We start from the raw sequence: 122,008 nt of genomic DNA, 5'->3' as shown, positions 1-122,008 counted from the left end.
ACATGAGCGGCGGAGGCTCATCTGGTGAACTGGGTTGGTTTCCCCGCTCCTCCACACGAGGCCAGCTGGGTGACCTTGGGCCAGTCACAGTTCTGTTAGAGCTCTCTCAGCCCCACCTACCTCAAAAGGTGCCTGTTGTGGGGAGAGGAAGGCAAGGCGACTGTAAGCCGCGTTGAGAGTCCTTATGGTAGAGAAAAGTGGGGTATAAAAACCAACTCTCCTTCTTCTTCCTCCTCTTCCTCTTCCTCCTCTTCCTCTTCCTCCTGTACAACTGCTGCCCAGTCCGGTTTGCAAAGGTGTCACCTCACCTGGGATCGCAAGAGGCCTGGAGATGCCCCTGGCTGAACTGGGGTAGGGAAATGCGTGCAGAGAACTTGTGCGCGCCCGTGTAACTTGGGGTCATGCATTTGGGCGAGAAGACAGAACTAAGCCTTTTCCATTCCTTGGCTGTCCTAGAATTGCTCTCTGTCCTGAGGCTGACACTCCCTTGATTCGGATTTAACAAGGAGAACACCTAGAACTGGAGCATATTCAGGTTGTGCAGGGTTTCAGTTCCTTCACTTCACGTGCATCCTTTCGTCCCTTTTGTACATCCATACGTGCGCACCGGTGAAACACTACAGCTCCACCAACGCACATCAAAATTTCGTTCTTGCAAGGCAAACTTTGACCCATGCATGCATTTCCATCCCTGCTTGGGAAGGGAAAGACAGACGCCACTCAACAGGAGGGGGGGGGGCAAGCCGGGCCTCTGTGTACAACTGGGAGAGCTTCTCCATCCCCAGTTCCATTTCAGTAACAAAACCAGGAACGTCAGTAGTCCAAAATCCAGCCGGGGATTCGGAAGGGAATTTCAGAAACATCCTTTCAAGGAAACCCCAAGTGTCTGAAAAATCTTTTGCATTTTTATCCCAGAGCAGCATAATCTTCTTCCCCTCCCTGGTTTATCCTCACAGGCATGGCTGTGCATGGCTTTTTGCATGGAGGCTGACGGCAGTGTTACGTAGAGGTTAGAGTTGAGCTTAGAGGTGACGTAGCGGTTCGAGCTGAGCTCTCTCGGCTTCTCTCTAGGAAGCTGAGAGAGCCAAGGCCAACCCGTGCGGTGAACTTTGGTGAGTCGGTTCTTAGCCTAAACCTACCTTGCAAGGTTGTGTGTGGGGGTGGGGGTAAAACAGAGGAGGGGACAACCTTGCACGGGTCCCTTCTTGGAGGAAGGGGGAGGATAAAAATGCAATCGATAAAGTAGTTGCTTCGAAAGGCATTTGCACCCATGGAAACGAGATTGGGGAAGCATGAGATCCAATACGGAATCCCAGCCTTCCATTCTGGAAGGCGATGTAGCCGTTCCTGTGTGTGGGTGTCTGTGTGCGTGTGCGGGCGCAAGCGCATGTGCGTGGAGGAAAATCCTGTAACTGACTACCAGCTTCTTCCGAGTACTGTTGGGCTAATTGGATTTTCCTGGAGATGTGTTCCAGTACGATGTGCTCGTTGTGCGTTGCGCCGTCGCTTCCTCAAAGGTCTTGAAAAATGTCACACAGCCTGGCGTCTCTTTCAACAACCTTCTCAATTAAAAAAAAAAGCAATAAATGACTCTCAGTGCTGGATGAAAATGGTTTTGGCTGTATCAAGCGGCTGAAGTTGGGCTGAGTTTTCCCCTGAGGCTGGGCAATCAGCTACATAGGGGTGGCCATAAGATCAGCTCTCCCTGTGGAAATTGACGTCGGCGTCGTTGATGCATTGATATAAAGTGAAATTTAGTTCGGCGCGTTAAAGAGATCAGCTCACCAGGAGAAAATGGCTGCTTTGGCAATTGGACTCTATGGCATTGAAGTCCTTCCCCTGTCCAAACCCCGCCCTCTGCCCCAAAAAACTCCTTAGGCTGTTGTAACTCTGCATAGGACTATGCCCTCTTTTTTAAACATTATTGATTTTATGAATAACTCTTTATTATAACACTTTATAATAACACTTTATTTATTATTTATTACAGTTAGAGCAGTTCCTCAGTGGAACAGGCTTCCTCGGGAGGTGGTGAGCTCTCCTTCCCTGGAGGTTTTTAAGCAGAGGCTAGATGGCCATCTGTCAGCAACACTGGTTCCATGACCTTAGGCAGATGATGAGAGGGAGGGCATCTTGGCCATCTTCTGGTCACTGGGTGTGTGTGTGTGGGGGAGGTAGTTGTGAATTTCCTGCATTGTGCTGGGGGTTGGACTAGATGACCTCGTTGGTCCCTTCCAACCCTATGATTCTATGATAATGTTGCATCCCCTGACCTGGGCAGCCCAGCCTTGCCCGATCCCCTCAGATCTCAGATGCTAAGCAGGGCCTAGCTTAGACTGCCAAAGAATACCAAGGTAGGGTGGCGTAAGTTGATTGTGACTTGACAGCAGGGGGGGAAAGTTGCGTCCAGCCCCTTGCCAAAAATTCCATAATTATTAATAATGATTAATAATAAAGGCTGTCTCTATCTGACACCCACCCCACACATCATTAGGAAACTTCTGACTATGGGCTGAATGCAACATTGAAGTGATTTCTTGCTGGCTGAAAACAGCAATCCCCTGTAGGCATAGGAGAAAAGGGGGTGCTTCCCTGTGCTTGAATTAACTAAATGCCAATCTTATCAGGCACTGCAATTGCGGCCTGTGTGTTTTCTCTTCCTGGAAAGGATATTGTAAAAGAATGAAGTTAAGTGCATATGAGAGCCGTCTATCTGGAGAGGGTGCTTCGCCCATCTCCGATTCCCTGTCAATTACGCAAAGCGAAAGGCAGCTCTCTCCAGTCCTGGCGTGGCAGTAACGCCTCCGAAGCTGCCCGAGGGGCTAAAATAGTCACGGGCGTCTCGAAGGCCAGTTGAGATATTGAAATCCTAAAAATAGTAACTTCAGTGATGGGAAGGGAGCCGTGGAGGAGAGGGAATGCACTGCTGCCGCTTAATTTGACATAGACAGAGGGGGGGCGTTATGTGGTCCTGTCGGGAATAGACTACGTACCTTCTTATGTGAAGCTAGTATCTGTCTCTGATGTGACTTAGAGCCGGGTCACGCCTTCAAGAGACCAAGCTGGGAAACGATCTGGCAAGACGCCGATGGGTTAGAATGGGCCATACCGCTTCAGACCGCAGGGGAAGGATCCCATTTTTGGGATCCCATTTTTGGGATCCTCCCCGCCGTGATAAGAACTCCCTGAAAACAGAAAGCCAGCACAGGACAATTCAACAGAGAAGGGGAAACTTTTCTACCTGCTGAGCTAGTTTTCTATATGCGAGGAGAGGGTTTTAAAACTCGAAAATGTTCAAAGCGTGTCTCCGCCTTCGGTGTGAAGCAGCTCAGTCCATTCTGCCCAAGCAGGATCATGGCTTTCTCCTACACGGGTGAACCAATCTAGAGGAACAGAGCCAAGGTGGGCAAATGCCTATAGAAGAAGAAGAGGAAGAGGAGGAAGAAGACGAAGAAGAGTTATTTTTTTATATGTCAACTTTCTCTACCACTTAAGGAAGACTCAAACTGGCTTACAGTCACCTTCCCTCCCCCCCTCCCCACAACAGACACCCTGCGAGGTAGGTGAGGCTGAGGGAGCCGTGACTAGCCCAAGGTCACCCAGCTGGCTTCGTGTGTAGGAGCGGGGAAACCAATCCAGTTCACCAGATTAGCTTCCTCCGCTCATCTGGAGGAGTGGGGAATCAAACCCGGTTCTCCAGATCAGAGGCCACTGCTCCAAACCACCGCTGTTAACCACTGCACCATGCTGGCTCTCAAGGGTAGGGGATACTACTTGCCCATTTGGGAAAAACTACACGTGCACCATCAGTACACACGGAGATCCCAGCAGGGCAAATGGCACCCTCCTTGGGCTACTTCAGGTCAGGAACAGGGGACAGCCCAAGCACCCTCCCCCCTTCTGCAGTGGTCCCAATCCAAATTGGGCTCCCAAATGCCTGGGAACTGCATTCCCAGTGGGGAACTTGCTGCACACCTCTGATTGAAAAGACCCAGGCATGACGCTGGGACCATGTCAAGTGCAATTAGACGAAGGCTCTAGCCTAGTCTTCTCCCTGAAGTGCTACTTTTCTACATGCGGGGACTTTTTTTTTTTTAAAGAGGCGCATTCGGTCACATGAACGCAAACCAGAGCAGTGCAACCCAGGTTGGGGAGAACTTGGCCTCGAAAGGAGACGCTCTCTTCCTTTCCCCCAGCTCTCCGTTGTTTGTTTAAAGGCACCAAACGCAGCAAAAGCCAGAAGTGCAGTCCAACGGATGACAGCAGATGCTGAGGTCACTTTGAAAACGGGACAAGGATGAGGGAATGGATCCGGCCGAGACACCTGCAGCTTTGTTTCGGGAAATAAACAGCCACCCTAAACGGCTGCGTTGCGGTCTCTTGGCACGCGAGCGGCGCAAACCGGCCCCTGCCTGAAGCGGAGCCAGGTTTTCTTTCATTTTTGGAGCTGTTGGGGGGTATTTCTTGAGCTAACCCAAGCAGCAATAGCCACAAGATTAGTTATGTAATAAACATGTTGTTAATAAGGCCTAGAGAGGTAGTTAAATGTCGGCTTTTTATGCACGGCTGTTTCCCTCGCGGTCACCCCTCCGGCAGCGGCTCTCCAGGGTCTCAGGCAGGGGTCTTTCACGTCACCCGCTTGCCCGGTCCCTTTAACTGGAGATGCCGGGGATTGAACTTGGGACCTTCTGCATGCCAAGCAGATGCTCTACAAACTGAGCCACGGCCCCTCCCTCCAAAGGTATCTGTCTGATCCTTGGCTAATGTGTGCTTCTTGGCCCTTGGCGCTGCCCAGTTGCACAGTGCAACTTCGTACTCAAATAGGGTTACCTACTCAATGCCATAGAGCCCAATGCCTCAATGCCGTAGAGCCCAATGGCCAAAGTGGTCATTTTCTCCAGGGAACTGATCTGTTGGCCAGAGATCAGCTGTAAAAGCAGGAGAGGAGGGGAAGGGCTGTGGCTCAGCGGTAGAGCCTCTGCTTGGCATGCAGAAGGTACCGGGTTCAATCCCCGGCATCTCCAGTTAAAGGAACCGGGCAAGCAGGTGATGTGAAAGACCCCAGCCTGGGACCCTGGAGAGCCGCTGCCGGTCTGAGTAGACAATACTGACTTGGATGGACCCAGGGTCTGATTCAGTATAAGGCAGCCTCATGTGTTCATGTGAGATCTCCATCTAGTACCTGGAGGCTGGCAACCCTACTTGCGGGTGGGTGGGGAGAGAATAACAGAACAAGAATAACCGATCAAGAGGGGCTGGTCGTTGTCATCGGCCCTGCCTCCCCGGGCCACCCTTTTGCACCAGGCTCCTTTTGTGAACACAAACTGGTGAACACAAATAAGGTCACCCAAGCGAGCAACCGGCCCCAACCCCTACCCTGATTGCATCTCCCTGCCAGATAAAGCCTGTTCTTTATCCCTGCCATGGCAACAAATGACAGCCTGAGCGGGACCCCAGCAGAAAATGACAGAGCGTGTGTTTCCACTCGACTTGGTGCTGACTTTCTCCGTAATTTCCTAGATGAGGCAGGGCCCGGTTGTGCTTGTTTTGTGGCTCGAAAAGGGTCTTGTTATGCTGAAGGCATACATGGTTTTTGTTTTTTTTTGTGGGGGGGGGGATAACTTCCTATTTTGGGATCCCGCGATCTCAGGGTGAGAAATTCAAAACTGATAAAAGGAAGTATTTTTTCCCCCACACAACGCATCGTTAAATGGTGGAACTCCCTGCCCCAGGATGTGGGGATGGCTGCCAACTTGGAAGGCTTGAAGAGGGGAGTGGACATATTCATGGAGGAGAGGGCGATCCATGGCTACTGGATACTAGTTATGATGCATACCTATTTTCTCCAGGACCAGAGGAGCATGCCTATTCTATTAGGTGCTTTTGGAACACAGGCAGGATAAATGCTGCTGCAGTCGTCTTGCTTGTGGGCTTCCTAGAGGCACCTGGTTGGCCACTGTGTGAACAGACTGCTGGACTTGATGGGCCTGGGTCTGATCCAGCAGGGCCTTTCTTATGTGGTGATGGCTACCAACCTGGAAGGCTTTAAGAGGGGAGTGGACATGTTCATGGAGGAGAGGGCTATCCATGGCTACTAGTCATCATGATGCATCCCTATTCTCTCCAGGGTCAGAGGGGCATGCTTATTCTATTAGGTGCTGTGGAACACAGGCAGGTCAATGCTGCTGCAGTGGTCTTGCTTGGGGGCTTCCTAGAGGCACCTGGCTGGCCACCGTGTGAACAGACTGCTGGACTTGATGGGCCTGGGTCTGATCCAGCAAGGCTTTTCTTATGTTCTTATCCCTGGTGTTGTTTAAGCAGCTTTTGGGGGTGCGTTTCTGTGCAGCTTTTCCTCCTGCCTCCCTTCCCCGATGGAAGCCTGCGTATGATGCACGGGTTGTTAATTGCCAGCATTTCAGACTGTGGAACTGTGATTGCCTGGTAATCGCAGTAATTGTACGTTGGGGCCAATTACCTTGCAAACTGTGTCTGTGTGCATGAATCATCCACAAGTAAGGAGGTGGGAAAACAGTGATCTGTTTCCCTCCCCCAACTAGAAAGACAAGTAAAAAAGACCCTCCAGTTATTAACTTCTAATTGTTTGGGTTAAGACTTGGGGTATTTATAGGGTTGCCAACCTCCAGGTACTGAAGGAGGAAAAAAAGACACCTCTGTACTATTATTAAGAGGATGAGAAAACCAGTACAGGAGTAATGCTGATAACAATGCCAATATATTATAGCTACATATACACTTTACAGTATGTGGTAATGAAACCACCAACAACACATACATTCAGTACAACAGAGGATGTACGAAATTCCACCATCAATTTGAAATATAAATCCTATCAGGTAAGTATCAAATAAGTCCTTAGAAATAACTATCTTGGTCTTTTCTCAGATGCTTGCTGGGTGACCTTGGGCCAGTCACCGTTCTCTCTGAACGCTCTCAGCCCCACCTACCTCACAAGGTATTTGTTGTGGGGAGGGGGAGGTGATTGTAAGCCGCTTTGAGACTCCTAAAAGGTAGAGAAAATCAGGGTCTAAAAACTAACTCCTCTTCTTCAATCGAGTCCAATTGCCAAAGCAGCCATTTTCTCCAGGGGAACTGATCTCTGTTGCCTGGAGATTGGTTGTAATAGCGGGAGATCTCCAGCCACCACCTGGAGGTTGGCAAGCCTAGTTAGGGATATCAACCTCACGGTTGGGCCTGGGCTTCTCTCAGAATTGCAATTCATCTACGGGCTCCCTCCCCATACTTCTGTTTCACATAGCACGCTATGTAACAAAATGGAACAACATCCAAAGAACAAAATTAACAAACCGTTATCCAAAAAAGGCTGTTTGGCATCCCTCTCCTATGACAGCCGAACAGAAAAGAGATCTGTGTTAAACTACCCTTTGCTCCTTTCTTTTCACTATTAAAATGTCAAGGTTGACAAAGAATCCGGTTAAGTTGACCTGACATGGTGGAGCCGGGCTTGAAAGACAGATTAGATATCCACATTATTTTCATCTCTTCTCCCACTTCTTCTTGGAAATACAAAGAGACCACGGGAGCCCTGGACGGCTTCTATTTTGTCGCTCCGCTTCTCGGCCCGGCTCGTCACGCCAGACCCTTAATGGTGTCTTTGCGGTTTTGGTCTTATTTAGAAATCTAGAAGAAATCTAGAGCGGTGTGGAAGCTACACCATGCTATCTATCCCGCACCGTATTCATAGTTCGGACCACTGCAGAATCTTGGTCTCTGCGCCCCTGCTTGTCGAGCCTCTGATTTGCCATTGTGGAGAAAAGGATCCCTGGCTAGATGTTCCAACCACTCTTGTTATGTTCTTACGGCCTGGGAACATGTGCCTATAAGAACGTAAGAACATGCCCTTCTGCTATTTGCACTGGCCAAGCTGGACAGAATCTATGTTAGAGAAGGCTCTATGAGCACGAATAAGGCACTGGAAGCGGGAACGCTTGGAAACCAGCAAGGGAACGTTTCATGGGAACATAAGAACACAAGAAAGGCCCTGCTGGATCAGACCGAGGTCCATCGAGTCCAGCAGTCTGTTCACACGGTGGCCAACCAGGTGCCTCCAGGAAGCCCACAAGCAAGACAACTGCGGCAGCAGCATCCTGCCTGTGTTCCCCAGCACCTAAGATAATAGGCATGCTCCTCTGATCCTGGAGAGAATGGGTATGCATCATGACTAGTATTCATACGAACATAAGAAAGCCATGCTGGATCAGACCAAGGCCCATCAAGTCCAGCAGTCTGTTCACACAGTGGCCAACCAGGCGCCTCCAGGAAGCCCACAAGCAAGACAACTGCGGCAGCATTATCCTGCCTGTGTTCCCCAGCACCTGATATAATAGACATGCTCCTCTGATCCTGGAGAGAATGGGTATGCATCACGACTAGTATTCATACGAACATAAGAAAGCCATGCTGGATCAGACCAACGCCCATTGAGTCCAGCAGTCTGTTCACACAGTGGTCAACCAGGTGCTTCTAGGAAGCCCCCAAACAAGACAACTGCAGCAGCACCATCCTGCCTGTGTCCCACACCACCTAATATCATAGGCATGCTCCTCTGATCCTGGAGAGAGTAGGTATCTATCTCTTGCATTCATGGCTATGGGCATTTAAATAGGGTTGCCAACCTCCAGCTGATAGAGATCAGTTCACCTGGAGGAAATGGCCACGCCCTTCCCTAAACCCCGCCCTCCTCAGGCTCCGCCACAAAAACCTCCCCCTGGTGGCAAAGTTTTTATGGCAACCCTACAGCAGAGCATCTTTTTTTTAGTTGACAAACTACTAAAAAGAAATTGGGCTAACCCCCCAAGGAGTGGGAGAGAAGCTTCATCCAGAAAACCCAGAGCTGGCTGGAAAAATCCTTTCTTCCACATGGGAAGAGCACAGCTGTGGTTCACTCACGCTCCGGATCCCCTTGGGATCCACTGGCTCGCTTTGAAGCCCTTCGCAGTCCAGTGGCCACAGTCAAGACTCGTTCGTGCCAGAATCCCCATCTGGCAGAGGTGTGAAATATCAAGAGTGGCAGATCTCGCTACCTGATGTCTTGCACCGGAGGCAAACATCCCCCCGTTTGTGTGATGGGAGCATGGGCAACGTATTCCACCAGAGTTTGAAATGCGTTGGCTGGGAATAGGGAACGAACTGGGAATAAGGAACCAACTTCAGCCTCCTATAAGGAACTGGGAATAGGGAACGAACTGGGAATAAGGAACCAACTTCAGCCTCCTATAAGGAACTGGGAATAGGGAACGAACTGGGAATAGGGAACGAACTGGGAATAAGGAACCAACTTCAGCCTCCTATAAGGAACTGGGAATAGGGAACGAACTGGGAATAAGGAACCAACTTCAGCCTCCTATAAGGAACTGGGAATAGGGAACGAACTGGGAATAAGGAACCAACTTCAGCCTCCTATAAGGAACTGGGAATAGGGAACGAACTGGGAATAAGGAACCAACTTCAGCCTCCTATAAGGAACTGGGAATAGGGAACGAACTGGGAATAAGGAACCAACTTCAGCCTCCTATAAGGAACTGGGAATAGGGAACGAACTGGGAATAAGGAACCAACTTCAGCCTCCTATAAGGAACTGGGAATAGGGAACGAACTGGGAATAAGGAACCAACTTCAGCCTCCTGTTGGCTGGAGGAAGCAGAATGACACCCGGTCTCTTGGCCAACAGCTTTGGGTTCTTGCTCTCTGAATCTTCTCCCTCAAGATGCCCTTGGACGGCAAATCAAAGGCTGAACGACATATGACGTTCCCTGCTTGGAACTGTCAGCGAGTAATTCAAGGGCTTTAGAAAAGTGGGAGTTTTGGGGTATGGATCGGGGCCATGGTGCTAAGAATGGAGGGGGTTAACTCTTCCCTCCTTCAGAGAGCCAGCGTGGTGTAGTGGTTAAGAGCGGTGGTTTGGAGCGGTGGACTCTGATCTGGAGACCCGGGTTTGAATCCCCCACTCCTCCACGTGGGCGGCGGAGGCTAATGTGGTGAACCGGCTTGGTTTCCCCACTCCCACACACGAAGCCAGCTGGGTGACCTCGGGCTAGTCGCAGCTCTCTCAGCCTCACCTCCCTCACAGGGTATCTGTTGTGGGGAGAGGAAGGGAAGGCGATTGCAAGCCGGTTCGATTCTGCCTTAAGTGGTAGAGAAAGTCGGCATATATAAAAACCAACTCTTCTGCTGCTGCTGCTGTTTCCCTGATTGAAAAGGCTTCCTCCCAAATGCTTTATTCCCCAATAGAGACAGAAAGGAGGATATTGGGGTGGTGGTGGTTAATTCAGGGGCGGGAACGGCACAGACAGAAAAATTTGCCTTGCTTCTCCCTATCCAGAATGATCTCTCCACAGCTGCTTTTTAAAGTCAAATTACATGTCATATATATTTTAGCCATTCGAATGAGAGAAGAAGTTCCAGATGCATCTCCCAGATTGTTTGGCGGTCTGTTTTTCTTTTATGGCCCTGCGTCATCACCACGCATAAACCAAGGGAGAGCTGTTATAAATCAGTATATTCTTGGTAGTTCGGTTCTCCTTTACTGGTAAGGCTTATCAGAGTAGCAGCAAGGCGTTTGGGAGGTGTTTGAATGACCCTAAAGCTAGGCTCCTGCCCATTTAGCGGGACTGCTCCCAAGACACAAACATTCTGGGGAAAGATCTTATTTGCAATTGGTCAGCTGTTAAATCTTATTATACCGCTCATTAGTCATATAGCTTGGGTCCTTGCATGGAACCGTACACAAGTATCGTTTTGAGACACAGGAAATAATTGCTAAAAAAAATGAAAATGGAGTAGAGACCTGTATGCAATAACCTCATGGTCAACTTGATTTTTTTTTTATTTTGAATTTATGGGATACAAAAAGGAAAAAACGAGAAAGGGGAAAAGGAATCCGTCTGCAATAGACTTAAGTAATATACATAAACGCAGAGATAAAAAAGAAATCTTATCAATCTAGTACGTTCATAAAACACTTAAACAATCCTTCTACTGGATGTATTTTTTTTTTGCTGCGTGTGGGTTAAATCACATTAAACATTTATTACCATACTAATATACTATCCAGTTACATATATTTATGAACTATGGTTTTTTTTAAAGCCCATGCAGAGAAAATAATGTCTACAATTTATGCTGTCGCATGTATCTGGTTACATTTGGGAGCGGCCGTGGCTCAGTGGTAGAGCATCTGCTTGGCACGCAGAAGGTCCCAGGTTCAATCCCCCCAGCATCTCCAGTTTGAAGGGACTAGGCCGGTAGGTGATGGGAAAGACCCCTGCCTGAGACCCTGGAGAGCCGCTGCCGGTCTGAGTAGACAATTCTGACTTGGATGGACCAAGGGTCTGAGTTTGTATATGGCAGCTTCATGTGTTCATATGTTCCTGTGTATTCAATAAAAAAACATGTGTTTGATTTACAAAAGCCTAAAAGTCAAATATTCCGTTCATTCTTAAGAGGTACGCTGGCAGAGTCTCAAAATGTTACTGCTGTACCCTCCAACTGCAATGAGGAATGCAGCACAACCTCCCAAGCTCTATCTCAAGAATTTGAGATACGCGCATGGGCAACCATTTGAGTATCGGTTGGCAGCCTGTCTGTGTACGAGACTCTTAAGTCCGATTTAAATATGTAACTTCCACGCCTCTGCAAATAAAACACTGGGTTTTGTCGTTGGACGTAACCAGACATCACGATATTGCAGATGTGCTTTTCTTTGGGGTTTATGTGCCACTCTAATAAATGACACCAACCCAGCCCTGTAGCTTCACTATAGATCTTGCCCAGGGTCCTCGACAGTAGGTTGCTCCCCCCACCCCCAAGTTATGCTCACAGGGCAGGGAGTTCCACAGTTTAACTGTGCATTGTGTGAAGAAAGACTTTCTTTTCTCTGTTTTGAATCTCTCGCCCTCCAGCTTCAGCAGATGACCCCGCGGTCTGGTATTATGAGCGAGGGAGAAAAGGTGAGTTGGAAGGGGCCATCGAGGCCATCTAGTCCCTGTCTCTCAGGAAGGCTTATAAGAGATTTCTTTTTCAAAGGCCGATAAAAATCGAGGATCATTAACTCTGTTTTTCTATTCAGTGGTAATGGTTGTGTTTTCTGTGGGAGAGGGGAAACGAGTCTGGGTGTGTGGATATTTGGTTTTTGCTGTGAGTTATATATTAGGTTTTAAAAAACATTTCAGTAGTTTTTGCTTTGATTTTTAAAAAAGTATTATTATTTGATCTCACTTGGCTAGCTGCCTTGAGCTCTTTGCAGATAGGCAGGGTACAATTTTTTTTAATCTGAAAATTGGATAGTTAACATATGGAACCAAGCTGAAATGGCTAAATTAACTTGCATATGTATGCGTGAGAGATCGAAGGAAGAGGATTGAGATGTTCTAACTACCATGGCAACCTCTTATTAAATTTATAAATACACATTTGAGCATGGATAGGAACTTTCGTAGACCTTTTGCACTAGTATAGGCATGCATTTGGATTATTATCTGTGTTTCCTGCTCTCTTTTTTTTGTATTTGGTATTTATATGACGCTTTCAATCAATCTGATTTCTGAATAATGGGGGTGTACTTCAGGATGTATTTTTCTAATGTAAAATTAAAGATTAGTAACAATAACACACTGGAGGGGGAAAAAAGATGCCAAAAAACTGCAGAAAACTTCTGTTTGGGATTTAATGTGAGAAATTTTCCAACTGTAAGGAAGGAAGAGTGGACCAAAACAGAGTAAGAGAAATTCTGGAATCATGGATATTCAACATCCTTAGCTAAAATGGTATGTTCGACTAACAGATATGCTTGTATATCGCCTAAGTGATGTTCTGTGCATCATGTAGACCAGCTACTACCATCGTGGTGTCTACGGATACATTTCAGAGTGACACCTTCCTTCTGGGAGGGGCTCAGTGGAAGAGCCTCGGCTTTGCATGCAGAAGGTCCCAGGTTCAATCCCCGGCATCTCCAGTTAAAGGGACTGGGCAAGTAGGTGATGGGAAAGACCTCTGCCTGAGACCCTGGAGAACTGTTGACGGTCTGAGTAGACAATACTGACTTTGATGGACCGAGGGTCTGATTCAGTAGAAGGCAGCTTCATGTGTGTTCTGAATATGGAGAATCTCTTGACAGGTACAAAGGAAAGTGCCAAATCTGGCTTTCCTCCACCTCACTAGAGGAAGAGGTGCTTCAGAAAGGGCCTTTGCGTCTGCAGGGAGCGCCTGCTTAGAAATGGTTGCCCCCCTCATCACATGCTTGGCTGGGGACCTTCCAACCTTCTGTGACTGGGACCACCCCTATGCCAGCAGTTTTGTGGCTTCTCCCTGGAGCGACCCCAACTTAACTTCTCTGCTGAAGTACTGTCTTGAAAGTCATAAGAACATAAGAAAAGGCCTGTTGGATCAGACCCAGGCCCATCGAGTCCAGCAGTCTGTTCACACAGTGGCCAACCAGGTGCCTCTAGGAAGCCCACAAACAAGACGACTGCAGCAGCATTTATCCAGCCTGTGTTCCAAAGCACCCAATATAATAGGCATGCTCCTCTGATCCTGGAGAGAATAAGTATGCATCATGACTAGTATCCATGTTTACTAGTAGCTATTGAATACCCCTTTCCTCCATGAACACGTCCACTCCCCTCTTCAAGCCTTCCAAGTTGGCAGCCATCACCACATTTTGGGGCAGTCTGTTCTACAATGCCTAGGGAGGTTCTCTCTCTCTCATAATACTAGAACTAGGGGTCGTCTGCTGAAGCTGGAGGGCGAGAGATTCAAAACAGAGAAAAGGAAGTCTTTCTTCACACAACACTTAGTTAACTTGTGGAACTCCCTGCCCCAGGATGTGGTGATGGCTGCCAACTTGGAAGGCTTGAAGAGGGGAGTGGACATGTTCATGGAGGAGAGGGCTATCCATGGCTACTAATAAAAATGGATACTAGACATGATGCATACCTGTTCTCTCCAGGATCAGAGGAGCAGGCCTATGATATTAGGTGCTGTGGAAGACAGGCAGGATGGTGTTGCTGCAGTTGTCTTGTTTGGGGGCTTCTTGAGCCACCTGGTTGGCCACTGTGTGAACAGACTGCTGGACTTGATGGACCTCGGTCTGATCCAGCAGGGCCTTTCTTGTGTTCTTATGCTCATATGAAATGCTCCCTTGCTGGTTTCCAAGCGTTCCCGTTTTCAATGCCTTATTCGTGCTCTCTTCTCTAACATAGATTCTGTCCAGCTTGGCCAATGCAAGTGGCATAAGAGCATGTATCTTACTGTAGTAGGTGCAAGCAACGCATCCCTAGTTTGTCAATACTTTGGATGCTGCCTTTCAGTGGGGTGGTGCTGCCACCTCGTGGTTATGTAAATAAGGGATGCTCCTGGGTGGTTTTACAAATTAGTAGGGCCCCGTGGCGCAGAGTGGTAAGCTGCAGTACTGCAGTCCAAGCTCTGCTCATGACCTGAGTTCGATCCCGACGGAAGTCAGTTTCAGGTCGCCGGCTCAAGGTGGACTCAGCCTTCCATCCTTCCGAGGTCGGTCAAATGAGTACCCGGCTTGCTGGGGGTAAAGGGAAGACGACTGGGGAAGGCACTGGCAAACCACCCTGCAAACAAAGTCTGCCTAGGAAACGTCGGGATGCGACGTCACCTCATGGGTCAGGAATGACCCGGTGCTTGCACAGGGGACCTTTACCTTTAGTGTCAGGAAGCCCTGATCTGGATAGCCCCACGCTATCCTCCTGCCCAAGAACGTTGGCGTCCATTTTTAAAGGCTACCTGCAAAGGTAGGCTTGAAAGCATGTCAGTAACGCCTAGTCAAATTTAAAAAGCCAAACCATGGCTAAGATTTCCAGTGGTACGGGTTGAAGAGTCTGGCTGAATCAGATGAATTATCCATTCAGTCCAGTATCCTGTTTCTGACAGTGGTCAGCCGGATGAGTCTTGGATGTCTATAAAGCAGGGCACGAAGAAGAAGAGCTGGTTTTTTATACCCCTATTTTCGCTACCTTTAAGGAGTCTCAAACCGTTGTACAATCACCTGCCCTTCCTCTCCCCACAACAGACACTTTGTGAGGTAGGTGGGGCTGAGAGAATTCAGAGAGAACTGTGACTAGCCCAAGGTCAACCATCAGGCTTCATGTGGAAGAGTGGGGAAATCAACCCGGTTCACCAGATTAGAGTCTGCCCGTCGCTCATGTGGAGGAGTGGGGAATCACGCCCGGTTCTCCAGATTAGAGTCCACCACTCCTAAGCACACCGCACTGGCAACTATCCCCCCCATGGCATCACCCACCGGAGAAGGGCCACAGCTCAGTGGGAAAGCATCTGCCTGGCATGCAGAAGGTCCCCTTTTCAATCCCTGCCATCTCCAGTTAAGGATCAGGCAGTAGGTGATATGAAAGACCTTGGCCTGAGACCTTGGGGAGTTGCTGCCAGTGTGAACAGACAGTACTATCTTTGATGGACCCAAGGGTCTGGCTCAGTATAAGGCAGCCTATGCTCATGTGTCCCTAGCACCGGTATTCTGAGGTACACTGCATCTGAACATGGAGGTTCTATTTAGCTGTTATAGTGGAACTTTCCATCAGGTGCGTGCTATGTGTGTGTGTTTAATTCCCTGTGAACAGTTTTCCTGACCTCAAATACCACCCACCCATACGAAATTATCTTTGCAGGGCAAAACCTATAGATTGCCTTGATTTCAACGGTTAATACTGTGAAGAGCCCGGCAGAATCATACCCAAATATGCATCTAGCTGATGATCATGGGTCAAATTGCCTCAGGGGGACTGTTTGAGGTTGGAATAACAGCATGAGTTGGAAAGAGCTAAATACCCCCGCCTTCTACAATGCTTTAACACAAAATAAAACTGAAAATACACTGATGAGTCTCATCTGGTTTGGCCCCTTAGCAGTTTGCTTATGCACGCTTTGAATGGGTCACCGTTGAAAAACTAAGCTACTCTGAGCTGTGGGCAAGATTTTCTCAAGGTGTAAGTGTAGCCAGGGGAAACCCCCCCCCCCCAGAGCTTATAAGAAGTCCTGGGGGGTGGGGAATACATAGCTAGAATGGGATTCAAAATTAATGATTGCTCATTGTCCTTTTCCTAATGTCAGGAAAACATTTTTTTAAAAAAATTATTGCTATTTGGTGAGAGTTTTGGGGGGGGCAATCTATAATGTGTACTGTACATTTCCTACATATTTTGGGAAATCAAGCCATCTGCTGGTACAGAGAGGCATTACGTGAGACGTGTCCGTGTCCGGCTGTTTTCAGTAGTGACGGTCCCAAATTGAAGGGAATTAAAACATCCAGGTGGGGAATTTTTTTCATTTGATTTCATAGATGTTAGATGACACTGTAGGTGTTTCCCCCCCCCCCCCCCGTCCTTTTAAGTTGCTCTTAGCACTTGGAGCTAGAAGTATCCCAAATGCGAGATCAGCCAAGCGCTGGGGCTGTTTAAGACATCGCTTCTGAGGATGACAGTAACACAGTCAACATTTCACAGATGGAAACAAACATGTAATACCCCAGTTTTCAACCCCCCCCCCATCAACAACTGATCACATGCTACAATGAGAAGAAGAGTTGGTTTTTCTACCCCGATTCCCCCTGCCTTTAAGGAGTCTCGAACCGGCTTACACTCGCCTTCCCTTCCCTCTCCCCACAACAGAAACCTTGTGTGGTAGGTGGGGCTGTGAGAGATCGGACAGAACCGCGACTGACCCAAGGTCATCCAGCTGGATTCGTGTGCAGGAGTGGGGGAACCAACCTGGTTCACCAGATTAGAGTCCGCTGCTCATGGGGAGGAGCGGGGAACCGAACCCGGTTCACCAGATGAGAATCGGCCGTTCGGGTGAAACAGGGAATCAAACCCGGTTCACCAGATGAGAGTCCACCGCTCTTAACCCCACGCTGGCTCTATGGTGTAGGGTCTCTCCCCCCTGTGGTAGGCTTATTTATTTATGTAATGTATTTATGGTGGGGGTGGAAAGGGCCATCAAGACGCAGCCGACTTCTCGCGACCTGGAGGTTGGCAAGCAACCCTAGGAGGGACTTCAATGCCAGAGAGTCCAATGGCCAAAGCGGCCATTTTCGTCCAGGTGGACTGATCTCTATCCGGCTGGAGGATCCGTTGCAATAGCAGGAGATCTCCAGCTAGCGCCTGGAGGTTGGCAAGCATCCCTAGGAGGATGGAGGCTCCATTGCAATAGCAGGAGATCTCCAGCTAGCGCCTGGAGGTTGGCAAGCAACCCTAGGAGGATGGAGGCTCCATTGCAATAGCAGGAGATCTCCAGCTAGCGCCTGGAGGTTGGCAAGCAACCCTAGGAGGATGGAGGTTCCATTGCAATAGCAGATCTCCAGCTAACGCCTGGAAGTTGGCAAGCAGCCCTAGGAGGATGGAGGCTCCATTGCAATAGCAGGAGATCTCCAGCTAGCGCCTGGAGGTTGGCAAGCAACCCTAGGAGGATGGCGGTTCCATTGCAACAGCAGGAGATCTCCAGTTAGCGCCTGGAGGTTGGCAAGCAACCCTAGGAGGATGGAGGCTCCGTTGCAATAGCAGGAGATCTCCAGCTAGCGCCTGGAGGTTGGCAACTCTAGGAAGGACTTCAATGCCAGAGAGTCCCATGGCCAAAGCGGCCATTTCCCTCCAGGGGAACCGACCTATCAGCTGGGAGGCTCCCTTGCAAGAGCAGGAGAGCGCCAGCTAGCGCCAGGAGGTTGGCAACCGCGTAGGCGCCGCCGCCGCCTCGCCTGTGGAACGGCCGCGACCTCCTCCCCCTCCCCCTCCCCCGCGGGGGCCCTCCCTCCCTCCCAGAATGCTCCGCGGCGGGCGGCCCAGCTCAGCCCGTGCGGCCTGCTTTCCCGGCATGCCGCGCGGCCTCGCCTGAGCCTGACCAGTCTGGGCAGCAGCAGCGGGAGGAAGAGGAAGAGGAGGAGGAAGGAGAAGAAGAAGAAGAAGAAGAGGAGGCAGCGCGGGCGGGGCTGCCTCTGTCGTCGCCTCGCTCCCCCCCCCCGTGTGAGGCAGCACCGCCGCCCCTGAGGAGGCGGAGGAGGAGAGGAGGAAGCGCCGCCCGGCCGTCTCCCCCCCCCCCATTATTATCATCACCACCATCGTTTTCCCGCCTCCTCGTCCTTGGCGCCCCCCGCCCCCCCCACCCTCCCCCCCCCCCCGGCCGGCCATGCCGTCTCGGGCAAGGTAATGAGCCGCAGGGCCCCGGGGTCTCGGCTGAGCGGCACCTCCTCGTCGTCGGGCGCCAGGCAGCACTATCCCCCGCGCAGCTGGAATGACTGGCAACCCAGGTGGGTGGGGAGCGGGGCCTAGGCCTAGACGTCTCTGCGGGGCCGGCGTGAGGGGGAGGAGGGCCCGCGGGGGTGGGGGTGGGTTTTTTTGAAGGGGGGCGGAGATCTGTTGCTGATGTTGCTCCTAATAATGGAAGTGGGGGGGGGTCCTATGGAAGTGGGGGGATCTCCTATCTATGGAAGTGGGGGGGGGGGGGCTTTCCCCTCTCCTGTTTCTCCTCCTTGGGGCCTAGTGCGAAAGAAGCGTTTTTTGGGGGGGGGCAGAGATCTGTTGCTGATGTTGCTCCTAATAATGGAAGTGGGGGGGGTCCTCCTAATAATGGAAGTGGGGGGGTCTCCTAGTAATGGAAGTAGGGGGGCTTTCTCCTCTCCTGTTTCTCCTCCTTGGGGCCTAGTGCGAAAGAAGCGTGTGTGTGGGTGTGTGTTTTGGGGTGGGGGGAGATCTGTTGCTGATGTTGCTCCCAATAATAGAAGTGTGTGTGTGTGGGGGGTTTCTCTTCTCCCATTTCTCCTCCTTGGGGCCTAGCATGTGTTTTTTGGGGTGGGGAGAGATCTGTTTGCTGATGTTGCTCCCAATAATGGAAGTGGTTCCCCCCCCCCGTTTCTCCTCCTTGGGGCCTAGTGCCAAAGAAGCGAGGTTTTTTTGGGGGGTGGGTGGGGGGAGATCTGTTTGCTGATGTTGCTCCCAATAATGAAAGTGGGGTTTTTTTCCTCCTGTTTCTCCTCCTTGGGGCCTAGTGCAAAAGAAGCGTGTTTTTTTAATTTGTGGGGGGGGGAGATCTATTTGCTGATGTTGCTCCCATAATGAAGGGTCTCCCCCCCCCCGTTTCTCCTCCTTGGGGCCTAGTGCGAAAGAAATAATATGTTTTGGAGGTGGGGGGGCAGGATACGTGGTTTTTTTCCCTGGGGGGGGAGGAAGAAGGTTAACGCCCACTTTGTTCCCTTCACTTTTACTATCGTTGAGGAGGGAGGGCCTTTCCCCCGACTTGTGTGTGTTTGGTCGTGCTGCGGCCTAGCAGGAAGAGGTGGTGTCAAAACCATCCCTCCTCTTTTTCTCTGCCTAATTCCCTCCCCCCATCTGATTTTGGCTTGATTTGTTTTTTTTAAATAAAGGAGACAGAGATGAGGTTGTGTACAAGGATGGAGGCGTGGGAGGGGAATGAGTGGCGGATCCCCCCCCCCCAAAGTCCTAGCTTTTCTATTCCCATGATCTTTGCTGAGTCTGTGTGGTTCCGGATATATGTGTGGCAATGTGGTTATTATGCCAGTAAAGGTTCACCTGTGTGTGTGTGTATATGCGTGTGCACGAGTCGTCTTCAGTGATCACAGGATATGGGTATATAGGTCAAGAAAAGAATCTCAGTGTATTTCCTTGGAGGTAGGGGATGCCAGCCTCCATTGTATCCTACTGAGGTCCCTCCCTCCTAGCCATTCCAGCCTCCAGGTGGGACCAGGGGATCCCCTTGAATGACAGCTCATCTCCAGACTGCTGCAATCAGTACCCCTGGAGAAAATGGATGCTTTGGAGGGTGGACTCAATGGTATTGTATTCCATTGAAGATCCTCCTGTATGCCAATAAAGGTGCTGTAGTTGTTCAAGATCCTCCCTTCTAAGGATACCAGCCTCCAGGTGGGACCTGGGGATCCCTCAGAATTGCAGATAATCTCTAGACTGCAGAGATCAGTCTCCCTGGAGAAAATGGCTGCTTTAGCTGGTGGACTCTATGGCACTGTACCCCACTGAGGTCCCTGTCCTCCCCAGGCTCCATTCTCAAATCTCCAGGAGTTTCCCATCCTGGATCTGGCATCCCTACCCCCCGTCCTCCACCAGTGGCCGGGGAACCTGGCAACCCTACTTGGAGGGGGAGATTTTATGGGTTTTGTGCCACTTGTTGGGTGATGGTGTGAGAAATGAGGATTGTGTCAAGGGCAAGAGTAAATTTTGGGAGCAAGAATAAACAGGAGCCTTGCGATTTTGCAAAGATGAACAAGATGTTTCTCTGGTGTTGGCTTCTATGGCCTTGAGCACGCTATGTTTATTTAGGTGTTTATACATGCATTTTCTCCCCAGCCAAAGCAGATTACGACGTTTTTATCCTCACCACAGCAATCGTGTGAGACAGGTTAGGCTGCTGGGGAGTGACTGACCCAAGGCCACCCAGCGAGCTTCCATGCCAGGATGGTCATTCGAACCTGGGTCTCCCGTGTCTTGGCTGGACACTGTAACCCGTACACCACATTAGCTTGCAGCTGCTTCTTCAGATGGACAAAACTTTGCTCCAGCATCAGTGCTTGTAGCCTATATAGCCCATGTCTGCAGATGCAAGTGGAATCTTGTGGTGCTTCAGAAACAGACAGAATTTTATTTCAGTATCAGCTTTTGCCACCTGCAGGCCGCTTCTTCAGGGGCTCTGAGTGGATCCTCACTCTGTGGCATTATATGCATTCAGTTACGTGTTCATTTTACTCTAGCATCTGAAGAAGGGGCTGTACTCCACCACACCTTGTGCTGGAACAAAATCTTGTTTGTCCTTAAGGGTGCCTCTGGAGTCCACATAAAGAAGACTTATTGCATCTGAAGAAGTGGACTCTGTTTAGTTCATGGAAGAGCAAGAGTCCAGTAGCACCGTAAAGACTTAACAAAATTTCTGGCCGGGAATGAGCTTTCATGAGCCACAGCTCACTTCTTCAGATACAGCTAGAATGTGAGTCTACCTATTCTTAAGTAGAGAAGAGTGAATTAGACACAAAATGGCAATGTAAATGTCAAAAGGGGTAAAAGGTGAATTATATACACCTGAGGCTGTCATATTTTGGTCACATAATGAGAAGACGAGTCACTGGAAAAGACAATCCTGCTAGGAAAAGTTGAAGGCAGCAGGAAAAGAGGAAGACCCAACAAGAGATGGGTGGACCCCATAAAGGAAGCCGCGGCCCTTAGTTTGCAAGAACTGAGCAAGGCTGTTAAGGATAGGACGTTTTGGAGGACATGGATTCATAGGGTTGCCGTGAGTCGGAAACGACCTGACGGCACTTAACGCACACACAGAGAGAAGGCGTGGGGAACTTGGCATTGGTAATGAGACAGGAATCCCAGATCTCTGTTTAGTCCAAGAGAATGCATTGTCTTGAGCTTCATTATTAGTTGTGATTCAGCAGTCTATCTTTCTAATCTCCCTTGGTAAGAGAAATGCTACTCTTAAATCAGCAAGTGAATGTCCTGGAAGGTTAAAATGTTCTCCTACTGGTTTCTGAATGTTGTGGTTTCTGATGTCAGACTTATGTCCATTCAACCTTTGTCTCAGGGACTGGCCTGTTTGTCCAGGAGTATCATGGAAGGTTATGCTGGATAAAAGGTGGTTACTTTTGAAAGGTGCCACGGGGCTCCTGTTTGTTTCTGCGGCGTAACTCTGGAGTTACAGAGAGCCGATACAAAGGGAGATACAATGGTGGCATCACTTGTAGGAGACTGATGAAGGGCAAGAGATATTGGGGGGGGATTAACTTAAAGGTTTTAAGTCATAGAATCGTAGCGTTGGAAGGTACCACCAGGGGTCAAACCTCGTGCACAATGCAGGAAATTCACAACTACCTCCCCCACACACCCCCAGTGACCCCTACTCCATGCCCAGAAGATGGCCAGAATAAGTTCTTGCAGCTAATTCTGTCTAGATAGCGTGAGCAGCAAGGAACCTGTCAGTATTCTCAGTATTGCTCCAACCTTTTCCTGGACAGTGTTTTGTTCTTAATATCATAGATTTCTCTTTGGCGTTTTAAATTAATTTCACTTTGTTGTCGGCTGTTGTCATCTGCTGGGACAACCTCACAGGACTTTCGAATGGCAACTTTGTGGCTTGACTGGTTACATCTTAACTTTTTTAGAAGTCTGGGTTGGTACTGAGGCTCTGAGGTTCATCCTGGGGCCTGTATAGGGGCTTGTAGTCTTGGTGTTTTTAGTTGGCAGTTAATTGAAAGAGAAGAGTTTGAAACAAATCCCATAAGGGATGCATGTGCGCAATGAAGAGAGGATTCGCATCGGCATGTGACATCTGAAACAGCTTATCTCTGTGCACATCAGATGTGAAGCCTTTTATATTGAAAAAGACGGTTTTGTCGTGACTTTGTAAACAAGCCCGCAACGACCCGCTTTTAACCATTGCACGTGATAAGGTGCTTAAGATGAATTCCACCCTTTCCTGGTAATAATTAGAATTGCCACCCCTTTGCTCGACGTCTGTGTTTTTACAAGCATGTGCAGCTTTTTTCCCCCAGTCGGAAGAGAAGTCACAGAGAAAGCTTCGCTTGCTAACTTCGTGTGTGCGTTGGGGCGCTGTCAGAGGTTTAGGAACAGAGCCAGCAAGGAAAAAATAAAGAGGGCAGCCTTGCCAAGAGCATGCCTGGTTGGGGAGTTAAACAGACTCCATTATTCCTCTCTGAGACAATGTATTCCTCCTGATTCTAACTCTTTGTGTGACTCCTTCCTACTTCTGAAAGAACCCCATGGCGCAGAGTAAACATAAGAAAGCCCTGCTGGATCAGACCAAGGGCCATCAAGTCCAGCAGTCTGTTCACACAGTGGCCGACCAGGTGTCTCCAGGAAGCCCACAAACAAGACGACTGCAGCAGCAGCATCCTACCTGTGTTAAGAACATAAGGAAGGCCCTGCTGGATCAAACCCAGGCCCATCAAGTCCAGCAGTCTGTTCACACAGCGGCCAACCGGGTGCCTCCAGGAAGTCCACAAACAAGACTGCTGCAGCAGCAGCATCCTACCTGTATTAAGCACATAAGGAAGGCCCTGCTGGATCAAACCCAGGCCCATCAAGTCCAGCAGTCTGTTCACACAGTGGCCGACCAGGTGCCTCCAGGAAGTCCACAAACAAGATGGCTGCAGCAGCATTCTCCTGCCTGTGTTCCACGGCACCTAGTATCATAGGCGAGCTCCTCTGATACTGGGGAGAACCAGTGGTTTTGGTGTAGAAACTTGTAGTTGTACTATATTTAATAATTTCCTTGACACATGCTACTGTTTTGTGGTGTTGGAAAGTGCCGTCGCAGCCTACGATGACCCTGTAGGATTTGAAGCCAAGAGACATCCAGAGGTGGTTTGCCATTGCCTGCCTCTGCGTGGCAATGCTGGACCCCCTTGGTGGTCTCCCATCTAAGTACTAACCAGGGCTGACCCTGGTTAGCTTCTGAGATCTGATGAGATCGGGCTAGCCCGGGCCATCCAGGTCAGGGCACTGTTTGGTACAAGTCTAAACTGAGTTTCCGGTTTTAAAAATCCTTTATATTCGTACAGTCTCAGGGCCCACACTCTGGCAGTGGTCTGTCTTTTCAGTATCTCTGTAGAGACCATAAAATAAGGCTCGCATTCTCAGCTTTTTCAGACTTCCACTTCAGTTAGGAGCAGTTCCCCCATTCTGCCTTCTTTGTCATTTTAAGAATTCCCCCCAACACAATGGTTATACATTCTCCAGCTCCAAAAAGCTGCTTCTTCTGATCCTATGCTATGCTCACAAACTTCCCCCTGAAGTTTAGAGCTTTGTAATAAAAGGCACAAAAGGAACGGGAAGGTAGGCAGTTTATGAATCTGGGAGATGGGGGGATTTTGTGGGGCTGTTTGTGGTGAAAGTTAAGTTGCTCTCTTATCATGGAATTGAGTTTAGTTCTTAACAACCCGCTTCCTTTTTATCAGCTTTTATGACTAAGGCACTGTACTAAATACATGACTGAACATAGTATTTTGGGGTCGTTAACCAAAACTGCTATCTATTTTATATAACATGTCTGTATGGAAGGGTTTGTTTAAAATGTGTTGACTATCTTTTACTGTGTTTTGAAGCTCGGGATGTTTATAAGAGCACGTGAACAGGATACTGTACAGGCAAATAAACCTGAAGGGATAAGTCTATGTTAATAACGGGTCAAAGTCCTCTGCAGCCTTTTAACCTATAGGTCTACTATGAAGAGCTGATCAGATGATATTTAACCTCTTGAGAGCCAGCGTGGTGTAGTGGTTAGAGTATCACCTTAGGATCTGGGAGACCCGCTCTGCCGTGGGTTGTTGGGAAGATAAAATGGAGAAGGGGAGATTGTTGTTCGCCACTTTGGGTCCTTGTTGGAGAGGAGATGAAGTAAATAAATTAAGAAACGCTGGAGGATAATGCTGGAAGTATGGGGAAAGAGATGGATGACTTTATTCAGAGTTAGTGGAAGCAGTTTGGCAACATTGTATATAGGTAGTACAGAAAAGTTTTGGTTTTCAACAGGTCTTTTGACCTTACGTGGATATTTGACTCAGGCAATGAAAATATGGAGGTAGCGGCCACATTATTGACGGTCGCTAAACTAGAGATGGGAAAACCATGGCAGGGTCTTGATTCCCTAATAATTAATGACCGATTAGTGAAAGCTTGTGAGGTGATCACATTTATGAAACTTGCAGAAGAAATGTTAAGAAGAAGAGTTGGTTTTTATATGCCGACTTTCTCTACCACTTAAGGGAGACTCAAACTGGCTTACAATCACCTTCCCATCCAAATACTAACCAGGGCCGACCCCGCTTAGCTTCTGAGATCTGATGAGATCAGGCTAGCCTGGGCCATCCAGGTCAGTTTTCCAAAAAGAGAAAAGAAAGACAAAGTGTTGCGATAAGCTGAGTGATATTTCTGCATGTTTGTTGACATGGTAAATGATCCTTTTATTGTACTGTTTTTTTATTTGTATGAAGTATTGAGTCGCTCTTGCAAGTTTCAAGTAATTAAAAGATGACAGTTTTTAGAACTGGGCTTCAGGGTTAAAACCCCAAAGTGCTACACTCCTGCGTGTACATTTCGCATGTGTTTGCACAGTGCTGTTGATAAATTGTAGTGATTTTTGTCTAAAACTGTTTTTTCTCGACAGCGTTTTCGACGAGCGTAAACGTCTTGTTACTATTTGAAGGGAAATAACCTAACCAATATCTGACCGGTTGGCCTTATGCAACTGTTTAGATATTTTCCCCAGCATTCAGATTGGTGACGCTTCTGTCTCCTTTTTTTATATATTTTTTTAAATGAAACTTCTCTCAGTTCATGTTTACTGTACTAATTCTGTCCAACAGCTTTTAAGCCGACAGGATATGTGGTAGGTCGGGCAGGTGCTGAGCAGCATGGTACGAAACCAGCATGCTGCTTCCGTATGCTGCAAAATAGTAAAGGAGGTTTTTAATTAGTTGACAATGGACTTTTAACGTTTACAAGTTTGCGCATTGGCAGAGAAATCCTTTTCTATTTTAAAATCACTTTCAGCCACCTTAATAAACCTTAGTGTGGGATGCATCTCTTTGCTTTGGGCTGGAGGGGTGCAGATTTTGTTTAATAAAGCAACCTTTGGAAGTGTCGAAAACGTAGTGGTTAAGAACGGCGAACTCTAATTTGGAGAACCGCTTCCCCACTCCTCCTCATGAAGCCTGCTGGATGACCCTGGGCCTATCACAGTTCTCTCTGAACTCTCTCAGCCCACGCTGAGGCAGGCAGTGGCAAACCACCTCCGAACTTCTCTTGCCTTGAAGACCCTATGGAGTCACCATAAGTCTGCTGTGACTTGAGGGCACACACACACACAAACATGAGAAGACTCATGGGAAAAAAGCTAGAAAAAGTTGAAGTCAGCAGGAAAAGATGAAGACCAAACTTGAGATGGATTGACTTGATGAATTGATCCCTGGTTGGCCAGGGGTGTTGTGGGTTCTCCATCCTGGAAGGTGTTCAAGTGGGGATTGGATGATTATTTGTCGGGGATGCTTCAGGTTGTCCTGTACGGTGCAGGGGGTTGGACTGTATGGCCTTTAGGCAACCCCCTTCTGACTTTTAAATTCTATGATTCTGTGTCTTAATAAAGGAAGCCATGGCCTTTGCAAGACCTGAGCGTGGCTGTTAATGATAGGATATTTGGGAGGTCATTAATTCATGGGGTTGCCATAAGCTGTAATTGACCTGGCCGCACATAACATGCACACAGAGCAAGCAGCAAGGGTCAAACCCATCTCTTAAGGAGGTATTCCATACTCATTGTGAGCATAAAATGAAGGAGAGAACAATGTAAGCCACTTTTCATGGAGGAGAAAAGCAGGGTATAAATGCAGTAAGTAAAATAAATGCAGTAAATAAACGTACAGGAAAACTTCATACAACGCTGCTTCCAATGGTAGTGGTGAAAAGTCCCGTCAAGTCACAGCTGACTTGTGGCGACCCTGTCGGGTTTCCAAGGCAGGAGACGTTCAGAGGTGGTTTTCCATTGCCTGTCTCCGCCTGGGCTGAGACGGTCCTGAGAGAACTGTCACTGGCCCAAGGTCACCCAGCAGGCTTCATGTGGAGGAGCGGGAAATTGAACCCTGTTCTCCAGCTTAGTCTGCCACTCTTAACCAGTACACCATGCTGGCTCTCCTCATGATGTGACCGAAGTACAGTAGCCTCCGTTTTAGTCATTTTAGCTTCTAGGGAAAATTCAGGCTTGATTTGATCTGGATAGAGCCCACTTATTTGTCTTTTTGGTGGCTCATGGTATGCATAACACACGCCTCCAACACGACATTTCAAATGAATCCGTTTTCTTCCGGTCAGCTTTCTTCACTGTCCAACTTTTGCATCCATACATAGTGATGAGGAATACCATAGTATGGATTAACTTGGTCTTCAGCAACACTTCCTTACACTTAAAAATCTTTTCTAGTTCCTTCACGGCTGCCCTTTCAAGTCTTATTCTCCTTCTGATTTCTTGGTTGCAGTTTCCCTATGATTGAGACAAGGAATAGAAATTTTTTAACTATGTAAATTTCTTCATTGTAAAATTGTGTAATTCCTCCATAGTCATTACTATTATTTTTGGGTGTTCAGCTGTAATCCTACTTTCATCAATAGTTGTCTCAGATGTTTGCTGTTTTCTTCCTATAATGTGGTGTCATCTGCCTATCTCAAATTGTTAATGTTCCTTCCACCAATTTTCATTCCATCTTCTTGGAAATTGAATCTTGCTTTCCTTATGATATGTTCTGCATATAGAGTGAACAGATAGGGAGATAATATTCATCCTTGTTTGACACCTTTGCCAACTGGAGACCAATCTGTTTTCCCCATATTCTGTCTGAACACCTCTTGTCCACAGTGCAGGTTGCGCATCAAAACAATCACATGCTGTGGCACGCCTATTTCTTTTAAAACTGACTTTAGCTTTTCATGATACACAGCTGTGCTGTAATCTATAGAACAAAACTGATTTTCTTCTGAAATTTTCTCATATGCTTCAGTAACCATTGTAAATATGCTCTGTGATCTCTAATGCCTCTTCCTTTCCTGAATCCAGTTGGAATATTTGCCGTTTCTTGTTCCATGTATAAGAGTCTTTATTGTAAAATTTTGAGCATTGTTTTGCTTGCATGGGAAATTAATATGATAATCTGATGGTTGCTGCAGTCTTTGGCATCTCCTTTTTTGGCACTGAAATGTAGATTGAGCATTTCCAGTCTGTGCACTGTTTTGCTGTAGGTAGAGAAAAACAACAACTGAACTGTATGTCTGTTGCAGTTCAGTATTAAAATCTCTTAATATAAGTCCTTTTCTGGGGTTTCTTATTATGAAGAGTATAATATTTATCAGGATTTATGAAGCAGTTGTAATGTACCTATGTTCCATCAGCTAGTGCTCTGCCCTTTCAACCTTTCCTGTTTGGAAATCAGGTGTGCTAGAGAAATTTATAGATTGGACTATATCCAACTTAAGATCTTTTCCCCTTTTTTTGCAGAACTGATAGTGCATCAACTGACCAAGAGAATTTAAAATACTCTTCATCCAGAGACCGGAGTACTTCGTCCTCCTATGGATTACAACCCTCAAATTCAGTGGTGGTGTCTCGACATAGACATGATGATATCCGAGGCCCCGCTGATGTACAGAATGAAGAAAAGGGTACTTAATAATCTTTATATGTCAAAGGAAATGCTGGCTGTTGTAACTAAATCAGCATGACAGTGCTTTTTAAAAATTGGTGCTGCTGGATAAAATTCCTTGGTGGGAAGAGCAGCTAAGCCTTTTTTCTAATAAAATAGAAAACAATGTAATATGCAACTCCAAGAAAAACCAACAAATGTAACTTCAGATATCTTCATCTTTAGGTGGCTACAGCGTCAATGGAGGATCTGGGGAAAATACTTATGGTCGGAAGTCGTTGGGGCAAGAGCTGAGAGTTAACAATGTGAACAATCCTGATTTTACCAGTGTTCAGCATGGGAATCGTGCTTTAGTCGCAAAAGACATGAGGAAAACACAAGGTAGGATTTCTGCCTAATTTGAGGAAGAACTGACATCTCTCCATTGTGGCAATAATTGTCCGATTACAATAGTATCCTCTGCACAGTCCAGTCTTGGTTGTTGTTTTTAATCTGCCTAGAGCAGGCGTGGTTAATCTTTTTTTTTTTTGCCAAGGGCCACTTGGATATCTTTAACATCATTCGGGGGCCATACAATAAATAAATAAACAAATAAATATAATCATTATTAGATATTTGTGCATCTTATGCAGGTCTACTCTAAATCCTACTCAAGTCCAGTCAGTGGGCTTACTCATTGGAAAGTGTCAGTAAGTTTGTCTTGCAGATGTCTAGGATCTTAACCTATTAGTGGCCTACCCATTTTGACCCAGAGAAACTATGAAGTACACTTTATTTATTGAGAAATTTTATATGCTGCCTGGATCTTGACTTGGATAGCCCAGCCCAGCCTGATCTCATCAGATCTCAAAAGCTAAGCAAGGTCGGATAGGAGACCACCAAGGAATACCGGAGTCGTTCTGCAGAGAAAGGCAATGGCAACCCACCTCTGTTCATCTCTTGCCTGACCTGGCAATGCCGTGGATTGAACTTGCAAGGGACCAGATTGGGGAGGGACACAGAGATGCTGCACATTTGGTAGTCCATCCTGCACCTGGGACCTTCTGCATGCCAAGCAGATAACTCTGCCACTGAGCCACAGCCCCTGCCAAGCAGATGTTCTACCTCTGAGCAACAGCCCCTGCCAAGTACATACTCTACCTCTGAGCCACAGCCCCTGCCAAGCAGATGCTCTACCTCTGAGCCACAGAGGGCTGGAAAGGGGCCCTCTGCAGGCGGGCCGCGGGCTGGATAAAATGACCCCACGGGCCGTAAACGGCCCGCGGGCCAGAGGTTCACCCCTGGCCTAGAGTGTGATAAATTGGTTTCAGGTAGCTGGCTCAAGGTTGACTCAGCCTTCCATCCTTCCGAGGTTGGTAAAATGAGTACCCAGCTTGCTGGGGGTAAAGGGAAGATGACTGGGGAAGGCACTGGCAAACCACCCCGTAAAACAGTCTGCCTAGTAAACATCGGGGTGTGACTTCACCCCATGGGTCAGGAATGACCCGGTGCTTGCACAGGGGACCTTTACCTTAGAGTGTGATAAAGAGACGCCTTTTCTTTCAGAAAACCAATGACTTGACATCACAATTGATAACACAGCTACTTGGATCTTTTCCTTCTCAGTAATTGTGATAGATTGCTTGGATTTAATCTTGATGTTTCGATCGACAGTCATGCTTCTCTTTCCAGAGCGATCATTGTCTTACTCTGATGAGTCTCGACTGTCAAATCTTCTTCGGAGGATTACTCGGGAAGATGACAGAGATCGAAGACTGGCTACAGTAAAGCAACTGAAAGAATTCATCCAGCAGCCAGAGAACAAACTGGTTAAGTAGCATGTGAATATTTGTCTTTATTTAACATGTTAATACGGCATTCCTCAGACTGAGAGGCGGCTACCTTTTAGGTATAAGAGGTTTGGGTTTGTGTGTGTGAACAAGGCTGGGATGCCCTGTAAATCTCCTTACTCTTCCCCCTGATTAGTGGCTGAAGAGAAAATGCATTCCCTTGATCATGTCATTTATGGAACTGGCAGGGTTTTCTGGGTCCAGTATTGGCAGTGTTTTTCTTCTTCTTCAGTACTCTGCTTACAAACTGGTCTCACGCTTAGCTGCTTGAGATCCTGAAGGAGCCGGCGAGAACTTTCCCACGGCCTGTCCCACAGGCAGTGGAACTGAAGAGTATTTTAATGCTCTCCTCACTCCTCACAGTTTGTTGTTGTGACATGAGGGGCTCTTGCCCTTGTACACACAGTCCCACCAGTAGGAGCCGCTTCTTCCAGGGAGAGGAACGGATTGCCGGTTGGCCTGCTCCGTCGCCCTGTTTTTGCCCTGTTGAGGCTGTATGGTTGCAAAACCAACCGAGCCACCGTTTTACAGGAAGACACAGAACCGCAAACAGCGCCAGCCTTTTTTAATGATATCACAAGCCCAGCTCGTATCGCTGTAGCACAAAGCCTAATAGTTGTTTGTGCCTCCTGTTGCAGGTGCTGGTTAAACAGCTGGATAATATCTTGACTGCCATTCACGATGTGCTTAATGAAAGGTAAGTCGGGATGCAAGGGTGGAAGCAGTCCAGAGGTTTTTCCGGAGGACCCCGTCAATTTGATTTTGTTTGTTTTCCAAAAAGCCGGGCGATTGCGTGGCTTCCCCCCCCCCCCCCCGAGTTGAATTTTTCTGAGGGAGAACTTCTCCACTTGTGACAAGGTCCCAAAGCAAGCAAAATTCATCCGGCAGACCTTTTTCTCAATGAGAGCATGTCTGCATGGTCACCACACCTAAAAAAGGATATTGCAGAACTTGACAGGGTGCAGAAATGCGCAACCAAAATGCTCGGGACTAGAGCAGCTGCCTTATGAGGAGCGGTTAAAACGCTTAGTGCTGTTTAGCTTGGAAAGAAGGCGGTTAAGGAGTGACATGATAGAGGTCTATAAAGTTATGCATTGTATGGAGAGAGTGGACAGGGAGAAGCTTTTCTCCCTCTCTCGTAATACTAGAACTAGGGGTCATCTGCTGAAGCTGGAAGGTGAGAGATTCAAAACAGAGAAAAGGCAGTATTTCTTCAGACAATGCATAGTTAAATTGTGGAACTCCTTGCCCCAGAATGTGGTGATGGCTGCCAACTTGGAAGGCTTTAAGAGGGGAGTGGACATATTCATGGAGGAGAGGGGTATTCACAGCTACTGGTAAAAATGGATACTAGTCATGATGCATACCTGTTCTCTCCAGTATCAGATGAGCATGCCTGTTATATTAGGTGCTGTGGAACACAGGCAGGATAAATGTTGCTGCAGTCGTCTTGTTTGTGGGCTTCCTAGAGGCACCTGGTTGGCCACTGTGTGAACAGACGGCTGGACTTGATGGACCTTGGTCTGATCCAACATGGCCTTTCTTATATTCTTATGTATGTGGGTGAGAGAATTTTTTGCTGGGGGGGCAGGGCAATTTTGATCCCTTACCTTGGCATGCGCACACCTGCGACCAACCCAACCGTGCAGCTCCCGCCCAGTGGGGAGGGGTGTCTAGGGAGGAATGTTTTAGAAGGTAACTGTGGGATCTTTGGCAAGTGGGGGCAAATAGTGACCTCACCATGGATGGTTGTGGGCCTTCACATTTTTCCTAATGAAAGTGTGGTACTGACTGGTCACATTTGTGCAGGTCTCTCCTTCTGGTTGGATAAAGGTCCAGTTTCCGTAAGTAAAAGGGTGTTTTTTTTTTTTAATCTCCTGTGTCCATGCAGTAGCAAATTGCTTCAAGAACTGAGACAGGAGGGCGCTTGCTGTCTCGGTTTGCTTTGCGCTTCTCTGAGCTACGAAGCCGAGAAGATCTTCAAATGGATTTTTAGCAAATTCAGCTCATCCACTAAAGACGAAGTTAAACTCCTTTATCTGTGCGCAACGTACAAAGCATTGGAGACTGTGGGGGAGAAGAAAGCCTTTTCATCTGTAATGCAAGTAAGAACGAAAGTGAAATGGGACCCATTTGCCTTTTCGAATAGGGAATGATTTTCTTGAATGAATAAATTTAATTGTAAGCAGCGTTGCATATTAGTGTTAAAGCCACAACATATAGTGCTTTCTGAAACTCTTTACTACGTATCTGGAATCCAGAAATGTTTGGAATGTGTTGCTAATGGTGGAAAGTACCGTCAAGTCACAGCTGACATATGGCTGCCCTGTAGGGCAAGAGACGTTCAGAGGTGGTTTGCCATTGCCTGCCTCTGCGTGGGTTGAGAGAGTTCTGAAAGAACTGTGACTGGCCCTGGGGGAGGAGGGGGAGGAGTGGGGAATCGAAATAGTGTTTTGAATAAACTGACTTAGTTTTGTTTTTCTTGGGGTGTGTGTGTCTTTGTTTTGCCCCTTTAAAGCTTGTAATGACTAGCCTACAGTCTATCCTGGAGAATGTGGATACTCCAGAACTGCTGTGTAAATGTGTCAAGTGCATCCTTCTCGTGTCTCGATGTTACCCTCACATTTTCAGCACGAACTTTCGGGTAAGCATTGTTCGCCTTATTTTTAAAAAAAATATGTGTAGGCATGTCTTGCTTTACAGATGGATTAACCTTTTGTTTGTGTGTTCCTTTCCAAGGACACAGTGGACATATTGGTCGGGTGGCATATTGACCACACTCAGAAGCCTTCTCTGACACAGCAAGTATCTGGTAAGTCTTGACGAATGAAATGTTTGGACGTGAATGCCTTATGCATCTTTCTAATGTGAAACTGGGTCACTGGACGGGAATCCTCTGTATAATGTCACTTGAGCGGTCCACCTAACTCAGGATCGTCTGATCCTCGGGATCTCGGGCAGAGAGCCTTTGCTAGCCCGGTGGTCAAATGGGAGGGGTCATGGATTGAGCCCGGAACCTTCTACATACAAACCATGTGCTCTGCCACAAGCCATTGTGGTGAAGAAGAAGAGTTGGTTTTTATAAGCCGACTTTCTCTTACAACCACCTTCCCTTCCCCACAGCAGACACCCTGGGAGGTAGGTGGGGCTGAGAGAGCTCTTAAGAGAGCTGTGACTGGCCCAAGCTCACCCAGTTGGCTTCGTGTGTAGGAGTGGGGAAACAAATCCAGCTCACCAGATTAGCCTCCTGCCACTCATGTGGAGGAGTGGGGAATCGAACCCAGTTCTCCAGGTCAGAGTCCACTGCTCCAGACCACCTCTCTTAACCACTACAGCACACTGGCAGTCAGAGTGTCATATTACACATGCTCCTTTATCTCTGCCTGGCTTTATACCTTCTTTTAGATGAGTTGCCCATTCTCCACCTTTGTGATTTCCCTATTCAAGATGGTACACTGTTGGTGCTGGCTGCTCCGGGCACCCATAGTTGTGCACAGCAAAACTAGACCTTGTTGGCGCTGTTGGTTCTTTGACTTTTGTGTCCCTTCACCTTTATTAATGAGTTAAGCAAACTATACTTTCAACCTGCGCAGGCTTTCATTGGTTTGGATTGTTTGTTTCTTTTTGGCAGGATGGTTACAGAGCCTTGAGCCTTTCTGGGTAGCCGACCTCGCATTTTCTACCACGCTTTTGGGCCAGTTTCTAGAGGATATGGAGGCATATGCAGAGGTAATACAATTCTCCTTTTCAGCCATCATCCACATTGTATCTGACATTGTATCTCCCTTCCTGGGTAATTCACGCTCACGGCATTGCGATGGGGGAAAGGGTCGACTTCCTTTAGCTGGTCAGCGATGTGCTTCGTGTAAAACGTGTTAAAATTGCATTTCGAGAAGTGTTTGATCTGTGTGAAGACAGGATAAATATGCTGTTTTAACCAGTATGTCTGGCTTAGATGGCAGTATTTCTGGCTTCCGCCCTCCCCCCCCCCCATTTTTACTTTCATGGTAGCCATTTGGGATAAATGGCAAAACTTTTCCGGTTCGACACCGTCGTTGTTTGAGACGTATAAGTTGATGTCGCAAGGTTTTTATTAAGACTGATGGTAATGAAGCTGTATTCGTTGTAATTTGCCAGATATTAAAATTCCTCCAACTTTCAGCAGCCAGGAGAGTGAGATTCAACTAAAGGGGTTGGGAATAACCGGAAAGGCTTAATGAGAACTGGAGTTGGAGTGGGATGTGTTGCTATGTCAGAGGAGATAGAAGCATCCCCAAATTGTCTTGTTGTCATACTAGGCAAGCCACCGTTGTGGGGAGTCCCTCTGGATTGAAATGATCAAATAATCTGCCTGGTAGATCTGTGAGACTGTTACGTAAACTAGCTTGTTCTTATTCTACATATATTGCATATATATTGATTTTATATTTTACTAATAATTCTGAAGCATAGCAATACAAAGAATTTTAAACTAATTCAATTAGGTTGCATCAATACTTGGGGTGGTTACATTAAATAAGGAATCATACCTTCCAGTGAGGTATAAATCCTACCATCATAACCACTGATCACAGTAGCTTGAGCGGCTTCACAGCGTGGCTTGACTGCACTTTTCACCACCATCACCACCGAGCGTTGACATGGCGGAGGAAAGCGCCGTCAAGTCAAAGCCAACTTCTGGCGACCCCTTGGGGTTTTCAAGGCAAGAGGCGTTCAGGGGTGGTTTGCCGTTGCCTCCCTCTGTGTAAGCATGGACACAGTCATTCAGAATCATCACATAAAGCAACGTTCCTTTGCAGCCTAGCCCTACTGAAGTGTTACAACCACACACGCGTAGTGTATTATGAAAGGGGTGCGCGCAAGTTGAGAGGTCTGAAAACCAGACTGAACTGCGGCGTGCTTCTGTTGGCACAGATGACTCCTGTTAAAGCAGCACCGCAGTCTTCACTTTCATTTGTATTCAACGCCCACAACTCTCTTTGTTTTTCTGTAGGACCTCAGCCATGTGGCGTCTGGAGAGTCAGTCGATGAAGATATACCACCCCCTTCTGTCTCACTGCCCAAACTGGCGGCGCTGCTGCGGGTTTTCAGTACGGTGGTGAGGAGTATCGGGGAGCGCTTCAGTCCCATCCGAGGGACGCCAATCACTGAAGCTTATGTAACTGATGTAAGACACTTCACTCTGCTCGCCGGTTCAGTTCATAAGTTACAGGAAGCGGATATAAACAGAGCAGCAGAAAAATCTTAACAGCTCGGCACGTGTAAATCAGTGGGACGTCACACGTGCATTCTCCGTGTTTTTTTCCTTTTTGGTTTTCTTTTCTTTTCGGTTAAATTGCGGTTATTAATGGAGGTGTGTGCCGTTTTAGTGCTAGCTCAGAGAGGCTCTAAATGGGGGGTGCCATTTTAGTGCTAGCTCAGAGGAAAAATAGTAGTACAAGCAGACCTCAGAGATCTCGCGGGTTAGGTTCCAGAGCACTGCAATAAAGTGAATATCGCAATGAAGCTAGCCACATGAATTTGTTGGTTTCCCACTCCCTATAAAAGTTATGTTTACGCTATACTGTAGTCTATTAAGTGTGCAACGCTTTATGTCTAAAAAACCCCAACGTACTGTAATAATAATGAAAAAGTTTGAAATTTCGCGAGAATTACCAGAATGTGACCCAGAGACACGAAGTGAGCACATGCTGTTGGGGAAATGGTGCCGACAGACTTGCTCGAAAACCGAAAACGCAATATCTGCGAAGTGAAGACAAAAAAAAGCAATTGGTGCAAGGGGAAAGTATTTATTAATCAAATTGCCCGACGTGTTTCTCATACGCTTCCTTGGGAGGATCTTTCCCAGCTCAAACGTTCTAAGCAAGCAGTGAAGCAATCCTGAATCTTGCTCAGAAATGCAATATCTGCGAAATGCAATAAAGCAAAGCACAATAAAACAAGGTGTGCCTGTACTGGTGTTGTGGACTCATTTTCCCCCTCCTTTTCCCCCCAGGTTCTGTACAGAGTAATGAGGTGTGTGACTGCCGCAAACCAAGTCTTCTTTTCGGAGGCTGTCTTGACTGCTGCCAATGAGTGTGTCGGGGTCCTGCTTGGCAGTCTGGATCCCAGTATGAATGTCCACTGTGACATGGTCATTACCTACGGGCTGGATCAGCTGGAGAATTGTCAGGCTTGCGGTACTGATTATATCATCTCGGTGCTGAACTTATTAATGCTGGTACATACAACCCTCATCATGTCTGGGTTTACTGGATGGATAACATTCCCCCCCCTTCATCTAAAAAGGTTGACGAGAGGGCTTGGGGAAAACTTAGTTTCATTTTTGGGTTCTAGATATATAAAGCAGGAGAAGATACGGGTGAGACGAGAAGACTTAAACTGTTTTGTGTCGAAGTTGCAGGTAGCTGTGTTGTTCTAGGGAAAATCCTAAAACAAGACCCACGTAATACTGTTTTAAGGCCAAACGACACAAAACTGTATGCAAACTTGAGTTCTCCAGGACTCTTCATCAGGCTTGATGTTTTTAAAAGACGGGGCTGGGAGAAGAGAGAAATTGGGGGGGTTTTGTGGGGGAAGCTTGAATAATGCTTTTAGAATATACTAAGCTTCAGAAATGATGATTGGATCTCTTATGATATATATAAAGATGTGTTTTTCTGCCAAAATGTGGATGAAGCTTGTACCAAATCCTCCTACTAATATCAGGGAACACTGAAATGCCGTTGTCCTCCAACAGTTTATACCGTGCTATATCCTTGATCTCTTTCTGAATAGTCAGCAAGTTTAGCAGGAATTGTACATTGCCACGGCTTTAAATTAGTTTTAGTTGTGGCAGTTATCTGATAGTATGTCTTAAAAGCTAAAAAAATTTAAAAATGAAGATTTAATAAGAGACCGTAGATATGATGAGTACTTATTTTTGTCTAGATTGTTGAACAAATAAATACGAAGCTCCCGTCATCGTTTATAGAGAAGCTGTTCGTACCGGAGTCTAAATTGCTTGTGCTCCGCTACCACAAGGAAAAAGAGGTAAAGTTGTAATTGTCGATCTGTATGCCACTTCAAAACACTGTGTTAACGTGGTACTTTCAATATTTTAAAACAGACACGCTCATGTGCCTGTATATATGTATCCGCAAGAATAACCGAGATGTTTACACAAGAAGAATTCTTTGTCGTAGATTTCACCTTTTGGAAATAGGAAAATGACCACTGCAGTTGTGCTTTTTGTGTTGCCGGGTGCACAGACAAGGGACTCCACAACGTGGTCCTGCAAGATGTTGCCACATGTTCACTAGTCAACATTGTCCCCAGAGTACAGCCTTTTACCATTTACAGTTTTCTTTCTGTAACTAGAAAACAGCTCCATAATACAATTGAGGCATAAATAAAACCGTTTGTCTCCTCTCTTATGTTATGAATGCTTCTACAATTCTGGTTTAGAGGAATTAATTGTTCCTTTCTGCATTGAGCAATTCAAGTTGATGCTTCATTGCATGAGTGTGTGTGTTCCTTTAGGGGGCTGGACTAAATCTTTAGGTGACATGACCCATATGTTGCGATAGTGCTGAACGGGGGTGTGTGTGTGTAAGTAATTCTCAGAGATGTGAGAGAGACGGGAAACCTCAGAACATTGTTTAAAAGAATGAAATGCTCTTTTTGCTCAGTGGTAATGACATACACTATTGAGCCCCATGGCGCCTTGTGGTAAGCTGCAGTACTGCAGTCCAAGCTCTGCTCACGACCTGAGTTCCCAACGGAAGTTGGTTTCAGGTCACTGGCTCCAGGTTGACTCAGACATCCATCCTTCCGAGGTTGGTCAAATGAGTACCCAGCTTGCTGGGGGGTAAAGGGAAGATGACTGGGGAAGGCACTGGCAAACCACCCCGTAAACAAAGTCTGCCTTGAAAACGTCGGGATGTGACGTCACCGCATGGGTCAGGAATGACCCGGTGCTTGCACAGGGGACCTTTACCTTTTTAATGACATACACTGCAGGGTTTTAAGATGACTTCCCTGGGAACTTATAGATTTCCCTTTATTTGGGAAAACAGCTTTTCTTTGAAAAGAGATAGGTACTAAAGCTGTATGTACTGAGGATATTTGTTTAAATGAAACTAGGGGTATTAAGTATAGTTGATGTGCATGCAGTTGTAGTTTTTTTCTCCCAACTGGCTGCAGACACCTTCGCCACAAAGTAGTCTAAACTTGAGTGACGTGTTGGACATTTCTGTTTCCCAGGTTGTTGCAGCGGCTCATGCTGTCTATCAAGCAGTGTTGAGCCTAAAGAACATTCCTGTTCTGGAGACCGCCTACAGGCTGATCCTGGGAGAGATGGCGTGTGCCCTGAACAGCCTCCTGCGCAGCTTGCAGCTTGCGGAAGCTTGTTCCGAAATTCAGCACGACGCTTTCAAGAGCCATGTGCTTGATGTGGCGAATGCAAAGTTTGTCGTTATATTTGACCTGAGCGCCCTAACCACAATTGGAAATGCAAAGAACTCGTTGATTGGCGTAAGTATGGTGGGCGTGTCTCTGCAAAATCGAAAGTATTTCGTTGGCCATTGGTCAACTGTGCGGTAGTGAACAAGGGTGGCTGAGTCCATTTCTGCTAGACTAGGGAACCCCTTTTATTGTCGTATTCTGAGCCAAATGATGGGCTCACCGATTCCGTCAGCAAAAGGAAGCTCTCTGATTTCACCTTCAGGCCTCTTTTTTTTTTTCCGGAGAGGAAGCGAAGCAGATGAATTGCTTTGATAAGTGGCTATGTTTTTAGATTTTACTAAAAATAATATGTTATTTTATTTAACTAGCCTCTTTAAGCAACGACGCAACTTTGAATTGTATTAGAATTTTTTGTTATTGTTAATGCTTTAATACTACTAATGAAACAGTAAAAAACTTACTAATATATGGAATATATGAAAATTAGATTATATGAAAAAAATTAATAGATTTTAACAAGCTATTACAGAACTGAAATACAATAAAAAATCACAATGAAAAATACAATAAAATTACATACATATTTATGTGTTATGCCAGGGATAATTTTTAGACAGACAGCACGCAAACATGCTTGGCAAAGAATATTTTAACTTTTTACAAGTTTATGTGCCTGTTGTTTGTGGCAACATTGTGTACACGGGTGTTTCCCACTATGTACAAGTTTCCTTTTTTGGGGGCGGGGGAGGTTGGGAATGATGTGTCTTTTTTAAGTGAACAGAGATTTTTATTGCAGCTAGTAGCTGTCAGGTTCTCCCCCAACGGCTCTTGACATGAGTTAGGTTTCAGGTAGCCGGCTCCCCTTCAAACCTTCGGTTCCCACTCATGCAATGTTGTGTACAGCCTGTCTTTTCTGTTTCCATTGGCAGGCCAGCTGCGGAGTCATGTTTAGTCTTCAGCTCCTGAGAACCTTCTTATCTTCACCATGTTTACCCCTACTGTGTAATCCTATAAACATGTACTCACTTGTAGCTCCTCATTGCAAGCTTTCCTTGCTAGTATGCAGCCAGATCTGTTTCACTGTTTCTAGTTCTTAATAAAGTATTACTCAATTCAGAAGTCACCTGCCTGACAGTGTGTGCTTTTGGGATGCTTAAGACAGCCTCAGTCTGACATTAAAAGACAGGCTGTACACAACATTGCATACATGGGAACCGAAGGTTTGAAGGGGAGCTAAGCCTTGGCCTAACTCATGTCAAGAGCCGTTGAGGGGAGAACCTGACAGTAGCATATACAGGAGAAAGTCACTCTATTCAGGGTTTGTAAATGTCTAAAACTATTGTATGCCCTTAGTATTTCATTTCACAAGAAATCCTCTTGTGAATCTGAGGCAGTTACTTCTGGGCTCAGTATTTGTTGTTATCCCCCTACCTGCCTTTTCCCCTAGCAACTAAGCAACGGTTGGAGCTGACGGCAGCTTGATAGCTGTGACTGTTTTGTTCTTTACGATTGCCTTGGCAGATGTGGGCTTTGTCTCCGACCGTGTTTGCGTTGCTGAGCAAAAACCTGATGATTGCGCATGGCGACATTGCAGTTCACTTCCCTGCCGTCCAGTACGCTGTGCTCTACACGCTCTATTCGCATTGCACTAGGTATGACGGAGTTCATTCCATTGTGTAGACAACAAAAAAGCTAACGTGCACCCTTGTAGGGGTGATTTTTATCATCGTTTGGTTAAACCACTGGTGCTTATCATGGGGGGGACCTTGTTAGTCAGTGGGTGGGAGTTAAATGTTGTCAAGTCGCTTCCGACTCATGGTGACCCTATGAATCAGTGTCCTTTAAAACGTCCTATCCTTAACAGCTTTGCTCAGGACTTGCAAATTGAGGGCTGTGGCTTCCTCAATAAGAGTCAATCCATCTCTTGTTGGGTCTTCCTCTTTTCCTGCTGCCTTCAACTTTTCCTAGCGTGATTGTCTTTTCCAGTGACTCTGGTCTTCTCGTAATGTGGCCAAAGTACAATAACCTCAGTTTAGTCATTTTAGCTTCTAGGGTCAGTTCAGGCTTGATTTGATCTATAACCCACTGATTTGGTTTTTTTGGCAGCCCACGGTATCCGTAACACTCTCCTCCAACACCACATTTCAAAGGAATCTACTTTCTTCCTACCAGCTTTCTTCATTGTCCAGCTTTTACACCCATACATAGTAATAGGGAATACGATGGCATGAATTAGCTTTATCTTGGTGGCCAGTGACACATCACTGTTAGTCAGTAGGCATGTAGAAATTTGGTGTGCATGTGTTTTGCCTCCAACAGGCACTGCTGTGCAACCCCTATCTAGCTTATTAGGTTTCCCCACAAAACTCTCTTTCTGATGAATGCAAGCTTGTATTGCAGGGTTTTTTTTAATACCCTAATGCGCTCTTGGTTTTTCCTTGGAAGAGCCGCGAGGCAGCCTCTGCTCCTGTTGGCTTTAAAGGTTTTGCTCACCAACGTTCAAAGAGTTGTGAGACTCAAATAAGCAGGGCAGGGACCGTTCAAGGCGGTCCTTTTGGTGTAAGTGATAAAGGAGGTTGGCTGGAACTAAAACTCGATTGAGAACTGGGACTGTCTGTATTGGCAGGAGAGGCTGGCTGAGTGAGAGCGGATCCTCGGTGAAGCTCCAGGGCACAGAGCCCAGAGGTCGCTTGTCCAAAGGAAGAAATCAGAGTGGGCAGTAAACAAACTCTGAAACCCAGGAGAAGTGGGAGGGGCTGTGGCTGAGTGGTAGAGCATCTGCTTGGCACGCAGAAGGTCCCAGGTTCAATCTCCAGCATCTCCAATCAAAAGGGACCAGGCAAGTAGGTGATGTGAAAGACCTCTGCCTGAGACCCTGGAGAGCCACGGCCAGTCAGAGTAGACAATACTGACTTTGATGGAACAAGGGTTTGATAAGGCAGCGTCATGTGTAAAAGGGGAGGTGGATTAGACAAAACCTATGAACACTTGCCTTATACTGAGTCATAGAATCATAGAGTTGAAAGGGACCACCAGGGTCATCTAGTCCAACCCCCGCAGGAAAATCACAACTGCCTCCCCCACATCCCCAGTGACCTCCATGCCCAAAGCATCTCCTGCAAGGAATCTGAAGTTTGGGTTTTGCTGTTTTTTATATATCTCTGTGCAAAGCGGCCCCAGGATGACGCTGACTGAAATTTAATTTCTGTGTTGCTCTTCAAGGCACGAGCACTTCATATCTAGCAGCCTGAGCTCCTCTTCTCCTTCTTTGTTCGACGGGGCTGTCATTAGCACTGTAACCACGGCAACAAAGAAACATTTTACCATTATACTGAACCTCTTGGGACTTTTGCTTAAGAAGGACAACCTGACGCATGATACCAGGTAAACCGATGCTTTTCTGTTCATCAAGGGGTGGTGGTATCTTCTGACACGGGAGACCGGTCCCGGTTTAGAAGACTTGCTGGGTCCACAGGTCTACTTGGCCCTGCCCACATCCTAAAACACTCGGAGGGCACCAAGTTTGGGGGACCCTTGGTTTCGAATAACTTGTTGTGCTTATACGTTTCTAGGAAACTGTTAATGACGTGGGCTTTGGAAGTGGCGGTCCTGATGAAAAAATCCGAGACGTATGCCCCGTTGTTCTCCCTCCCATCCTTTCACAAGTTCTGCAAAGGACTTCTAGCAAACAGTAAGAGGCTTGTTCTTTCCTTTCGTGTAGGCCAAACTCTTCCCAAGTAAGAAAGGGCCACAAGAGCCAAGCATTGACACAACCCTTCCTGCCCTCCCTCTCAGGATCTGCCGAAGATCATAGAATCAGCATTGCTGTCAGATGGCCATCTAGCATCTGCTTAAAACCCTCCAAATAGAGCGCAGTTGTTGATTTTGGTGTTTAGTGCCCCTTTAATATCAGAAAGATTTTAAAAAGTGGCTGCACTATTCTAGTGGTGAAATAACACCGGTCTTCCTTTTTGTCCAATGCACAGCCCTTCTAGAAGATGTAAATATTTGTCTTCAGGCATGTAGCAGCCTCCATGCTTTATCGCCGTCTCTGCCTGATGACCTGTTGCAGAGGTACCTTGGTAATTCCTTCTGTTCCCACTTCAAAAATCTTTTTTTCAAGTTTGTACACGCTTCTTATTTGTTTTTCTTCCCCCCTCCCTTTTTGGGGGGCACATAGATGTGTTGACGTCTGCCGCGTCCAGCTCTTTCACAGCAGCGCTCGTATAAGACAAGCTTTTGGAAAACTGTTAAAATCTATTCCTTTGGATGTAGTGTTGAGGTGAGTAGCTTGGGTATGAGATTATTATCAGTTTTGGAAGGAGAGATTGGGCTTGTCGGGCAGCAGGATCTGTTACTGTGTTGTAGCCAAATACTCCCTTTCAGACATCACTCCTTTCTTGCCTTTCTTCCCCTTGTTCTTAGACCGAGGTCTTGAACAATAAAACCATAAAACTTAAATAAGACCCCTCTTTAAAAACACCTCCCTTCGTCTCTTCTCTGCAGCCTCCAAAAAACGAGCAACATAATAAGTACGCTGCTGGTCAGAGTCCTCTTTAGAGGAACTGAACCTTTTGCTCCAAAGTTGCTTGAGAAGATGTGGACCATTTGTTAAAACATTGTATAATCCATTTTAGCCTAAGTTGGTATAGGTAAGGACAGTGCAAAAGGATGTGTACCAAGGAGTCCACTGAGTGAAGCGGGCAGGGACACAGCCGGTCTGAAAAAGGGATCTTTAGCATATGGCCCAACAAAACCATTGAAAAAGGGCAATTAAATCTTGAATGCACAAAGATTCTACATAACGTTGGACTAACCAGAGAATCTATATAGGAGGGATGATTACCCTTAGATAACAGGCCCAGGGCAAGTGGAGAACATCACTCCAATTTAACATCGGACTTCATGATGAAGTGCCTGCTCATAGGTCAGTGAAACTGGCCGCTCATAGGGCAGTGAAACTGGCAGCTCACAAGCAAGATAGGGGTTTCTATGACTGTAGGCGCTTTCCAGTGGAAGGGGTCCCCTGTTAGCAGAAGGCAGTATAGAAGAGTTCCCTGTGTGTGTAAGAGGCGACGAAGGGAGAAAGTGTGACCCAGATGGGCGGAGGGACAAGGTAGGGGGAAAGTGGAAGCAGATATGTGGAGTGGTTAAGTTCAGGTTGTCATTCGAAGCCCGAAACTAATGACATCGTTATTTTTGGCTTTGTAGTAACAACCATCACACGGAAATACAAGAAATCTCTCTGGCTATTCGGAGTCACATGAGCAGAGCCCCCAGCAGCACGTTCCACCCGCAGGACTTTTCGGATATCATGAGCTTCATCTTGTATGGGAGCTCTCACCGAACTGGGTAAGGGTTTTACTTTTGTGTGTTTGTGAACCGGGGGGCGGGCTCAGTTGTAATAAAAATAAGTAGCGATGTGGAAGATTCTGGCTAGCATGTCCAGTAATTCTTATGAGCTGAAGTTTTTAACTCTGTTTGCTTTTTGTGCCTTTGCTGTAAAGGGGCTTCGTAACGGACGTTGCCGTGCCATAAAGGGCTTCTTATTCTTAGTCACATTATAGCAGACTGGCTTACCATAATCGAGCGAATACGAAATGTTTAATACGGTCCCAGACCAACAATAAAAAACTTTTACATAATAAAAATAGTAGCTAATTGAGCTACATAATCGAGCGTTTTATTGGCCCTTCGTGCCAAGTAGCCATCAAAACTTTCCTTGGCTCTCAGTTGCTCACTGAAGCTTTCTTCTTTGGCCCCAAGTGAAATATATTATTCTGACACAGGTAGACCGACATTGCTAACTGTTTGTCTGTCTCAATACCCAATTTTTGTTTCAGGAAAGAGAGCTGGTTAGAAAGATTGTTTTACAGCTGCCAGAGGTTGGATAAACGGGAACAATCAAGTATTCCTCGCAATTTGTTGAAAACTGAAGCCGTTCTTTGGCAGTGGGCAATCTGGGAAGCAGCACAATTTACTGTCCTTTCAAAACTGAGAACCCCACTCGGCAGGGCTCAGGACACTTTCCAGACAATTGAAGGTAACCTTTCCAAGCTTATATATGTGTGTGTGCATGCGTGTGCATGTGGTTGCATATATACATAAATAGATATGTTGAGAAAAATATGTAGCTATGGCCGGGGGGGAAAGCTGTTTGTTAAAAGGAAAAAATACGCTCAAGGAGCTGTTGACCTTTTCTGTTTTTCAAAGCACACATTTGTATGGTCTTTTTTCTTTTTTTTTAATGTTACAGTTGTTACAGATATGAGTATTGCAAACCCATATTACAGACGTACAGATAGTCAGATACTTAAACATAAACCAAACCTTCCTTAAACCCAGTGCATGAATTGTCTCAATCGAGTTTATCATAACACCCAAGATAAAATAATATCCAGCTTGAACAACTTTTAAATATATCTTAGAACCGCAATGTGAATTTCCTCACCTGATTTACCTCTATTCCAGTAATTTACACACGGACACCATGGTAATCATAAAGATGTCCTAACTATAGTTCTTTAGGGTGACTCGTTAATTTGAGGGTGGACTGTTGATTTGAGGATAAATGTGTGTCCACTTGGAGTGGAAAGGTGGGAGCAGAAATTATTTAAACCAGTGGTACTCAAAAGAGCTGCGTTTACTTTCATCTTTGGCATGAGGCCTGCACCTCAGGGAGGCTTACGGCTTATCCATACCTCCAAGGTGGAAACCATGCCATCCGCAAGCCGACTACCACCTTGACTACTTTCCTGAAACATGGGGCAGGCGCCAGATGGTCAGAAGAGTGATTTGTGGCATGACAAAAAGCCACATGTGGCTCCAGAGCCACTGAGTATCACTGACTTAAACATTTAAACCAGGGGTGTCACTCATTTGTTACGAGGACCACATAAATGTCACTTGGTCGGGCCGTGCCTCGACAGCCCAGATCGGGGGGGCGGGGGGAGTGACTGGCGAGCCCAGAGCTGGCTTGGCAGCCCAGATCGGGACTAGAGGTGGCTACCTCGGCTGGCTCATGAGCTGGATAAGAGCTCACAAAGGGCTAAATCTGGCCCGTGGGCCATATGTATCAACGCCCCTTATTTAAACGTTTTGTTTTGATTGAACGTGATCACGCCGCTCATTGGTGGGTTGTGGGTGGGGTTTCTGGCTTCGTCTGTTGGTCAGAGCCGCTGCCTCTTTGACGTGTCATCCGTGTCCGTCGCTAGGCATCATCAGAAGTCTCGCAGCCCACACGCTAAACCCTGACCAGGACGTTGGCCAGTGGACCACAGCCGACAACGACGAAGGCCACAGCGGCAACCAGCTGAGGCTCGTCTTGCTTTTGCAGTACTTGGAGAACTTGGAGAAGTTGATGTACAACGCTTACGAAGGATGCGCCAATGCTCTGACCTCTCCACCCAAGGTTGGTGTCTGCCATACCTATTGTAGTGTGTTGAACTGGTTCTCCCCATTGATACGGGTCACATTTGTATAGCTTTCTTTTCTTTTTTTTATTAAGTTTTTTTTATTTTCTTAACAACAGAAAACATACAACATACACACTTTATACATAAGGGGTTACCGCACTTGTATTCCCACCGATGTATTAAGAGTTTGAAAATGTTATGAAAAATACTGTTCGCACTTTGTTTGGCCCCTTTAGCTGTGAAGACGTCTTCCAACCATTTATAAGCCGTGGTATCCAAAAAACCCTTTTAAAGCAATGTTTTTTACAACATTTTCAAACTCTTAATACATCGCTGGGAATACAAAGTGCGGTAACCCCCATAGTCAGTGCTCCATACCGGCAACAAGACCTTCATCAACTCCTTTTTGGAACGTCTCTAAGTCATTCCGTACCTTCTTGAATTCTATTAACTCATCTGTAGATCTTAAGAACAATTAAGCTTTTTTAAAAAGAGGGAGATACCTGTCATGGCCCCAGGCTCCGTCACGTCCGAGGAAGAATCAGAACAATTCGCAGTCTCTCTGGAGACTGCAGTGGCTGAACCTCTTGAAGCAGCAGATGATGAGAAAGAGCCTATGGAAACAACAAAGCCAACAGAGGGGTTGACCAGTGCAGGTCAGCACGCCGCCAAGCAAGGCAGCGAGAATTAACAGCTGCAGAAGAGGAGGACAGTGATTAATTGCCACACCCGCCTCGTTCTGGAAACCGGCCTGATTGACACGTGGCTTGTGGAAGCAACTTACTGATCTCTGGCATCAGACACTCCACTTCGGATTGCCCTGCCTGCTTTTGACTTTGGCCTGGACTTAGAAATACCGACTGCCTACTCAACGACTCTATTGCCTCTCTCCTGATAAGTACTCCCCCGGCTTGACTTCTAGACTGGACTTGACTTGTGCTTTCCCCGCTATATCTCCTACCCAGTGCAGCCAGCCGGCTGCAAAAGCAGCAGCAGCTTCAGTTTCCTCCCCCTCAGTGACCTGCCACATGCTTCCTCAGCTCTCCCTGCACCGTCCTGCAGCTGAAGCCCTGCCTGCCTGCCCAGCCAGTACAATACCTCAGCATATTCTCATACCTTCATACGAACTTGATGGATTACAATGCTTATTATTGAATAATACTGATATTGTACCGAAACTATATGCTGAGCCCCACAATTGGTGTATTTAAAAAAAAAGATTTGCACCTGTTTAGCTTTCAGTCCCTATAAAATCTCACGCTTCGTTTTAGACTCGGAGCCTACCGAGGTGTCCTTGGAATAATAAATAAATATTTGCATGTGCAATTAAGGAAAGCTAATATTACACCTTAACCGGACCTTAGCAGTTAGATTTAGCTCCAGTAGAAGCTTGATACTTCCATTTTCTGCTTAATTGGAAACTCTGCGTTGTGTTTAGACCTGCTCTTGCTCCACTGCCAGTCAAAACTAAATGTGACCTGTCAGTTGTTAGGTTGGACGCTTTAAATTAAAATGACAAATGTTCTGGATGAACAGGGCAATATGGAATTCGTCTGAAGATTCATTGGAAGCAGAGTTTGGCTGGCAAGACCCCCTGTGCCGTGCACACGTTTTGATGGCGGGGGGGAGGGTTGAGGTCACTGGGGATGTGTGGGGAGGTAGTTGTTAATTTCCTGCATTGTGCAGGGGGTTGGACTAGATGGCCCTGGTGGTCCCTTCCAACTATGATTCTATGATGCGTCATATATTCATATCGTCAACTGTTTTCAGCTTTATTCCTTTGCATTTACACATTTGTCATTGATGAATTGTTTGTATTGGTATGTTTTTTAATATTTTTCTCATATTGTGGGTTCAGGTGGTGTTTTCAACTTGTAGCTGACCATGCCACCCCTGTTTTTATATATCTTTTTGTGCTTTGTTTTTGCATTCTTTGAGGGTGTTCCTTTCTGTTTTCCTTGGAAGGTGTAATTGACGTTGTTGCATTATGTTGGTAATACACTGGGTGTGTTGTGGTGGGTGAACTTAATTTAGTGTTGTCTTGGTTCTTCAGAGTTTTCTCTTGAAAAGTAAAAAAGTAAAATCAAGCAAGATATTCCAGATTTATGTATACATAGTATAAACCGTTCTGCATCATAGCTACCTTTTGCTGGCTTATTTCAAGAAAGTGAACTTTTAACTGCAAAGACGTGTTTTCTGTTCCCCCCCGTGAAGGTCATCAGAACATTTTTCTACACTAACCGTCAGACTTGCCAAGACTGGTTAACGCGGATTCGACTTTGTATCATGCGAGTTGGATTGTTGGCGGGACAGCCGGCTGTGACCGTTAGGCACGGTTTCGATTTGCTGACGGAAATGAAGACCAATAACGTTTCGCAGGTATCGTGCTTCCAGAAGTTATTATTGGTGAAATGAAGGGCGAAATTAATTCATGGCAAACGCATTGGCTATTTCTGTCCCCCGTTATGTACGAGGGGATGAAGGAGAACGAACCATTGGGGTAATCTCCCACACCTGGGTTACCCAAGTTGTAATAGCCAAGTGGTTCCAAAGGACAACGAATTCTTTCCTGAACTGGAGCCAAGCCCCACTACCCACAGCAACAGGATCGACATGTAGTGGTTAGAGTGTCAGACTAGGATCTGGAAACCTGGGTTTGAATCCCTCCCCATGGAAGCATGCTGGATGACCTTGAGCCAGCCACGCTCTCCCTTTTGGTTTAGACTACCTCGCAGGGTGGTTGTGAGGGAAAAATGGAGCAGGGAAGAATGAAATATGAGCGGATGCGGGTTTCCATTGGGGAGAAAAGCAGGGTATAAATATTTGAAAAACTGAATAATATACACCACTGTGAGCAACCATGTTGTCTCTTCTCCTCTCCCTTCTCACCCATGTCTTAATGGGTGGTGTGGTAGTTCAGGATCGTCAGTAATGAAAATGCAAGTGTTCGTATGTGTGTGTGTGAGAGAAATCTTGGTAGCTAAGGATCATCTTGTTCCTGTCCTGACCATTAACTTCTGTTTTGCTTTTCCACCCTCTAGGGAAACGAATTGGAAGTGACAATCATGATGGTGGTAGAAGCGCTTTGTGAACTCCACTGCCCCGAAGCAATCCAAGGAATTGCCGTCTGGTCGTCTTCTGTCATCGGAAGGAGCCTCGCCTGGATCAATTCTGTCGCTCTGCAAGCGGAAGGACGGTAGGTTAGGATTGTCCTTCCCGTGCATTCTCTGCCTTCAACGCCCTCGGTCATGGTTGAAGGAGGCGAGCAAGATCTCTGCTCCTTCCCCACTCCGCTCTTTTCAAAGCCGGGAAACCAGTTCAGAAAGACAGAAGCAGCGGATGATGACAGAGCGTCCCGGTTTCCTTTCCTCCCACCCCTTTTCCTCTTTGCCTTTCCCACCGCGAAAGGGCAGTGGAGGGTGGAGGAAAGGAAACAGGCGGGCCGGGATGAGCTGTCTTCCCCACCTGTCCCTTGACTGCTTTGTTCATCACCCCGTGGTCTTTCAAAGTTGGGAGGTGAGATAAGCATAGGAGTCGGGGGGGGGGGAGGCAGAGAGACAAGAGAGCCTTTGAGCAAGAGAACTGCGTATTTAGAATCATAGAGTTGGAAGGGGCCATACAGGCCATCTAGTCCAACCCCCTGCTTAATGCAGGATCAGCCTAGCGCATCCCTGACAGGTGTTTGTCCAGCCTCTGCTTAAAGACTGCCAGTGAGGGGGAGCTCACCACCTCCCTAGGTAGCTGATTCCAGTGTCGAACAACTCTTACTGTAAACACTTTTTCTCCTAATATCCAGCCAGTACCTTTCTGCCCGCAATTTAAACCCATTATTACAAGTCCTATGCTGCCAACAGGAACAGCTCCCTGCCTTCCTCTGACAGCCCTTCAAATACTTGAAGAGAGCAGTCATGTCTCCCCTCAACCTCCTCTTCTCCAGACTAAACATTCCCAAGTCCCTCAGCCTTTCCTCATAGGGCTTGGTCTCCAGGCCTGTGATCATCCTCATCACTTTCCTCTGCATCCGCTCGATTCTGTCCACATCCCTTTTGAAGTGAGGCCTCCAGAACTGCACACGATACTCCAGGTGCGGCCTGACCAATGTGGTGTCCAGCGGAACTATGACATCTAAGAGGAGCCACTGTGGTGTAGTGGTTGAGCGGTGGTTTGGAGTGGTGGAGTCTGAACTGGAGATCCGGGTTTGATTCCCCACTCCTCCACATGAGCAGCGGATGCTAACTGGTGAACCGGGTTGGTTTCCCCACTCCTCCACACGAAGCCAGCTGGGTGACTTTGGGCCAGTCACAGCTCTGTTAGAGCTCTCTCAGCCCCACCTACCTCGCAGGGTGCCTGTTGTGGGGAGGGGAAGGGAAGGTGATTGCAAGCCAATTTGATTCTGCCTTAAGTGGTAGAGAAAGTCGGCATATAAAAACCAACTCTTCTTGCGATTTGGATGTTATGCCTGCCTCCTCTGGTCTCAGAGAGAAGCCAGGGGAGGGAGGAGCTACGGGATGAGATGGTGCTACCCAGCGGGCTGGATTGACTGATAAGCCTCTAGTTGCTGATCCTGGTATGATGGTCGGTTTGCTACGGAATCTTAAGTGTTGACTTTTGGCGGGCTAGGTCGGTATAAGCAGGAGAGCGCTTTCAGAAGTATCGCTAACTAGGGATACTGAAATTTTTTTTTTTTAAGGTTTGAAAAAGCCGCCGTGGAGTACCAGGAACATCTCTGCGCCATGACCGGAGTGGATTGCTGCGTGGCAGGTTTTGATAAATCTGTCTTGAAGCTGGCCAATTCGAACAGCGGGAATAACGCCAGCCCCAAGCACTCTCTGAATGGCAAGTATTGAGGCGGGAAGGTTTGCATTCATAGAATAGGGGATAGCTTCTCGACTCCATTAATTGGAGCCACTGGTGGCCCTAGGGGTTAAGAGCAGTGGACTCTTAATCTGGAGAGCGCGATTGATTCCCCGCTGCTCTGCATGAAGCCAGCTGGGTGACCTCGGTCTAGTCATACATGAAGCTGCCTTATACCGAATCAGTCCCTTGGTCCATCGAAGTCAGTATTGTCTGCTCAGTTGTGATTTTGCATGCTTCCTTGAGGGGATTCTTTGAGGCGGGACGGAGCAAACACAAAAGGCCACATGAATACATGAACATACGAAGCTGCCTTATACTGAATCAGATCCTAGGCCCATCAAAGTCGGTATTGTCTACTCAGACCGGCAGCGGCTCTCCAGGGTCTCAGGCGGCGGTCTTTCACATCATCTGCCTGCCTAGTCCCTTTAACTGGAGATGCCGGGGATTGAACCTGGGACCTTCTGCAAGTCAAGCAGATGCTCTACCACTGAGCCACAGCCCCACACAATCCTCTTAGAGCTCTCTCAGCACCACCTACCTCACAAGGTGTCTGTACCTAAAGGGGCATGCTGTATCAGAGCCTCTGTCCCAAAAGGTCCTTTGGGGGCGCTCTCTAATTACATCTCTAATTTCACAGGGGATTTGCGGAAAACCGTCGTGGCTAAGCCGAGCGACTCTTCCCCCGAAGTCATCAACTATCTGGGCAACAAAGCTTGCGAGTGCTATATTTCCATTGCTGACTGGTCCGCAGTGCAAGAGTGGCAGAATGCCGTCCACGAGCTGAAGAAAAACGCCAGCGGCGCCTCGGTCAACTTGAAAGCGGACTTCAACTACATCAAGTGAGTCTCGCCAGCTCGTGCTGTCTGTGTGGCTTACTTCTGTTTTCCCTAATATGAAATGGGAGAAATGTCAGCTTTTGGGGAACTGCTTTCGTGCGTTGGATACTACCTTGTGCTTATGTCACTTTCGTGGTTCTGGACTGTGTAGTTCTGGATTGATTCTCCTGCCGGAAACCACTAGGTTCTACTTCCTGGCCCCACCTGGGCTGCTAGAATGTTTTAAAATAAAAATGTAGCCATCAATGTCAACATCTTTGGTCCAGTAAAAGAGAGTATTGGGGGGGGGGGCGTGCCTCTGCTTGCAAACGCTCTTGAAACCGAGTTGAAATGGAAACATTCATGATATTTTTAATGAATTCTGAAATTTTCAAGGCCTACAAGTGTGTTCATGTGTGTGTGTGTGTGTGTGTTGCAGCTTTGCGTAAAGACTTCTTGGCAAATGAGCTGCCGCTTTGCCGTGGGTTTCGATTTTCGATTCAAGCTTTTTGGGTAATGAAAGATAAACTAACTGAATTAAAAACCCTGTTTCAGATCTCTAAGCAGTTTTGGTGCCGGAGAGCTAGCGGAATGTACAGAGCAGCTGGAATTGCTTCCAGGGGAAGACATCAACCTGCTCATTGGAGGATCCAAGGAAAAAATAGGTATTGTCTGAAACTCTGCTAGATCTCTGAAGATTCCCAAGATCAGTATTCTTCGGTGTCCTGATTTGCCATGCTTGTACACTGGCATAACCCTGTGTGTAGTTGGGGGTTGGCAGCAGCAATCAGTATAATGAATGTTAGCAACCATTTATATGTTTGAATATGTATATTAATCTCTGTAGATATGAAGAAGCTCCTTCCTAACATGCTGTCTCCTGATCCGAGAGAGCTGCAGAAAGCACTTGAGGTTCAGTTATTGAGAAGCTCGGTGTGTCTCGCGACTGCTGTTAACCACACAGAACAGGAGCAGAAGTGGCAGCCCATTACTGAGTAAGCGCGTAACGTCGCCGTCCCCCTCTGCTTTGAATCTTCGGCAGAAGTTTGTAAATATGCAACGAACTTAAAAGAGTTGGGCGCAGTTTCCCGTATTCCTTTGTTGTATTTCAAGCCCCCCGAAAATGATCCATGTAGAAATGGTGCGTTTTTTGAAGACATGTTTTTTAAAAATTGGGTTGTGCCCCTGCAACGCTAATGAGATCGAGTCAATCGCACATATATTGTCAAATTGTGAATTTTACAGGGATTTTAGGAATCGCCTAAACCTTGCTGGCCATGTTTTGCAAGTACTCTAGTTCTTTTAGATATGCTAGCACTTCAGTGGCAAATTTTCTGTTCGAAGACAAGAACACCGCTGTCTCCGACACAGTGGCAAAATTCTGTTGTATTGCCATCAGAATATGGAGATCGCTGTTGGCACGAGAGAATGCCCGATAAATCTGAAGAAGTGAGCTGTGGCTCACAAAAGCTCATACCTTGCCAGAAATTTTGTTAGTCTTTAAGGTGCTACAGGACTCTTGCTCTTTTCTACTGCCCAATGAATGTTGGGGTAATTGTATTGTGGTGTGTGAGCCAGTGTGGTGCGGTGGTTTAGAGCGGTGGTTTGGAGTGGTGGACTCTGATCTGGAGAACCAGGTTTGATTCCCCACTCTTCCACACGAGCGGCGGAGGCTGATCTGGTGAACTGGATTTGTTTCCCCACTCCTACACGCGAGCGGCGGAGGCTGATCTGGTGAACTGGATTTGTTTCCCCACTCCTACACACGAAGCCAGCTGGGTGACCTTGGGCAAGTCACACTCAACCCCACCCACCTCACAGGGTGTCTTTTGTGAGGAGGGGGAAGGGGATTGTAAGCCGGTTATAGTCTCCCTTAAGTGGTAGAGAAAGTCTGCTTATAAAAACCAACTCTTATTATTATTATTATTGCAATTGCTTTGGTGGTCATTGACTGTATTCAATAAATGATGGGGATGATAAAGACATGTTAAGGTTGAAGGCATAATCGATTGGAACATGTAATTTTGTGTCGGGGGTAAAAGACAACACCTTGAGTAAGTCGTGTCTTGCTTAACCCTTTTCTTTCAGGAATCTTGTCAAGTACCTGAAGCAAACATCACGGATCGCCATGGGCCCTTTAAAGCTCGCCACCTTGACAGTGTCTCAGTCTTTGCCGGTGCTGAGCACCTTGCAGCTGTACTGTTCATCTGCTTTGGAAAACACGGTATCAAATCGGCTGTCGTCAGAGGTATCTTCCTTCCGTGTGCCAAAGTCCTTTTGTGCAATAACGTACCTATATTCTTGTTCGATTCCCCGCTCCTCCATGCAAAGCCTGCTGGGTGACCTTGGGCCGGTCACAGTTCTCTCCGAACTCTCTCGGTCCACGCTGAGGCTGGCAGTGGCAAGCCACCTCCGCAGGTCTCTTGCCTTGAAAACCCTACAGGGTCTCCACAAGTCAGCTGTGACTTGACGGCAAAATCACACACACACGCACACACCTATATATAAAAGGCCTATAAAAGTAAGTTTCATTTGCAGTCCATTCTTGTTTTGTCCTTAACAAAGACACTAACTAGCCAGCATGGTGTAGTGGTTAAGAGCGGTGGTTTGGAGCGGTGGAGTCTGATCTGGAGAACTGGGTTTGATTCCCCACTCATCCACATGAGCGGCGGAGGCTAATCTGGTGAACTGGATTGGTTTCCCCACTCCTACACATGAAGCCAGCTGGGTGACCTTGGGCTCAGCTCTCTCAGCCCCACCTACCTCCCAGGGTGTCTGTTGTGGGGAGGGGAAGGGAAGGTGATTGTAAGCCGGTTTGAGTCTCCCTTAAGAGGTAGAGAAAGTCGGCATATAAAAACCAACCCTTCTTCTTCTAACTATAAGAAGCCTGAATTTCTATAACGTAGATTGGTTATGTAGCTGTAAATCTCAATGGTGATGGAAGTAGTACGTAGAATCTGTTCAGGAGTGTTTGTGCTTGAAGCTGGAAGCCGCTCAGAGAGCACTTAAAGGGTTTGGAGTGCTCTGCTAAGCACTCGGCTTCTGTCCTTTTTATACAGGACTGCCTCATCCCTCTCTTCAGTGAAGCTCTGCGGTCTTGCAAGCAGCACGACGTCAGGCCATGGATGCACGCCCTTAGATATACCATGTACCAGAATCAGTTGCTGGCAAAATTCAAAGGTATATACGTAAAACCAGAAGTGCTGGTCACCTTGATTTACCTCTGTTAATTCACAGTAGCCATGTTTAGGATTGCACCTCTTCCCCCCACCCCCAAATTACAGTAAAAACCCATTCAGAATTCCAACCTTTCCTTAATCTGTTTTTCCTTCTCCAAAGTCAAGCACAGCTTCACTACACCAAAGAGCATGTCTCATCAGAACCAGATACTTTTTGGTATTTTTTCAACAATGCCAACAGTGCAGATTTTGAAGGCTTTTAGAGGGAGCTGCTAGTCAATAGGAGCCCCGTGGCGCAGAGTGGTGAGCTGCAGTACTGCAGTCCAAGCTCTGCTCACGACCTGAGTTCGATCCCGACGGAAGTTGGTTTCAGGTCGCCGGCTCAAGGTTGACTCAGCCTTCCTTCCTTCCGAGGTTGGTCAAATGAGTACCCAGCTTGCTGGGGGGTAAAGGGAAGATGACTGGGGAAGGCACTGGCAAACTACCCCATAAAACAAAGTCTGCCTAGTAAACGTCGGGAGGTGACGTCACCCCATGGATCAGGAATGACCCGGTGCTTCCACAGGGGACCTTTACCTTTACTAGTCAGAATGGATACTAGTCATGCTGCATACCTATTCTCTCCAGGATCAGAGGATCATGCCCATTATATTAGGTGCTGTGGAACGCAGGCAGGATGGTGCTGCTGCAGTTGTCTTGTTTGGGGGCTTCCTAGAGGCACCTGGTTGGCCACTGTGTGGGCAGACTGCTGGACTTGATGGGCCTTGGTCTGATCCAGCATAGCCTTTCTTATGTTCTAAACACTCATCTAAGCCAATTGATTTTCAGTGGGTTTAGAGTGGAGGAACTTTGGGCCTGCCCGCCCTGCAAATCACCCAAAACTTTCAGGCAATAACTGTGTGTGAAAGGAACAGTAAATGTCGACTCCGTTCAAGGCCAATATTGCTGTCATTCAGACTACATTATGGACCTAACGGTTCTTCGAGGAAGGTGTGCTGCTTGCCCGTAAAAGGCGCTCACGGTTTCTGTGTCTGTTTCAGAGCAAGCGGTTCCGGTGCGGAGCCATTTGATGGAGCTGGACCTGACCGCCGCGAAATTCGCCCGCAAGCGGGGCAATGTGGCTCTGGCAACCCGCCTGCTGGCCCAGTGCAGCGAGGTTCAGCTCGGGAAGACCACGACAGCCCAGGACCTGGTCCAGCACTTCAAGAAACTGTCTGCGCCCATTCAGATGGACGAGAAGTGGGGCCCCGAGCTCGAAATTGAAAAAACCAAGCTGTTGTATACGGCTGGTAAGTGTAATTTATAAATCTGAGAAGCTTCAAGCAAAATGCTCCCCCCCTCCCCATAATCCAGCTGTGAAGAATCTGCTTTGTTAAATAATGTGGCACCCAAGCAGCCACAAACAAAATGGTGCATCGTATACTTTAGAAGAAAAAGAAGAGTTGGTTTTTATATGCTGACTTTCTCTACCACTTGAGACTCAAACCTGCTTACAATCATCTTCCCTTCCCCTCCCCACAACAGACACCCTGTGAGGTAGGTGGGGCTGAGTGAGCTTGAAGAGAGCTGTGACTAGCCAGGGTCACCCAGCTGGCTTCATGTGTAGGAGTGGGGGAACCAACCCAGTTCACGAGATTAGCCTCCGGTGCTCATGTGGAGAGGTGGGGAATTGAACCCAGTTCTCCGGATCAGAGTCCACCACTCCAAACCACCGCTCTTAACCACTACACCACCCTGGCTCTCTTTATTGTTATTATGGTCCTTGACCAGAAAATACATATTCACGTATATAAAACATGCAAGTGAAGACGAAAGCAATTTTCAATAGGACAACACCAAAGGACTAATTCATGATAACAGTAAAACCGTTTAACCACTTGTATAATTCCAGTAACAGTAGAGTCAATAGATAAATCTGTAAAAGCTAAAATAAAAATAAAATACAGGAAAAATAAACCAAACGGTGTAAACAAGAGAATAGGGTTTTATGTGGCCTTTTGGGGAAATGTCGGCAGCTCCAAAAAGCTTCCCGCCTTGGCATCAAAAATGTTTCCCCGTGAAAATTTTTTATCCTGGCCTAAACGTCAACTTTTGTCAAACGATGTGTGTATTGTCGGAAGGGTGCAAAAGATGGAGTAAGTTTCTGTCCGTGCCACAAAACTAACATTTAAAACTTGGCTGCTGGCAGGCCAGTCCACCCATGCCATGGAGATGCTGAGCTCCTGTGCCATCTGCTTCTGCAAGTCGGCCAAAGCGGAGTACGCGGTCGCCAAGTCCATCCTGACGCTCGCCAAGTGGATCCAGGCCGAGTGGAAGGAGATTTCGGGGCAGCTGAAGCAGGTCTTCCGCGCCCGGCAGCAGCAGAACCTCGCTGGCCTTTCCACGCTGTCCAAAAACATCTACGCTTTGATTGACCTGCCGTCTGCGAACACCAACGAGGAGGACTATCCTCAGATCGAAAGTGAATCCACAGGTAGAACAGATCATTTGTGAATTTCCTGATTAGCCTGCTTTGATGCTTGATAAAAGGTTCTGTGTGGATTGGAAATTGTGTGTGTGTGTGCCTAGTAAACGTCGGAAGAATTTCTCTACTGTGCATTTAAGAAGAAGAGTTGGTTTTTATATGCTGACTTTCTCTACCACTTAAGGAAGAATCAAACTGACTTACAATCGCCTTCCCCTCCCCACAACAGACACCCTGTGAGGTAGGTGGGGCTGAGAGAACTGTGACTAGCCCAAGATGGCTTTGTGTGTAGGAGTGGGGAAACCAACCCACTTAACCAGATTAGCGTCCGCCACTCCTGTGGAGGTGTGGGGAATCAAACCCGATTCTCCAGATTAGAGTCGCCCGCTCTTAACCACCACTCTTAACCACTACACCACGCAGGCTTTCTTTGCCATTGCCTTCCTGTGTAGAGTCTTCCTTGCAAGTACTGACCCTGCTTAATTTCTGAGATCTGACATGATCAGGCTGTACCTTGCTGCCTTCCCTCCCTGGTAATTCCATAGGAGATTAATTCAGCACAACATGTTATCACGTTCATAAACTGAAATCGGAAGCTTTCAGTTCTCTCATAATTTGGAGCCGGAGCGTTGTCATGGCATGTATCTCTTCCTTTAAAAAATACAAAAACAAAGCGATAACTAGTCCGTTTGATTCTCTCCAGTGAACATTGGCGTCGGAGAACCGGACTTCATTTTGGGGCAGCTCTACCACCTGTCCTCGGCACAGGCTCCTGAAGTCGCTAAATCCTGGGCCGCCCTGGCCAGCTGGGCTTACCGATGGGGCCGAAAGGTAGTTGATAATGCCAGGTAAATTCATCACCCTAGAAACAAATTGTGTCTTTTTCTTTAAATTTGCCTCTGCTGATGAAACAAGTGCTTGCTAATGCCCGAGTCTTTATGGGTGGGAAACAGGGAGTAAACCGACGTCACAGGACCTGTTGAAGGGGGCGAGGGACGACAGCGGATCTCCCAGTACTAACAACGGAAGGGGCGTAGGCCCAATAAGGCTACAGACAGAGATTCATTGCATTACCGTGGCTAGCGAAAGGTCCCAGATTGGACCCCCAAGATCTCCAGTGAAAAGTAATCGGGCGATAGGCGATGGGTGAGACCCTCCACCTCAGATCCTGAAGACCTGTTGCTGGTCAAAGTTGGCAGTGTTGATCTTGATAGCTCAGTGGTCTGACTTGTCCGTCAGGTTCATGATGTCAGATACAGTGTGGGGAGGCAGGAGTTGGAAAAAGAGACTCCAGGAAGAATTTATGTCTTCTGGGGAATCTGCTTTTGTACTTTGAAACCAACCGCAGTTGAAGAAGAGGAGTTGGTGTCAGCTCAGGTGTCTATCCCTAGCGTCCCATAAACGGACACGCTCAGGCAGGTGAACCTAAGCAGTGCTAATTTATTAGGAGCAAAAGGAAAGATTTACAGAAGTTGACTGCCTCTCATGCAGAAGAGGGTGTTAATGGGGTCTATGCAGGTGGGTTACAGTATAAAAACATTCTAGGCAAAAAGCAATACAGGATAAACAGGATTTGCAGCATGAGAACAAGACCTTGACCAGCAGCCAGAACCTGGCCTTGACAGGAAGCCAGCCTCTGGCCTGCAACTGCCAAACCCCCAACTTCAAAAGAAGCAAAGGCCTGACAGTTGGTTTTAATATGCCGACTTTCTCTACCACTTAAGGCAGAATCAAACCGGCTTACAATTGCCTTTCCCTTCCTCTCCCCTGGCTTTGTGTGGAGGAGTGGGAAAACAAACCCTGTTCTCCATGTCAGAGTCCACTGCTCTGATCCACCGCTCTTAACCACTACGCCACACTGGCTCTCAGTTGTTAGTCATAGCTGTGCATTTTGGACTTCTCTAATTATGTGTCATATCCATATCTTTTTGAGAGAACGTCAAGAGATTCTATGATCAATTTGGACGGCAAACTCCTGTTCAGTTGTGCAATAAATCACAGTCTTGCGATTCTAAATGGGTTTAGAAAATTAGATCTAACAGGGGACTACACTTGTATGACTAGTGGAGGTGCTAGTCTAACTCGTTATGTTTTGGCCTCCCCTGGGCTTTTACTACAGATCCATGACTTTGGGGTGGGGTGGGTGACTATTGGGGGATTGACCTTCTCCCTTTACCGCTTACAGTAAAGCTCCCATCACACAGTATGTTAACCCCAGGGCCGGTATCTAACCTACTTCAGGGCCCAATTAATGTGAGACCACTTAGATGGTCCCCTTTATTAACGCACAAAGAGGAGGAGGGCAACAAAGATGGTGAGGGGTCTGGAGACCAAGTCCTGTGAGGAAAGGTTGAAGGAGCTGGGGATGTTTAGCCTGAAGAGGAGAAGGCTGAGAGGGGATATGATAACCATCTTCAAGGACTTGAAGGGCTTTCATAGAGAGGAGGGTGCTGAGTTGTTTTCTGTTGCCCCAGAAGGTCAGACCAGAACCAACGGGTTGAAATTAAATCAAAAGAATTTCCGCCTAGACATTAGGAAGAATTTTCTAACAGTTAGAGCAGATCCTCAGTGGAACAGGCTTCCTCAGGAGGTGGTAATCTCTCCTTCCCTGGAGGTTTTTAAGAAGAGTCTAGATGGCTATCTGTCAGCAGTGCTGATTCTATGACCTTAAGCAGATGACGAGAGGAAGGGCACCTTGGCCATCTTCTGGGCATGGAGTAGGGGTCACTGGGAGTGTGGAGGGGGAGGTAGTTGTGAATTTCCTGCGTTGGAATTTCCAGGGGGTTGGACTAGATGATCCCGGTGGTCCCTTCCAACTCTACGATTCTGTGATTCTACAAAGCAAATGATATAACGAATTTAAGAGAGGGTACACTTCTCATTGAACCGAATAGCTTCAAGGAGGTTTTTTTAATTAATTGAACTTTTTATCGAGGGTTCTGGGGCTCGTTAAGACAGTTGCCCCCCCCCTCAAGTTTCTAAACAGAGAAGAAGGAACATGTGGTTTGACAAGGAATGCAGAGTATATACCGGAAAGGAAGAGTTTATGTCTTCTTGGGAGGGTGCTCTTGCACTTTGAAAGCAACCATTGTTGTTAGTCGTGGCTGTGCAGTTTGGACCTGTGCTTCCAGCTGCTGGTGACCTTAAGCAGCAAGCCATTGACACTTCAGACTTCAAACAGCGTTCGCTACAGCCGTTATGCGTTAGCTCCATGCCTCCTATTTTTGAAGATGACTAAATGTGTGGTGTTACAGCCAGGGCGGTGTCCGCCTTCTGCCAAGAGAGAAATCTGAAGTTCAAAACCTGCTTCCAGAAAACGTGGCGGAAGAAGACCGGGAGAAAATCTACAGCATTCTCGGACAGGCGGTGTGCCGGCCAGCTGGGATTCAGGTTAGATTGGGGGGGGGGGGAGAATAATCCCTGCGACACTTTATTTCATTTGTAATTTCTGTGAGGAAAGAACAGCATGTGTGAGGGGGGAGGCTTTTGAAAAATCTTGACTGGGAAGGGCGGGAGGGAGACGATGCAGAGCGAAGCAGCAGGGGATGCCTGAAAAGTTCACACCGAGTTGAAGTTAGCAGTTAAATCGAGGGTCTCTGTAGTCATGAGTGACTGGTGCCTACTGTGATCGGTTTTGCACTCGCCGTTTGATAATTCTTGGTCGATACGTGTTCAGGATGAAGATATGACACTTCAGATTGCTGAGAGCGAAGATAACGAAGACGACGACACGGTCGACGTGATCTGGCGCCAGCTGCTCTCGAGTTGCCCCTGGCTGTCGGACCTCGATGAGAATTCGACCGAGGGGCTGATCCAAGTGTGGCGGAAAGTGGTGGACAGGATCTTCAGTCTGTATAAACTCTCGTGCAGTGCATATTTTACTTTCCTGAAGCTCAATGCCGGTCAGGTACGTTGTGTTTTGACTTAGTGATGCAAAATAGCATGCCCTCGCATGCTCTCTCACTCTCAATAAATAAAATCAGTTTTGTGAGAGCCAGCGTGGTGTAGTGGATAAGAGCGGTGGTTTGGAGCAGTGGACTCTGATCTGGAGAACCGGGTTTGATTCCCCGCTCCTCCACACAAGCGGCGGAGGCTAATCTGGGGAACCAGGTTGGTTTCTCCACTCCTCCACATGAAGCCAGCTGGGTGACCTTGGGCCAGTCACAGCTCTCTCTGAACCCTCTCAGCCCCACCTACCACACAAGGTGTCTGTTGTGGGGAGGGGGAGGGAAGGTGATTGTAATCTGGTTTGAGTCTCCCTTAAGTGGTAGAGAATGAGCCCGCCGCAGAGTGGTAAGCTGCAGTACTGCAGTCCAAGCTCTGCTCGCGACCTGAGTTCGATCCCGACGGAAGTTGGTTTCAGGTAGCGGGCTCATGGTTGACTCATCCTTCCATCCTTCTGAGAGTGGTAAAATGAGGACCCAGCTTGCTGGGGGTAAAGGGGAGACAACTGGGGAAGGCACTGGCAAACCACCCCGTAAACAAAAGTCTGCCTAGTAAATGTCACCCCATGGGTCAGGAATGACCCGGTGCTTGCCCTGGGGACCTTTACCTTTTTTTTAAAAAAGTGGTAGAGAAAGTCGGCATATAAAAACCAACTCTTCTTCTTATAATAATAACTGTTGGAGTCCCATAGTTAAGCATAATTAGATCACTGAGCATTTATGTGATAACATGTAGAATTTGAGTTATCAGCGCAATGTTTAAAATACGCAAGGTTTGGTTATTTAATAAACCAGGATGGAGCTGAATTTCAGAGATCTTTTTTAGGATTTGTAATGTAGATTTTTTCCAGTGAATTCAGAGAAGGGCTTGGTGGGGCGAGGTGTGCCTGAGCGGACAAGTCGTTTATTTAACGTGCAGGTTCCGCTGGACGAAGACGACCCCCGGCTGCACCTCCGAAACACCGCCGAGCAAAGCACCGACGATGTGATCGTCATGGCAACCTTGCGGCTGCTGCGGCTGCTTGTGAAGCATGCTGGGGAGCTGAGGCAGTATCTGGAGCATGGGCTAGAAACCACCCCTACGGCCCCGTGGCGAGGTACAGTAGCCTGTCATGTTTGGTAGTCTCCTCATTCAGCAGCAGTGTTAAAAAATATACACACCTGACCCAGGTGTCTGTTGTGGGAAGGGAAGGCGATTGTTTCAGAAACCTGTTGATGAACCACCTAGATTGACCAGGACAGTCTATGTATAATTGTAACGAACGAACCTCTTGTTCCTGGAGGTGTAGGGGAGAGCCTTTGCTAGAGTAAAGATGAGATTTCTGCTAGTTGGTTAAGAGGGAGTATTACCGTATAGGAATAAAGTATACCGTATAGGAAGAAAGTAGATTCCTTTGAAATGTGGTGTTGGAGGAGAGTGTTACAGATACCCTGGACCGCCAAAAAAACAAATCAGTGGGTTTTAGATCAAATCAAGCCTGAACTGACCCTAGAAGCTAAAATGACTAAACTGAGGCTGTCGTCCTTTGGTCACATTATGAGAAGACAAGAGTCACTGGAAAAGACAATCATGTTAGGAAAAGTTGAAGGCAGCAGGAAAAGAGCAGCAGGAAAAGTTGAAGACAGCAGGAAGACCCAACAAGAGATGGATTGACTCTATAAAGGAAGCCACGGCCCTCAATTTGCAAGATCTGAGCAAGGCTTTTAAGGATAGGACACTTTGGAGGACATTGATTATAGGGTCGCCATGAGTTGGAAATGACTTGACGGCACTTAACACACACACACACACACACACATTCCCGTATAAGTTTCCGAATGCAAAAATGACAGTTGTGTTCATTGGTGGTTGTGGCATCTAAAGTAATCTTTGTGCTCCTTCCTTTTTTTATCTCCACTCAGGTATTATCCCTCAACTCTTCTCACGTCTGAATCACCCCGAAGTCTATGTTCGGCAGAGTATTTGTAACCTCCTTTGCCGGGTAGCGCAAGATTCTCCTCACCTGATATTGTACCCTGCAATTGTGGGGACTATATCGCTTAGCAGCGAATCTCAAGCTTCAGGTATGGACTTGTAGATATTACGACTCGTAGAAAGTACGCATGCTAACTGCAGAAAGACGATTTGTGTTTGTTGGAATGCTGTCCTAGTGTTTAACAAACCCTTTTGAACAAATGAGTCCGAGTCTGGAGTTGGGCTGTTAGGATTGTTTTTAACTTTATTGGTGTGATACTGCTCAGGGCCATTGGGTCGAATGAGTAGTTTTATTTCAGTAAGGACAAACCCTCTTTGCTGCAGAACACGTTGTGCCACGCAAGCAGATCACCATGTGATGTCCATAGTTAGTGTCTGTGTTTTTTTTAAATATATAGGGCACGTTGAATAACTGCAGAAGAATTGCAGGGATGGTTGCTTTCTTGATGAACCTCTTTAAAATATGTTATTATGTACTCGCTTCTGTGCTTAAAGCGTATTGGAAATAGGGTTAAGCAACTCACTGTTATTGCTTCAATTAAAAAAGAATTAAGCACTATTGCAACTGAATTACCTAAATCTAGGATGGCAGCTTTTGTGGCTGTCCGGCCCTACCTGGACACATGATCCACGCTTGACCCAGTTTTCAGAAAGAATCTGTGACTCCGAGACCCAGTTGAGTAGAAGATACTAGCTTGTGGCCTCTAGGAGAGCATTGCTAGTGTGGTTTTCAGGTGCTCATGTCCTCTCTAGAAGTGCACTGTGCGTGAGCACCATTGTCCCATGCTTAGTTTGAACCAAATTAATAAGGTAAGGAATTTGACAACTTGCACGTTTTTAAGTGACGGACAAATCTTTGTCGTTCTGGTCAAGGCAGTAGTTTGCTGGCCTTTGGCATAAGAACATAAGAACACAAGAAAAGCCCTACTGGATCAGTCCAGCAGTCTGTTCACACAGTGACCAACCAGGTGCCTCTAGGAAGCCCACAAACAAGACAACTGCAGCAGCACCATCCTGCCTGTGTTTCACAGCACCTAATATATTCGGCATGCTCCCCTGATCCTGGAGAGAATAGGTAATGCAACATGACTAGTATTCATTTTGACGAGTAGCCGTGGATAGCCCTCACCTCCACGAACCTGTCCACTCCCCTCTTAAAGCCTTCCAAGAGGGTAGCCATCACCTCATAAGAACATAAGAAAAGCCCTGCTGGATCAGACCAAGGCCCATCAAGTCCAGTGGTCTGTTCACACAGTGGCCAACCAGGTGCCTCTAAGGAAGCCCACAAGCAAGATGACTGCAGCAGCATTATCCTGCCTGTGTTCTACAGCCCCTAATATAATAGGCCTGCTCCTCTGAGACTGTATAGACCCTTGAATAGACCTTTGAATTTTGACCAGACAGAAACGAGCTTTCCCCCTTTCCTTTCTTTTTCATACCCAGGGAGCAAATTCCCTTCTGCGATACCGACCTTTTTTGGGAACATCCAAGGCGAGGAATTGCTGGCTGGCGAGTGTGACGGAGGAAGCCCCCCGGCTTCCCAAGAGAGCATAAAAGATGAGCCGAAAACGGGCTTGAATGAAGACCAGGCCATGATGCAGGACTGCTACAGTAAAATTGTCGAGAAGCTGTCGACTGCTAATCCGACAATGGTGTTGCAGGTAAAATTCCGAGTTGCAGCTCTGCCTGTCCGAGTCCTTTGGCTTGTGGTCTAGGGCTGTTGACTCGCAAACTTGCCCGGGTGATCGCTGTACCTACTCCGAGACACTTGGAAATTGCTGCTGATTATTTGAAATAAATGACAAAGGACAGTGTGGCCATTTATGCTTCGTAATTAGCAGCACGTTCCAAGCTGAAGTGCCCCGCATTTTTTTTTTTTAATTTTTCACACTGAACCATCATTTAGGAAGTGACTGCGAAGCGGCGCATACCTGCTTCGCATTTCTTAAATGCCCCTTTAATGTCACCTTTTGTGTTTTGGGGAGGGGCCATGGCTCAGTGGTAGAGCCTCTGTTTGTTGTGCAGAAGTTCCCAGGTTCAATGCCTGGCATCTCCAGTTAAAGGGACCGGGCAAGTAGGTGTTGTGAAAGACCTCTGCCTGAGACCCTGGAGAGCCGCTGCCGGTCGGAGTAGACAATACTGACTTTGATGGGCCTAGGGTCTGATTCAGTATAAGGCAGCTTCGTATGTTCATGTGTTCATGTGACCTTTTGTGTTTGCTCCATCCCGCCTCAAAGAATCCCCTCAAGGAAGCATGCAAAATCACAGCTGCGTGTCAGCTATGCAAACGGCGGTTGCTAATGGCTATGGAAACGAAGGAATGAAAGCGCAGGCGAGGGGGGGGTGGATGGGATTTTTCCTTTTGCGTCGGGACTGTGAACAGGCATTTTAAAGGTCTCGTTTTTTAAAAAAGAGCTTTGAGCGAGCATCAAAACTGACCCTGTGCAAATGGCCTCTTTGTTGTTGTTGTTTGCATTTATGCCAATAAAGGTTGTTTGTGTGTGTTTGCTGTGGGGTTCAGGTTCAGATGCTTGTGGCGGAGTTGCGCAGAGTCACCGTCCTGTGGGACGAACTGTGGCTGGGCGTCCTGCTGCAGCAGCACATGTATGTCTTGCGGCGGATTCAGCAGCTGGAAGACGAGGTGAAGAGAGTCCAGAACAACAACACCCTGCGAAAGTGAGTTTGTGTTTCGTTTTCCTTGGAAAGCTAGCATGGGAGGGTCCTCCCACCCTCCGCTGTCCTTGGGGCTTCAGGATGGGAAGAAGAAAGGGTCCCATTGTTGTGGGATCGACCAGCAAGCTGGGACTCACCCCCGGGGCCGCTAGGGCATCTTTCCCTGGCTCTTCCAGGCAGACGTGGTTCGGGTACTCAGGCGGCTGCGTCTTCTCCGATGGGTGCTGGGTAGAGTCTGGGCTGGGCTCCAGCTCCAGAAAGGGTAGTAAGAACTGCTGGGGAATCTTTTTTCTCGTGGATGAAATCCAGGCTGAGTTTTGTAAATGAGAAAGTGCCCCGCAGAGAGACCTCCTGAAAATCCAGCCCTGGCTTCGCCCTCCTTGGAGCGGTGGACTCTGATCTGGAGAACTGGGTTCGATTCCCCACTCCTCCACATGAGTGGCAGAGGCTAATCTGGTGAACTAGATTTGTTTCCCCACTCCTCTGCATGAAGCCAGCTGGGTGATCTTGGCCTAGTCACAGCTCTCAAACTCACCTACCTCACGGGGTGTCTGTTGTGGGGAGGGGAAGGGAAGGTGATTGTAAGCCAGTTTGATTCTGCCTTAAGTAGCAGAGAAATTCGGCATATAAAAACCACCTCTTCCTACTCCTACTTCTCTCCCCAGCCCCATGTTGCTACTTAAAGGGTAATAGATTCTTCAGAAAAGAAGAAGAGTAGGTTTTTGTACCCTGCTTTTCTCTACCTTAAGGAGTCTCAAAGCAGCTTACAAACACCTCCCCCTCCCCACAACAGGCACTTTGTGAGGAGAGTGGGGCTGAGAGAGTTCGGAAAGAACTGTGACTAGCCCAAGGTCACCCAGCAGGCTGCATGTGGAGGAGTGGGGAATCGAACCCGGCTCTCCAGATTACATTCCTCCACTTATACAGCATGCTGGCTTTCAGAAGGAACTTGGTCTTCCTTGTGTCATTCATAGCAGTATTGAGTAAAATGTCTTGTTGTGAGCTTTGCAACCACGCCAGACAATCAAGACGTTACACCCAGTTGTGAAAATACCGCCACTGATAACGTTGGTGTCCCCAGAGTGCAAGTGAATTTTTCTCCCCGCCCCCGGCCATCTGTTTTACAGAGAGGAAAAAATCGCCATCATGCGCGAAAAGCACACGGCCCTCATGAAGCCCATCGTCTTTGCCCTGGAGCACGTGCGGAGCATCACCGCGGCTCCCGCGGAGACCCCCCACGAGAAGTGGTTTCAGGACAACTACGGCGATGCCATCGAGAACGCCCTGGAGAAACTGAAGAACCCCTCAAATCCCGCTAAGCCTGGGAGCAGCTGGATCCCTTTTAAAGAGGTATGAGCGTTGAAAGAGCGCCCCGGGGGGACCGGGTGGGAATCTTCCAAAACGTTTCCGAGGATAGGTGAATCGGAAGTAACTGTGGCTGCTTTCTGGGAGTGAAATCATAAGGCTGCTGCTGGAACTGTAAGGGGGCCTTAGGCAGCATCTTCTTCAACCATTATAGAGTTGGAAGAGACCACCAGGGTTATCTAGTCCAACCCCCTGCACAATGCCAGAAATTCACAACTACCTCCCCCTCCACACCCCCAGTGACCCCTACTCCATGCCCAGAAGATGGCCAAGATGCTCTCCCTCTCGTGATCTGCCTAAGGTCATAGAATCAGCATTGCTGACAGATGGCTATCTAGCCTCTTCTTAAAAACCTCCAGGGAAGGAGAGCCCACCACCTCCTGAGGAAGACTGTTCCACTGAGGAACCGCTCTAACTGTAGACGGAAACTCTTTTGGTTTAATTTCAACGCACTGGTTCTGGTCCAACCTTCTGGGGCAACAGAAGACAACTCGGCACCCTCCTCTCTATGACAGCCCTTCAAAGACTTGAATGAAGATGGTTTATCGTTTCACCATCTTCTGTGTTGTTGTGGTTTTGAAAACAGGTGATGCTCAACCTTCAGCAGAGGGCCCAGAAGCGCGCCAGTTATATCCTGCATCTCGAAGAGATCAGCCCCTGGCTCGCTGCCATGACCAGCACCGAGATCGCCCTCCCTGGAGAAGTGTCCGCCAGAGACACGGTCACGATTCACAGCGTGGGGAGCACGATTACGATTCTGCCGACAAAGACCAAGCCCAAGAAGCTGCTTTTCCTGGGCTCGGATGGGAAGAGCTACCCGTATCTTTTCAAAGGTACGTGTTTCGGGGTGGGGCCATGGCTTGGTGGTAGAGCATTCTTGGAGGACAGGGCTCTCAGTGGCAACTACTCATGATGGATATCCGCTCCCTCCAGTATCAGAGGCAGTATGCATCTTTTATATCAGTTGCTGTTGAGCCAGGGGCAGGAGGATGCTGTTGCAGTCATTCTGCTTGTGGGCTTCCTAGAAGAAGAAGAGTTGGTTTTTATATGCTGATTTTCTCTACCACTTAAGGAGAATCAAACCGGCTTACAATCACCTTCCCTTCTCCTCCCCACAGCAGACACCCTGTGAGGTAGGTGGGGCTGAGAGCAAAGAGAACTGTGACTGGCCCAAGGTCACCCAGCATGCTTCGTGTGCAGGAGTGGGGAAACCAACCTGGTTCACCAAATTAGAATCCACCACTCATGTGGAGGAGTGGGGAATCAAACCCGGTTCTTCAGATCAGACTTCACTGCTCCTAACCACTGCACCACATTGGCTCTCCTAGCGGCTGCTGGTCAGTCACTGTGTGAACAAAATGCTGGACTTGATGGGCCTTTGGTCCGATTCAGCAGGGCTCGATGTATGTTCTTAAGACCCAGTCCATTTGATGCAGCTTGTTTGGACACTGTTGCTTCTTGCAGGAACGGAGTCCAGCATCCCTAGCTGAGAGGCTTCTTTTGACCTACAAATAGTTGTCTTGCTTCTGTGACAGCTCTTTCCGCATGCAGCTAGGGATGGAGCTGTTTCAGTCTGAAAAGAAGGAAGCCTTAGATACAAAGTCAAATACCCTTCTGCTTCCCCACGCAGGCCTGGAAGACTTGCATCTCGATGAACGAATCATGCAGTTCTTGTCGATCGTCAACACCATGTTCGCTACAATAAATCGTCAGGAGACACCCCGCTTCCATGCCAGGCACTACTCAGTCACGCCGTTGGGGACAAGATCAGGCCTGATCCAGTGGGTTGATGGAGCCACCCCGTTATTTGGCCTGTATAAGAGGTGGCAGCAGAGGGAAGCGGCTTTGCAGGCCCAGAAGGTAATGGCGTGGACTGATGGCTCTGGAGATTTATTTTTTTTAAAGACTGCTTTCGAGTTCTTAAAAGTATAAAGATTGCAGTTGAAACTGCAGGCTGTAAAATGGAGACCTGATTTATTGGAAAATTAAGTACCCTATGGTCAAGAACCAGCATACCTAAGGGCCAGAATAAAAACTAAGTATGAATGATCATATGTAAATGTATATGATGTATTTATTACAGTAAAAATCAACAGCTTATCTAAGGCCCTGATACAGCCAAAATATAATTCTGTATTTCTAATGTGCATATGAACATATAACACAAATAGACACACACAAAAAATAACCAAAGTTTTAGACCCAAAGTGAGACCGTACTCGTTTTGGCCATGTGGCCTTCTTCAGTGGTCTACATACATTAAAATACAGAATGCAATAATAGAAAAATATATGTCAGTATAACAGTCTTTATGACCGAGTTTGAAGTGGTATTTATCAAATATAAAATAAAACTGTCCAGGTTTTCCTTTTTCAATTTGTGGCTTCAGTAAGCCAGAAAATTTAATTTCTTTTATAAAAACCCTCTTGAACGAGGAGATATTTGATCCCTTGCCTGCAGTATTGCAGTAATTTCGGTATCCCAGCCATAAAAATGTCCTCAAGTCTGAATCATTGGGACTTGATTTATTGGGCCGAGGATATCATTGGTACTTGCTGTTGTTGTGCAAGTGGATTGTGAAAGTTGGGGGGCCCCTGGCGCTTGAAAGGGGTTGTTTGTGTTAAAAATCCAAACACAAATGCTGGAAATCCTGTTGTCGATGTAACCCGTATGTGCTTGTGTGCCCTGGTTCGGTGCTGCTGTATGCAGTGCTGTGTCTCGATCGGTGGGCCACCTTTGATGTACTAGAGAGCGTTGTTCATCTCAGTTTTTCGGAATAACACCACCACGCGGTTTGCCCGCTTATACTTATTACTTGACAACCCCTCTTCTTTCTAGAGCAGTGGTTCCCAAACTTTTCAGGCCACTGCCCCCTTGGTTCCACAAACTCAACCACAGCACCCCCTATCCAACAACACAGCTGAAGGGCCCCACCTCTAGCGCCCCCTGCTGCCCCCTTGCCTCATGGTGCCCCCCTAAGCAATCCCACTGCTCCCCAGGGGCTGGTACTGCCCACTTTGGGAACCACTGTTCTAGAGTCTAGCCTTTTGCTAGACTGAATGCTAACCCCTCTATGGTCATGCAGGGCAGAATATTGAACATACCATACCCAGAAAGGACCTGTCCTTGCTCTTCTGGCTCTATTGATTCATTAGCTCATGCCCTTTTGGAATGCCGCTTTTATGAGGAACTTCGATCACACTTTATCTCTCCCTGTTTAATATATAAATCTAATGCCTCTGTGTCCGACATAATGCCTTTTTTATTAAGTGACTGGGATCCCAAGGCTACATTGTCAGTGGCAAGATTTATTTCAGTCCTTATAGCCCTCAAACATTAGATTAAAAATTGCGCTGCTCGAGATCAATGGATCAAGGAGCTTCTAAGGGATAAAGGAAAGGACATACTTGAGAAAGAAAGCGCACAGATGTTTCCAGTAAACAGCAGGTGTCTTCCCTCCCCCCCGCCCCCGTGCACATTCTCTTTGTCCCTCTGAGAGCCATGCTGGGTTGAAGAAGGCAGAGGTTCCAAATGGGTTTTCGCCTTGGGATTAATTGTGCCTTGCTCCAGAAGGGGCTGCGTGTATTGCTTGTTTCCCCCCCACTGCCTAAGTTGAGGCTCCAGAGAATGGAGATATTTGGAACAGGAAAGAGGTTGTGCTTGCTGGAGCTTCAAGAAGCAAACAGACCTCTGCCTGAGATCCTGGAGAGCCATGGAGAGGGGGCCGTGGCTCAGGGGCAGAGCCTCTGCTTGGCATGCAGAAAGTCCCAGGGTCAATCCCCGGCATCTCAAGTTAAAAAGACTCAGTAGAAGGCAGCTTCACGTGTTCAGGGGAGGGAATAGCAAAAGCTGTCGCTGCAGAAGGAAACTTTGCCAAACTGAGGAGGGGGGAAAAATCCAGGAATAGGCCCAAATTGACATTTTAGAAAAAGGAGGCTGCCTTTTTAAAGGGAGTAATCCCCCGCCCCTGGACAAAATTGATCTTACTCCAAAAGGATCTTGAATTATTTGAAAGAAGCCCTTTTTCCATAATCAGTTTGGCAAATTCTGTTTCAAATTGTTCTGGGTGGGCCATAGAAACAGGAAAAAAATGGGTAATCACATGAACACACGAAGCTGCCTTCTACTGAATCAGACTCTTGGTCCATCCAAGTCAGTATTGTCTACTCAGACTGGCAGCGGCTCTCCAGGGTCTCAGGCTGAGGTCTTTCACATCACCTACTTGCCTAGTCCCTTTCACTGGAGGTGCCGGGGATTGAACCTGGGACCTTCTGTATGTCAAGCAGATGCTGTACCACTGAGCCACAGCCCCTCCCAATCGTTAAGGAACCAAGTACATAAGAAACAGAAGCGCAACTTAGATTGGATTATGAGCTGCAGATCACTGTCCAGCCCAGATGTTGCTATATGGGATAAAAACTCCTTTCAGGAATGTGGGAGCATAGGTCTCTTATTACCAAACTATGTAAATCAGGGGTGGGGACCGTCAGGCCCAGGGGCCGTATAAGGCCCGCGAAATCATTTGGTCTGGCCCTTTGTGGGTCCTGGCAGATCTCTAGCTCAGAAGGATCTAAGACTGGCAATCCGCCCCCTCCCGCAGACAGGAATAGCCTCTATTCAAGGCGGATGTGAGTTTGTTTTGCCCAGAAAAGGAACCTTTTTTCCCCCTTGCAGAAGAGTCGTTAGCTATGGAGCTGCTAGGACCACCCAAGAAACTGTGTTAACCCTTTCCCACCGGGCCGTGGAGAAACTATGTGGCAGACACTCGGAGCTGTCTCTGGTCGTGCCTCTTGGCTAAATGCTTGACCAAATATAGCAGGCTAATTTTTTAAGTTGATAATTCTGTATGGACCACGAATGATGTTATAAATGTCCAAATGGCCCTTGGCAGAAAAAAGGTTCCCCACCCCTGATGTAAATAGTAATAAAGTGTCCTTTTTTAGGCCCAAGATTCCTACCAGACGCCTCAAAATCCTGGAATCGTCCCGAGACCCAGCGAACTGTACTACAGTAAAATCGGGCCAGCACTGAAGGCCGTTGGACTGAGCCTGGACGTGTCCCGCCGGGACTGGCCCCTGAATGTCATGAAGTCTGTCTTGGAAGAGCTGATGGAGGCCACGCCGCCCAATCTCCTTGCTAAAGAGCTGTGGTCGTCGTGTACGACCCCTGACGAGTGGTGGAGAGTGACGCAGGTAGGCTGAGGCCTTCTGTAAGCCACATTATATATCTGTTTTCAGCTGGGGTATGGTGGGATCAGATTTATAACCTGACAAAACCTTTTCCCCCCTCCAAGTCTTACGCAAGATCTACCGCTGTCATGTCGATGGTCGGCTACATAATTGGTCTCGGAGACAGGCATCTGGATAACGTTCTGATCGACATGACCACCGGAGAAGTCGTTCATATAGATTACAATGTCTGCTTTGAGAAAGGTAAAAGGGAAAGGGAGGCTGATGCTCGTTTAAAATGGATGTGGCTGGGTGCCGTGTTGGAGCTGAGTTGATTCCTCTTGCAGGGAAGAGCCTTCGAGTTCCAGAGAAAGTTCCCTTTCGGATGACGCAAAACATCGAAACGGCGTTTGGAGTGACGGGAGTGGAAGGGGTTTTCAGGCTGTCCTGCGAACAGGTACGCCTCAAGTTAGGGGTATATCCTGCCATGCATCCTCTTCTCTCTCCCCCCTTTCACTTGTCATGCTGATTTCGGAAGAGCCCACTGTTTCTTCTGCTGTAGGCACATATGGAGAGGGCAAAGAGTTACACGCAGCAGGGAATTTCTGCTTCCGATGGCCAGAAATTCTATTGAGGCTGTGGTTTGCTTTGAAGCTTTCGCAAAAATGTGGCAGGGCCTTCTTGGCTGTGGCACCCAAATTATGGCATTCCTTCCCCAGAGAGAGTATCTGTTCTCCTTGTTTGTCGAGTTCTGCCATTGAGTGAAGATTTGTCTGTTTCGTCTGTTGCTGCCTGAGTTGACCCTCTTTCCTGTTTGTTTTTAATTGCTGTGTGTGTTTTATTTGTAGAGAGTGGTTTTACATGTCTTCATTGTTTGCCACCTTGAAGGGCCTAGTTGTATAGAAAGGCAGGATACAAACGTTTACAATAAATAGCTCTGTCTTAAAAGCTAAGGTACTGATGCTCAGAATTTGAGCTTTCTACAATAGTTGCCAAACATGAATGATACGGTTGATATTTTTTAAAACAGGTGCTGCACATTATGCGGCGTGGCCGAGAGACCCTGCTGACGTTGCTGGAGGCTTTTGTTTATGACCCGCTGGTGGACTGGACCGCAGGAGGGGAAGCCGGGTTTGCGGGAGCCGTTTACGGTGGAGGCGGGCAGCAGGCAGAGAACAAGCAGAGCAAGAGAGAGATGGAGAGAGACATCACCCGCAGCCTCTTCTCTTCCAGGGTAGCTGAAATAAAGGTATGTGCGATCCTGTCCCACGCTCCTTTTCGGTTGGAGCAGTGCAAATCTGTCTTTAAAAAAGATTAGTTCTAAGAGTGTTGCACAGATGCTGTCATCTCATGTCCTCTTAGTATATCCATGCAAAACAGAGGAAGTGGAAACCATAGAACATGCTCTGCTGCAGTGCCCTTTCTACAATGATATAAGATCACAGGATATTCTCCCCATTTAGTCAACTTTTCCCTGGGAGATCTAAGAGGCAAGAGGGCAGTGGGGGGCGCTAGAGGTGGCCCCATCAGCTGTGTTGTTCACTAATTTACAATAGGTCGAGTTATGGCACCATGCTGGCAAATTTGGTGGAAACGATTAGAATTTTTTTTCCAGACTTCGAAGAGCTGGTACCACTGGATCAAGCTCATCAGTTTTGCTGAATAAATTTCAGCTAAAAAGTTTTACTTTGATTTTTGAATAGATGTGCAATTAATTGTTACTGTTTTGACATTTTATTGTTATTATCTTCCTTATTGAGTCATGCAAACCCCTGTTTTGAATAATGCTTTTTAAAGGATAGGGGTAGGGGGTGCTGGGGTTGAATTTGTGGAACCAAGGGGGCGGTGGCCCGAAAAGTTTGGGAACCACTGAATTAAAGCTTCAGTAATGTCAACTGGACAGGAACTATCAATGAAAGTTCTTTCATTACTCCACTGGGTTTTTCTAGTAACATAATACTCATCTTCTAGGTCAACTGGTTCAAGAACAGAGACGAAATGCTGGCCGTCCTTCCCAAACTGGACGCCAGCCTAGGAGAATATTTGAACCTGCAAGAGCAGTTAACGGAGGTCGAAAAGCTGCAAGGCAAACTCGCCGAAGAGATCGACTATCTGGAGGGAGCCGAAGGGGTGGAGCACCCGTCTCACACCCTGCAGCACAGGTAATCGGGGGTGTCTTTGTTGACTTGATAAGGCTTCTCCTTTCAAAGGACAATGCACTGAAGTTTTAAAAACTGCATCTCCCACCCACCCCCATCCTGTTTTGTGGGGATGTTCAGAAACAATTTGCTGCTGCGAATAATAATAATAAAAAAATGTATGGCGCAGTATTGAGAGGCTGCAGCTTAGAAGGAGGAATCCGTAGCAAGCACAATCAAGACATGCGCACATGCCAGGTGCAAGCAAGATGCTTTTTGAAGAGAGCTTGTACGTGCGTGCGTGTGTGTGTATGTGATTTCCTTCCTCAAGGTGCATACAGTGCTATTTTTGGGAGTCGCTTTTGTGGAGGGCACGGGGGGAGGGTTGCACTGACAAGAGGAAGGCAGGCTCTCAACCCTGGCTCTCAACTTAACATTCAGTTGGAATTAGTAAAAAATTAAAAGCAAAGTTGCAGGAGAACTTCAAAGAAAAGCTGCCGACCCGTCCGCCATCTTGGATATTCCTGATTGGAATTAAAGTCCTTGCTTTGACAGGAGTCTTTTCTCTCCCTAAAAGGACATCTTTGGATCCCACTCAGTTGTTGCTATAGAAATTGGAAGTTTGAATACATGAGTGTCTCATAAGGGCGCTGTAAGTTTTTGCCGCTTCCCTCCCACCCAGGTATTCTGAACACACCCAGCTGCAGTCTCAGCAAAGAGCCGTGCAAGAAGCCATCCAGGTGAAGCTGAACGAGTTTGAGCAGTGGACGTCTCATTACCAAGCGGCCTTCAACAACCTGGAAGCCACGCAGCTGGCAAGCCTGCTCCAGGAAATCAGTACCCAGATGGACCTCGGTACGGGACAAATCAGGCGGTCTTCCGCCCCTCTCCCCAGGGCTGGCCGGCTGCCGATTGTGAGAAGCTGCTCATTTATCAGTGATTGAATGGCGCTGTTTTTAAAATGTGTCTGGGCTTTTAATTGCTGTGGTTGTTTGAGAGCCAGCGTGGTGTAGTGGTTAAGAGCGGTGGTTCAGAGCGGTGGACTCTGGTTTGGAGAACCGGGTTTGATTCCCTACTCCTCCACATGAGCGGGGGATGCTAATCTGGTGAACCGGGTTGGCTTCCCCACTCCTCCACATGAAGCCAGCTGGGTGACCTTGGGCTGGTCACAGCTCTCTTAGAGCTCTCTCAGCCCCACCTACCTCACAGGGGAGGTTGTGGGGAGAGGAGGAGGAAGGAGATTGTAAGCCGGTTTGATTCTGTCTTAAGTGGTAGAGAAAGTCAGCATATGAATGAATGGTTTTATTTGTATTTAGCCATAGGCCATTACAAACATATCAAGGATATCACAAATACATAATAAAATATTAGATTAATAACATACTGGATTAATAATAAATATACATAATAAAACTCTGCTAAATCGATGCATACAAAACAACAAAATAATAGCTAAAAATTGTGGTGGTGTCCCAATCTGCCAGTGGGACCTAGCAACCATTAAAATCAACTTGGAGGATCTACTCCCTTAGCAGCCATATTGGCCCTTATTTTCTTTGCTGCCAGAGCATACAGGGCAGTCCTATAAGAGACAAACCCATTTGTATCTTTTAACAAAAATACTAGTTTCTCAGTTCTAGGACAGGTGTTTAGGCCAGAAACCAACACGGCAAGTAATTATCCCTGGGTTCCACATATAGAGGGCATTCAAATAAGTAGTGGTGGGAAAGTCGGCATATAAAAACCAAGTCCTCTTCTTCTTTTCCTCTTCCATCTGTAGTCCTTCCTGGCGATAGGGAGAGTTTCGGGATATCTTACAGGGAATGTATTTGCGTACTCTAATGGTTTTCCCCCCATCCGGTTTCTTGTTTTGCAGGTCCGCCCAGCTACGTGCCCGCCACCGCCTTCCTCCAGAACGCCGGCCAGGCCCACTTGATCAGTCAGTGCGAGCAGCTGGAGGGAGAGGTGGGTGCGTTCCTTCAGCAGCGGCGGTCCGTTCTGCGTGGGTGTCTCGAACAGCTGCACAACTATGCTACGGTCGCTCTCCAGTACCCCAAAACGGTGTTCCAGAAGCACCGAGTGGAGCAGTGGAAGACCTGGATGGAAGACCTCATCGTTAACATGACCATTGAGTGCAGCCAGGATCTGTACAGGAAGTAAGTCAGCTGAGCTTACAGAAGGCAGATTCCATGCTGGCCACAATTAGATGAGGAATTGAGAATAAAACTGCTGCTATCATACTGCCCTTGTACAAATCTATGGTGAGACCACACTTGGAATACTGCGTACAGTTCTGGTCACCACACCTAAGAAAGGATATTACAGAGATTGAGAAGGTGCAGAAAAGAGCAACCAAAATGATCAGGGGGCTAGAGCCCTATGAGGAGCAGTTAAAACACTTAGGGCTGTTAAGCTTGGAAAAAAGGTGGTTAAGGGGAGACGTGATAGAGGTCTATAAATTATGCATGGTATGGAGAGAGTGGACAGCAAGAAGCTTTTCTCCCTCATAATACTAGAACGCAGGGTCATCTGCTGAAGCTGGGGGGTGGCGATTCAAAACAGACAAAAGGAAGTATTTCTGCACACAACGCATCGTTAAATTGTGGAACTCCCTGCCCCAGGATGTGGTGATGGCTGCCAGCTTGGAGGGCTTTAAGAGGGGGAGTGAACACTTTCATGGAGGAGAGGGCTACCCATGGCTACTAGTCCAAATTAATACTAGTCATGATGCAGACCTATTCTCTCCAGGATCAAAGGAGCATGCCTATTGTATTAGGTGCTGTGGAACACGGGCAGGATGGTGCTGCTGCAGTCGTCTTGTTTGTGAGCTTCCTAGAGGCACCTGGTTGGCCACTGTGTGAACAGACTGCTGGACTTGATGGGCCTTGGTCTGATCCAGCATGGCCTTTCTTATGTTCTTAGGTTCTTAACCCTATATTATATTAGGTGCTGCGGAGCACAGGCAGGATAATGCAGCTGCAGTCGTCTTGTTTGTGGGCTTCCTAGAGGCACCTGGTTGGCCACTGTGTGAACAGACTGTTGGACTTGATGGGCCTTGGTCTGATCCAGCGTGGCCTTTCTTATGTTCTTATGTTAAGGTGGGAAGGATTAAATCACTGTAAATCTTTGGAGCTCCTGGCTCATAGATTCCCAGTGTGCAGGGGGTACGTTTTAAACAGATGAAACATGGACGGTGATTTTTATTACGCCCCAGGTATGAAATTCAGTACGCTCCTCAGCCCCCGCCGGCCGTCTGTCAGTTCATCACAACGACGGAGATGACTTTGCAGAGGTACGCGGCCGACATAAACACCAGGCTTATCAGGCAAGTGGAGCGCTTGAAGCAAGAGGCGGTCACGGTCCCCGTCTGCGAGGAGCAGCTGAAAGAAATTGAGCGTTGCATTAAGGTCTTCCTCCACGAAAATGGAGAAGAGGGCTCCCTTAGCTTAGCGAGCGTCATCATCTCTGCTCTGTGTACTCTGACCAGGTGAGAAGCTGATGTAATGTGAGTAGGTGTTCCAGTTTGGTCCTCCTGTCAGAAATGCCTTTTCACAACGCCTTCTAATGATATTTCTTTCTCTGTTTTGGTTCTTTGTACCATTTGGATGGCTTCTCCTCTTTTAGTACTAGGCACGGTGTAGTGGTTAAGAGTGGCGGGCTCTAATCTGGAGAACCAGGTTCAGTTCCCCACTCCTCCCTAAAAAGCCTGCTGGGTGACCTTGGGTCACTCACAGTTCTCTCTGAACTCTCAGCCCACGCGGAGGCAGGCAATGGCAAACCACCTCTGAACATCTCTTGTCTTGAAAACCCTACTTCTGGGGTCGCCAGCACTTTCCACCACCTAAAGGGAGATATCAAGGGGAGAGATTTGTCCAAAGCTCCTGGTCTGGGAAGATCCTATGATGATCTCATGGTGGCACAAGCATTCTTTCATTAAAACTAGCCCTTCGGGCAACATTTCTTTCTCCCACAGACTACATGATACATTTTCTAATGACATTTTCCATGACACTGGAGAGGTGCCAGTGGAGGTTTGCCCAACAGTGGAAACATTTTCCACATTCTTATCTTAATTTTTCACATATCAGATGTAACCAGGCTTGATTCCCCGCTCCTTCACTTGAGTTGTGCTGGTCTATGACCATAACAATAAACTGACCTTCACTTGAGTGGTGGACTGTATAATCTAGTGAACCGGGTTGGTTTTCCCACTCCAACACATGAAGCCAACTGGGTGACCCTTGGGCTAGTCACAGTTCTCTTAAGAGCTCTCTCATCCCCACCTACCTCACAGGGTGTCCGTTGTGGGGAGGGGAAGGGAAGGGGATTGTAAGCCGGTTTGATTCTCCTTACAAGGTAGAGAAAGTTGGCATATAAAAACCAACTCTTCTTAATGATTTCCTTTTGTCTTTGTGTCCTGAGTCTTAGTGGTAGCATACATGTCGGCTGCCTCAAGTGGAGTGCAATCCCCGACTTACTAACAAACCAACTTCTCCCTTTAGGCGCAATCTAATGATGGAAGGCGCTGCGTCGAGCGCTGGAGAACAGCTGGTAGACCTGACTTCCCGGGACGGAGCTTGGTTTCTGGAGGAGCTGTGCAGCATGAGTGGGAACGTGACGTGCCTCGTGCAGCTGCTGAAGCAGTGTCATCTGGTCCCCCAGGATTTAGATATCCCAAACCCTGTCGAAGCGTCGGAAGCGATCCACCTAGCGAACGGGGTTTACATCTCGCTTCAGGTGAAAAAGCGAACAGCAGCACAGTGTTGCGTTCAAATAAAGGTGCAAAAAGCGTCAGGCTGAATACACAGCCCCCTGTTTATGCTGAGCTCTTAACGCAGAATAAACACGCAGAGAGCCAGCAGAAGGTTCTTCCTGTCCTCACAAGTTTGCAGAAAAGGGCATGGGAGAAGGTGGGGCCACTTTGCTTCCTTCATACTCTCCCTTGAGGCTTCCTGGTGGTATCTGGTTGGTCACTGTGGGAAACAAGGTGCTGGACTAGAGAGACCCTTGATCTGATAAGGGGGCCCCTTCTCTTAGCAGACTTCTCTCGGGAGATAACCGCTCAAGTAGCCAGTCAGTCAATCTTTATTGCGGTACGTAACCAGCATAAGTCAAGTGAGACCATTATAGCCCCACACACAAAATACAAAGCCGTCAATACAAAACAAAACTGCACTATATACCTAAAAAATACCCCTATAAGATAGAATACATAAACACAGACCCAGAAAACTTAGAACCGATTAGTCTTCTTCCTTCTTGAGTTCTTTACGAATCCTAACAGCTGCAGCCAGAAATCTGGCACACGCAAGAGAAACCTGAGGATTAGAATCCACTAAAAGCAGGTTTCCTAACTCACAATCTGGAAGCCAGATTTTGCCTCTGGTCTAGTGGGATTCGTAAATGGCTGATTGAAAACCTTTCCCCATAGAAGATCTTTCCTCCTCTTCTGCAAATCATCCCTCCCGGAATCATCAACTTTTATTACTTTATTTTATTACTTTAACCTAACTTTGTTTTTTTATTCAGAGCTGATATTGTATCGAAATAAAACTTGATTGATTGATTGATAAGGGAGGGGTGTCTTCTCACTCTGCCATCCTTCAGAAAAAAACGTAATTAATAATGGCATAATAGAGTAGCTGCTAGCTCATTGTGATGCTGGTATTGTTTTGTTCTTCTGGCAGGAACTGAATTCCAATTTCCGCCAGATCATCTTCCCTGAAGCTCTGAGGTGCTTAATGAAGGGGGAATACACCTTAGAAAGCATGCTGAACGAGCTGGATGGCCTCATTGAGCAGACAACGGACGTTCCTTTGCAAACGCTGGTGGAGTCTCTTCAGGCGTACCTAAGAAATGCAGCCATGGGACTTGAAGAAGAAACGCAGACTCATTACATTGATGTTGCCAGGTGAGTCAGCGGCTCATGGGGCTTTTCAGCTGTGCTTTGGAGTCTCCACCACCCACACGGGTTCTTCATGAGAAGATGCGCACTTGAGCAATGAATTATACACTCCTGTTGAGTAACCAAAAGAGATTTATTTTGTTATCAAATATTTTATTTTCAACACAACATAAAACGCACCACATACATACATTTACATAGCTATGACAAGACATTTATCAGCTATACCAGAGGTGTCAAACATAAGGCCTGCAGGCCGGATCGGTCCCTTGACAGCTCTTATCTGGCCCGCAAGCCAGCCGAGGCAGCCATCCCTCTCCAGTCTCGATCTGGGCTGGCATGGTCGACCAAGTGACATTTATATCATATCTGGCCCTCATAACATTTGAGTTCGACAACCCTGAGCTATACTGTGGAGTGATTGTCTAACAATCTATACATCGTGCTATTCTAGATTATTTATATGCCTAAAATATAAAATATAAACGCGCGTTAAAAAAGAGGGGAAAACCTAAACATATTAATATATCTTCTTGCAGGTTACATGAATTACAATTCTTATTGTTATATAATTCCCTTTATGTATCGTAAGCCGATCAATAGGTGCATAGTTGTACTATATATTTTCTAAATTTAATGATATATGCTTTAACCTAATATGTGCTTTAGCCTATTCAAATAGTATAGTTATATAAAAATACCATATAATGTCCATATAATATAATTTTAAACAGTTATAACTAAACTGCCAACCTACAACCATAAAGCGGCCCTATGCCTATAATATCATGCACAATAAATTATTTGAATCATATCTACTGTAACATTTCATATTATGGGGAGGGGCTGTGGCTCAGTGGTAGACCGTCCGCTTGCCATGCAGCAGGTCCTAGGTTCAATCCCCGGCATCTCCAGTTAAAGGGACTGGGCAAGTAGGTGATGTGAAAGACCTCTGCCTGAGACCCGGGAGAGCCGCTGCCGGTCTGAGTAGATAATACTGACTTTGATGGACCCAGGGTCTGATTCAGTATAAAGCAGCTTCATGTGTTCATGTGATCATCTTATCAAAAGAGATTTCTCGACTGTGGTGACTGTCTGTGGGTCTTAAAAAGCCAAACTGTTACAAGCGCAGTTCTTTTCTTCCTTCCTTTGGTGTAGGATGCTTCATGCCCAGTACGGTGAACTGATTCAGCCCAGGAACGGCTCGGTGGACGAAACGCCCAAAATGTCAGCCGGCCAGATGCTGCTGGTGGCCTTCGATGGGATGTTTGCCCAAGTGGAGACGGCATTTGGCTTGTTGGTTGAAAAGGTACGGGCTTACACTGCTAATTTTGTCTTTAAGGAGTGAGATGCAGGGAGGGGGGACTTGCGCTCATTAACCCTTTGCGTCACCCCCTTCAGCTCAACAAGATGGAGATCCCCGTGGCGTGGCGCAAGATTGACATCATCAGGGAAGCCCGCAGCACCCAAGCAAACTTTTTTGACGATGACAACAATCGGCAAGTTTTGGAAGAGATTTTCTTTTTGAAACGATTGCAGACCATCAAGGAGTTTTTCAGGCTCTGCGGTACTTTTTCCAAAACCCTTTCAGGTAAATACATAAAACTTTTTTTTGAATTATGATGCCATCTACCATGAACCTGTCATAGAAACATAGAGTTGGAAGGGACCCACCAGCGTCATCTAGGACAACCCCCTGCACAATGCAGGAAATTCACAACTACCTCCTTCACACACACCCAGTGACCTCCTACTCCATACCCAGAAGATGGCCAAGCTGCCCTCCCTCTCATGACATACCTTTGAGTACGTCAGGAGGAAATCTGCATGGATAGATGAAATTGTGCGCTTAGAGAAATGGGGGGAAAAGAATAACCTAAAAATTTGCCTTCAGAAGGAGGTAATCTGTGCTGGCCAATTAATTTTCGTTGTCCCGTACTCCGAGTAGGGGAAGGACTTACCAGGCAGGGGCCTCAAAGAGTCAATTATTAGATGCTATTAAAAGTTGGAATATAAGAAGACTAAATCTTGTACGCACACTCACATAATTGTATTATTTGTTTTAGTAGGAAGGTCTAGACCTGTTCAGTCTGCCAGCTGCTTTGCCCACATGGTTTGAAAACCGGGTGTATCACTACTTTGAGCAGCAACAGCAGAAACAGAGATGATGTGCATGTTTGACCCTGTCCCTCCTGCCAGCATGGTGTAATGGTTAAAAGCAGTGGTTTGGAGCGGTGGAGTCTCATCTGGAGAACCCGGTTTGATTCCCCACTCCTCCACATGAGCAGTGGAAGCTAATCTGGTGAACTGGATTTGTTTCTCCACTCCTACACACAAAGCCAGCTGGGTGACCTTGGGCTAGTCACACTTTCTCAGCCCCACCTACCTCTCGGTGTGGGGAGGGAAAGGGAAGAGGATTGTACGTCGCTTTGATTCTTAAGTGGTAGAGAAAGTCAGCATAGAACAGCCAACTCTTTTTTTTCTTCTCCTCCCACAAGATGCTATTGAGGTCATACTCTCATATTGCTCATATGTTTAGATTTGAGAAACATGGGCGGGTGATGGTTTGGAAAGATGTCTCATTTTCATACCCTCGTTCTACTTTGGAGTGATTTTTTTTCCTTCCAAAGGGATAAGTTCTATTGAAGAGCAGAGCACGGTGAACGGACCGGTGCCGATGGTCAACGTGAAAGCCCTGTACCGGAATTCCTGCTTCAGCGAGGACCAAATGGCCAAGCCCATCAAGGCCTTCACAGCTGACTTTGTGCGGCAGCTTTTGATCGGGCTCCCGAACCAGGCCCTGGGCCTCACCCTCTGCAGCTTCATCAGCGCCCTGGGGGTGGACATCATCGCCCAGGTCGAGGCCAAGGACTTCGGGGCCGAGAGCAAAGTCTCGGTGGACGATCTGTGCAAGAAGGCGGTGGAGCACAACATCCAGGTGGGCCGGTTCTCGCAGCTGGTCATGAATCGGGCGACAGTGCTGGCCAGCTCCTACGACACAGCCTGGAAGAAGCACGACCTGGTGCGGAGGCTCGAGACCAGCATCTCTTCTTGCAAGACAAGCCTTCAGAGAGTGCAGCTGCATATTGCCATGTTCCAGGTAACGGTTCCGGTTAAGGTAGTGGTTCAGAGCGGTGGTTTGGAGCGGTGGACTCTAATCTGGAGAACCTGGTGTGATTCCCCACTCCTCTACCTGAGCAGCGGATGCTAATCTGGTGAATTGGGTTGGTTCCCCCACTCCTGCACATGAAACCAACTGGGTGACCTTGGGCTAGTCACCACTTCTTAGAGCTCTTTCAGCCCCACCTACCTCCGTATCCTCCAAAACGTCCTATCCTTAACAGCCTTGCTCAGGTCTTGCAAATTGAGGGTCTTGGCTTCCTTTATAGAGTCAATCTATCTCATGTTGTCTTCCTCTTTTCCTGCTGCCTTCAGCTGTTCATAGCAGCTATAGAAACACAACAACTAAATAATCATAGAATCATAGAGTTGGAAGGGACCACCAGGGTCATCTAGTCCAATCCCCTGCACAATGCAGAAAATTCACAACTATCTCCCCCACACACACCCAGTGCCCAGAAGATGGCCGAGATGCCCTCCCTCTCATGAACTGCCTAAGTTCATAGAATCAGCATTGCTGACAGATGGCCATCTAGCCTCTGCTTATAAACCTCCAGGGAAGGAGAGCTTACCACCTCCCGAGGAAGCCTGTTCCACTGAGGAACCGCTCTAACTGTTAGAAAATTCTTCCTAATGTCTAGACGGAGGAAACTCTTTTGATTTAATTTCAACCCGTTGGTTCTGGTCCGACCTTCTGGGGCAACAGAAAACAACTCGGCACCCTCCTCTATATGACAGCCCTTCAAGTACTTGAAGATGGTTATCGTATCCCCTCTCAGTCTTCTCCTCTGCAGGCTAAACATACCCAGCTCCTTCAACCTTTCCTCATAGGACTTGGTCTCCAGACCCCTCACCATCTTTGTTGCCCTGTAAAGAAATGGGTCTCTGCATTCTAGAAGAGATCTTGTAGCAGGCAGAACATATGTCTGTTGTTTATCAAAAGAGCGCTGATCGGTATTCCTTTACATTCTGTAAATGTTCATAATCACTATGGAAACTGCTGGGTCGTTCAACTGATTTTTTAAAAAAATTAGGCATATACAATTTTTACAGGTTGTGACCCATTGAGTTGCTTTTAATTTCTGTAGCCACTAAAATGTATCTTCTCCTACCCCCCCCCCAAAAAAGTGGCAGCATGAAGATCTCCTCATCAGTCGCCCACAAGCTATCACGGTCACTCCTCCGCCCCGCTCTGCAATTTTAGCCAACATGAAAAAGAAACTTCACACTCTTGGCCAGATTGAAGCTTCGATCGCAGCTGTTCAGGTACTTTCCTGTTTCTTCTTCTTCTCATACAGTGGAGCAACGTCAAGTTCACGGTTGAGGGAAAGCGTGCTAAGTACGAGCACAGGTAGAATGAGTGTTCCTCCTGTCTGAAAAATCTCGGCCACCTGTCGATGACCGACACAGTCGAACACACAAACCTATTTAGGGAAAGGTTTTAATTTTGGCGGAATCGTTTCATTTTAAATCCCAGGTTTGTATGTGGATGTTCCCAAGATAACAGTTAATGTTCTTAGTGTCTGAATCAAGGTGATTGAGGGCGGGCAACTGGTATAGTGGTTAAGAGCAGTGGTGTAGTGGTTAAGAGCAGTGGTTTGGAGCGGTGGAGTCTGATTTGGAGAACCGGGTTTGATTCCCCATTCCTCCACACGAGCGGCGGAGGCTAATCTGGTGAACTGGATTTGTTTCCCCACTCCTCCACACGAAGCCAGCTGGGTGACCTTGGGCTAGTCACAGCTCTCTCAGCCCCACCTACCTCACAGGGAGTCTGTTGTGGAGAGGGGAAGGGAAGGTGATTGTAAGCTGCCAACTTGGAAGGCTTTAAGAGGAGAGTGGGCATATTCATGGAGGAAAAGGTTATTCATGGCTATTAGTTAAAATGGATATCAGTCATGCTGCATACCTGTTCTCTCTAGTATCAGAGGAGCATGCCTATTATATTAGGTGCTGTGGAACACAGGCAGGATGGTGCTGCTGCAGTCGGCTTGTTTGTGGACTTCCTGGAGGCACCTGCTTGGCCACTGTGTGGACAGACTTCTGGACTTGATGAGCCTTTTCCAAGGCTTGATGAGCCTTGGTCTGATCCAGCAGGGCCTTTTTTACGTTTTTATGCTAAGCCAAACGGGGACGACTAGGACCTCTTGGTTTTTCATCCTTGTTTTCCCGTCTCAGGAAAAGCTGGCAGCGCTTGAAGCCAGTATCGAGCAGCGTCTGAAATGGGCCGGCGGCGCTAATCCAGCGTTAGCACCGGTCCTCCAAGACTTTGACGCCACCATAGCGGAGAGAAGAAACCTCGTCCTTAAAGAAAGTCAAAGAACCAACCAGGTACTCTTAGGGGTGTGACTCACTGAGCTCTGGGTGATTTTAGTAAAATCAATACTGTGTGTAAGAGAGAAACCGGTGAATCTAGCCATCTGCATCCAGTCATGCTGTTCTGAAGGCGTCTTTTCTTTTTCAGAAGAGGGGCTGCAATTTCCATTGATCTCCCCTCCCCTTCTGCAGCCCCCCTGAGCTGCTTTTCTCTTCAGATCAACAGACCTTCGGGGAGAAGAGTAGGGATTGGCGGGGCGGGGGGAAACGGCAGAAATTAGCATCCGCCTCTTCTGAAAACAGGTCATACAAACTGTGGATCGTATGGTTGGGATATAGGCCACTATCTAGCAAAAACTTACAGAGAGATTTCAGGCTTCAGCAGGAAAGTATTTGCCCTATCTGTGCAGTTACCATGGAGGTATTTTGTAGGAAATACTAAGAGAATCCCAAATGTATGGAGCTAACTGCATATAGAATTGAGGGCTCTAAGAATTGTAATTATTTCCAGTTCCGTTTGTGGGCAGCAGATTGTTGTCCTTTAACCACATCTGATTTTAATTGTTCACCTAAAGTGGTTTTGGCCCTGGTCCTGCGTCAGCCGCTTATGAGCCGTCAGCTGCTTATGGCCCTAGTGGCTCTGATTTCAGCATCCAAACAGTACGAGAATTAACAAGCTCTTAAGAGGACAAAAAAAAAAAGGTGGGGAATGGGCTTCAGACGTTATCACAGCAGACCGGGAAAGTGATGAATTCCTATCTCCTTGGAAATGAAACTTACCTAGTATTGTGTGAGGATGAGGAATATCGTCTGTTGTGCGTGGCAAGAAAATTTGGCCTCTGTATAATTACACTTCTGAGTCTCCCCGTCACGACCTTAAGATGTTTCAGTTCACTGTATTGTAGTGTGCAGATCCGTTAAAGACTCCTCATTTTAAAAGGCCCAATGTGGAGATGTGGAGTCAGTACTCAAACCAGACTCTTATCTGGCAACAAGGGGAAGCAGATCGTAGAACTGCTTGCCAATCTCCAGATACCGTTTTCTAACTCCAAAAGGCAAATGTTGGAAGCCCCAGGTAGCCCCTGATAATACAGGTTTTGGAATTACTTCTATCCATATCTGTCTTTCTCCACCCTTTCTTTGAGGTGGGTGACCCTGCCAACAGACTACATTAGCTATTTGGACGCTTGTAAAACTTTGGACGTTAATTGGTTCTTGTAGGTTATCCGGGCTGTGTAACCGTGGTCTTGGTATTTTCTTTCCTGACATTTCGCCAGCAGCTGTGGCAGGCATCTTCAGAGGAGTAACACTGAAGGACAGTGTCTCTCACTGTCCTTCAGTGTTACTCCTCTGAAGATGCCTGCCACAGCTGCTGGCGAAACGTCAGGAAAGAAAATACCAAGACCATGGTTACACAGCCCGGATAACCTACAAGAGCCAATGAACTCTGACCATGAAAGCCTTCAACAATATTTTGGACGTTAAGTTGCTGTTTGACGTTTATTACGGTCCTTTGACCAAACATAAAATATTTATAGGAACATTGCCCTACCCAGAGCGGCAGTATAAAACAATACATTTAAATTAAAACACTATACAAAATGTTACCCTCGTTAAAACAACTGGTCAACAATACAACTTAAGTAGTCACGCCACTCTACAACTTTTCATTCCTGTTTACAATATCACTTGGGGTCAGATCTGGAAGGTGAAGGAGGAAAAAAACGATAGCCATTAAACGAAGCTGCATTCTGCATCCTCTCTATGTCTTATCGGAAAGAAACATAAAGTTTAAGCTGTGAATTCTTGTGTCTTCTCAAATGTCATGTGAGCGTCTTTCTCGTGTCTCCCCCCACCCCGGTCTTGCAGGTTACTTTCCTCTGTAGCAACATCATTCATTTCGAGAGCTTGCGTACCAGAACAGCCGAAGCCTTAAACTTAGATGCTGCCTTGTTCGAACTCGTCAAACGTTGCCAACAAATGTGTTCGTTTGCGTCACAGTTCAACAGCTCTGTGTCGGAACTGGAGCTTCGGTTACTCCACAGAGTGGTAAGTGTGTGTGTGTGTGTGGGGGGGGGGAATAGAAGCGGGACAAGGACAATTGACATGGTGAGGATGCAAATGTTCAGCACCACTTGGCATGAAGTCTGGATGGAGCCATTGCCATGAACACACTTGTAGCTGCCTTATACTGAATCAGACCGTTGGTCCATCAAAGTCAGTATTGTCTATTCAGACCGTCAGCGGCTCTCCAGGGTCTCAGGCAGAGGTCTTTTACATCACCTACTTGCCTAGTCCCTTTAACTGGAGATGCTGGGGGGATTGAACCTGGGACCTTCTGCGTGCCAAGCAGATGCTCTACCACTGAGCCATAGCCCCTCCCCCGATGCCAGTTAGATGCAATCCACATTTTAAAAAGTCTGCCCTTTGTTTCAGGTTTGGTGGTTCTAAATATGTTGATTTATGTTGCCGCAATTTGTGTCTTGCCCTTCCTCCCAAAAACTCAGGGTGGTACCATGAAACTGTATTTATCCCTTGACAAGAACTCTGTTGGTGTTAGATCACCATCTGGTCTATCGCTTTCTGAAGAAGTGAGTTGTGGCTCACAAAAGCTCATACCCTGCCAGAAATTTTGTTAGTCTTTAAGGTGCTACTGAACTCTTGCTCTTTTCTTCTTCTGTTGGTGTGAGGTGGTCAGTTGTTCAAAGAGCTTTGGTGCTGAGTGAGGAAAGTGGGTTGGCTTCACTTTTGTGGATGAGTTCAAACAGCTCACCAGTGTTGTCTGGATTGTCTTTTTGCTTCAGGGCACCAATCTGGAGCATCCCATCGGTAGCTCTGAATGGCTCCTTTCGGCTCACAAGCAGCTGACGCAGGACACGGCGACCCAGAGGACTGTGCAGACGGAGAGGGATCAGCAGATCGAAACTGTGTGCGAAACGATCCAGAACCTGGTTGATAGTATTAAGACCGTTCTCACGGGCCACAACAGACAGCTCGGGGATGTCAAGCATCTGCTGAAAGCCATGGCAAAGGTAACAATGCTGGAAATACGTAGGACAGAATTTTGAATATACCATACCCAGACAGGACCTGTCGTTGCTCTTCTGGCTCTTATCGATTCATTAGCTCATGCCCTTTGGGAATGCCGCTTCTATGAAGAACTTTGATCACATTCTATCTCTCCCCTTTTAACATATAAATCTAATGCCTCTGTGTCTAACATAATGCCTTTTTTACTAAGCGACAGGGATCCCAAGGCTACATTGTCAGTGGCAAGATTTGTTTCAGTCCTTATATCCCTCAAACATTAGATATATGCTGCTCAAGATCAATGGATCAAGGAGCTTCTAAGGGCTAAAGGAAATATTAGTGTGGAGGGGAACAGAAGATCGATTGCTTGGGCATTCATGAGATCAGACATTTATAAAGGACTATGCAGTTGGTCGTTGCCTGTGGAATTGAAGAATGGCATATAAAAACCAACTCTTCTTCTTTATTGACATGGCAGTACGAAGTCGCACATGCATTGAGCTAGGAAAGCGTTTGCTATTTCCAGTCTCCCTAGCAAATATGGTTTTCACTTTTTGTTAGCCGTTCTCAAAGCTTCAAACTGTCATGGGTATCTAATGCCTAGTTATTTCATTCCAGGATGAAGAAGCCGCTCTGGCTGATGGAGAAGACGTTCCTTATGAAAACAGTGTTAGGCAGTTCTTGGGTGAATATAAATTATGGCAAGACAATATTCAAACAGTTTTATTCACGCTAGTTCAGGCTATGGGCCAGGTGCGCAGCCAGGAGCATATTGAAATGCTGCAGGAAATTACTCCCACCCTGAAGGAGCTGAGAACCCAGAGCCAGAGGTAAGTTAAGCAGGTGTAATCTACGGTCTTGTTCACTTGGATATGTGTTGTCAGTCAAAGCCAAAACAGTTGCCATATTCTAGTTTTCAGATTCACAGAAGTGGGCGGAATCCTGAAAGAGAAATTAGCTTCAGCATCCTGTAGGACAAACATTTTGAGCCTATACAGGCAGGATGGGTTGGGTGATGAGACTGTCACTGCACATGAGAGACAAATGTACGGGAAAATGGTCTCTAACCGCCTTCTGACTTGAAGCATACTAAAATATTGTTTGACAAACTTAACATGTTTTTTTAGTTGAGGCTTGTCTTGAATTTCCCACAAAACGGTTTATAAAATTGATTTATCTCCTTGTGTTTCTAGCATCTACAATAATCTAGTGAGTTTTGCGTCACCCTTGGTCACGGACACACCGAACGAATGCTCGAGTCCAACATCCGCTGCTACCTGTCAACCAACATTCGCTGCAGGTGAAATATGGTTTATATTTCATCTCGGATTCCTCATGCTCCCGGTCCCACTCATTCCATGCCTGTGAAAGAAGCATGGAAGATGTGGGAAGAAAGAAAACCTCGGCGAGTTGGCATGAAGATTGTGTTTGGGTTCAGTAAGGGTGGGGGAAGGAGGACACAGGCAAAGGGAGGGGGATGATGAATGATTGCCCCCTGTTGTCTTAACATAAATTTTCAGTAGCGTATTGGACAGAATTAAAATAATCTCCGTTCAGTTTTATCTCATGTAGCTCTGTTGCTTCACATCAAGAGAGAAAATGTTCCCCTTACCTTTCTCTTGAAAACCGTGTGTTTTTAATCAAACACTTTGACACGCTCAAACGACACGTCAGTGTTGATATTAAAGTTTTTTTTCAAATATTTTTATTAAGAATTAAAGCAAAACACACACAGATTACATACACAGTCATTCACTTGCTTATATTATAGTCAGTCTTCCAGGGAGTTCGTTTTTGAGTTAGTCTTCATATCACGCTGGATATTTGTTTAAATGATTATTAAAAACCTATATCACTATTTCCACTGCTCTCAGACTATCTATCAATACAATACTTAATGCAATTCATGTTACCCATTCTGTGCATTGCTTTTATTCTTGATCTGCTATGCCAGACATGACCATTTCATGTACAAAATGTATATTAATGTAATGTTGATATTAAATTTTGTTGTGCTCTCAAACAACACCGAATGTGCTTCCTGGACCTGGATTTGTGTGTAAGCTCCCGTTCCCTTTTAACGGCATTCTCAATATCTTGATGTCCCGGTAGCGGTTCGCAGCAACACGGGGCAGAAAACGCAGCCGGAGGTCATGTCGCAGAACGCAAGGAAGCTGGTGCAGAAAACGCTGGCCCCCTCGGCAGATACTCCTCCAGGAACAATTGCAGGAACGGCGAAGAGTGTGGTGTCTAGTCCTAAAAAGGCTATCAGGGATCCTAAAACAGGCAAAGGTAAGGAGTGGAGGGAGCGCACATGGGCCGCTCCCCTTTGTTATGAGCGACGCATCTAATGGGTGTCGATGGGTTTTCTCTCTTAAGCTGTGCAAGAACGGAATTCGTATGCAGTAAGTGTGTGGAAACGTGTCAAGGCCAAGTTAGAGGGTCGCGACTTGGATCCCAACAGGAGAATGTCTGTTGCTGAACAGGTAATTAATTCTGTGAGCCAAACCACTTTCTCCTTGAGTTTCGCCAAAGTATTGTCCTGGTAACTTTAGGTAACGGTTGACCATTTCAGTGAGAACCCGCAACTTTTCTAGGAGAGCTTTTTTTGTATAAACATCTTTGAACATCCAGAACAGAATTTAAAGCGTGCAGTATGAATACTTTCACAGATTAAATTTGTTATGGACTTTAAAATTCAGTATTGGACATCTTATTTTTATGCAGAAGTCAGTCCCCAAAGACTTACCTCTGCATGGAATCTCAGTCTTAGGACCGTGGCAGCGCTTCTATAGGTTTTTCCATGTCCCTTTAAGTATCACCAGTTTAGTAAGTTGTAGACATACCAAGTTTTATTTAGCTACTCTTCCATTGAAGGGATTTTGGTAGATCAGTGACCCCCCCCCCCCAATCACTTTTGTTCCAGTAAATAAATGTGAAACAAATTAATAGCATTCATCCTATTGTGTGTGTGTTAAGTGCTGTCAGGTCACTTCCAACTATGAATCAATGTCCTCCAAAACGTCCTATCCTTAACAGCCTTGCTCAGATCTTGCAAATTGAGGGCCGTGGCTTCCTTTATAGAGTCAGTCCGTCTCTTCTTGGGTCTTCCTCTTTTCCTGCTGCCTTCAACTTTTCCTAGCATGATTGTCTTTTCCAGTGACTCTTGTCTTCTCATAATGTGACCAAAGTACGACAGCCTTTTACCCTTCCCTTACGCAATCCCAATAGGTCTGGCAAGTGATTAAGAAATCTTGTCCTTAATTCTTGACAGTTTGGTTGCAATAAACGCTAGCTGCTGGGGCAGCCAACTACATATTCCTCACGTCTGCTGTAGCTGCGTTGCCCTTGTCCAGCATTTGACATGAGAGTCCTAGAAACGTAGTTCTACTTATGTGCCAGGTTCTCATTTCCCATTAATTTAATGGCGATGTTCCATTCAATGCTTGACAGGCTTGCCACCAAAGTTTCGAATACTGTTAGAAAGTGGAGGGCAACAAAGATGCTGAGGGGTCTGGAGACCAGGTCCTATGAGGAAAGGTTGAAGGAGCTGGGTATGTTTAGCTTGGAGAGGAGAAGACTGAGAGGGGATACGATAACTATCTTCAAGTACTTGAAGAACTGTCATGTAGAGGAGGGTGCCAAGTTTTTTTCTATTGCCCCAGAAGGTCGGATCAGAACCGACAGGTTGAAATTAAATCAAACGAGTTTCTGTCTGGACATTAGAAAAAAATTTCTAACAGTTAGAGCAGTTCCTCAGTGGAATAGGCTTCCTCGGGAGGTGGTGAGCTCTCCTTCCCTGGAGGTTTTTAAGCGGAGGCTAGATGGCCATCTGTCAGCAATGCTGATTCTTTGACCTTAGTCAGATGATGAGAGGGAGGGCATCTTGGCCATCTTCTGGGCATGGAGTAGGGGTCACTGGGTGTGTGGGGGGGAGGTGGTTGTGAATTTCCTGCATTGGGTTGGACTAGATGACCCTGGTGGTCCCTTCCAGATCTATGGTTCTGTGATTCTGAATCTGTAGCACTAACGTTTTCTCCCCCCCCCCCAAACTTGCCATTTTTATAGGTTGACTATGTGATTAAGGAAGCCACTAATCTAGATAACTTGGCTCAGCTGTATGAAGGTTGGACAGCCTGGGTATGAACAGGAAGACGGCAGATCAGTCTGGTTCAGCGAGGTCAGACATCCAGCAGAATCAACTCAGCCTCAGGCATCCATAGAAGCACCACGGTCAGCTGGTGACGCATTTCCGGGGCTTAACGTGAGGAAACCTAGGCAATCTCGGTGCACTGGGGGGAAAAAGCCAGCCCTGCGGGGTAGCTGCACCTCAGGGATACGCGAAACAAAAATGGCCTGGGAAACCCCTCCCCCCCCTCAGGGTCAAGGGTGAAAGTTCACCGCCCGAACAACACGGCCGTCTTTCTGCTAACAGGAGAACTGCAAATCGTGTCTCGTGGGGGAGGGGGGGAAATAGCCGCAGGAAGAAAATGGGGGGAAAGGGCTGCAGTCCGCAGAGTGACCCTGTGAACAATCCAGGTAACGCTGAACCCGAAACAGGAAGAAAAACCACAAAAGAGGGGCCGTGAAGAAATCGCAGCACGGGAAAGAATTGAGAGATTCCGGTTCTCGAGTTAACTCTTGCTGCGTGGCGACGGCGCTGGTTGAGTTTGACCAGGTAGTGCAAAAAAAAAAAAAAAAAGAAGAAGAAGGGGGGGGAAGCTACACAACATGAACTTCAGAAAAGGACTGAAATACAACGAGCTGCCCATCAGCGATATAACTATATTGGAAGAACCTCTAAGAAGAAGAAGAAGAGCCTTTTGTGTCTTTTTTGGGTTTTTTGTTTTTTTTAGTTCTTTCCCACTTCTGGTTGATTCTTGTAGTTTAGGCGTATTTCCAGAATCGATTTTTATTTAAATCCTTGTATTTCCCTATTCAGGCAAATTAACCTTTTTTGGGGGGAGTGGGTGGACGGGGGGGCGGCGGGGTGGGTTGGTGGGGCAAGCTGGTTTCCCAAGAAGCACAGAAAAAGTCGATTGCTAAGTGGTTTATCTTTTTTTTTTTTGGAGTGATCGAATGCAAATTGTTGGGGTATTTTATTTTGAGGTTGTTTTTTGTGATTCTATCATGTACAGTTCCCCCCCAAATTCACTGTGCATTTCAAAGTTTAATCTACCAGGCATTTGATTTGATGTGAAACTTCCCCTCGGCTTGCAGTATCCTTTGTAATTCAGACCTTTCTTTCCAAAGCTCACTCTCCTGTGACTGCTTGTTGTTTCTTTTGTAAATGTAGCGAATCCAATGTAACCTTTACCTTTGAAAAAAAGAAACCGAGGTCGAGTTTCTAAGTAGAGTTTTTACATTGTTGACGAAACAAAATCAATAAAAGTGACGTTCTAGAGGAGGTAGTTTTACGCTGTTTAATTCACTTCAAATTTTGATTTACGCTTGTAAAATGCACCTTTTCAGTTCTGGGGATTTACAAAAAAAAAAAAAAAAAAAGGATGCATAAAGCAAAAAAAGGACTATCTTTTTCTTTTGTCGTGCTCTGATGAAATGGTATAAAGATCGGTGTGAAGTTATTTTTTTCCCCAGATGACTCCCAGTAGGTAGTGGTCAATCACACTTTTATTGTGAATTACTCGACGTCTTTTCCTAAATCTACCTTGCACTTTTGAACCGTGGATGTGAAAGAGAAGTTGCTGTTTAAGTGGCACTTTAAACCAGTCTTCAGTGTTTCACCTACCTGCTTAAAAAAAAATAATCAGTAACTTAGGAGCTTGTATTGGGTTTGCCCTAGGAAAGTACAGCCTGCTTCCGAAAGAACCTTTTGCCATAATTCCCACTTATTGATGGTGGTGTTAGAGTAGATGCCGCTTGCTTTTGAAGTTGACGTTCAAATCTGTGGGGCTGGCGCGCGCCCCCTCCCAGCTGTCGTTACGTGTCATTTGCTGCGAAAGCGGGTAATATCAGGACTTGCAACGTTTCCTGTGAATCTCTTTTTGCGATCGAAAGACGCTCAAATCGTGAGCTATTCAAAGTAATTTCCAGTCATGCAGCCCTGTTGACCCGAGGGGGCCTTTGTTCCAAAGAGTGGATGTGAAATGCACAATAAGAATCTAGCAAAAGGCACCAGAAAGGAATCCTAGCGTTTAGGACACCGAAGGAGCCGCGTGGCTTCCTCAGGATATTTTATGCAGAGGAGACTTGAGAACTGTTAACAATCTTCCATGTCGCTATAACCACACTCTCCTTTGTTACCTGGCTTAGACACATCATGTTCCCGATGTACAGAAACATCCAAAACGCTTGTGAGCACATGAGTTCCGAGACTGGCGCTCTCGAGCCTTTGCCATGTATTTCCAGAGAGGGATTGGCTTGGTGGTGCCTCCCCCCCCCTTCTTTTTAGTAAAAAGGGAGCTCAGGCAAAAGAATAACACAGTTTAGTGCACTTTGGGTTTTGCGTCCTCTCTCCCCCTTTGTGTATGAACCATCCTTAACAAGCATTCTGTATCAGTACGATTGGAATACGATCGCTTCTTGTTTCTATTTCTTGGAAGCTGGGATGGGGGCTGGCCGCTTCACCTGTGATTAATGTATTATAATATCACTTCTCTCCAGAAAATGAAACGTGTATGGAAGTTGGGGGGTCTTTACTGCATAATGTAATAAAGCTTAAAATTCAATTTGTATTCATAATGTGTGCGTGCGACAGTCATTTCTTTCCAACTGCAGGGCTCAATGTAGAATACCATAGTGGTAGATCTGGTGTGCAGTGTGCAATGAAAGAGCTTAATAAGAACAAGATAGGAGACACTGAAAACGCATGGTCACTTTATCCTCCTTTAATCCTTGTTTCAGCCAGGATTGAATGCATGCGTTTCGCCTAATGTGTGTTCGATCCTGGGTAAAACAGGGATTAAAGGAGGATAAAGCAACCATGCATTTTTGACCACTGATTGGGGGTGAGGGGCCAGGGCTTGTTCCAGTAAAGAATCTCTGTTTGTACTGCCGGTCCGTTAGGATAAAGGGGGACAGAGAACGTCTATCCTGATATGTAATTTTTAAACAGGGAAAGCACGAAACCGGCCTTCGATTGAATCGCAGATCCTTGGTCTGTCACCGTCACAATAGCAGCTCTTCAGGGTTTCTGGTTGTGTCTGTCCCCAACAACTTATAACCTTGATCCTTTTCAACGGGAGATGCTGGGGGCTGAACCTGGGACTTTTTGCTAGCAAAACACATCCTGTATCAGCCAGCAACAATCCCTGCCCAGCTAGCACACCAGTTAAACATTTTAAGGAGAGGAATTTGATGCAGCTGGTTCACGTATTTTAGTTGATCTTGAACAACACTAGTAGGTATTAGTGTGGTGATGGTACGGCTGTACTAATGTAAGCCAATGCAGGACCCTTTCTGGCAGAGTAAACAGAGAGAATATGTGAAGAGCAGCCTGTATTGATGTAGGGAACCTTTCAGAAATGAGAGCCAGCATGTTGTAGTGATGAAGATTTCGGACTAGGATCTGAGAAACCCAGGTTCGAATCCCCAGTCTGCCATGGGAACTTGCTGGGTGACCTGGGGCCAGCCACAAACATTCAGCCTTGTCCCTGGCAAGTATTTGGATGGGAGACCTCCAAGGAATACCAGGGTTGTGACGTGGAGGCGGGTGACGGCAAACCCCCTCTGTCCGTCTCTCGCCTTGAAAACCCTACGAGGCTGCCACGAGTCCGCTGTGACTTGAAGGCAAAACAGACCTTTCAGGATGTGATCGTTGGGTATGAGATAAGTATATGGCATTCCTTTCCTTGATGTGATTGTCCTTTTCATGTGATCTTCACTGATTACCCTGTTTACCTGAGAGATGATGGAGCGGCCCTAGGTCACCTACTGAGTTTCAGTGCTGCATGGAAAGTAGAACCTAGCCTGGCACCGCGAGGTCTCGGGGCAGTATCCCAGTTTTCATTCACGAAACGCTGCAGGGTTGCGAGGAAAGCTTTCTCCATCAAGCCATGGCCCTGAGAGATGCGTGTCGGCAAGAAAAGGGACCAAGAGTAACACAGGCCTCCGCAGGAAGCTTAAAGCTGATCCGTGTTTTGAATGTTTCAAGTCCTGTATCAGCGCTAACACAGAATGGCTGCAAGAAAGGGTCCATGCTAGGATCATCGTCGTCCAGGTGTGGGCTGTAATTCTCATGGAGTTACAACTGATGTCCTGACCGAAGACCAGTCTTCTGGAAGAAAAAGGCAGAGTTAGATGGCTGGCTCTAAGGCAGGGGTTTCCAGGGTGGTGGCCACCGACACCTTTACTGGTGTTTTTAGGATGTGGATGGGACCAGGGAAGGCTTTTGGCCAGCAAGGCTTCTGGTTGACTACTGGAGAGTCGATCGGCTGTGCAGATGTTCGGAGATGTTGCTGGCAGCAGCTGCCACCACAGCACAAGGATGTTACTGCATTTAAGCTGTGGCAATCATTTTGGGGCTGGCTGCACCTTCTGCATCCGTTTTGTTGCATCCATGCTGTTGCTGCACCCACCGCGTCCGGTCAGAATCCCAGAGGTGCCCACAAGGTCAAAAAGGTTTGGGGACCTTTGCTGTAAGGCATCATAATTTTTCCAAGCTGGAAGCAGGTCCCAATTATTATTTCATGTAAACCCCCAACCCCGGCTTGGTCTTTCTCCCCAGTTGGGGACCCCTCTTCCTCTATCCCCTTCATTTAATTCTTGCAACGACCCGGCGATTAAGGTGAAACGGAGGGACTGGGCCAAAGTCATCCAGTGAGCTGCTAGGCAGCGTGGGGATTCGAACCCAGGACTGGGCAGGTCCAAATGTGGACGCTAGCTAGGGTTGCCAGCCTCCAGGTGCCGGCTGGAGATCTCCTGCTATTACAACTGATCTCCAGGTGACAGATCAGTTCCCCTGGAGAAAAGGGCCGCTTTGGCCATTGGACTCTATGGCATTGGAGTAGGGTTGCCAGTGGGAGGTTTTTGGGGCGGAGCCTGAGGAGGGCGGGGTTTGGGGAGGGGCTTAATGCCATAGAGTCCAGTTGCCAGAGCGGCCATTTTCTCCAGGGGAACTGATGTCTATCGGCTGGAGATCAGTTGTAACAGCAGGGCATCTCCAGCTAGTACCTGGAGATTGGCACCTCTGCCTCCCCCTTATCCCCCGTGTGTGAGTATGGGGGGGGGTTGAACCGTTAAACGGTTCCTGAGAGTGACAGTTCGCCCCGCAGAGAAAAGCAGCGACGGCCCCGGATTGGTCACGATTCAAACGGGAACGGCCCCCGAGCGTCGTTGATTGGCGCCGAGGCGTAGCGGGGAGGGGGCGGGACCGAGGCGGCCAGTCGCGGGCGAGGGGCGGGGCCGTCGCGCGCGGGGTCGGGGGGGGGGCGGCGGTTATAAACGGCCGCTTCCGCCGACGCCAACGGCTTGGGAGCGCCGGGGCCGCGGGAGGCGGGCCGTGCAGGGGGAGGGCGGGGAGCGGGAAGGGAGCCGAAACCGTAGGCCGCGACCGCACAAGATGGCGGAGGGCGACAACAGGAGCAGCAACCAGCTGGTGAGGGCGCGCTGAGGCAACAGGCCGGCGGGGGGGGGGTTATTTTTTTTGGGGGGGGGTGTCTCTGCCTGCAGTGGGGAGGAGCGGCTGCGTTCCCGCCAGGCCTTTCCCACCGGTGGGGAGGAGGAGTGTGGTCAGGGTTGCCAGGACCCGCTTCGCCACCGGCGGGAGGTTTTGGAAGGCGGGGCTGGGGAGGGGCTTCAATGCCATAGAGTCCAATTGCCAAGCGGCCATTGTCTCCAGGGGAACTGATCTCTTATCGGCTGGGAATCGGTTGTAACAGCAGGAGATCTCCAGCTAATGCCTGGAGGTTAAGGAAATAACAGCACCAGCTCAAAAGATATATAGTAATAAGTAATTTACCTTAGCAATACAAACATAAATCATGTATAAATATTAACACAAATTGGTTACTTCACCAACAGATCTCCTCAGTAATAATCAAAGTCCAATGCCAATCAGATGAATAGCATAAGGTTCCAACGAAAATGTCCCGAATTGGGAAATACAAAACTGTAATCCGATATATTCATCTGATTGGCATTGGACTTTGATTATTACTGAGGAGATCTGTTGGTGAAGTAACCAATTTCTGTTAATATTTATACATGATTTATGTTTGTATTGCTAAGGTAAATTATTTCCTTAACTTTGTTGTATCAGCACACGTTTCTTTCCATAAATGCCTGGAGGTTGGCAACCCTAGGAGGGGCTTCAATGCCGTAAGAGTCCAGTTGCCAAAGCGGCCATTGTCTCCAGAGGGAACTCATCTCTGTCGGCTGGAGATCAGTTGCAATAGCAGGAGATCTCCAGCTACCACCTGGAGGTTGGCAACCCTAACTGCGGCGCTGTTATTCTCAGTGTTGACTTCTTTTATTCTCACCCTTCAGTTTAGGGTGCCAGAGGATTTCCTTTCCTCACCTCCCCATCTTTGCTTTGGCTGGATTTTGGGGTGCGGGGAGTGGCATTATTATTTAACTAAATTGATAATCCGCCCAGCCAAGTCCGGGCTCAGGGCGACTCACGTAAATATAGATTATCGCATAAAATGAAATGATGCAATCTCACATAAATATGGGTTATAGCGTCAAGTGAAATGGTGCAATCTCACATTAACGTGGTTTATATCATACAAATGAAATGGTGCAACCTGGAAACTAGGGAGCAAGCAGAAGCGGCTCATGCTGGCTGGGGCCTGCTCCAAACTTTAGCACAGTAAGAAGCAACCCCCCCCCCAAAAAAAAAACCTCCGTGGAAATTGATCAAGGGCTATCAGACATCTTCCCTTCCAGTTTTTGAGCTGATAGGGAAGATTTGGATGTACTCCCCCCTCCCGCCCTTGAAAAAATATATTCGAGGGAGATGGGTTGAGATGGCTGCTTTATAGGCAGCAAATCCCAAAATATTAAAAACCGGCCTCTGAGCTCGATCTGTTTGTGGGAAGAGGGGGGATGGTTACCCATAAACAATGCTGGAAGGGTCAGTCTGCAAGCAGACATTTTCCTTTCTTTCTCCTGTGGTCGGTGGTGCTGATTTCCGGGCATCCGCCTAAAAGGAGTCGTATTTATTATTTATGGTGCGTATTTTTATTCTGTGTGTTCTCCAGGGAGCTGAGGGTCACCTGTGTGGTTCCCCCCCCCCGTTCTATTTTTAGAAATTCTCTCAACAACCCTGCGAGATGTGTCGAGCAGAGAGAGCATGAGTAGCCGAAAGCTTATCCCCTAGCTTATGGTAGTAAGTGGGATTTGAACCAGGATCTCTGGCCCATACCTGACACTAACCACTACACTGTGGTTGTCTCAAGGACACTTTTAATTTTTTTTTACAGGCTGGCAGATTTACCGTGGCATAAGCCTGCTGCAGTAAAACTGCTCAATGTCTCAGTGACTCCCAAGACTCCTTTTTGTTTGTGGCTTCTGCTGTAAGAGACTAATGCAGCTGCTGGGTACTTCTGGGTGTATGTCCGTTGAGAGGGTGGAACTGAGTGCCCCTTCGAGAAAGATCCGAAATCAGAGAGGAATCGCCTATTCCATAGAAATCAGCAGGGCGGCTGCTTGCGTTCTTTGATAAAGACCACCTGACTCAGAGGAGGGGGAACAGGGAGTTGGTTTCCTTCCGAGTTGATTTTTGCCTTATCTGCAAATCTGGATGCTGATCATGTGACGCGTAGCGTAGCTCTTCCTGCGGTTGCTGAAATAAATGCGGACGGGGGCCTTTTTTCCTGCTCTTCCAAGTAGTGCATCCAAGAACTTCTAGGCAAGCACCTTTGAAAATATGCGAGGGTGCCATTTTATTATTCTCCCAATAGCAGTCTGCGTTGTCATCCGCCTGGGTGGTATTGACACCACCTGCCTGGCTGCTTGTCACGCTAAGATGGATAGGAATTAATGTGCTTTGTTCTTTTGCTGTCAGGTGAACTGTCAGTACAGTCGTGGAGAAAGTTGGGTGCGCGGTGGAGGAGGGTGGTTTATGAACATACTTTCTAATTTGTGCTTGCTGTTATTTTTTGTAAGTACGATCATTGGAATCTGAGAGAAGGAATCAATAGGAGTTGTCCTTATGTTCTGTGGGCCGTAGGGCTGATTCTTCGGCTGCATTTCTGATAATTATTTTTTTTACATCAAGCTTTCTGTTTCATCATAGGACTTTGGCTCATGGTTTGTGGCCTTGAAAATCAGCGCACAATGCTGGCTATGCGCAAAAGTCCAAAGAAAACAATTCCTCATAACGTGACAAGTACAAATTTCAGGCAGTTTTAGGCAGTGTGCTTTTTTGGGAACAGTGTGGTGTAATTTGAAAGTGTTAGGAAACTGTGTGATATTAATACAAACTCATGGCTTGTGGACATTTGATGGTTCACCACAGAAATGTGGCCTTTATATCACTTGAGGCCTGAAAGCAAGGCTACCTCCTGTCATATCCTGTACCCCAAATTTAATAACTGGAGAGGTGAGATCGTATCCTAAGCAAAACATTTTGTTTCTACCTTCCAAGTATTTTTGTGTGTGCACGTCTGTTGAGACACTGAGCCGTGGCTCAGTGGTAGAGCATCCGCTTGGCATGCAGAAGGTCCCAGGTTCAATCCCTGGCATCTCCAGTTAAAGGGACTAGGCAAGGAGGTGATGTGAAAGACCCTGCCTGAGACCCTGGAGAGCCGCTGCCAGTCTGAGTAGACAACACTGACTTTGATGGACCAAAGGTCTGATTCAGTATAAGGCAGGTTCATGTGTTCATAATAATAGAAATGGCCTTCTCACCACCCACTTAACACTCAGCTATCAGTATTACTTCCTTTCTGGAGCATTATCAGTCTTCTGGCAGTTTTGTTTTTTTTGTTGCTAATGTACATGGTATTTGGGGAGTCTGCCAAGGGTGGGCTGGTTTTGCTCCTTGTCATTCATTCTAGCAGAGGCTAGATGTCATTCTAGCAGAGGCTAGATGGCCATCTGTCAGCAATGCTGATTCTATGAACTTGGGCAGTTCATGGGAGGGGGGCATCTTGGCCATCTTCCGGGCACGGGGTGTGTGTGTGTGGGAGGTAGTTGTGAGTTTCCTGCATTGTGCAGGGGGTTGGACTAGATGACCCTGGTGGTACCTTCCAACTCTAGGATTCTATGTGAGGGTCAGGCAAGTGACCGTTACAGCTTATTTTTGTGGAAACATCAAATAGGGCCTGTTGTGAAGGTGTGGCTTTCAAGGAATTATCAGACTGAGAAACTACCCTGATGTAAACAACATGAGTTATGTAAACCAACTGAAAGGAAGCCGGTGTTGTTATTATTAAAACTTTATTACGGACCACCACCAGCACAAACACAGGTACAGGGAATAAACCAAAGGAGTAAGATCAGTATACAACCAAACTCATCTAGCAACCGCCAACAAACATGGTACATACCAAACACAAACTGCAGGATAAATATAACCTATAAACAGATTTACAATTTAAACTTCTCCTTGACAAATACTAAAAATTGAAATGAAGCCGGTGTTGGTGTCTACATGTACAACATAACAGGTTGGATCCAAACTGGATTTTCCAATGCAAGATTGAGCTTTCCCGCCTTCCTTGTACCACTGAAGCCCACTGATTTCCAGGAAAAGCTGTTTGTAAGGAAACCCTGAAAAATGACATTGGGGGTGGGGTGGGGTGTGGGGGCGCTGCAGCCGGGAGCAAGTATTGGTGGAAGTTGCCAAGGTAGTCTAGATCCAACCCAACAGTAGATAGTTTTCTCTGTTCATAGAGATCTGCGCACCACATGAAGTACATGCACATTTTACCTCCAGCAAATGTGATGACCTTTTTAAAAAATTGCTTTTGCTCACAGGCTGCAGAGACAGCCAGTTTGGAAGAACAGTTGCAAGGATGGGGAGAAGTGATTCTGGTGACGGACAAAATCCTTCGCTGGGAAAAACCTTGGTTTCCCCCTGCTATCATCAGTGTGGTGTCCTTCATTTTCCTGTAAGTTATCAGTCATGGTGGTGATGCTTGCTCTTATACCTGTTTTGTTAACCAGTAGCCGCCCTTCCTCTCCTTGAGGCAACAAATAAAACATTTTTATCACAACTGGATAAGATACTTTGTAACAATGAATGAAGAATATGGGTTAAAACTTGGCATAACATGGCCATTCTAGAATGCCCCACAGTAATGTCTGGTGCCTTCGCACCACAAAGGGCCTGTGCTAATCTCTTCAAACTGCTACAGTTCTGGAAATGTGCGTTTCAGCCGGCTCCTTCCACATGACTGCCAGCGAACAGAAAGGGCAGAGCTTAGACCTGCCACCCATCTGGTGTTCCCCGGTGGCAGATGTGGCCGGAGTAGTTTTGGGAAGCGGCTCAATGGGAGCAGCTGTTATATTGCTCAGGGATACAGGGGGAAGGCTTTTGCCGTTAATTCTTGTAAATGCAAATGTCAAAAGTTGAAGCCTTAAACTTTGCTCTGTGTCTCCACATAACGACTTTTTTCTTGTCCAAACAGGATGATTTACTACTTGGACCCATCGGTTCTTTCAGGAGTGTCTTGTTTTGTGATGTTGCTTTGTTTGGCTGACTACCTGGTACCTGCTCTTGCTCCTAAAATTTTTGGATCCAGTAAATGGTACGTTACTTGAGAACTTAGAAAATAATGACTTTTGTGGTAGGCTGTATAATAATGTCATGAATGAAAGTGGGCACTGATCTTGTGTGTATTAATCCAGAACAAAAAAACCCCTACATCTGGCCAGGGCTCTTTAATGAATGGAAGGAAACTGTACAAGGGTAGAATTGTATCTAGTAAGGACATATCGAGGTATTCCCTTCCCTTTCCTTCTTATTTGCTATTATTGCCTGCTTCTCTTTTTCCCTGTGCTGACTGCCCTGGGTTTGAAATCGAGGTTGTGAGGTCTTTGTGGCAAGGGCCAAATGTTCCCGTTCCTCTTATTTGTTACTGTTTTTAACCAGTGTGTACTTATGACCCTGTATAAAAAGTTGTTCTTGAGTATAAGCTCCTGCAAAGAGTAAAGATTCAGCTAATAGTGAGGAGGCAGCCCCGACGCTGACGGTAGTAATTAAACATGCCTAGTGGCCTATCTGCTTGTAGGTGAGACTTGCAAAATATCAATAGGGGAGTGGTACCCAAAGCACGCGCGCACACACACACACACACACACACACCTTTCTAAAAAGGTGATTTATAATTTTAAATATCAATTTATAATTTCCAAAACACTTCTGTCAATACAAAACAAACTATACAAGGTTTCACGATTTATCCTTGTTTTGTATATCAGCTTCATCAGATGTCTGCCTAGGCGAAAGAGGGGTGAAGCCCAGACAGCATGGTTTGCCAATTCAAACAGAATAATCTGCTTGGTAACAGGATTTGAATCAGAGAGACTCAGTGGAGCAGTCAGGATTCTCCTGTAATAGCAAGATATAGAGCAACAGACTTCTGATGAAGCGGATATGAGAAACAAGGATAAATCGTGAAACCTTGTATAATTTGTTTTGTATTGACAGAAGTGTTTTGGAAATTATAAGTTGATATTTAAAATTATAAATCACCTTTTTGGAAAATTATGTAATTCATTGTATTCAGGTGTATAGTGGCATTTTTTCTCTTTATATATATGTAGGTGAGACTTGGCTCCGCCCCCCCAAACAGCCTGTTCCAGAACATTGTGAGCTTATTGAACTGTGTAGTTTTAATTGGTTGATAAGCCGAACAATAAACACTGTAAATAGCAAGGACTGGGGAAACAGTATTTATAAATGCAACGCTAATTGCATTACTAAATTTTTTAACTGGTGGGAAAAGGTGGGAGAAGAAGTGTATGCTTTGTTTAGAGGCTAGTGACCTCAAGGACAGATTTGCATCAAAATGTCGTGCTTGACTGTGACAGCATCACTTGGCACCCAGGCTTTTGCTTGACCGAGTTCTGTTTTGTTAGGACTACTGAACAGCAGCAACGCTTCCATGAAATCTGTAGCAACCTGGTGAAGACACGGCGCAGGATCGTTGGTTGGTGGAAGCGCCTGTTTGCGTTTAAGGAAGAAAAGCCTAAAATGGTAAGCTGCATGTTTTTTTTTTGAAGATGGGATGCTCTTATTACAAATGTTATGTTGCTTCATTAAAAAAAATTTATTTGCTGCATGAAAGTTACCATTTTTCATGAGGATAGTTCATATTTAGATGCTTTTTAGTGGTGGCTGTTTTTGCCCATTGGTCAAATAATTGTTCAGCACGGACTTGGCTAGAACAGCAGAAGACTGATGTATGGTAATTAGCAAAACGAATTGAACCATACACGAAGTGGCCTTAAACTGAATCCAGCTGTGCTCTATGAAAGTCTTGTCCGCTCAGAGTAGCAGCTGCCCTCTAGGGCAGGGTCCCCCAACATGGTACCCGTGGATGCCATGGCGGCAGCTGGCACCTTTCGTGGCACTTGCCTCCTGTTTTAAGGGAGTGGATGGGGCCAGGTGGGGCTTTTGGCCCAGAAAGGCTTCTGCGTGGCTGTTGGACATTTGATTGGCTGTGCAGATTTTTTAGAAGCACTGGTTTGGCAGCAGCTGGTGCCACAGTTCAAGGATCTTCCCCGTGGGACTGAAGGGTGAGGTGTGGCAGCCATTCTGTGGCTGGCTTCGCCTCCGGCAGCAGCCATTTTGTGGCTGCGCCCACCATGCTATATAAAAATTTCCAGAGGTGGTCACAGGCTCAGAAACATTGGGGATCTCTGCCATAGAGTCTCATGCAGAGCCACTTGCTAACCCAATGCTTCTAACCGGACATGGCAGGGATTGAACCTGGGACCTTCTGCGCGCAAAGTAGAGGAGCCAGGCCCCTTCCCTAAATTCGTAAATCTAACATGGTAAAACGAGGATAGCTTTTTAAAAAGCAGTGGCTGATGACAACTATTAACAATTTGAGGTAAGCAAGCCACTAATATTTTTATTTTCAACACAACACATAAGAAAATACACAACACCATAACACTACTAAGGCAAGATCAGATTCTACTTATATTTGGGGCAAGTCTGCAACTTACAGTCATCCTAGCTACTAATATTCTTAGAGCTTATTACACATATAAAGTGTAAAATATAAGTAAGCCAAACAAAGAGGGGAGGGGGAAACTCCATATATACTCACAGTTAACAGTATACCGATTACATTATCAATTGTAGTAGAATATCACGTATATATCATAGGGGTATATAAAAATGCTAAATAAAGCCTGGTTATATTCTCTATATTGTATTAAGTTATATTATCTATCGTATAACCTTACAATTGTATTTAGTCTACTTGCAATACCTATATATTATAATGCTAAACAGATATTGTTAAGCTGCTATCAATGAAGTATAATTATAGCGAACATAATACAATATAATCATAATGCATTTTCCAGCTCTTTAAAAACTCTTCTCTGGGCCTTTTGTCTTAATATGAATAGAACTGTACCACATTGTCAAACAGGATCAAAGCATTCATCAGCTATGTCTAGTGCACTAGCTGTGGGGGAAAAGAATTTGTTTAAAATCTTTTTGAGAGCTTTTTAAGGATTGTATTAACTGTTGTATCTCTGTCCTAGTATTTCACAACGATGCTGTGTTCGTTAGCTGTGATTGCTTGGATCGGACAGCAGGTTCACAACCTCTTCCTCACCTATCTTATTGGTAAGCATTGAGTAGGGGGATCAAACAGGCGATAACGCACTTTTTCTTCCAAAAGAGGAATGAGAAGATTTTGTTATTGATTGGAAGATGAGCAAATATACAGGAGGTTAGGTCATTTAAAAAGGTTTTATAGGATCCTAGCTGATAATGTCTTTTTTTTGTCTTTTTTTTTTTTTTAGTGAGCTTCTTCCTATTGTTTCCGGGATTGAACAAACATGGGATTATTTCAAAATACGCTGGGATGGCAAAAAGGGAGGTCAACAAACTCCTGAAGCAGAAGGAGAAGAAAAACGAATGAACCTCTGCCTGCTGCTGCACTCCACAGTATAATGTGTTCTGGGAACAATACATTAGAATTATTGTGTGTTTAGTAGAATAGCAGCGCTTATTTCAGTCATAGCCTTTTAACTGTAAAATGGGGTTCCCTCTTTTTTAAATAGGATCTGTGTAGTTATTCAACCACACAGTCCAGACAGTCTGCTAACATGGGTAAGTCATTCCAATTATAAATGCAACTTAGCAGCCTCATAGGGTGGGAAGATGGTTAATCAGTATGGTGGAGTAAACATCTTAATTGTATTGGGGTGGATGACCTCGTTCGCTACGTAATTCTAGTGGAAAGACGCTGGTGAGCATTCTGCATTCCCGTTAAATCTTTAAAGGGATCTCTTATCTTCTGGCTCTCTGGATTTATTTCCTGACATCCCCGCAGACGAAGTTAACAAACTTCTTTCCAAAGTTGTGAGCCACAGATAACATGGATACACAGGGCTTCTAAACACCTGCATTTGAGGTGTGTCGTGACTTCTGGCATACCAAGGACTGCCCTTGAAAGTGTGTGGAAGAGTGAAACCGGGGCTGCACAGTGTCAATTTCCCTCTCTTGAATTGCTGTAGTTTTGGAGTCGTGTGAGAGATGTCTCTAGCTTTTTTTAAATATGATCTGTGTATGAAATCACGTTAAATACTTGATGCAGGAGACTCAAAAGTAAGTCTGTCTTTTGGTGTCTGTATTTTCTTAATGCTGTTTTGTTTTATGACTCTGCTTACGTAAAGCATCTGTGACGTCTTGAAACGACAGGCCTCTGGAATTTGTTGCAAGGCGAAAACGTCTGTTAATTGTGAACAGATTTACAGTGTTATCCTTGGTAGTTTGAAAAATAGGTTTTGGAAATGTGCTTTGCTTATGACCCTTTAGGCAATACAAGGGTGTGGTGAAGAGACCTGGGTGCTTGCTACTGCCTTAAAGGTGATAGCCCTGCTGATTTCAGACTAGCATGCTACATTATTCTGCCAAATGCTGCCGTTCGCTAAACGTTTGGGAAGCAAATATCTGTGAGATGGCAGTTAGCAACTTGACCAACTCTTGCATACAAGCAAAAATGCCGTAGTTGTCAGATGAGAAAAGCTTGAGCTGAATCTTCGTAGAACCAACATGAATGTAACTTTGTATCAGCACTCAAAACTGCTAAACGGCCCCGCCAGTGTCCTGTAGTGGAACCTTACATGCATTTAAACAGAATTCTGATCCCAGTGAAGGTGGAAAAATCTTAATAGATTTATTAGGGAGTTGCGAGTGGGGAAAGTGTAAGGAAAGAATCTATAAATGCATTGTAGTTTGATTACCTGAACATGCGGGATTCCAATTTTGGCTGTCCAGTTTTTTTTTAAATCAACAAGATAACCTCTTAGACTGCTTGATGTCTGATCAAGTAGCAGCTACACCCCAGAGATTGCTGGTCCAGGGTGTCCCTGATGGATTTTTCTACAGTACAGGGAGTAGGCGGGAGGCACATTTGGGCGTTCTCAATCATTTTCCCTTTTGGGGGCGATGTGTTCAGAATGCTGCTTTGGTCATCAATGCACTGAGTACATTCACCTCCATGATGTAGACATCTTTGCTTTCTGTGTCCTCAGTTTTAGCTGTAGATGTACCCCAAGAAGGGAGGAGTTAGTTAGGGAGGAGAGCATTTATAGTTGCTAAGGGAATTGCTCTTCTTTCACTGTCGCCAGTAAGGGCTACCACAGCTAGGAGCACTAGCAAAAGGTTGTAGGGGGGAAAAAAGAACGATAAAGCTTGGAGAGAGGTCAACCAGTTTGGAACACTGGTGACACTTGAATTATTTATTGGAAGGAAGTGCTTCCTGGAGAAACCGTGGCATCTCTCCCTGTGTTTCTTCCCTTGTCCGTGTGCTCTTATTTTGTATATTTGTTGTTTTAAAGAGGCTGTCTAAACCAATATTATTAACTTGGGCACGTAGCAATGACAAATATGTGTAATTGGGGGAAGAATGAAAATAAAAAGGATGTATTTACCGGGAGAGCTGGTAGGGTGGGAGAGGACCGAGAAACTGGGTTGGGGTGGAGAGAAGTTTGTGTTACTTGTTGTTGTGTGTCAGTGTTGCTGCTTTTTCCTTTGATTGTATTGATATGTAATGTGGATGGTAAATGTTTATCTAGGAAGCTAAAATTGAATAAAACTCTTAATATTAAAAAAGATGCTTCGAGCACTATTTTATCAAATGTTCATGTTGTCAGTCTAGTTGGGGGGATGGGACGCTTGGTAAAACAGATGCTTGCCAGTTGTTCTCTGAATGGGAAGTATAGTTTGTACATTACAGTTGCCTATTAGAAGAAGCCTCCCTTCAACTGCTTCAGCCTTCCTACTGGTGTGTGTGTAGGAGTTCTACAGGCTTTTGCACTTTACTGTTCTTGGAAACACTTTAAAGCAAACCTTGTCAAACTAGCCCCCCCAGACAAGGTTTGTCGGACATTCATGTTCATGGGACTTGGCAGGTGTGCACAACAACAGAACTGGAAATGAACTAGGAGCTCCCCTCCCCAAAGCAAAAGAAAAATAGCCTGCTCAACCCCCTGAAAGCTTGCAGAGCTGTCTGTTATAAGTTTTATTTTCAAAAGAATAAAGCAATGAACATTAAAAGGGATATGGGGGGAATGGGGGGTTACAACGATGTTTCAAAAACCTATATCTACTGTCAAATTATACACACACACACAGGGTGTGAATATACCTTATGTCCCAATTTATTCTCTAACATTCTAAAATATATTCTCTGCTTCTGGGTTTCTGTTTAGCTAAACAAATATACCTTTGAAACACATTTTTAACATCCATTTTAAACTCATAGCAAAGCTGGTGGGGAGAAGTAAGCAGTGGGAAGCTTTCAGGCAAAGGGAAAGTGGAATTAGTAGAGGACGGGGAACTGATGTCCCCCACACATCGTTGCGGGTCCCTGCTTCTATATGCATAATGTGTGTGTGTGTGAAGTGCCCTCAAGTCGCTTCCGACTCATGGCGACCCTATGAATGCAAGTCCTCCAAAATATCCTATTTTTGACAGCTTTGCTCAGATCTTGCAAATTGAGGCCCGTGGCTTCCTTTATTGAGTCGATCATATGCATAATATACAGTGTGTCAAAAAAAGTCTCCTTCCCGGAAGAGTTGCGTTGCTGCTGGAGACCAACCCCCCCACCAATGCCTTGTCTCCTCCGGAGAGCTGCTTTTCAAGCCATAAACAGAAAAATAAGCCTGGAGCCAACCCACTGTCCATACTATCTCTATGCGCTTCCGGTCTGTACAGGAACCGCTCTTGTACTCTCACGCCGGCTAAAGAGACAGAGCGGTGTCACCATAGAGTTGTCCGGCCCTCTCTATGGCGCGCGCCTCTCGTCCCCTTCCGATCCGAGCGCTCGGCGCTTCCCATAATCCCTCGCGCGCGGGCGCCCTCTTTCCTTTTTCCGCCATCTTGCTGTCCGGGTGAGTAGTGTGCCATGGCGGCTCCCCGCCAGGATCCGCCTCGCATCGGCTCCATCCCGCCTCTCAGGGCGGCGGTTCCGCGGGGGTCCGGGAGGGGAGGCTCCGCCCGACCGCCGAGGCCTATTTGGGGACGGCGGCGGCCGGCGGGGCCTCCGCGGCGGGGCGCCGAAGGAAGCCCGGGGGGTGCGGGGAAGGGGAATGCCGGAGCGGGCCGGGCCTAGCAGGGCGCCAAAGGGCTCAGTGCGCAGGGCCTAGGAGCCGCCCTCACGGCCCTTGCTCGAGGGGGAGGCTGCCGGCCCGTCCACGGCGTTCCTGGGCATGCGCAGAGTATTCTTTCATCCCCGGGAGGCTGAGATAAAGCGGCAACCCCTCTCTATTCCGTTCCCTGGCCGTGTTCGAGGCTGCCTCCCGAACCGGGTGGGCTGGGTAGTAAGGCTGCAAAGTAACTGCAACTGAGCATGCGCGGCGTGTCGCTTTGTGCTACCGGTGCCAACCTCCAGGTGGGACCTGGGGACCCCCCGGAAGAGTACGGAGATCAGTTCCCCTGGAGGAAATGGATGCTTTGGAGGGTTGGGCTCTGTGGCACTGCGCCCCTCTGAGGGCCCTGTCCCCCCAGGCTGCATCCCCAAATCCAGGTAGGGATGCCAGCCTCCAGGTGGGACCTGGAGATCCCCGGAATCACATCTCATCTCCATAGTACGGAGATCAGTGGAGGAAATGGATCCTTAGGAGGGTGGGCTCTATGGCATTGTCCCCCGCTGAGGTCCTCCCCGGGCTTCATCCCCCAGTCTCCAGGAGTTCCCCATCCTGGATCTGGCAACCCTACCTTGGGCAGATGATGAGAGGGAAGGCATCTTGGCCGTCTTCTGGTCACAGGGTGTGTGTGTGTGGGGGAAAGTAGTTGTGAGTTTCCTGCATTGTGCAGGGGGTTGGACTAGATGACCCTGGGGGGTCCCTTCCAACTCTCAGATTCTAGGTGGCATTTGTTTTTGAGTTCCCATTGAAAGGACCGGGGGCTGGATCGTGTCACAGTGGAGAGAAATCTAGGGCGGGGGGTGAAGCGCCTATCTGCTTTCCAACTCATGGGTTTGTGGGCGTGGTGGGAAGCCCCCTCAGGTCACAGCTGACCTGTGGCGACCCCATAGGGATTTCTGGGCAAGAGACATTGAGAGGTGGTTTTGCCGTTTGGCTGCTTTTGTGTCATGATCCTTGTATTCCTTGGAGGTCTCCCGTGCAAATATTAGCCAGGGCCGACCCTCCTTGGCTCGCGAGATCTGATGAGATCAGGTTAGCCTCAGCTGTCCAGATCAGGGGGGAGAATAATGGGTTCATTTGCTGTGGAGCCCTGCGGGAAAGCTAGTGTGGTGTAACTAAAAATGCAAAAATAAGCGTGTGGCTGTTAGCTGGCGCATATGCCTGGCTCTGCATGCTTGAGCAGATAATGTCAGTGTAGACCAGTGGTTCCCAAACTTTTTTGGGCCCCCGCCCCCTTGGTTGCACAAACTCAACCCCAGCGCCCCCTTCCCTACCCTACAAAAAGCATTATTCAAAATCGGGGTTGGCATGACTCACCAAAGAAGATGACAACAATAAAATTTCAAAACGGTAACAATTAATTGCACATCTGTTCAAAATCAAATTAAAACTTTTTTAATTTGAAATTTATTCAACAAAATTGACGAATTTGAGCCGGCGGTACCAGCTTTTCAAAGTCTTGGGGGGGGGGGGATTCCGATCGTTTCCACCAAATTTGCCAGCATGGTGCCACAGCTTGGTCTACTGTAAATGAGTGAACAACACAGTTGAAGGGGCCCACCTCTAGCGTCCCCCTGCCACCTCCTTCCCTTTTTGTGCCCCCCTAGGTAATTCCACCGCCCCCCAGGGGTTGGTACCGCCCACTTTAGGAACCACTGATGTAGACTAGTGGTTTGGGATGATGCCGTTCTTTCCTTTGAGTACTTGGTTGAGATTTCACCCCCACACCCTGTGTGAGGGCAGGATGTCCTCGTGAAACAAAGTCTTAAGTTTTGAAATAAAATAGCGGGTGACAGTGTCTCGAAATGGGGGGTCTTCGAGCCTTCCTGTTGAGCGGCTGTTGAACCTTTGGGGGAAGCGGGCCAGGAGTGGCAATCCCGTAACGCCAGCGACAGGTTGTTGTGCCGCAGCATCGACAAAACGTCGTGCGGAAGTCGTTTTAGGAACCAGGCCTGTGAACCTTGTCGCGGTGGCAGGCGGATTGGTTGCGGCCGGCCAGCAGGAGAAGCCTTTTGTACACCGAAGGAGGCGAGTCCCGTGTGTGATTCAAATGCACGTGTGACAGTCTGGTGTAGTGGTTAGAGTGGGGAAGGGGCCGTGGCTCAGCGTTAGAACATCTGCTTGGCATGCAGAAGGGTCCCAGGTTCAATCCCCGGCATCTCCAGTTAAAGGGACCAGGCAAGTAGGTGATGTGAAAGACCTCTGCCTGAGACTCTGGAGAGCCGCTGCCGGTCTGAGTCGACAATACTCACTTCAAGGCAAGGGTGTGGGGAAGAGATGTGGGTCAGGGAGAGAGGACAGGAGCAGCCACAGATGGGATCTTAAACCTGGGGTGCACGGCCTGGTTTCCAGACTTCTCAAAAGCATGACAGCGACTCTTTGAATAAGAGGTGTGAGTTGTTGCCAAAAAGCAGATTGGTGAAAGGTCTGGCCATGGTTTGAATGCCCTAAGTAGAGCATGGTTTGGTGCTGTGCGTTTGTTTTGATTATATGTAGCACACAAAATGTGATGTGCGGCCATGTAACTGTTGTGTCTGGGTAGCAGTAAATACTGGAAGTGTGGTGTTAGCGTGACTGGTCTGTTCAAACCAATTCAAAGCTTGGCGTGGAAGTTATTTGTATTGGAAGGACGCTTGGTGAAATATAAAGACAAGATTGCATGTACTGTTCCTCTTTTTTGCTGTCAGATCACAGGTGACTTATAGGGACCCTATAGGGGTTTCAACGCCAGAGATGTTCAGAGGTGGTTTGCCATTGCACGCCTCTGCGTCACACCCCTGGTGTTCCTTGGAGGTCTCCGATCCAAATACCAGCCAGGGTCTGGGCTGAAAGCGTGTGAATGGCTCAAGGTCACCCAGCAGGCTTCCGTGTTTGCGAGTGGGGATTCGAACCTGGGTTTGCCAGGTCCTAGTCCGACACCGTAAACACCATACCACGCTGGCTCTGACGTTGCTTATAGCAAAGGGGTGAGAAAGGCACTATTTTGTTCCATCCAAAGAACTGGGTGATATTCCGTGGACTATTGTAGCAGAATTTATCTCCTTCATGGCAGTCTCTGGAGCACCTCAGTTGCACTATCGAACTGCGTAGAATCACTTGCATTAAAATATGTGATTTTGGGAAGGGGCTGAAAATGCATGGTGGGAAAGTCATGCCCTGGGGACATTGTAGAACACATGAAGCTGTCTTATACTGAATCAGTCCAATGATCCATCAAAGTCAGGACTGTCTCCTCTGATGGGCAGTAGCTTTCCAGGGTCTCAGGCAGAGGTCTTTCACATCACCTATCACTTGATTATCACTTGATAAAAGGAAGTATTTTTTCACACAACGCATAAATTGTGGAACTCCCTGCCCCAAGATGTGGTGATGGCTGCCAACTTGGAAGGCTTTCAGAGGGGAGTGGATATGTTCATGGAGGAGGATTCATGGCTACTAGTTAAAATGGCTACTAGTCATGATGCATACCTATTCTCTCCAGGATCAGAGGAGCATGCCAAATATATTAGGTGCTGTGAAACACAGGCAGGATAATGCTGCTGCAGTCGTCTTGCTTGTAGGCTTCCTAGAGGCACCTGGTTGGCCACTGTGGGAACAGACTGCTGGACTTGTTGGGCCTTGGTCTGATCCAACAGGGCTTTTCTTATGTTCTTATGATTCTTTCATCTGGAGATGGTGTGGATTGAACTTAGAACCTTCTGGATGCCAAACAGATGCTCTTCCGCCGAGCCATGTCCCCGCCCTAATTTTAAAACATTTTCCCTAGGCAAATATTGGCAGTTCTAGGGAGTGCAGGTCCTGGCCTTGAACCGTGTTCATTTTATCTTTGCAGGCACCATGGTGCGCATGAATGTTCTGGCAGATGCTCTAAAAAGCATCAACAATGCAGAGAAACGTGGGAAACGTCAAGTTCTCATCAGGCCGTGCTCCAAAGTAATTGTGCGATTCTTAACTGTGATGATGAAACATGGTAAGTCTGGAGAAACGTGTGTGCCGTCTGCAGATGATAGACCAGAAAGTGTTTTTGGCTGGGTTGGCATAATTATTGTCTTGGCTGGTGGAGCATGGGAGGCTTATAATTTTAATAAATAGACATGTAAGTAAGGCCACGTAAAATGACACAAACTGGTGTGCAAGCTTGTACATTCTCCAGGAGTTGTTGAGAGGCTGGAAGTTAAAGGGGGAAGGGACCCCCTAGTTTTATAACTCCTATGCATCGAGTACATCCTTCTCTGGGCATTTTTGTCATCATATGAGAGTGCGAAGGCCTGAAAGGGCATGCTCACTAATTCAATACACTTAAGCATGTTTAGAACGCATAACTCTTGTGTTCTCATCAAGGCCACAGGATCCAGGGACATTGGTTCTTGACGGGTATCTCCTGTGAAGGATGACGGGATCCTGTGTAAAGGAACAGGAAACCCACTTTGCCTGACACTCCTGAAGCTGAAAGTGTACCTTGTAGTACGGGGTCCCCAATATAGAGCCCCTGGGCACCATGGCATCAGCCAGCGGTGCCCACCAAGTGTTGAAGGCCAAGGTGTGAAGGATACTGAGTGTTGCGCATTGTTTTCCAGGTTACATCGGTGAATTTGAGATCATCGATGATCACAGAGCCGGGAAAATTGTTGTGAACCTCACAGGCAGACTCAACAAGGTAAGCTGCAGAATGGAGGAGGGAATGTTGGGTCGCGGGCTGATTGCATGTAGTTTTCCTCTTGCTTGGGTGAACACTGGGACACAGGAAGATGCCTTATACCAGATCAGACCCTTGGTCCATCGAAGTCAGTATTGTCTACTTAGACAGGCAGTGGCTCTCCAGGGTCTTGGGAAGAGGTCTTTCACATCAGCCAGAGTGGTGAGAGCCAGTGCGGTGTTGTGGTTAAGAGCGGTGGTTTGGAACAGTGGAGTTTGATTTGGAGAACCGGGTTTGATTCCCCACTCCTCCACTTTAGCGGCGGAAGCTAATCTGGTGAACTGGATTTGTCTCCCCTCTCCTTCACACGAAGCCAGCTGGGTGACCTTGGGCAAGTCACAGCTCTGTTAGAGCTTTCTCAGCCCCACCTACCTTACAGGGTGTCTGTTGTGAGGAGGGGAAGGGAAGGCGATTGTAAGCTGGTTTGAGCCTTCTTAAGTGGTAGAGAAAGTCAGCATATAAAAAACAACTCTTCTTCTTCATCACCTACTTGCCTAGTCCCTTTAACTGGAGATGCCGGGGATTGAACCTGGGACCTTCTGCGTGCCAAGCAAATGCTCTGCCACTGAGCTGCAGCCCCTCCCCAGTGAAATAGTCACGTCTTCATGGACTAACAATGGTTTGACAAATGGCCTGGCCTTCAGCAGATTGTTGACAGACCAGGTCACACCCACTTCCAAAAATTGGGTTTTCCTCTTTGCGTTCTTGTGTCTGTGTGTAAGCCTCAGTTACAGGGGAATGGTTGCAGTAGTTCTTTGATAGGACTGTTGTGAGAAGAGGCACACGGTAACCTTTGCCGGAAGCTAGCCAGTAGCATATACGCTTAGCCACAATACAAATTCACAGCTCATGACAGAAAGCACTGTGGCCTGAGACAATTGTGGGGTATTTCCCTCTTGGGGCTAAGGAACAGCCTTCATGGTACACTTAGAGACCTGTCCCCGGCCCCTCACTGCTAGATGCTCTGCTTGACCCCCCCGGATGTCCTTTGCGTAACTGTGCAGGGTTTCAATGTCAGGGCAAGAGGACTATAGATCGCTTGCAGAAATCAATTCTCACCAGCATAAACACTAGCAGGGTAACGCTAGGCAAGAATGCTCAACGGTCGCTAATGCTAAGAAGGTATTCCCTAAAGGCAGGCATCTCCTTTTTGAGCCTGCAGGCACATGAGAAATTTCGACACAGTGTGGTGGGCACAGCAACCAAATGGCTTCCACAGAACGGGTGGCGCAGGAGGAGGAGCCCAGACACAAGATGCTTGGCACAGCTTAACTTCAATCACACAGTGCAGATCCTAGTGCCAGTGCGGTGTAGTGGTTCAGAGTGGTGGTTTGAAGCGGCGGACTCTGGAGAACCGGGTTCGATGCCCCGCTCCTCCACATGAGCGGCGGAGGCTAATCTGGGGAACTGGGTTGGTTTCCCTGCTCCTACACACAAAGCCAGCTGGGTGACCTTGGGCTAGTCACTATCTGTCAGCCCCACTCACCTCACAGGGTGTCTGTTGTGGGGAGGGGAAGGGAAAGGTGATGGTAAGCCGGTTTGAGTCTCCCTTAAGTGGTAGAGAAAGTCGGCATATAAAAAACCAACTCTTCTGCTTTGGTGACAGCTGTTGGCGAAGCAAAATTTTTAAAAATCTGCACAGGCCAATCAAATCTCCAGTAGTCAAATCAGTATCCTTGCTGGGGGAAAGCATCATCTGGCCCCATTGATGTGCTAAAAACATTTGGTGGGTGGCCAAAAAGGTGTTGGGGACCCCTGCCGAAGAGAGCAGGAGCTAACACGAGCAGGCTAGGCCGACACTGGTGGAAGGGCTGTTCGGTAACTGGGCAGGCAGGAGTAATGCCACTAAGGAGTGGGCAGTAGTAGCGAAAGCAGGGCGCCGCTGGGACGGATGGCCTTCCTCACGGCTAATGTTCCATCATTCTCCCTGATTCTGGAGGACACAGAGAGAAACCATCGTCGTGGCTTTCTGGCTCAGTATGAAGGTGATGAACCTTCTGATGTAATTAGTTTCTGGGGTTAATTTTGCTTACCAGAAGTTATAGAATCATGGAATCGTACAGTTGGAAGGGACCACCAGGGTCATCTAGTCCAACCCCCTGCACAATGCAGGAGATTCACAACTATCTTCACCCCACACACACACACACGTGACCCCTACTCCATGCCCAGAAGATGGCCAAGGTGCCCTCCCGCTCATCATCTGCCTAAGGTCACAGAATTAGCATTGCTGACAGATGGCCATCTAGCCTCTTCTTAAAAACCTCCAGGGAAGGAGAGCTCACCACCTCCCAAGGAAGCCTTTTCCACTGAGGAACCGCTCTGTCTGTCAGAAAGTTCTTCCTAATGTCTCGATGGAAGCGCTTTGCAATTAATTTCAACCCGTTGGTTCCGGCCCGAGCTTCTGGGGCAACAGAAAACTGATTGCTGCTGCGTCACAGTATTTTAATCACTGACGCCTGAGAATGAGTTTACCCGCCCCCTTCCTTGCGTTTTGTGAGTGAAACAGCTGTCCTAAGGAAGAGGCGGTAAAGGTTGTTCCTGTCCCTCCTTTGACAGTGTGGTGTGATCAGTCCCAGATTTGATGTCCAGCTGAAGGATCTGGAAAAGTGGCAGAACAACCTGCTTCCTTCGCGCCAGTTTGGGTAAGTGTGAGGGGTGGCGAAGCTTTTGTAATGAGGATGGCTGCCCAAAACGGTGCTTGGCGGCTCTTTCCCCCCTTTGGTCAGCCTCGCGAGCAGTGGGACACTCCTTATTAAGATGCCCCGCAGTAAGGAGCCATTGTGATGTGGGAGTCATTCTTGGTATTGCAAGCACTTCCCTTTTAATAATCCCAGCCCAAGAGCCTTGGAATGGGTGGCGTTTGTATGACTTGCCCAAGGTCTGATCTGGAGAACCGGGTTGGATCCCCCACTCCTCCACGTGAGCGGCGGAGGCTAATCTGGTGAACTGGATTTGTTTCCCCGCTCCTACACACCAAGCCAGCTGGGTGACCCTTGGGCAAGTCACACTCTCTCAGCCCCATCTACCTCACAGGGTGTCTGTTGTGGGGAAACTGTTTAATCCAGTTTGATTCTCCCTTAAGTGGCAGAGAAAGTCGGCATATAAAAACCAACTCCTCTTCTTTTTCTTCTATATTTGTAGCAGCAAAATAAAACAATAGAATTTTTTTTTCTTTGTGATCGCGTCACAGCTCACTTGTGGCGACCTCGTAGGGTTTTCAAGGCAAGAAATGGCCGGTGGTGGTTTTCCATCCCCTGCCTCCATGTCGCACCCCTAGTATTCCTGGAAGGTATTCCCATCCACATACCTGCCAGGGTTCAGGCGGAGAGTGTGTGAACGGGCGAAGGTCACCCTAGAAGCGTCAATGGCGGAGTGGGGGTTTGAACCTTGTGTTTCCCAGATCCTAGCCCAATACCATAATCACTACCCCACACTGACTCTCACTTTTGTGAGTCAGAGTTCACTTCACCAGGTGCATTGGAGTGTGTATCCATGGATATTTATATTCACAGTAGAAAACTGGTGAGGACAGAGATGGGCTGTTAGATGGGATTCAGTCTTGTTTGAAATCAGCCTCTCTTTGTCATGGTTAACAACGATCTAGAGTCAACAGCCCATTTGGCGGAGCTGAGATCGGCCCTCTGCTCTTGTAGGGTATACTGTAAATCTAGTGCTGGATAAAACCAGATGAGGAGATACAAGAGAACAGAGGTATAGCTGACGTGATAACCAAGCATAAGGGGTGGGGCATACCACTTGGCTACCTCAAATATCTGGATGCCGTCCATGTGTTACACTCTTCAGATAATGTGTGCATTGAAAATAGCCATTAAAAATAATCGTAAACATTTTTTTGGGGGGGGGGGTATTGTCCTGTATATGTTGCTGGTTCAAGAAAGGGGGCTAATTTCCTCACTCACAATCTACGTGGGAGAGAACTCTTGTCCTTGTGCCTTATAAGTAGTTTCCTCGCTGTCGTCTCCAGGTACATTGTGCTGACCACTTCTGCTGGGATCATGGACCACGAGGAAGCGAGGCGAAAACATACAGGAGGGAAAATCCTGGGCTTCTTTTTCTAAACTTGTAAAAAATAAAAATAAAAAAGGCAGAAGAACGAACGGTAGTAATGGTTTGTTGGCGGGGAGTTTATTGAAGGAGTCGACCTGTCTTCTGTCACTGTTGAAGCAAAGGCTTTGGTGGTACCGTGGCGAAGTACAGAACAGGAGTTCTTGTATTGCTGCTTCTGAAATGGCACCCGAGCATCCTTGGTTCTGCAGCTGCATCCACCTGCTCCCCTCTGTGGGTCCCTGTGTTAATGTGCCTCTTTTTTAAAAAAACTTTATTTTAAGTTTATTTTATAACAGCAAAATAAAAATACAACAGTAGGTTAAACATCGTACAGTCGAAATATCTTTCAATACTCGGTTCCAATATATGTTCCAATATTATACATTAGTACTTTTTACAGAAATTGTACCATTTGTTGTATTCAGTTGTTTGTGTGTGTGTTAAGTGCTGCCAAGTCGCTTCCAATTCATGGTGAACCTATGAATCAAAGTCCTCAAAATGTCCTGTCTTTGACAGCCTTGCTCAGATCTTGCAAACTGAGGGCTGTGTCTTCCTTTATTGAGTCCATCCATCTCTTGTTGGGTCTTCCTCTTTTCCTGCTGCCTCAACTTTTCCTAGCAGGACGGTCTTTTCCAGTGACTCTTGTCTTCTCATAATGTGACCAAAATACGATAGCCTCAGTTTAGTCATTTTAACTTCTAGGTTACCAATGCTGATTTCTCCACACCCATCTCTCCCCTGGACATCACAGACTCTTCTGCATATCACACCTAATCCCATCAAGCCTGCTATTCACATTTACATACTGTTCCTCTAATTAAAGACCGATGGATTCACATTCTAGCTGTATCTGAAGAAGTGAGCTGTGGCTCACGAAAGCTCATACCCTACCAGAAAATATTTTTGTTAGTCTTTAAGGTGCTACTGGACTCTGGCCCTTTTTGACTACTGCAAACAGACTAACACGACTACCTACTGTGAATTAACTTCTAGGGTCAGTTCAGGCCTGATTTGATCTATAACCCACTGATTTGTTTTTGGTTTTTTTGGCAGTCCAGGGTATCTGTAACCCTGTCCTCCAACACCACATTTCAAAGGAGTCTACTTTCTTCCTATCAGCTTTCTTTAATGTCCAGCTTTCACACCCGTGCACTTGGCAGAACTTAATAAATGCAAATCATATGATAATTTCGTGGGCATCGTTTACTTCGTGATGCCCCCTTCCCCACATATTCTAGAAAACGCAGCCATCTATTTAAAAAGGTTGTAGAGTAAGATACGTTATTTATTACTTTTGGGTTGTGAAGATACCTTATCTAAAATTGAAAGATTCCACACCTTCTCATACCACTGCCCAGTAGAAGGCATCTTTGCTTTTTTCCTGTACGAGGCCAATCAGAAATTTTGCTGCCAGTAGCAGTATTTAAATCAGTTCCCTTTTTTGGGTAGAGAGTTGTATATCAAATTTAAGGCATCATGAGGGGCTTTAGATTACGTGATTAATTCCGTCTCACAAGATCTTGTCCCAAAATAAACTTAACTTTTGGGCACGTCCACCAGCAGTGTAAAAAATCAGTTGAGTTGCCTCAGCCTTTCGAAGCATAAACCTGAGTGCCCTGGTATGATAATATGAAGGCAAGAGGGGCGTGACTCCAAGGTGTCTTGGATCCTATGCCAAACAATCCCATATGTGTGTTCACCATACAATTAGAGCGAAGTGATGTTTATTTGATGTGTTGTAACTGCCTTTTCTGCCTTTATAGCTTCTATTTCCAGGTAAGATTCTCTTCTACTAATTAACCAAAGGGGCAAGGAAATAGTTTTCCATCTGAAGGAAGCCACAGCCCTCAATTTGCAAGATCTGAGCAAGGTGTGGTGTAGTGGTTAAGAGCGGTGGACTCTGATCTGGAGAACCGGGTTTGATTCCCTGCTCCTCCACATGAGTGGCGGAGGCTAATCTGGCGAACTGGATTTGTTTCCCCACTCCTACACACAAAGCCAGCTGGGTGACCTTGGGCAAGTTACAGCTCTCTCAGCCTTACCTACCTCACAGGGTGTCTGTTTTGGGGAGGGGAAGGTGATTGTAAGCCGGTTTGAGTCTCCTTTAAGTGGTAGAGAAAGTCGGCCTATAAAAACCAACTCTTCTGAAAAACAGAGGAGATGGTGTCCGCTCTGGATGTTTCTTGGGGGAAATAATCCAGAAGTGAGAAACCATTATGGGTAACTTCCAGAAACTGGACATTGAAAATGGAGTGTTACACTATAACGTGTAGAGTAAACTAGACAATGCATGTCACGCTTGCCGGGCAAAGAGAGAGAAGGCCAGTGTTTTTGTCCTTTTTGGCTATGGTGCCTCCCAGCTGCTGCAGGCGGCAGTGGTTACCATCCTGTCTCCCACCTCTTCACCAGTTCCAGCTGGGAATCCTTTGGGGGCAACCTTCCTTCCCAGCTGGGGAACGGGGGGGTGGTGGTGGTTCACTGTCCCAACTGTTCCCCCCCCCCCCGACGAAATTCTTCCCTAGTTGCATGGTCTCTCGGTTGCAGTGCACCGAGTTGGCCACGGGGTGGCAGCACCGCCCTCTCCAGGGCTCGGGCGCTTGCGCAGTGGGTTCA

General features: G+C 47.0%; 3 protein-coding genes across 3 annotated transcripts; all 3 read left to right on the top strand.

The window, feature by feature from the left end:
• Window positions 1-18,183: 18,183 nt before the first annotated feature.
• SMG1 (SMG1 nonsense mediated mRNA decay associated PI3K related kinase) lies at window positions 18,184-93,170 on the top strand. The gene is made up of 63 exons (XM_056866443.1): window positions 18,184-18,316; window positions 28,099-28,262; window positions 28,469-28,624; window positions 29,915-30,051; window positions 30,711-30,769; window positions 31,964-32,177; window positions 32,591-32,716; window positions 32,812-32,884; window positions 33,704-33,801; window positions 35,066-35,239; window positions 36,068-36,292; window positions 37,003-37,104; window positions 38,317-38,586; window positions 40,039-40,169; window positions 41,740-41,901; window positions 42,090-42,208; window positions 42,504-42,591; window positions 42,698-42,799; window positions 43,729-43,869; window positions 44,361-44,560; window positions 45,732-45,928; window positions 48,147-48,311; window positions 48,974-49,128; window positions 50,623-50,768; window positions 51,427-51,628; window positions 52,160-52,269; window positions 52,452-52,599; window positions 53,693-53,852; window positions 54,664-54,784; window positions 55,824-56,072; window positions 56,972-57,256; window positions 57,951-58,095; window positions 60,502-60,637; window positions 60,924-61,154; window positions 62,111-62,288; window positions 63,094-63,255; window positions 64,610-64,827; window positions 65,688-65,842; window positions 66,967-67,189; window positions 67,791-68,037; window positions 68,835-69,064; window positions 72,148-72,396; window positions 72,498-72,636; window positions 72,720-72,829; window positions 73,403-73,621; window positions 74,344-74,534; window positions 75,193-75,365; window positions 76,387-76,666; window positions 77,725-77,997; window positions 79,013-79,247; window positions 80,198-80,421; window positions 81,574-81,724; window positions 81,817-82,006; window positions 83,046-83,515; window positions 84,664-84,801; window positions 85,711-85,863; window positions 87,718-87,897; window positions 88,653-88,880; window positions 89,497-89,708; window positions 90,072-90,178; window positions 90,991-91,170; window positions 91,258-91,364; window positions 92,947-93,170. The coding sequence occupies exons 1-63, from the start codon at window positions 18,216-18,218 to the stop codon at window positions 93,022-93,024; spliced, it is 10,992 nt and encodes a 3,663-aa protein (XP_056722421.1). The 5' UTR covers window positions 18,184-18,215; the 3' UTR covers window positions 93,025-93,170.
• A 5,205-nt stretch (window positions 93,171-98,375) lies between these two features.
• Window positions 98,376-107,074, top strand: ARL6IP1 (ADP ribosylation factor like GTPase 6 interacting protein 1). Its single transcript, XM_056866436.1, has 6 exons — window positions 98,376-98,434; window positions 102,763-102,896; window positions 103,416-103,535; window positions 104,869-104,986; window positions 106,513-106,597; window positions 106,777-107,074. The coding sequence occupies exons 1-6, from the start codon at window positions 98,399-98,401 to the stop codon at window positions 106,893-106,895; spliced, it is 612 nt and encodes a 203-aa protein (XP_056722414.1). The 5' UTR covers window positions 98,376-98,398; the 3' UTR covers window positions 106,896-107,074.
• A 3,235-nt stretch (window positions 107,075-110,309) lies between these two features.
• RPS15A (ribosomal protein S15a) lies at window positions 110,310-119,450 on the top strand. The gene is made up of 5 exons (XM_056866442.1): window positions 110,310-110,373; window positions 114,461-114,598; window positions 115,206-115,285; window positions 117,884-117,969; window positions 119,313-119,450. Exons 2-5 carry the CDS (start codon window positions 114,466-114,468, stop codon window positions 119,404-119,406), a joined length of 393 nt encoding a protein of 130 aa, XP_056722420.1. The 5' UTR covers window positions 110,310-110,373; window positions 114,461-114,465; the 3' UTR covers window positions 119,407-119,450.
• The last annotated feature ends 2,558 nt before the right edge of the window (window positions 119,451-122,008 follow it).

Source organism: Euleptes europaea, chromosome 21 (assembly GCF_029931775.1).
Source record: "Euleptes europaea isolate rEulEur1 chromosome 21, rEulEur1.hap1, whole genome shotgun sequence".
NCBI classification, from domain to species: domain Eukaryota; kingdom Metazoa; phylum Chordata; class Lepidosauria; order Squamata; family Sphaerodactylidae; genus Euleptes; species Euleptes europaea.
This window is presented reverse-complemented; position numbering and strand designations above follow the sequence as displayed.

What these genes read in the sequence shown, in the direction of transcription:
- SMG1 (XM_056866443.1), top strand. Translation starts at nt 18,216, where the DNA reads ATGAGCCGCAGGGCCCCGGGGTCTCGGCTGAGCGGCACCTCCTCGTCG. An exon ending in CAATGTCTGCTTTGAGAAAG is followed by an intron (nt 72,637 to 72,719) that starts GTAAAAGGGAAA and finishes TTCCTCTTGCAG; the next exon opens with GGAAGAGCCTTCGAGTTCCA. An exon ending in TTCGGTTACTCCACAGAGTG is followed by an intron (nt 87,898 to 88,652) that starts GTAAGTGTGTGT and finishes TTTTTGCTTCAG; the next exon opens with GGCACCAATCTGGAGCATCC.
- ARL6IP1 (XM_056866436.1), top strand. Translation starts at nt 98,399, where the DNA reads ATGGCGGAGGGCGACAACAGGAGCAGCAACCAGCTG. An exon ending in GTGGTGTCCTTCATTTTCCT is followed by an intron (nt 102,897 to 103,415) that starts GTAAGTTATCAG and finishes TTGTCCAAACAG; the next exon opens with GATGATTTACTACTTGGACC. An exon ending in ATTTTTGGATCCAGTAAATG is followed by an intron (nt 103,536 to 104,868) that starts GTACGTTACTTG and finishes CTGTTTTGTTAG; the next exon opens with GACTACTGAACAGCAGCAAC.
- RPS15A (XM_056866442.1), top strand. Translation starts at nt 114,466, where the DNA reads ATGGTGCGCATGAATGTTCTGGCAGATGCTCTAAAAAGCATCAACAAT. An exon ending in AACTGTGATGATGAAACATG is followed by an intron (nt 114,599 to 115,205) that starts GTAAGTCTGGAG and finishes ATTGTTTTCCAG; the next exon opens with GTTACATCGGTGAATTTGAG. An exon ending in CTTCCTTCGCGCCAGTTTGG is followed by an intron (nt 117,970 to 119,312) that starts GTAAGTGTGAGG and finishes TGTCGTCTCCAG; the next exon opens with GTACATTGTGCTGACCACTT.